Consider the following 122,070-nt stretch of genomic DNA (forward strand, 5'->3'; position numbering starts at 1 on the left):
AGCAGCCAGCCTGCTTGTCCCTCCAGACCTGGGAGAGGACACAGGGGAGGGAGGGCTGCAGCTGGTTTGTCTGGAGAAGGCCACTCCAGTACTGCAGTTTTAAATTTGCCTTTCCTTTAAAAGGAAGTCTAGTTTTTCGTAACCATTTTGGTGCCTCTGCCATAGGCTGAAATTGTTGCCCAGAACTGTTCCCGCTTTTCAGATGATTACCTCCAAGTGGCTCTCAGATTCCAACTGTTAGCCTCATGCATAATGTATTTCGTTTCAAGCCTTTCATCCGTGCATAAGTTTTCCATCTATTTCCATCCTGGTCTCAGACGCTCTTTTACCTGTAAAGCAGGGGATGTTGCTATTTTCCTCACTTCTTTCTGGATTCTCATTTCTCTCAAACATTGCTTACCAGCTCTAGCATTTGTGCCACCAAAACACAGTTTCAGGGGATGAGGTTCATAGCCTCGCCCTTACTGCGGATTTTTGGGGACAACTCCTTTCCAGCAGCATCTACATTGACTGAAAAGTTCACTGCCTGCAGCTACTCTCTGTTCCCTGCTGCTGGTGATGGATCAGCCAGCTGTGTTCCTGTGGTCGCTCCCTAACCCACCTCACCCACAGGGAGCCAGCTTAGCTCACGCTCACCCACTGCTTTTAACCAACCTGACTTCAGGGGTTCTCACAACAAGGAGAATCCGGTTACAAGGAGCAGCAAAGCAGCCACCAAAAGAGGACACCAGAAGGCCTGCCATGTGCCTCTTCAGTTGGGCCAGCAAAACAGCAGCACACTGCGACATCCCGGTATTACCATGCTGCCTCAAAATCTCTGATGGAAACTGCAGGACAGCTGAACTTCTCCAGGAGTTGTGCTGGGCGTGTGTTAAATGTCCATAACTCTCCGTGCTCTCTTCATAATCCCCTGATGGCCAGGGACAAGACATTTAGATGATTTGGAATAGCAATGAGAGCAGATTTAGAGGAACAAGCCTTCAAAGCAGGAATGCAGAGCTCAGCAGTCAAACATCCAACAGTATCTGGATGCCACTTCTTTTCCAAATCTTTTCAGATGCAGCCTAAGGGGTTAGTATTGACTTTAAAAGCCAGGGGCCCTGATTCAACAAAAACAGCTAAGCACTTAATAACATTAAGCACATGCTCAAGTCTCTTCCTATTCAACAAAGCACTTAAGCACATACTTCACCCCTCTTAGATGGCCCAAAACCAAAACACTGAGTTCTCAGAATTTCTTCATTCTTTATTTAATTTTGGAGGAGGGACAGGAATTTGAACCTTGATCCATGTTTTGCAAAGGGTCCCTATTTGCAAGTGAGTCAGACTCCAGCTCCAGACCTACACACCCAAATGCTGGTACATCGTGGTTTGGATTGGGATCTGAATTTTTCAGCTTGCACCTCACTCTGATCTATGCTTATGTTCATTAAAGAGATTGAACTGCAGGCAGGGAGCTGTTAAACCATGTTTCTGTGCAAAGTTTAAATTGATACTTTCCCCAGCTCCACCTGAGATGCAAAACTGAGGTGCTACCTCAGCGTATGTCATGCAGATGCTCAGCCTAGAAGTGGGCAGGATTTGCAGAGCTCATCCCATGTGGCTGCTCTTCCAAAAATTTAAACCTGCCCAGCTCTGTAGCCCAGCTCCCAGAGTCATGGGAAGTCCTCAGCCTTTGGTTATTACTAAAACGCCAGATAGCATTCACTTAGCAGTTGCAGAGGGAAAGTGCAAAGGGAGCGAGCCCGGCGTGCTGTGAGCCCGCTGGGGGATGCAGCTGAGGAATGGGACTGACAGCCAAGAGGGAGAGCCTCGATCTGCCTCCGAGCTGTTGTTTCAAGCTTTCGGCAGACTGAGGCAAACATCACCACATTGCTTTGCACGCATTTCCAAATGTCACTGCTTCCTCCAACACCTTTTTTCCTTTTTTTTTTTTTCAAATTTGATATGTTTATTACAAAAGCTGAGATCCTCCAGAGTGAAGCAGCAGGCATTAGGAAAAGTAGCAAACAAATAAAGAAATCAAAACAAAAACATCTGGGCCACGTGGCCAAATCCGAGCCCGCTTCCCATCTCACACAAGTGCCAGTCACATCTCAGTGTGTGGAGCTCAGCTCTTCTCCTCTCTTGCTTTGGCAAAGGGGCTCCAGGGCTGCTGGCAGGCTGGAATAAAGCTACGAAATAAAAGGCCAGACTCCTTCCAGAGAGACTGAAAACAAATAGTCTGCCAATTGTCTGGGCGAGCAGGGGAAGTGGTACTCAGACATCTAAGGCAGCCAGAGGATATGAGAGTCCTCCCATAGGCATTACCAATTGCCTGGAGGAGGAAGAAAATTAACCTGGTTAAAAAGAAAAGGCAGAATTCAACTAGCCGCATTGTCAGCCTTCGGGGAAGGGCATCACTGGAGGGCTTGTTTATTAAATGGTTGCCAGGAGGACAAGAGGAGGAAGGAGCATCCAGCCAAGGACTATAGAGCCCATAAGGTGGCTGTCACTTTGAGCAACAAAAGGCCCAGGGAACCAGTGGGCCCCTCCTTGCTGGCCACAGCAGTGGGGACACCAGGAAAGTCAGAGCAGCTGGAGGGACCAGTTCACTCAGGCTTCCTTCCACCACTGCTGGGGACCGGTAGACATCCAGACAAACAGCTCTTGTCCTTCCCAGGCAGCTAGACTCAAGGGGAGTCTGACACAAAGACTAAACATGAGGCCAGTAATGAGGAGAGACAGGCATGACAACTGCCTTGTGGGCAATACCTGCCTGAAACCTGCCCGGTTAATTGGCTTTCCACTATACCTGCTCTGAACAAAATCACATGGGCTGAAGACACTGAACATCCTTTATTTGGGTGGCTGATAAAGAGGATGCAGTAAATGCCCTGTGTTACCAAGCTGGAAGCAGAGATGGGGAGACAAGTCACCTGCTCAAGCTAAGACACAGAGATGAGAACAGAGCTGGCACATGCACATGAATTTTACTAATCACCATCTGGCGCTACTGCCCCAAGATCAGGCTCCTTCACACCACTGGATGACACAGTTAAACAAGGATTCTTCAACAGCTCCTTGCAGCCCAGCAGCACTTTGAGAGCCTGTCACGCTTGGCTGGACTCAGCCGTGTCACGGGGAAGAGGTGTTGTAGGCACCTCTCTGCATTTGCGGTCGTGATGCCACGGTACACTGGCTCAGCAGATGATTTCCCAGCCTTTGCAACTGGATGACATCCTGGTGCAACGAGTTTCCCAAATCACACCACTGCATTGCAAGAGACAAACACAGCACCTTGCACCGTTGTGATGAGGCAAGAGCTTTATCTTTCATGGACAGGTATATGAAGGCACTAACCACAGAGTATCTGAGAGGGCCGCAGTGTTGGGAAGGACTGGATGGCAAATGTTGGTACAACAACAAGGGTTTGGCTCCTGGGTGTCACTCATTGCCCTAGAGGCCATTCCCTCTCCTCTCCTGTCATGCTCTGAAGCCAGAGAAAGATAAAATGTGTTGAGAGGATGGACCCAGCCCAAGAACCACATCCGGACTGTAGGGTGCTGGCTGGATTGTGCTGGTCTGCTCAGACCTTCCCCACCACTCCCCAGATCACAGGTCGTTTCCAAGTGGGTGCACCACCCCTAAATGTGGGTGCAACCCCAGGTTTACCACAGGAGGTGTTTTGACAGCACTTCCAGCTTAAGGCACAAAGGGCCATGCAAAGCCCAGATGATCAACACTGGCTTAGCCAAGAAGCAGGGGAAAAGCTCCAAAGGCTCTTACACTCTCTTGTCTTTCCCAACGACTCCCATCAGCTTTTCCAGGGGACTTTTTAACTAAAGTGACCAAAACCCATCTTTTGTTCCTGTCCCTAGTACATAGACTGGCTTATTTTCTATGCTACAACTGCAGAGACCATCTGAAACATGCAGCCCTTGGAAAGCACACGATGGCTGCAGCAGCCACCCTGGGAGATTTATGAGGGCAGCAAGCTCTTGGTTTCCCTGGTCACCCTTGGAGGATTTACAGCCCCATGTATTGAGAATGAACAAAGACCTGCTGTTCCTCATCAGAGACCTTATGATTCTGTCTGTGGGGAGGAGGCTTCAAACGTAGATAACCTTTGCAAGGACAACTAGCCATTCCTGGATGTAATACGAGAGATAGGCAGAAATAAAAGCATCCTCAGTGCTCTGGGAAATCTCAGAAAATGAAGCTGGGAGTTTGCATTATTTGTAAGGGTGGAAAAGAAAGGTTAGCCGTGGGGCAGCAGGAGGAGGAAAGGAGGTTGGTAGCAGAGTTTGTTCATGTAAATTTGGCTTCTGGGCTGATTTTCTCTTGGATGTGATACAATTAAAAGTTGCTTCTGCACAGGACTCAAGTTCCAGCTTCTTCTAGCTACAGAGCACATGGTGCCTTGAGGTCTGCACCAGTAGTCTTGGACTCCCATTTTGAGTGGGCTCTGCTCTTTGACATACAGATACACGGCACCTACAGGCAGTTTTTGGAGTATAAGGGCTGATAAACTTTCAAAGGCTTCCCTGAAGTCTCTGCACTTTGCCCCTCCATCTGTGCTGGGGCTCTGATCTCCCTGTAATCAAGAAGAGCACTACCAGCAATACTTTCTAAAAGACTTTGCTACAGAGCCGTGACCTGTGTGGTTTTCCTCTCAGCTTGTTATCCAGCCTTAAACGACTGGCATGAGACTTGCACTCAGCTGAAATACTTGATTCTGCTAATGGATCTGACCATGAAGCCCACGCGGCTGTTTACTGTACCCTTTGTATTGGAGTCATCAATGAAGGGGGAAGGACGGTAAACAGTAATTACTATGCAGATTTCAAAGAGAAGTGCATCTGTGCCTTTGGTTTCTGCTTTGTTTGTTTGGTGACATCTTCACAGGACAAAGTAGAGGATTTTTCCTTAACCCTTAAATTAGCAGGGGAAGTATGAATTTGTTGTGCTACTCATTGTCACATGCATTAAAAAAAAAACAAAAACAAAAACAAAAAAAACAAAACCATGACAACCCAAACAGTAACACCGTTCCCTGGGACTGAAGATGCTGCATCTCAGTAAGTGGCTTCCTGGAGGAATATATCCAGAAAGGAGCAAATTCCCATTCTAATTAAAAGGAAATCTCTGAGACAAGCTTTTCCATGAAGGAAACAAAAAGGCAGAGCTGACACATCTAATGCATATATTAACACTAAAGACATGGAAATTAATTGGATTTATTACTAGTCACAGCTGCAAAGATGGCTTATTTCTAAGTTTATTTTACAGAAAGTGGCAGGAGGAGTGGGATTTAATAGTCATCTCAGTTAAGCTAATGAGCCAAAACTAATGGTCTCTTCTTGTTTAGAGAGGCCCCAGTTCAGTGGAGCACCTAAGCATGTGCGTGGCTCTCACCGTGGTTTCCAAGGGATGCTTTGTATCTGCTGGAGTGTTTGTTGATGAGTAAGATGCTTACAGATGCTTACGGTCTGGGAGGCAGAGGAAGTATTTTTCTGAATGGCAGTCAAAATCAATGGGATGATCAGTTATGATCATCCCACATTATCATTTCTGTCCAGAAGAGAGGAAATTACTTTCCAGAGGAAAAAAGACAATGAGAAACTCAGTGTCATGAGGACTTCTGTGCTGTCTTGAAGTCCTCAGTGTGAAAACAAAAAAACCTCTCCCTGTGCTTGCAGGTGATGAAGTGCAAGATAGGGACCAGCAGGACTCACACCCTGTGCACAGGGCACAGCTGGGACAGAGGTGACAGCGCAAATACAATGAAATTAATTGCATTTTAATTACAAATTAAAACTAAGTCAATCCAGCCTGCCCACAAAGAGGATTTTTAGTTGTCCCAGAAAGATGGGTGAATCCTGCAAGAAGGCTAGTTACTGGAAGGGCTGGGGCTGGGCTTCCTGTGGTGACCAAGCTGCAGCAAGGAGATCCTTCCTTTTTTTCCTCTCTACTGCTCCTGACTGCAGAGTCTTATCCCCTCCCTAGCCCAGCAGAGCATAATCTTTTTCCCTTTTTTCCCCCAGATTACTTTTCTGCTATTTTAACAATCCAAACCATCTTTCCAAAGGGTCGGCTCCATTCCAAAGGAAAGCCATAGCTACCTTGTGGTGGCTCCAGCAGGTACACCACTGAGAGGGGAAGCCAGGAGCCTAGCCTCAGCTCATAATTGGCACCAATGTCCCTAAAACACAGCCCCTCTCCTGTTTTCTAGGCTTCATCACTTGAAAGGATACTGAAAAGGTGCCCAAAGGAGATTTCAGAAATCCCTCCTCTCCTACAGATCAAGAAAAACAGGTGTTCAATGGGAAAGCTGACCATGGAAGTGGCAAGACGGGTGTCATTTGCAAACCTCTCCACGAGAGGGTTTGGAGGATTTTGGTAGCTTCCTTCCCAAATTGGAAACCAATTTTCTGAGGCAAAGACAGGCTGCCTTAGGCAGGGAGGTGTTAGACTAACAACAAAAGGGAAAGGTGCAAAGAAGGAGCAAATGGAAACTCATTTAGCACATAATGAAGGTGCTGAGAACAAAATTATTCAAAGCACTGAAGGAAGTGGAAAGAAATTCTTTCATCACCTATCCACCAAAGGTAGGTCCTGGCCAATAAACAGGAATCACTGTTGTACAGGCAAAAATTTGGCCTAGCTGGAAAGGTGGAAACCCAGTGAGAAGCTGATTGGAGTGTTAAAATCATGGCTTTTAGGAAGGCTGAAGCAGGTACAAGATGGAGACCTGTTAGAAATAGGATCACGAGCATCCAGGTCATTGGACTCAGGAGTAAATGAATCTGAAAATTGATGGCTCAATCGTCTGAAATAGAAAGCACAAAATAGACCAACCAGTATCTGCAGTGGAGCACAAAATCAAACCTGCAAACCATCTGAACGTCTGCCTGAGCAGCTGCCAAAGGCAAGGAGGGGAAAAGGGCCAGATTGTTATGGGAAAACTTCAAATGGAGCAAATTCTGCAGGAACACTGCCTCCAGCACCGAAACAGCCTCTGTATTTGTAAAGATGATGGTGATTATTTCCTATCTCAAAAGAACTCACACATCCAACAGGGGAGAATTGTATATTCGACCCTTTTTCTTGGCAGATACAGAGAATTTGATCACAGGACTGAAAACGCACAGTAGCTTTGGTAGGAAGTGATTGCCACTTGAAAACATTTGTTATGTGCAGACAGAATAAAATCAAACCCAGTAAGATATTGCCTTGCTGCTCTCTCAGGCTGCTATTACAAACCTGAAAACAGTCATGAGCCAAATCAGTTCAGAGAAGGAATTTAAACAGAAAAAAACCCCCAACAATTATAATTGGGGAATATTGAAGAACATTTCTCTGTACTGACCAAAAGCCATAATCCAATGACCAAGAGACTATTACAGCGGTTAAAACAACAACTCCTTCCTCACCAAGAGAAGAACACAAATAGCCTTTATGAATCAAACGGGGAAAAGGGAAGCTGATGGCAGTGACTACAGATCAGAAGGTAGGATCTATAGATCATCCATATGGGAAACAAAAGAGCACAGGAGACAGGAGAGAGCCAAGAGAATTAGGGCAATCACAGCATACATTTTTTAAGTACAGGGAAGCTTCTTGTTCTCCATGCAGTGGGCATAAGCCTGCAGAAAAGGCAGCAACATAAAAGCAACATTTTTGGTGTATGTCTTTTGAGAACAGCCAGATGGTAAGGTTACATCCTATGGGGCTGATGACATACCTTTCGCTCCAGTGCTAACTAGGGTGATCGTTAGACAGAGGCTAGATACTTTTAAATAAACTGGTGTGTACAGCTTGCAGCCAGGCAGAACTGCCTATGCTGGGCTTTTACCTAGACATTTCCCATTGCTGCTTTGTTGACACAAGCAACACAGGGAGTTTTCATGCAGAGACAGGGCCAAAAGGTTTCTGAGGTAAGAATGGGCAATGTGACATCTAGAACACAGGGAGTAGCCTTACAGTAAAACTCTCCCATATCTCCACAGTAGATAGGAGCCAGTTGTGCCATTGGCAAACAGATCTTGCCTGTCTTCATAAGGAGCAGTGGGGTTTGCCTCTTGGATCCCGGAGATTAAATCTTACGAGGAACCCATGCTGTTGTGTGGGACGCTGCCCTTGTGCAGCGAGAAGGACCAGGGCATTGGGTGGGACAGGATCTTGCTGACACACCCCTACAACTCCCAAGGAGTTGCGGGATCAAGTGTTTGCCTTTCCAGCTGGACACTCCCAAACCCACTTCATCCGGATTTGTTAGCAGAGATTGTGTACTGCGAAGCTGGTTTAGAAACTCCATATAAATAATCCTTAGCCTCTTCCCTGCTATTTAGCAGAGCTGCAGTCCTCCAGGGAGCTCCCAAAACATCCTCAGAGTTGCTGGAAAGGCAGAATTAGTCACTGAAACCTTTTATTGACAGAGACAGATCCAGAGGAAGGATAAGCCCAAGACAGCTTGATGAGCACATGGCCAGGCCTTGCTTCCAGGACAACGCACCACTCTGATCTCCACACTCCGACTGAGCCCATGTTGACCACCTTCCCACTGCAGGTAGCCAGATCCTCCTTTCAAGACGGGGGGACGACGACTGATGCTTCATGGCACTTCTGTGTGATGGTGGCCATCCTGCTATTGACCCACAAAGCTGTCCCCATTTCCACTGCAGCTGCATGGAAATCAGCCTGTGCAAGCATATCCTGTGGGCCACTGTTGGCTCAACAGTCAATAGCTGAGCCACCCCGCTCATGGTACCTGTGCAGAGGCATGTACCAGTCAGTATCTTCAACCTCCAGTGTCTTAAGGAAGAAGAAAATCTACAGAGTGGCACAGATCTGCTGTATTTGTGCAGCTGTAGCGAGGCAAGTGTCTAAACGATGTCCATACACACCCACCTCCACTTTCCCAGAAAACGCCTGTTACACCACTACAGAAAAAAACTGTCAGTTATTAACTATTAATGAAAGCATTCTCCCGAGAGGTGGGAAGGAACAGGAAAGCTGATGAGCCCAACCCAGCTTACCAGAGCCAGAGATGTGGGGCGTGCAGTGCCAAGCAGTGGTTGATGCAACATGAGCAGTCCTGAGCCAGTAAACAGAAGAGACCTGGACTGGTGAAAGAGGAGTCTAAATCCCATGGGTGTACAGCTAGGGCCTGGCCGAAAACTTTAGGACAAAAAGTGAAGAGCAAAGCTACGTACCTTGACTCCACCATGAACCCCACCATGCTCCTGGGTGCTGCTGGCTACAGTATATGAGTTCTTAATACAGACTGTTATTTAGCAAGGGAACAAGTCAATGGAATAATATACTCCAGATTCATTACTGTCAGCTCACTCAGAATTATGTGTATTAATGACCAGATTATATCTGTTTATATAATAAAAATTACCATAGAGTGACTGCAGGCATTGAAACGCTGCTTGTCTGTTTGACATACATAAATAATGGAGGAGCTCACGCTGCATTTGGTACACATGACTAACCTTTTATCCCTGGCACCCTGGTGCAGGCTGGAGAAATGACTCGGGTTTCAAATTCCTCGCTCCAGCTGTCATTAGCCTCGCAAAGCGTTAGCGAATTGGTGGCTAATTGATGTCCTTGTTGGACATTATTTTATTAGTCAGGCCTGGTGAGCATCAAGTGGAATTTTAATGCCCTTCTATCCTTGGGTCCACGTGGCCATAAGTGTTAAGGCTTGTAAATAATTAACTGCACTCTAAGAGTTTTAGGAAGGGGCAAATAAGTTATCCTGTGGGTTTGGGCTGCTCCAGCTGGCCCCGGTGTTGCCACCAACGTAGGCTCCTGGCAGAGATGAGCTGAGCTTTCTGCGGGGTGGAAGGAACAGCCCAAACTTCGGTCCCCCAGCAATGGTGGTTCATAGAGTGGTTTATTCACCAGATCTGGGGTTCACATCATCCTTGAGAGTGGATGGCCCTCAGGGAAGGTGCCATGGGGAAAAGGGAGAAGCAGGAGTTTGCAAATAACACTGAGAAAAGGTTCAAATGAAGGCTCAAGGGATGAAGCTGTGCCACACTGCCTGGTGCTCGTTGCTGCACCAAAAACACATCATTGCATCAAGCTGTCCTCAACACGTGGTGAGGAATAAAGGATTTTCACAACCTGCTGTGAGCTTCTGGCTTCTCTGAAAACCCACGTGCTGGGTCACAGAGAGGTTGGGGCTTAATGGCTGTGTCGCTCATGGGCCGGGGCACCGAGCGGCAACCCCATGCTGGTCCTGAGCACCTTTCGGCAGCAAGACTGCAGCTGGGGGACCCAGGGCGGAATCAAACCCCTCTGTGAGTGAGGGAAGAAGGTTTTGCTTTGACAGTCTGTATGCAGAGCATGTTGCTTGGAAAATACTAGCCTTTTTGCTCTGCTTTTTGTTTAAAACTTGCTAAATAACCTGAAAATGAGCATAGACTTATAAATCAAGGACAAAAAATATCTTTGCTTGAGTTGAAATGAAATTTTAGGAATGTTTTCCTTTTTAAAATGTCATCTTTTTTTTTCTTTTTGTTTTTTTAACAGCACTGGGAAGTCCACCATAAACCCAGCCCTCCTGAGCTCACAGCTGGCAGATGTCCTCGATACCATCCCCTGCTCATCTACTGGGACCTGTCCCCTTCCTTTCCCTCCTCTACCAGTCTCCCTGTAACCCCTCTGGGGCAGGAATCATCTTTTCTTACATGAGTATTCTGCATTTGCTCTCAAACAGATCCTCTGTGGTGACAGCACAATGCAAAAAATAAATAATTTAAAATAAAACCTTCATCAATCTCATGAGATCCTGACTCGAGCCCTGCTTACGTACTACGCAGGCTTTCCAGGAGCTGAGCAAAAATGAACACAGAACTTGGGCACACCAGGCTATTCATACATTAGGCAATAATTATAATGTATATTAACTGCCTGGGTGTTGAAAGAGTCCCAGCATGAGATTGCTTCTCTAATAGGAGACAGAAGTGATAAAAGACAGTAATAGATTGCCTTTCAGATGTGGAATTAAAAGCAGCAACTCATTAGATTATTTTTTTTTCACAGCCTCTAATCGCAAGTAGTTTCTTTTCAAGTCAGATTTCCATTTCCAAGGCTAAGCTCGGCAACACAAACAGAAATTAAAGAGGGGGTCCTATTCTGACCTCTCCGGCATCACAGGAAATGGGGAGTAACTGCGTTCAGCTCAGCGGTGCTGCCCAGCCAGAGCGGGAGCCCAGGAGCCAGCCCACCTAGGCAGCCTTCTGAAGAGACTATCATCAAAAGATCAGGATTTGGCAGCTTTTTTTTTTTTTAAATGCTAGCTGCAGCCACTAGATTTCCTTTTTTTAAAGAGATAGCCTAGAAGATAAAGCTTTTGAATTAGAGCAATCAAACAAAAAAATGAAGTTACTTCAAAGCAGTGGCGGAGATTCTGAAAAACTGACATTTCCACTTACTGATCCAGTTTGTCTCTGGCAAGGAATGCTTTCCAGACAATTTTGGCTGCTGTTTTGAAAAGAAAAGTATAAAAAGCAGGAGAAGAAAAAGCTGGATTTTAGCTGAGCTGGGAAGCACAGTAAATAACATTCATTAGGTTCTCCTGGACAGTTTTAATGACTCAGAGTTTTAAATCATTCATTCAACATCTTTACAGGCCGAAGTATAGTATGGTTTCAAACTCAAATCCTTTGGCAGGAGCTGCATAATCCATAAAACATTTCAAGGGGGGAGTACGGGGGGAGAGGAAAGGAGGTATAAAATCAGGCTGGGAATGGTGTTGCTGGTCAAATTTCATCTAAATCAGCTGCAAAGTCCGGTTTTATCTGTATCGATGGCACCTAAAAATAAAGCAGTCCAGAGCACCTCCGTCTTCCCACCCCCAGAGCCAGGACCAGCACAACCACGTGCACGCTTTGGCTTCCAGTGCTCCCAGAGACCCCAAGCATGGGTTAACCAGGTTTCACCGCCTGCATTTATAGTAGCCGAGCTCTTAAACACAGATGGCGATTTGGATCCGGCAGCACAAAAGCTGCATTTTTTCCCGCTGTGTTGTCCACCTACTCTGGATGGGAAATAAGCTCTTCGGCAGATGAGGGTTTTCACAAGATTCATGCACAAAGACAAGCCTGGGGTTTAGGGCTAGATAAAGTCTCCCAAATCGGCATGGTCCTCGTCCCTTGGGAGCAATCCCGCCGTGTCCTCCCAAGGCGGATGCAAACGCTGCTAGTCCTGGCACCCCAGCGAGAGGGGGGGCTCAGGCAGCTGGGACTTGTCTGTGCCCTGACACTGCTCCTGGGGAGCTGGGGGAGTTGAAGGCAAAGCTCCACAGCTTGGTCACGGCTCTCCTTGAGGAGCGTGGGGATGCAGAGAGTGCCTAGGAGCTTTTCTCAAGGCCAGAGGCTGGTTTTGGGTGCATCCCCTTGGGGTGTAGTCACAGCCATGTTCTGGGGAGTCCATCCCCTTGCCCAGCCCCACTAGGCTGAGGCTGTTTATGGAGGTTTATCCCACCTGTGGCATGCTCTGATGCCAGCTAAAGGGAGTTTTCAGGGTAGTTAAGTGCCTGAACAGGCAGAAAAGCAAAGCCCATACCCACAGGTCAGCAGGGCTGTTGTCACAGGAGCCCATCTGGCTGATGGGAGACACGAGCTCATGAGGCACAGACCTCACGCCAGCAGCAACAGGTGACAGGGACCAAGTGACACTGGCTCTGCCACACGCCAGGGCCCCCCCAGACCGAGCTACAGTGGCATAGCTGTCCCGTGGCAACCCCCAGACCCCAGCTGTGCCGGCGCAGGGAGGAGAAGGGTCTGTGTCCTGGGGAGAGAGACCTGATGCAACTGGGCTGTGCTGTTCCCTGAAAAGGGATTGCTCCCGCAAGCCCCATTGCACCACCTGGCAGGGAGGGAGCGGTGAGAGGGCGGCATCTGGCAGCTGCGAAGGGTGAAGAAACCGTGGCAGAGCAAAGGCAGCGCCCACTGGCCTGGGGGCTGTTTACAGGCATCTCACTGCTGCCCCTGTCCCCAGGGATGCACGCCAGGGCAGGGCTCCTTGGGGAAAACACCCTGTGGAGGAGATTTTAAGGAAAGTCTTCAGCATTCTGGGGACTGGAACCTACCGAGGGTGCTGCAGAGGCACCAGCCCACCCCGGGGTGGGAGCCTGCACCTGAGATGACTTTTGCCATTTTGGTATGAAAGCACTTGGGATAAGTGTGGTCGGGGCCCGGTTCTCACCTCCAGCGGTGCAAATCAGGAGTGCATCCACTGCCATCCACCGGGGCGTGGGAGCAGACCAAGGCCTTGCTGTTTGTCCAGAGGTGATGAGGAGCAGGGAAGACGCTTTTCTGTACATCGGTTTGACAAACATGGTGTTGTGGTTAAGAGATATCTAGGAGAGCCCTGCGAGGGGAAGGAAAAGAACATGCAGGATTTCCCATTTATCAGCTGTAACCACCTCCTCTATCTCTGCTGTCAGACAAGAAAGAGTTTGCAGGAAGGCGCTGTGGTCTGGGCAGGAAAGGGATTTCATCCCTATCACACCACACTGCGGCACATCAGGCCCCACTGATGGTTTGCCCGGATCAGACATGCTTTGCCCGGATCAGGCTTGCAGCCATGTGCATTTAATTGCAGCAGCATCGCAGCCATGCGGATTACCTAACATGCTCACCAGCTGGATATCGAACCTGTAGCCAAAACCAAAAGTCCACAAATACAGAGTCTCTTGCCACACTCCAGCTTGGCTCCACTCCCCAACTCTGTTCATTCCTCCGGAGACAAAAGGCTCAAGCCCTGTGGCCATTTATAGAAATAGCATCAAGAACTAAAGTAGCTATTAACCCCCCACCCCCCACCCCCAAGTCCCCATGGATTAATTTTTGTCGCTAAACACTCCTGCTGCTCCCCCTTCCTCCCAGCATCCTGTTGCATGGAGAACTCTAGCACAAAAAAATGCACAGCTGAAAATGAAGCATCCCCCAGAGAAAACAAGGAAACCAACCCAGTAGTGAGCCCTTCCCTTTACTGCCCCATGTGCTAAATCCATTGGAGATGAGCAGTGCAGACTGAGAAACCCCAGGGCTTCCCACTCTCTTGTTCTTTTATGATTATATGTCCCCGCTACAAGAAGGTAATAAAATCCTGCAGCCACATCAACAAAATTAGATCAATTCCATGGCTACACATCCTCGGTTAAACTTGATTAAATAACTCCTCATCCTAAGGAACCTGGGGAATAGCTCTTTATAGGGAGAGCACGAAAGGAGACAGAATCGAATTAAAGATTAATTCAAATTAAAAGGTTCAGTTTTAAAAGAGGCGGGGCCAAGCGAGAAGGAGCTGGGGAATGTATTTCTTAATGAGCTCAGTGGCAAGAGTATCTTTAATAATAGATCTGATGGGGGAACCATGTAATCCAGCAGTGCACGAGGCATTTTCCTCTGCACTGCAATAAATCGAACGGCATGTGTCCCCCATGCACAGGTGGTTGTTAATGCTCTGTCTGAGCCTGAGATTAAATTTCAGTGACCAGAACAAAAATGTGGCATTGGTGTTATGGACAGGCCTGATGATGTTGAGCCAATAGCACAGGGGAGAAAGAGCTCTAAAAAAAGAGAAGATAATAAATAGTTATGAGAGAAAACGAATAATTCTACAGTAGGATGAGGTCCCAGTAACTTGGCTGTGCCCTTGGCTGGTCCTAGTTTGAAAACAAACTCAGCAGGAGAAATGCTGCCTTCTTCAAAGTACAGATGAGGATTAAAAAAAGGGAAGGTTTTTTCCCAGGTGCTGGCCTGAACTGCTGGGGCAACCTCAAGGCAGCCACTTACGGCACGGGCAGCACTTCTCCTTATAAATAGATCAGGATACATGAAGGTGCTTGTTATGATGAACCCTCAGAGCATTAACAACATGTGTTATCACTTAGACACATCATTTCCCCACAATTTCTTTTTCAAAATGGGATTTCTCTAACTTTCTAGGTGGGGGAACAGAAAATAAAAGGTAGTTTACAGCTATTTTCCTTTTTTAAAAAAAGCAAAAATGCTTGCATTGCAAGGAAAACACAAGTTGTGAATAAAAAATTCAGTATAAGCCCCTGAGCTGACAGCCTGGGCTGGGGAGCGATACTTCTGCCTGCCCTGTTTCAGGAATCAGCAGCCTTGCAACCCCTCTGCCAGCTGTGAGCCCTCACCCTCATCAATGCCCCTCCTGGCGCGGCTGCCGAGAGCAGGCGATGCCGTGTCACACAGCAAGGCAAGGCAGGGAAATAGCCCCTGAGAAAAAAAAATTACCAAACCACTTGTTTCTAACCCATGCAGGAAGCAGGGTCCAGTTTTAAAGAGCTTTGGAGCATTCTTCCGTGGCCCCAAGCCTGCCCAGAGGATGCTCCCCAGCACCCATCATCTCTGCTGGGGCCCTTTGCCAAGGGCAGTCCCTGCTGGGGATGGGGCAGGGGAGTGCAGATGCTCACAGCTTTATTATAGTTTTTACAGGCAACTTCACCTCCACCATTGCAGCTCAGTTCCGCAGCTCTCCAGGCTTTTTTCAATCAACTGCATCAAAACTTACTGTCTGATATCGCATCCTGAAACAGCGAGAGCTGAAGCCCGGCTGATTGCCGTCTCCCTTTCCGGGCCAGCGGGGGAGCATAGGACGGGGCAGCGAGAGGAGACAGGCACTCTCTGTGAGCAGGAGGTGAGATTTATGTGAACAGTTGTGGAAGGGAGGAAAGGGAGGGCTTTGGGGCTCAAGAAAATCTGCAACAGTTTTCTTCCATGGCCGGCTCCCTCACCGGTAGCACTGCTTCATGGGCAGCTGGCTGCCAACAGCACCATCAAACTCATCACTCTCCTGCTGTGGCTGCTCAGAGGCTTTGCAGGAGTTTTCCAGGCACCAGAGAAGTGCAACAGGCTGCAGGAAAGCAAGTTGGCAGCAAGAATGGGCAAGAGCTTGGCCAGGCAGACAGGCAGGTGGGGAATAGGGAGAAAAACAAAGAGAAAACCAATTTGTGCCTCAACATCTCCAGCTGCAGATCAGTCCTTTTTATTTTTCCTTAATTTTCTTAGTTGACTTCAATATCCTTCTCTCTTTTCTCAGCAGAGTATGGCTCATTTTTCCCTCCCAGGGGAAAGATGGACTGCCTATGTCAGCAGCTGCCCGCAGGCAGATTGATTGCAATATATAACACGCACACACATATATATGTATATATGCATTTACATGTATAGCTATATATAGGTGGTGCCCTGAGACTCCCTAAGACGTGGGTATTCAAGTCCCACATCCCCCCCACCTCAAACTTCTCCCTTCCTTGCCCTGAACTGGAAGGCATTTCAAAGTCGGGTTTAAGGACTTAAGTTGCTCCCTGCCTTGGAAGACTCCCTGCTTGCTGGAAGCGGAGTCTCCGCTGCGGCACCACAGCCCTGGCATTTGCAAGCCCAGCTCACCCCAACACAGGATTTTGGTACAAGCATTTTACAGCAAACAATGTGGCAACCCATCTATGAACGGGCAGGGTTTGGGAAGAGGCCTGACATGGAGCACTGGGGTTTTGATGCTACTTTATGAATAGGGGCAAAATTAGAGCCCAGCATTTCTGTCCTTGGAACAGAGTAATTCTGCCATAGATGTGGATGGGTGAATTAAACTAAGAAAAAGCTTAGAGAGACACTGCACCATGCTAAAACCCAGTATTTAAAAATGTTAGAACCTGGGATAGCATTGGAGTAAAGGGCTCAGGACATAGTCACCAAGCCCTCCAAAGCTAAATGGCTTAGGTGCCACCATGCCCTAATGAAGGGCCTCAACGCGGGACTATATTGTCACCGTGTCCCACCAGCCACAAAGAACATCCTGAGTTACTTGGTGCCATCAAAAATGTCACAGTACTTTGTCACTGTATTTAGCACAGCTCCAAAGCATCGACTGCCAGTCGCGGATCATATCACACCAGCTCCTGTTAACAAAACAGAGTAAATCTTTGGCTCTTGTGATTGTGGGGTGAAAACCTCTGGAAGCACATTGGCTCCTAACCTGCAATGCCAGAAACAAATAAGAAGCATGAGCAATCCTGTCCTTACGCAGGGATTTTCTCATCCCGGCCTTCCACATTTTTTCAGTTCTTATTTCTGGGGTGATACCCTATTTCCTGCTCGTATTGTGATATTTGAGACCTGGAAGGTCACCAAGAGGCAAGTGTCATAATGTCTTTAGGATCCACCAGGGTGGGGGCTGAGCACATGGGATGAATCCCACAGGACGGCTGGGTCTCCAAATGCCGACATCCAACTAAAGCATCAAGGAGGAGCTTTCCCCACTGACACTTCACTTCCCCAGCATGACCAGTCACTGAGTCCTTGAGCTAAAGGGGAGTTTTGTACTTGTTTAAGAGTTTTTTTGTCCTCAGCAAAGCACCATTCAGGGATCCCTGGCGGGGAATAACCAATTCCTGTGAGCTGGAATAGCCCATTCCCATGTGCTGAGATTGCTGCACTCTAAACCAAACATTTTTTAAAGTTTTGGCTGCTGTACGGCAAATGCCCTCGATCCCCACTTGGGCTAGGTCCCTTGGAAAGCAATTTCTGATGAGTTTTGTTTTTTAATTAGAATGTGGCTGCATAAAAATTTATAACGAGGCTGCTGTTAAACTATACTTTTTACAGCTGCGCCATGGGGAAAAAGCCCTTGCTTTAAAGCACAGGGAGGAGTCAAGTGGGTAAGAAAGGTGATAGCTTCCCTGGCATGCTCTGATGAACTCAGAGCGCTGAGCCCCAGGGAAATGCCAGAACAGGCAGCTCAGCTCCATCACTCCTGCCTTCACCTGGCCAAAACCACCACCGTGCCCCTGCCATGGCCATGCAGCCCCCACCTTCCATCTTGCAACGGATCTGCTGCACATTGACTTCCACTCCAGGATGGTTTCAAAAGGCTGGATTTAGCAATAGATGCAGGCACACGATCAACTGCGCCGTCACCTCCAGTTGTGCATCCAAAGGTTTCTCTTTCTCTTGCTGTCCCGCGTTTGCCAAGCGCAAATTGAAGAGTTACAAAGAAAAGTAATGGAAATTGTTTGTTCCCATTCTGCAAAGGATCTGAGGGGGTTCAGGGACCTCCGTGCAGGTACAGCTGCACTGCCACTGACACCAGCCTGACTGAAGGTAAGCTTTGCCAGAAGCTAACCGCTGATGAAGGCTTCAGAAGAGCAGCCCAAGCCCATTTTTCCATTGCTGGTCACAGATGCGCCATTGGAGGTTCTGCAAAATTTCTCCCAGCATTTTTCTTTTCTTTTTTTTTTTTTTATAGCCTCATAACCACTTAAAACACTTCTCTTGGAGGAGCAGGGGTCTCTTTCTTTGTTCAGAAGCGAGGAGTGGATTGGCAGAGGACAAGGCGAGGACAACCCCTTTGAAATGACTCCCCATGAACCAAGCAAAGCACCTGGATCTACAGCACGATGGAGGCAGAAGTCTGTCTTTGCTGGCTCTCTTTGGAGAAATAAACAAAATAAATGTGATTTATACAGCAGCTCACATGCTTAACAAAAGGCAGGCAACAGTTGAGCAGTTCCCCTGCTCTGGAAGGTGGGAAATCTGTTTGGTTACACTCACCCCCTTCCCGAGTTGTTGGCGTATCCCAAGGAAAGTGTGATATTTCTGCATTTCATGGGAGCAGCATAGTACGACAGAGAGACCTAGAAAGCAAGGACCAGCACAAAAGCAATAAATACCAACCACAGTGCTGAGCCAATTAGTGAAACAAAAGAAAACCAATTCAGCCTTGGTTTTCACTTAAAGGTAGCAACGCCTCTCCTGCAGCCTGGGAAGTTCACAGGCGTTGGCAGGTCTCTAAATTCACCTCATGTAAACTCAGCAGAAAGATGAAAAATATGTTCCTGCTCCAGGCAAAGCTGCTGAGAAGCTGCAAAGTGGCTGAAAGAGGAGTCTGCAGGTAGATTAATGTGGGGATCGATGAAATAGCCAGAGCAGCCAAATGAACTCAGCTGGACATGTGAGTGGATCGATAGGGATACGTGAGCAGCCTCCAGCCCAGCCAGTTAGCGAGAGCTTTGGGTCAAAAGCAGCACTTAGAAAACAGGGCCAGAAAACAGGGCTGGAATCAAGGATGATCTTTTCTACTCACTGTGTGAGGAGGAACCTGACACAAAAATCAAAGCACCCAAATCACCGTGGTACTTGGAGGACACTTGCATGGCGGAGAGCAGAGAGAGCACCGCAATATCCTACAAAGGATATACACAAAAGTATGAACAGAGGTTTCTGTGCCAGTAGCTCTCACCCCTGGTGGAGGGATGTCTTCCAAATTGGGACTTTAGTTCAGTTCCTGAGCTTCTACACAGGGAATTCAATGTCTGATGCCCCAAGCAGCAGCTCTGTTTTGCCTTTATTAACCCATAACCAAAGAAAAAGTTTTAAATCAACTTTTACACAAAGCTCCTGCATCACTGCTTTTTGGCTGCAGGAGCCATGGCTCTTTTGAAACCCTCTTCACAAAAAGAAGGCACCAGGAACAGGCTCTGCTGCTGCATGAATCTCCCCTACTCCAGAAACTCGTGAGAAAACTCTCCTCTCATTGGGAGTGTCAAGCGCAGCTAGCAAAAAAATAAGTTCTTTTAATTCATATAGACATTTTAGCTTTGCAGCCAGTCTTCATCATTAACAGCAAATGTAATTCTGGTGACTTCCATGCACCCTGCTGAAGAACAGGCCTTGAAACTCCTGATGTTTCTGTCCTTGTGCCCTTTACCCTAAAAAATGAGGATATTTGAGATTTAAAGGAGGCTGTGCAGCACCAGGTAACTGCAGCCCCAGCAGCCTGACCCGACCTGAGGGGCTGCAGGAGCACAAATCCCTGAGCCAGCGTGAAGGAAGGCTCAGGCCAGAGCGTAGAGCGTGCAGCGTTGAGCACCCCAACGCTGGGCAAAGGGCCCAGGGGGCACCAGCACGGGAGGGCAGAGGCGACGGCGAGCGGCAGTAAAACAGGCTGAGCGGGTCACCCAGCCACAGCCTTGCGAGAGCCAGTGTTTATTCTCCACAGGTATCTATGCCAGCAGGTAATGGTAACACAGCGATGGCTTCAGCACTCGATAAAGCACAGTCTGCAGGAGATCCCTAATTCTCTTGCTGGCAGTGGAAGTTTTCACATCTGGGGACCTGCTCTGTTTAAAGCTCTCTTAATGGTCCCCTCTGAGTATTTTCACAGCCAGCTGCCCTTTCATCTGCAGTAGGGAAAGGAGCGGGGCCTCGTGGATGCCTCACCTTTCCCACACTGGCTCTGCCAGGCTGCAAGCACTGGCAGCCGCCTGCCTGTCCTTGGCCTCTCACAGCTGAAATCAACAGCACAGCTTTGCTTTTCTACCCCTTTCTTACTTTGAGAAACTCTGGGCCACACCCCAGCCAAGATCTGGCATCATCCCCAGATAGCCATCAGCTCCCAGAGCCTCAGTACCTCTCGATGGGAAGGGATGCCGGTGGCTCATCCAGGAGCTGTTCTGCCAACCGGATCCATCACGTCTCTGGTATCTTCAATCAGGAGCTCAGAAATTTAAAATACTGTTTTAAAAAGTTGTTTTCAGTTGGAGGAGGATATTCCTGCTGGGGTTCGGAGACAGGCTGGCCACCGTCTCTGCCGTGCAGGGTCATATGTGGTAGCATGGATCCGAGTGGCACTGGTCCAGGGGACAACAGGGGAGCCATGTGTGCATTGGGCAGGAAATGAGATGGTTTGCTCCATCCTCTGACAAGCCACAAACCCAGGGATTTTCAATAATTCCCAGGGATTTTCAGTCATTCCCCATTACCTCTAGTGATGCCTGAAGGATGCAGGGAAGGACCAGACGATGCCAGCAGGGAGATGGGAGCAGGAGGTCCTTTTGCAGCCATTTCTCAGCTTGGCCAGAGCAGACGGTGGTGGTGCTTTGGCACATTCCTCCTCCGGACATCGCCCGTGCGGGATGCGCAGGGAATGGAGCACACCTCCCTCCTCGTCCCCCAGCGCAGAGCGCTCCCACCTGCCGCTGCCATCTGGAGCAAATCCCTCGGCTGGGCCAGCAGCAGAGGACAGGGAGCAGCAGGAGAAATTATTTCATTTCATCTCTGCTGCGATAATCAGGAATCCGTGTGTAAACTGGATTTGCAGCAACAGCACCTCTGAAGATGCGTTTACTGGCTGAGCAAGAAAGTTTTCTGTTGAATAATAGACTTAATGAAAGACAGCTTAAAAACTGGCTATTTCTAACTGAGCAACCAAATTCCTAATTTCTGCATATGCTCCTCGCCCTGAGACACAGCACGTAATACATCTACGCATACCAGCATGCAGTCTGAGAGCTGAAATACTATACCCCTCAGTTTGTCTGAGGGAGGAAGAGTTATCAGATTAAAGATCAGCAAGATTTAAGAACTGGTAAAGGATTTATCACAGTGTTTTTTGCACTCATCTGCTTTATGTACTCAACTGGGATTTACTTGGAGTTGTTACTATGTGGGCCTTGAGGAGGAAGTACGCGGAGTCCTTCTACGCTTCTCATTCAGTGAGACATCTGAGCCTATGCCTAAATTTACCCAAGAGAAGGGTCTCACTGAAGCCTGTACAAGTATTCATACGATTAAATGTAGGCATGTGTTTTAAATATCTTGTGAAACTGAGGCTTGGGTGCAGTAATCCAAAATACTTTCACGTTTCTATGCTCGTCCCTGGCCCTGCTCCTTTCAGAGCTTCTGTCAAGTTGCTCAAAACCTTTGCACATTAATATTTTTCCATTTTGTGTGGATACTGTGTCAGTGTCACTAGTGGCAGCCAGAACAATTAAAATACTCCAAGGGAAAAACTCATGGTAAACCAGCATTCAGTCAGGTACTTGACCTGCATCAGAAACGTATGCATTATCTTTTTTCTTATTTATTCCTTGCTGCAAGAATTCAGCTTTGCACCCCTTAAACTATCCAGTTTCTGGGTACTGTTTTCTTCAGATGTTTCATTTGCCATGCAAAAGTTAAGTATCACAGCTAAAAATTCCCATTACACCAAACACCTTTAAAAAAAAAAAACTAACAAAAAAACCCAACCAAAACAGCCTTTTCCCTAAGAAAGATACCTGGCAAGATACAGAAATAGCTATAAAAATAACACATGAAGCATACTGGCTGCACTGCACCCATCTAATTTCGTGTTGTGCTTCTGGTGGTGGCCACCAGAAGATGCCCACAGTGCAGGAAAAATAAAATCTGTGACAACTGTCTCACATTTGCTGAAAACAATCTGAATTCCAGCTAATTACCTCGTGTCAGAACTGGCCTCCTAAGCCATCTCACAGCCTACAAAATGCTCTTGCAGACAGAAACTGGGAAGGAACATTTTAATGCCAGCAAAGGCCTTGCAAGAGGACCCTGCTTCCCTGCGATGCAGTGCCCTGCCCAGACACCCAGATCCGTTTTTCTCTGCTTCTGTTTAAGAGCAGCGTTCCCAGGCTGCGTTTCCAAGAAGTTTTTGGTTTTACAGCTGTCATGACAGTAATTTTCTCAGCTTTGCAATGTTCCTTCATATCCTGTTCGAACCGGCTTATCTCTGTTTAGAAGGGATGTTCCTACACGGCGTTCTTCAGGAACAGATGTTCCAGCTGATCTCACATCGCAGCGCTCAACGTATTACATAGCCCCATTTTGAAACAATTAGCCTGTCACCGTTGAAAGAAACCTAATGGTTGGCTACTTGTTCACTTTTGAAACAAAAAAAGAAAGAAGTCAGCAGTAACCTATGATTTATACTTTTTCCAAGCATGCTAAGATGCTCTAAATTTACAGTTCATTAACATGGCAGCTTGTCCTGGTTCAGCTTCTGGTCCCAAGATTTGTTATCTGGAGAAACAAATCCCTGGGCAAAGCTGCTGGCAAAGAGCTTCTCCAGCCCAAGCGACAAAAAAAAAAAATCCCCCCAAAACTAATGAGAATCTTTATTTACACAAATGAAAAGCTAATGAATTAGTGAGGAGTGTTTAGAGCGGTGGCATCCGTAGCTTTTGGACCACAGACTGCTGTCAACACATGAAATTTATTGTGGAATACAAGGCAGTCTAATTACTAAGTCTGTAACGGAGGATGCTCTGGAGAAGATTGCAAACACCCAACTGAGGGCCATGTACCCGTGGTTGTGACTCCAGTCGTCTGCAGACAGCAGCTTGGGAACCGTCCGTGCAGGGCGCTAACGCAGACCCAGTAAATCACAAGATGCGGTAAATGGCTGTAGTGCCATAAAAGTCAATGGAGCTACATGCAGATTTATATCAGCTAAGAATTTGATCCCCTACATTAAGCAGCAATATACTCACATAAAAGGAACTTGCAGGCCACTGTAATAAAATTATCTCCCTTTGATCTCATCAAGATTCCTCCAGCCTAGTTCCACTCGGAGAAATTGATCTCATGGTTATACAGATCCAGACCAAAGCGAGTGAGCGCCAGCACAGAGCCCATCCGCTGCCAACACACATCCCCCACTTGTCCGTATCTGCTTTGCACCTTCCTCAGTGTGATTTGTAACCCTGCTTCTTGTTGTCTCCCTTTTCCCCTGTACCTCCCTTTCTCCTGGGGGTGCAGCATACAGCGATGGCGGGGGTTGAGTGAAGCCCGAGCTGGCAGCCCCGTGGCTGACGTTTCCTGGCCAGCACAGGGTGCAGTAACAAGGAAGACAGCAACAACCGAGTTTCCAGCATGGAGCAGCTGCCAGGCCACGTGTCCTTGCTGACACGCTGCCTGGCAAGGACAGGCACAGTCTGCCAGGACCAGGCTGAGCAGGAACGGCATCTCCAGGAGCAGGCTGAGAGCCCAGGCAGGAACAGCATCTCCGGTAACAGCTCAATAGTGGCAGATGGAGATAGGAGATGAGCTGAGGGTCAAGAGAGGGCTTGCAACAACCACAAGCTTCAATTAACTGAAAACAGCAGAGGCTGCCTGAAATAAAGCTCCTTCTCATATCAGCCAACACTCACGGCAACGGCATTTTTGACCATCAAAGCAAAACCAAAAAGCTTTGCTCTCTGCAATTGCTCACAGACCTTAGCTGGGAAGTAATCCTGCCACTCAAAGTTTTCACAAGAGAAATGCTTTCTCAGGCTCCTAGAAAGACCACACAGCACAGATGTGCCAGAGACAATCCCATGTATTATACATGCGTATCAGATGCAAAACTCCTTTCATGAGTACGTGTCGTAAGCAGACAGCCCTTAAAAATAGGAGTAGCTGAACTGAAGGGCAGGAGTGGAGCAGTGAAACGTTTGCAGGGACCCATCCAGGTCACCGCTAACTCCAAATACGCATTTAGCAGCCAACACGCCTCAAAGAAAGGTTTGAAGATGAGGTCTGCTTACTTGGAGGCTCTCAGGCCAACAATGCTATTGGAAAATGAGCCATGGGGTGGGTTCATCTCTACTACCCCCGATCCCTGCCATCTAGGGACGCTGAAGGGAAAGACCCGCCTTACCCCAAAGGAGGTGTCTCCAAGAGCAGAGATGAGTCGCATCCTGTTCCAAAAACCATAAGGAGGTGCAGAGGGCTAGCAGAGATGTGGACATCTTCATTGCCCAGCAAACTGACTCCTAGCCTCAGCAGAGACACAGCAATAGGACCTCTGTATAGGCTTACCTTTTGCATACAGAAAAATAGTTGTTTCATAATGAAAGACAAATCATGGACCCAGCACTTACTGCCCTGGAATATTCCTACAAGGTTCATCACTGATTAAAGCGATTTTGACTCCCCACTACCCTCCCAGACTGGCCTTTCTGCCCCTGGGTTCTTGCACATAGCCAGGAGTGCAGCACGCAGGGACTGAGTTGCCAGGGTTATAATTCTTGGCCGTCTGCTTTTAACTACAGCGAGGCATTGGCACAGCTCAGCACACTAATTCACCTCCATGTAAACATGATTATTTTAAATGAACTCCAGACGAGGTTTAACTGTAAAAACATCTCCAGTTTTTGTAGCGTTTTTAAGTGTTCAGCTCAAAGTTGTTTTCGTTATGGCAAGAACTTACCCTTTCTTCATTTTACAAAGAATATTTTCAGAATTAATGATGTCAAAACAGCCTCGCAACTATAACATGAAGTTTGAACGAAAGTCACAAGTCTGAAAACTAAGCTGCAGCAGGATTTCATGGTCAAGATTTTCCCTTTCTTAGCCAGCCATTCCTTTCCTTACAAGCAGAAATGCTTTCTGGTTTCAAAGCCAAGTTGAAGAAGAGAAGTGAAAACAGTAAGAGGTATTCACTTGGCCACATTTCTTTCAGTGTGTCTGGTGTAGGAGTCCCATTATGGCTTGCAAGAAGAAGTGGCAGAAGAACATTGTGTATACATTGTAATGGTTGTACATTCTCTGAACAGACACGCTTCCAGGAGGCGGCAGATTAAAGAACCGGTGTTACTTCAGACAGAGAAAAATAACATCTTGCCAGTTGTGTTTATTTGTAGGGACCCATGATTTATGCTTTCCCAATTGTAGAGGGGTTGAGAGAAATGGATCACGTGGGCTCTGTTTAGATAATCCCTGAGGAAATTCAGACTACATCAGGTGGGAAGAGATAGGGCTTGTTCTCGTAGATGAGACAGGCTGGGAAATGGTGGGGAGACGTGAGATTTCCTCAAGATCCTGGAAAGAAGTTCAAGGCTCCAATTTTCTGAAAAGATTGAGTGTGGGTTGTGAGAATGAAGCAATTAAGATAACAACAAAAATAGTCCAGGTAGGCAGGGATGAGCAGTTCTTTGCTGTTATTTATTGGCCCAGTGCAGAGAAAAAAATGTTCCTGCCTAAAGGATCTTTACCAGTCAAAGAGTACAAGAAGATGCAAAACTCTTCCTACAAGCACGAAAGAGGGATGTGTCACCCTCCGACCCACTCCTGCCCTTTGTTTTCCATAAGGATGCCTCTTTGTGGTGTGGTCCCCATCTCATCCCTCTGCACCCTCCTAGTTTTACCAGGACTTGCAGAAACCAGCCGCTATTGTCCCCATAGAGGTCTATAAGAACCTAAACAAAACCACTGGGACCCCCTGCCCTGAACAACAAACATCCTTATCGTAATTAGAGGAGGCAAGAGTGCGCCTGCTTTTAAAAAGAAAATACTTATTGCAAAGATGGCTTTAGTTAATTGATCTGGGGAAACAAAACGGAACAAAACAAGATCAGTTGTTCAAAGTCTGGCATCAAAGGAGGCAATGACACAGCAGCCCAAGCACAGACGGGGAAATCCTCCTTACTCTTGAGCTGCAAAGTTTATCAGCCAGAGGAATGCCTTACTCTACAGCACCTGGCACCGTACTGCCTAGAAAGCTGCATTAAACAATCGGCATTAACAGATGTAAGTGCTATTTAAGCAGATGCTGGGTTTCACAGCAAGTACCAGGTTTAATCCGTGGCTTCGTGCCCGCTGCTTTGCCATAGGTGCTGATTAAGGAAACACAGCAGGGAAGGCGCCACGACTCTGCAGCACGGAAGGGAAGATGGTATTTATGTGACAGATGCAGGATGCTGAATGCCCTTCTCCAAGGGCACATCATGCAGGAAGAGCACAATTTCCAAGAGTGTCAGAATAAAAAGAAGGGGGGGAAAAAACGACAGGATGCCACTCACCCAGCAAAATCCCCAGTCACTGCAAGAAGCGTCTCCCAGAACCCATTAAAAATAAGCTCTAAGTCATCATTTCAGTGGCAAGATTTTTACACGGTGATCAAACAGTTGGCTATCCAGGCGATAACAGGCTGCAGGGTAAGTACAACTGTACATATATTAAGGAACAAGCACTAACCAGGGGAGATTTTTCAGCTGACAGTAAGAAATCGGTGTGCTGAGATGGTAGAGCAGGGAACGACCCTACCGATACAACTGCAGCATGTTGTCCCTGCACAGGGGCCTCTGCCTGCAGCCACCTCAAGGCAAAATGAAATGTTAGCAACCCTAATTTGCAGGGCTGGCCACTCCTGTCAGGAAAAGACAGAGCCAAGAGAGAGCCTGAAGAGCCAGAGCTGCTGCCTTGCCTGCCCAGGGCTGGCAGGATGAAGATGGGCACTGCTGGGAGTGCCCTGCCTGCTGCTGGCAGCGGTCACTGCCTGCCTCCCGAACCTCCCTCCCGGTAGCTGCCCGGCCTTCCAGCTCATCGGCAAAGCAGGCAGCGGTAGCAGAATTGCTACTTTCCTGTTGTTTTCAGTTTTCTGAGTTTCAGTAAAGTTCTTTTCTCAGCACCCTGAAGCTCAACTCTTCGGATGACTGATTTTTGCATCTCTCCCTTTCCCAGCTATTATTCTGAGAATAGCCCTAGACCTGCAATGGCAGCTACACAGGCAAGAATCACACTGGCTTTTAGTTCAAGCCATTTCAGGGGCCTCACGTACCCCTCTTCAAGGCACTCAAGAGCTTTAGTGCAGGACCCGCCAGCCTGGAAGACCTATGGGCCTTGGGAGTGAAGTCTGATCAGAACAACGATGCTTCTCTGCCCCCAAGGAAGTTCTACAGAGGGGTGAAAGAGTACTTTTTCCCAAAACAGCCCTTTCATGGACTGGAAATACTGGGGTGCCGCACAGGCTCCTGATTACACTTCTGATTTTACTTTTCTCTTACCTTCTGGTTTCTAACCTAGATATGAAGCAATGTATAAGGAAGAAAAATGATCCCTGAACTTTAATGGTCCACTTTCTCCTCTCAAGGCAGAGAATGACAGCAAAAGGCAAAAGCAGGTTTCACCTTCTACACAAAATATAACAAAAGCTCTAGACGCAGACACAGGTTTGTGGGTTTGTACTATTGCCGTCACAGAAGCAGGGCCCAGGGCGTTATTGTGGCCCCTGCTCAGCTGGCCACATCACCGTCGTGAGATTTTGATGGGGTTTTTCAAGATTTCTGGAAAAAGCTTCTGTTGCAGTCCCCTCACTTGGCTCAAGGATGCCACAACATCAAGATTTGGATCTGCAGGATCAAAGAAGCAAAATCACATCCAAGTCCTGGAAGGTTGGGGGAGATATCAACACATAATCACAATAATGAATATTTTAGAGACAACTTTTAGAGACATGTATCTAAATCAGGAGTGAAGCAGAATAAGGGGAGAAAAAAAAGAGAGCTCCATAGGAACACACCTGCCAACCAGTACAAATATCACAACGCTTATACAATAGCTTTCACTCCCACACACTGTTGGACACCTATGGAAAGGATGAACTTCTCAGGATGTATCAATTCTATAGGTTGCAATCCTCTTGTCTTTCTGTCTTAAAGTCTTTGTTGAGTGTTAACAGAAAGCTGTTAAACAGCTGCAGGGTTCCAGCTCTTAAATGGCCACATTTCAGACTAGGATCCAGCAAATTTTTGCACACGTGTAATTTTAAACATCTGAGTATTCAATTCACAGGGAGGAGGTTGGCACATATATCTTTACCCAGCCAGGATAGACAACATTATCCTGTAGTGATGTGTAAAGCACCTTGGAAGGTTAGCATATGTTTTTAGCAGCTAATTTTGACAAGTTCCATCTCTGAGCTACGAAGGTGAACAGGAATAACCAAAACCTCACTTTATCCAATTTCCCACAATTGTTCAGACGAAACGTGCACATTAAATTTTCTGCTTCCTATACTGAAAACCAAGATAACTCAGCTGAACAGGGGAAGGGCGACACTGGCATCAGACAAATTACCTACCAGCTTATGGCTGGGGTCCTGTCCCAAGAGCCTTTGCTGGCCTGGGAGAGAGGATCCCTGCCCGTGCCAGGAGCAGCATCATGTCTCTGTCGATCCACCCATTCTCTTCATTGCTGCCACCCTCACCATACAGCATCTCTCTTTTTTTTTTTTCACGGAGTGGGAGAAGAGGAAGAAAAAACCCCCTGGATTTTGAGCACCTCACTTCCAAACAGCCGATTTAACTTACCAAAGTCAGAAAAGATGCTCTGCAGATATAACCACTTCTGACATTTCAGTTTTGCACTTTCATATACTGCAAGTCCAATCCATCAACAAATACTCTTGTTCTAGTGCTTTTCTACTGTAAGACAAGAGCAAGCTTCACCAGGAATTCAGTCAAACCAAAAAAATAAAGCCAGGGTTTTGGTTTCCACACGACAATCCTGAAATCCAATAACACCCCTCTCCCCCCCACCTCTCTGCTGCTGAGAATTAACTGAAAAATATAGCTGTACAGAGGTGGGGTTTTAATACTTTTTCTAGATGGAATTCTATTTGATGCTGTTAAGCTTTGATGACATACCCCAATGACTTGCTTGGAAGAAATCCATTTAGCAAGCTTGCAAATCATGCTGTTTCAGTACTGCGAGTGCCCATGAGAGATGTGCATTTTCAATCATAAAAGCTGTAGAAACAAAATGGAACTTGGAGACGCAGACAGACAAATTCCTTATCACGGCTTGGCTGTGTTCACAGAACATGTGCTTACCATTTCAAACCCCGGAAAACTATTTACAGGAATCTGAAATATGAAACTGAATTGAAAAGAAATAGATAAATTTCTAGAAGATACTTTCCCCCCCCCCATTTCAAAGGAAAAATGGAGACTCTGATTAAAACCAAAGCAAAACAACCCACCCGCCCTCAGCCTACAGCTTTTCCTAGGAATATAAATACCTGTAATACGATCTATGCACAGGGTCCCAGATTTACAGATGTCCACTTATGTTTATGTGGCATGATACTTTGTTTTTGGAAAGCTTTGGTGAAGGAAAAGCAAATAGTTTGCACTTTCTTCCTCTCCAAAATTCTCTTTGAATGGGAACAGTGGGGGTTGTAGAGGGGATGAACATTAGCGCATCCCACTGCCAGTGTGATCCCCACCAGCAGCAGACCTTCGAAGCAGTGCCAGCCATCCAGAAGCTTAGGAAAAAAATCAGTCTCGTCAAGTTGGGAGAGAACATAACTCTATGGGGAATTTTCAAAACTGATTGAAAATGGTCTTCGCCAGGCATTTTCTGACATACTTCCCTAAAAACACAGCTCATTCCTACAGGATTCAGTCAGTGACAATGACAACACCTTTGATGTGATGCGCTTCTTCCCAAGAAGAGAAAAATAAGAGAATTAGAGCAAAACACGTGATGCTCAGCACTGCAGACAGTAAAATGTGACACAGTTGTTTTCCTGGTATGATGAGACACTGCCTCTCCCACTGGCCAGGGCTGTCTCATCCTTTCCTGTGCGCTCTCCTTTCCTGTGTATCCATCTGCTGTCTCCCGTCCCATCCTTAGTTTATCAGCTGTCTTCGTGTTCTCAGTGCGATTACCATACTTTGGTTAACAAAGCACAGTCCTGACCCAGGCCTACAGCTCTGGGCGCAAGAAGGGTACAGCTCATTTGCTTTTTACACCACAACAAAAGGGGACCTAAATTATATATTAGGATCCTTAAAAATCTAGCAGTTCGACAGATTACTTGGAACATAGTTTCATGAGGGTTTTCTCTCGCGGGAAACCTGGTTTAAGAAGCTCTTGCCCTCTCCACTGCATTTCATTATCCTGCTGTCAGTTGTTACAGTGCAACCATTCAGAGCCCTGCTGTAGCAACCTGCTGCAGGGTAAAAGAACACCTCCACCTTCCCCAAAAAGGCTGATTGTTTTTTAAAGCACTGCTCGTGTCAATAGTCTGATTTATAGCACAGTTCCTCAGACAGCAGCATCAGCACAAGCTTGAAGATACTCTCCTCTGCTCCTGGTGGTTTTTCATGGCGTAAGAACATCTAGAGGCAGCTTTACCACTGGAGACACTCTCTGTGGGATCATATGCTGAAAACCAGCTCCCAGTCATGCTGTCTCATTTCTACCTTTTCTTTTTTTAAAGTGATGTTGCATTCAGCATGAAGCCTGCCACGCTTTTACCGCTCACCCAAATCTGATGTTCACATGGCTGTCAAGACAGACAAGAAATCAAGTCTGTAACATGCTAAAGAGACTCTCTTTAAAGTTGAATCCTCTGGATATTACCGACCTTGAACGGTTGAACCTCTCTCTTTTTCCATTTACCCTTGCAGATTCTGCAGCAAATGAACAGAACCTCGTGGTCAGTGAGATCAAAATATAGCCAAAAGGAGCTTTTAATGTTTGTCTGATACAGAGAGATGAAATCAGCGCAGGCTCCATAATATAAGAGTAATGGAAACTGTTCACAGTTATGAGTATCTGCAACAACCAAGCACTTCTCGCTAAGTGATGCTGTGAAGCTGTGCAGATGGAGTTACATGCTCCAGTGTCACAACAAGGTACAAGTCAACCCAAAATGAGTATTTTTGTCCTAGCTTTTGAGAGGTGCCTTCATGCCCCATGTCTCAAAGTGCCACAGTATCTCCTCTTTCCCACAGATATCGCATGAAAAGTCCAAACTGGATGAGGAACAGATCAAAAGCTGTGTTTGCCCTGCTTGAGAAGAGCTTCTTTCCTAGTTTTCCTACTGGAACATGTCTGAATTCCTCTTTTTTATTTTGCTTGGAAGCTGCTTGGGGCAGACAATCCTACCTTCCTCCCCAGACACTGCTGGATCAATCACGTTGTCCTCGCTAAGGCAATAAAAAACAGAGCAGTCCCTGCGAGGGTGGCAACATGTTCATGCACTCTTGCTGTTAATCGTTACTATGGTATTTCTGGCGAGAGATTATTGGGCTTCTGAAGGGCTGAGACTGCAGTAACTAGCTCTGTCTCATGAGAAGGAGAAATTTACATTTTAAAATGTAAACAAATAACCTTCTCACACAATCTCTCATTGAGACATGTTTCAAGACGAGGAAAAAGTCTTTAGGGGAAACAAACATCAAAATGCTGAAAAATTTTTGTAACTCTAAAAAAAGAAATTCCTCATAATAACAATACAAACTCTAAGAGTCTCTTTTACATTCGATTTTGAATTACTGCCTTGTGATAGCAGTCTTCTAAGCTCTGACGATACCTAGCAACAGGATTTTCTTGCAAACTTTGGTTTTAAATATGTTTTCCTCTGGCTCCATATTTCGACAGGAGTGACATTATATTGAGACAAGCATTTTTTTCCATCAGCGAGGCAGACTTTTGCCATAGATTTTAATACCAATCACTTCATTGTTCCTCTGTACATACAATAAATAGTTAAATGGCCTTCACCTTCATTGACTTAAACTCACAATGATTCTGAAAGAATCGCATTTTATTTGCTTAAAAATATTTTAAATACTCACAAACAGAATTATTGCCTAAATTTATAATCATAATAAAATTGTAAGAAAACAGTAGAAAATAAGCAGTACTGAAAGACCAGTATTTTGATGAAATGTCCAGACTATCACACTAGGCATCAAATGCACCAATGACAAAATCTTCAGACAGTGACTGCCATAAAAACCCTTGAGCTTTAAAACGTATCTGTCCCTGAAGAATCTGAATCGCCATATGTACTACTCATACTTTGTGTTTGGTGGTCTACGTCCATGGAAGGCAGCCTCACTGACACCTTTGCTGCAGAAACACGTGAATTTAAGTGTGGGGCAGCATCCTCTCCTAGAAAAAAAAAAAGGCAGAACAAAACACATTATTTGTTGCCTGTAACAAACAACTAAACTGTACCAAAGTCATCTCCACATTGCATCACTCCATGGAAATACACAGACATCCTTACTGTGCACAGTGCTGAGGCATTTCAAAGAATGCTGTTTTAGCCATAAGAGTTCCCTTTAGCAGGTAACAAAGGGATGAATTTCTGTGCATATGTAGACTGGGTTGTATTTACAAACAGAAAAGCTATACATACACACACACACACGTACATATATTATCTCCAGTAGGCCCAGAACAATTTCAAATATGTATACTGGTGCTTTCCACAGAAATGAACTGAGATCCACAGACACTAACAATATTCCTAAACTCCATCTATATGTGTAAATTTGTTTGCATCAAACCCTTAGGAAACATTCAGGTTTTTCAATACCCCACATATATATATGTGTGTGTGTGTGTGTGTGTGTGTGTGTGTGTATACACACACACAATCATAAAAAGCAAAGCAATCCAAATTTAAGCCATTGGCTACAGTCCTACAGAGAAAAATACCCTACCAATGTTTCAGCTGCCCAAAACACAAGAGAGAAGTTGCTTTAGCTGCTCCCCATCTCCAGCCCATTTCCCTGACTCATTAAGGGTCCTTCTTGCTACTCCTTTGTGGTTTAGCTCCCTTCTTTCATCCTCCGACAGGCTCCAGAGAAAATGTACACAGCCTCCCCCATGGAGATGTGGCTCGCAGGACTTTACGAGCCACGTTCATCTCCCAGCAAGTCTGAGACGGCCCCTTGCCACATGCGATCTGACCCTGCAAAACGAGGGACGTCCTGGGAGAGGAACAAGGCCCTGCACAGCTGAGCCGCAGCCCCTGCAAGGGAGGGGGACAACGTCCTGCAGGGTTTCCAGCAGCACTGGCTGCTGAGCACCTATGAAAGATCACTGCAGCACTGAAAAGTCCCCCTGTCTGGGAAGTACTGGAGGGGTAGAAAACAACCTGTAGCCAGATCCTGGAGATGGGAAGGGAGAGGGGTCATGGCGAGAGTTACTATATTTAGCCAGAGGAAGGAGACAAGATGAATCAAGTGATGGAGCAGGGGGAGCAAGACAGGAATCAGGCTACAGACACAGAATGAAGGTGGACAGGAGAGATGGCATTGGATGAATGGTACAATGTTCATGAAACTGCAGAAAGAGCATTTTGAGATGTCAGTTGTTCTTGGGACATTTATTTTAAGTGCAGCAGCTACAAGCAAAACAAACATATATGAGTCTGTGTACCACAGCAAAGGCTCTCTTGGAGTTTGTTCTTATTCCAATAAGCTCTAACGCAATATAATTGTCCCTTCCTCTGTGATAGACTAGGTAATTAAAACACTATTCTCCCAAGAAAACCAAGAAGTTAGGCTTGCTTTCACCCCAGTTAATTATCTACTGTGTCACTGTAGTAATAATCTGCTTTCATCTGACTTGTAGCAAAGCACGCTTCAAATGGCTAATTAAAACAACAAAACCCCACTGCTAAAATAAAATTTCATCCGGTGTTCTTCATGCTAGAACAGCAGCCAACAGCCTAGGAAGTCAAACACGAGGGAGGCCAAAGACAGTAAAGCCAGTACATGGAGCGACCTGTGCCAGCCAAGCCTTCTGCCCCTCAGGAAGGCAGGGCTCTGGAGAGGGAGCAAGAGCACAAGAGCATTTTTTGTGTCCCCAGGGAATCAACACGTCACCTGCCCGCCACAGCTGCTTATGCACTTTGCAGGAAGAAGTGCCCACAGTTTCACCAGACTGTCCTCACTAGCTGACAGGCTTCATCACCCCCAGCCCAAATCCCTCTACAAAGCACAGCTGCCAAAGTTTGGGCTGCCATGGGCCTGAGCAAACCTAACACACGAGCAGTAAGAAGACATGAGAAATTCTACATCTTCTGAACATGATTCAAAAGCACATTTATGGTAACACCACAAAGATGTGCAAGCAACATGTGTGTTTTGTTTTTCCACAAGTACTTCCACGAGCTTAGTCTGTAGCCATGTTTGCGTGATAAAAATAGGTTATTCTGAAGGCGAACTGAAGAAAAGCAAAGCGTTTATTTGGTTAGACGTGAAGCTGACACACAGTAAAGACATGAATGCGTAATGCCTGAGGAAACTCTGTAAATCATGCTAGACGCTAAAGCAACTCTCTAGCACTACATGTAGCTTGATGCTTTCAAAGCTTGACTTTGTTAATAATTTCCACAGTCATGTCACATTCCATTATGTCATTGTTTCAACAGCTGTTTTCAGGTTTGTTAAAAAAGAAAAAATGAAGGTGGAAAAAAAAAAAGAATATTGCCTTATCCCAAGGCTCTGTAGTAACTTCCCAAGTATTTGATTCTGGGGTGCTGAAAGAAAGTATCATATTAGTCTACATTCTTCCTAACACAGAGTCTAATATATTTTACAGGCATACTGTACTTTGATTTTATGATAGGTATAAAATGCTAAAAGGACAGAAAAATTAAAATAATAATTCCATCTACTTGCTCAACAGAAAGGTTACCAGTTTCCTGGGTTATCTAAATATCCTTAAAGATAAGCTTAAAAATACCCAAAGTAAACATTTCCCCTTTTTTAAAGACAGAAATCTGAAGTCTTTGTTAGATGCACACAGAAAATACAGAATCTGGATTTTTAGCATTTTAACTGTAAAAAACCCCTATGGATATCCTATTTCAGCTACATGAGAGACTCTGTTCCATGACTGTATCTTCCCAGGACAGAAAGCTGCTCGTCCTGAAAGTCTGCGTTGGCCCAAATGTACAACTACTAAGTTACTCTCACATGTACTTTATCATTATTACCTTTTGCTTAATTGAACCTTGCGCATGCACAGTGCATAAAACACATTCATATATACATATAGGGTTGGGCATATGAATAAATACACAAATACAGCACACATATATGCTATTTACTGATGTCTGTATCTGCCTTTTGCTGTACTCCAGAGATAGTGCTTGTATAGTCCCTGGCCAGCTCCTTAACAATGTGATACTCCCTTTTATTTCTTCCTATTTCCTTTATCTCTTCTTATGAGAACAGCTCATAACCGATACTAAGATTGTTTCCCCTTAAACACTGAGCTCTTCACCACCACAAATATGCAAATTGCAATGATGCTCATCATCTTCTGATATGCGATAAAAATGGAATGGAAAATTCCTCCATTTACAAAGCAGGGCAGGGCAGGAAAGCAGGTAATCTTCACAGCTTTTTTCCCCCTCTTTAGAGGCTCTGGAACTACTCAGTACAATTTTGTAATCATGTACTTAGATGTATTTATAAAAATTTTCCTTGTTAAAATCCAATAAATGGAGCTGTGACCTGAGGTGACCTCCAGTTCTCCAAATTAATTGTCACCGTCTAATAGAACACATTCATATAAACTGTGAAAACTGACACTCTTAATAAGTGTGATAGGGTCCTTCACTGGTAGAAACTCAACAGTGACTGAAAACATCTTGGTGACCCACTGATGGAAAGGTCAGATTTCAGATTAGAGATTTTTCCTGTTCTTGGCAATCTATAACAAATTCATGCACAGTACTGAATTTCCAGATCTTTGTTTAACAGAAACATAAAAATTAATGGTGTGTCAACCATCCGGTGACCTGTGAAGGGAGTTTTTCTCTAAGAGGTACTGTCACACACAGAGTATGCTATATACAAGTGTATCGTGAATGCACGCCAAATGGAAAAGGAATTAAACACACTGAAGGGAGGTTTGGTTACTAATACCATATGGCAACAATAAGAACAAAGAAAAATGTTTAAATCCTTCTTTTTAAATTTTTCTATTTGGCAAAATAAAAAGACTAAACAAGTCTGACTTTCAAGCCAAAGAAAAACCATGTGTTTTAACTCCTTCAAGTCGGTGCCCATACGTTAAATAAAACTTCTATTTTTAACCTATTCAGAGGTAAACCAGACCCCGTTTTCTAAGTGAAAAGAGCTATCTTCAGGACACTAAACACGGAGGGGTTTGAAAGGTCAGGACCCAGGTTATTGTTTCAGTATAAAACCAGAACCATAATTACTGTAATTAACTACACGTTACTTCCTAAAATTTAAAAACAACCATAACGCCCCGCAACCCTCCCTGTACTCTCTAACCTAACAACTGAAGCAGCTAACTTCTAGAGCAAGAATAAACTTCCAAGCATATATAAAAACAGCTCCAGTGCAGTGCTCTCATTCCTTTAATATCACGGGTTGATATGAATGCCTTGTTTCTTCTTCTGCCAGATTCCAGCTGCTTCGCTTTGTTTATTACTGACATCAAAGTTTAAAACACTGTCCTGTCCCAACAAATAACTTCCTCCAGATGGCATTATCTCAAGTGTTCAGAGCACTGCAGACAGCACAGCACCTGCAGATCTGTAATTCAGCATCTTAAAATCTTCAATGAAAGGGCCTTTTTTTTCCCCCCCCGTGTCATTCCCCCATTTTGCTTTTTCCCTACAAAAACAATTTACATCTGGGACATAGTTACAAAGACTGCTAGCAGGGAAACAGAGTTGTCAGAAATTCTTTACAGTAATCACTGTAAAGTAGAAGAATACCTACGAGCCCAAAGGTAACAGAACCACTACCAGTAGAAACTTACTTTACCTGCTCCTCTTACCTGTAAGTAAAGATGTGAGATTGGTGCCCATCTGGGTCCGATCTGTGTCTCTATGGATAGCTGTAAGGTACCAAAGAAAAAATCACCCATTTTCATATGTGGTTCTACAGGCAACTTACCAAGTATAGCAAACCAAGCAGCATTTTCAGCAAAACCAAAATTATTCCAGGCTTGCTGGGCTAACGTATACTGATAAGAAACATCCATGTTTTGATGTAAGCTATTCTGAAGGCTACACTGAAAGGAGAAAATACACTCCAATGTCAGTCACTTTACTAATTATAATTATATACAGTATTTCCAGTTCAGACTCATGTCTAGCTATACCCTGCATATCAGCTACATAATTCAACGCTTCTGGAATTTAATGGCTTATACAGTTGAAAGTAGGTATGGTAAGGAACTAGTCACATGTCCTCGAGATGGTAAAGAATACAACATTCTCAGGAATAAGCCGGACCATCAACAGTTTCTCAAATAAGCCGATTGTTTGGACAAAATTATTCTCCATTCATTAGAAATGATAGCTCCTCTGCTTTTCTAGCCCCGACTACCCTGAATCCATATGCATATTTATGTTATTGTGTAAAAGGTGTCCTTCCTCAGCTCTGCCAGAAATGAAACAAAAATGCTTAAGCACGTATGCTTTTTAGGGCAGGGACTCTCTTCTCATTGTGTAAATGTTTTGCTAAGCATCGGGCTCTGGCTGCAGGTCACACCGCTGCCTTCCACTAGCCTAGAAATACAGAAATCAAGGATAAGATGCTCTGCAAATGCATACAGTTCTGTGTTCGTAACTCAAAAACAGGCTGCCCCTAACTTAGCCGGTTTCATGACAAACAGAAAAGACTCTAGGCAAACTTAGGCAAAATTTCTAAAGCTATGTTACATAAAAAGGATGGATTTACAATTAAAACACTTCAGTTGTTTTACAGAAATGGACTGACGTCTGTAGGACTTGAGCCAAAAATGTCTGGATTTGAAAGCATGAGTCTACTGCTTGAGCTGAAAAAACACAGCTTCATTCTCAAAGGCTTCAGCCAACTCATAAACCTCCATAAGTGGGCCACAGACACCAGTGGAGACAGAAAACTATATAGCATGAGTTCGGTTCAAGTTTTGACCTAAACTTGGCAAATTCCACCTTCGCATGGTGTAATGTACTTACAGAAACTCTGCATACAAGCACACAGAAAATAAACATGCATACACACAGGCGCTTTTCTTTTTTTGTTTGTTTGTTTAAATCCTAATGTATATCCTAGCTATAAATATTTCTGAAAAGAAAATAAATTCAGATCCTGAGTCAGTAAAGGAGGGTGGGACACAGGCTAAGCAGCTAACAAATTTTTCAGAGCAGAATATTTGAAAACAATTTTTCCTTCTCTCAAGTCTGAGTTCAAGGTTCAGTGGTTTTCCAAAACATGCTATATTCCCACCAATAGCAACACTAAACAGAACCAAAACTAGAAATACATAAAATAAACTGGAACCAGATTTTTCAAAATCCTAACAGAGACCAGTAGGGAAGGGCAGACTGAAAGCAGCTCCGAAAACATCTCGGAATGAGACTGCAGAGTTTACTAAATAAATATTTCCTGTTGGTGCCTAAAATCTACCCTGCTCCTTTAGATCTGGCGTATTTTGCTCTGTAGAATATCTCATTGCTTAACAAGTTTGTTTCCCGGCCACAATTCTTGCTGTTGTTTCCCAGCAAATCACTTCCAAAAGTTGTGTAATGATCTTTCCAATTATCAATACTAAGAAGAAATATTCAAGGTCGATTTGATTTTTCCATACAGATGCCCGTGATCTTTGGATGTGCAATTGGCTAGAAACAAATAGTCGTCTTAACTTTTAAGCACTGCTGTTTCTTGACTGCAACCATTTTCCTGAGGAGAACTGAGATGAGAGGTCTGCAGCAAACCTTGAAGCAGCTGCTTTTATTTCAAAGTGAAAAAAGGAGGAGGAGTTGGTTCATTACTGGTCCAGAGTCTCTGAAAAACACTAGGAAAATGTGTATCTTGTGCAAGGGCTGGGGGGGAGGAGTAACCTCTAAATCCAGAAGAGACAACCTAGGTAAACAGCTGGTGGGATCAGGAGAATCTGACAAGTGATAATTAAAAATGTGCATATCTCATTGTATAATTAATATTTTATTTATTCAGTAGAAGTAAATATCACATACATACCAATCTTTTTCTCATTTTTCTGCAAAATCTAACAGGCAAGTGGACAGGAGGGTAACCTTAAAAGCATGCTTGTATAATATATTCAGCTCTGTTATTCACACCTTCATGACTGGGGATCCAAAAGACAGGTTAATGCCAGCATCTGAAGCAAAATAAAGAAGCTCAAAAAGAAAACAGACTCAAATGATCGATAGTGGGAATTAACACTAAATTCTACGATAAAGTTATGCAGACTTCCCTCAGAATGCAGAATCATTCACTGCAATCCTAGCAGTAGGACTGGCTCCACTGAGACCTCGTATCTTAACAATATTAATTGCAGCAATACTGCCTCCAGCTTATCTACATCGTACCACAGTGCTAGACATAATAGCGTTCATAGCCTACATGGGGAGTGGTGAATTAAAGAAAAAAAAAAAAAAAGCATCTTTTTAGTTCTTAAAAGTTACATGGTCTGTTTTTACTTAAAAATAATTAAAAAAGAATTTACACAAGTAATTCAAGTTGAATGAACAAATTCACTGATGTTTCATCATAAATTAGGGTTGCAGTAGGTTTGAATATGAACATAATTTTAAGTGCGAACTGGAAAGAAGATGGGTGTCCCAGTCAGGGGATTGCCTAAGCAAATAATGTTCTTTTGTAAGTTGGCGCAGTGGCCAGGATACGTATTGGGTCACTCTGGAGGCCCTTACTGTCTCACAACTTTAGTCCAGCTCAGTTTGGCCCATGCAGTTAAATTACCAACAATTACTCCAACGAGCTGCTCTTACGCAGTCTTTGATGTGTGGCTGTCCGTGTCACTTGGGATGCACATAATTCGGGGCAAATGACAATCTCTACTTATCAGGCAGGTTCAGTACCTTGCAGGTCAAGACTGAACACGTTATCTGCAGCAAGGCTTGCACTCCATATGCTTACTAAGCACTGCACGCTATCCAGCCCGATTAACTCCTCAGCTACATGACTATTAAAAAAATTGTTTGGAATGTGAGACAACTTTCAGTGAATCAGCATGAGAAGTCACAAGTACTTTCTATTACTTAAAAGTGTGATGGAAGACCTTGATGAGCTCTCCCTCAAAGAGCCAAGAGGATTTCCTGGGCAAGGAGGTTTTATCCCCTCCAGCCATGGCAGCAGTCAGCACCCAGATTTGAATGAAGACTAGGGGATAGGCATCATCAGGAAGAAAACAAACCTTTCTGAAACCACACGGCTCTTCAGGCTGTGCTGCAGGGCAGAATTTTCTCATTGCAAGTCATTCTTCACATATAATGGAGGTACTAATGCATTCTTACAATAAAAATTTATATGAGAGATACTAAAACCAAAAAACTGTTCAAAGAACAAATGTTTTTCTAGATGACCACAAACAAAATAGCTATTATTTCTCTATTCTGAATACATCTAAATTCTAATTATTCACATGACCCTATGCATTTGTTTTGATGATTTTCACTTACAAAGTCATGGGATTCTCCATATGGAAACAGTTTGCCAAGACTCCTATTACTGTACTACCATTACAAAGATCTGGCATATTAAAACACTTATACCTACAGCACAATTACTTAATTTTTTTAATTACAGCTTTTAAAAAGGAGATTGTGAATGTTTTTCCCAGGAACAAAAAAATAAAACAAGACAGAACAAAACCAGCCCTATGCAGTTAACGTTTTCCAGTGTTACGTTTAATAAACACTAGGACATTTCTACGCACATTTCTAGCGCACACACCGACAAATTCGTTAAAAAGACCTCCTTTCAAGCCATTTGTTTAATAGCAGAAGATGGCCATGAAAGGTCTTACATTTGTTTATATGAATTAACTTTGAAAAATGTATTAGGAATAAGCAATTCTAGGAAGCTTAGAGAGGAAGCAACTATTAGCTCAGAGAGAATACTGTTGTCATCTACATAAGTAAGTATAGGTTAAAATAAGGAAAACATTACATGTCTTTACTGGAAGATCTGCTGGAAGACAGCCATTATGTAAGAGTCCTGCCAAAGACCAGCTAAACCTTCTCTTGACACGAGTACCCAGCGTGATGACAAGTAACACTGCCTCTACAGTTTAATGCCTGGGACAAGAGACTTGGAAAGGTCTGAGAGTAAATACACATTTTTATCCTGTGCTATTTTGAAGTTTGTTAAAATCTAAAATGTTTCAACTTTGTGCAATAGAGATAAGCATTCCTCCTTGAAAAAAAAACAACAACAACGAAACAAAACCAAAAATCCAAGAACCTTGGCCTGTTACATGGGAAAGAGTGAAAACAAAACTCCTTTGTAATACCTGGGTGAATCTGAGCTCTAATTCATTAAAATAAATGAACTGCAGAAATGTATTGCTCTACATCTATGCTACATATTCAGCACACTACACCACCTTCTTAACTCTCTCTCATACACATCACTATTGATTTTGATATGACACCCATGTCCAACTCTGCTAATTGCTATAAAAAGCAGGGAAAACACTGCAGACTGCTCCCAGCAACACTGTGCCTCTTGAAGATTTCACTACGGACCAAGGGTTCCCAAGTAGCAACAGTGAAACCAGCAACTGCTGTTAGCAACCCAGGAGCTGCTCTGCCCAAATCTTCAAGCAGCAGTAAAGCAATGCCTTCTGAGACACTGAACATACGCATTTACATTAGGTTCTCGTTTAGGCAGACGTTCTCTACCTCTGAGGCTGCACATACACACGCAAGTTGAAACTCTGAACATGCTGGCTGCATTAACTGATGGTGCCAACCCCTGCTGGTATCTACTGCCAACTTATTTTAGAAAGCATTGCAGCACTTTGACATTCGCTCTTCCCAGTTCAAAGTGCTGGTGCCAAACCTGGTTGCACTCAGTTCATCAATAGCTTTCTTCATTGCTCTGAGCCACAAGCATGATTAATATAGCTTGTAAGCAGCCTGAATGAAATTCATTTATCATTTGTCTAGGTTTAAATATTCCTGGCCACAGTACAGCGAAATCTGCATTGGAAAGGAGCGTGGACGGAAAGCCAGCCGGCATGTGTGGGAGCAGAGGTGTGGGCTACTGTGTGCTGATGGGACGTGACTTGTGCAGGTGAACAGCGCAGAGGCCGCAGTCTGTTCACTGCTGTAGAGCACACGCTGCAACTCCTGAATTTATATAGAGTTTGTAGGTAAAGCAATTACGGAAAGCTCCTTAAGAAAGCAGCTTTTGCAAGCCTGCGATATACCTGACAATGACATAAACCCAGTTAGTTAGCACAATCCTAAACTGCCACAATGACACCCAGTGTGTACCAGTATGAAAAGCACAAAGGCAAAAAAACCCCAACTTATCTCATGCGTCTCATAGAATTTCATGGCTCCCCAGTATTTTACTTGAAGTGAATTCATCCACATTATATACACACACATGCACTCCCGAGTTCAGGAACACTTACTCTGCAAGTATTAGATAAATTAATCTGCTTTCTAGCAGCTTCTTGCACACACTCACAGTAAGACCAGAAATTTTAAATGCATTATTCCTTATTTTCGTTCTCTCCCTCTTTTAAATATCATAAAAGAACTGAGTCTAGAATATACTTAATATTCAATACACATACAAGTTGGGGAATATGTTTCCCCTCATCATTACTCTGTCACTGAGTTACATGGCCACACGGCCTACGCAAGAGCAGAAGAGAACAAATGCTTAAAGATCATATTTCTTTATAAAAGACAACATTTGAATGTCAGTTATTTAATGCATTTTTTTGTTTGTTTTGGTTTTTTTTGGTTTTTTAAATTTTTTTAAGTCTTGGAAGGAGAGAACGCACACGTTGCAAGGTCTCTCGGAACAGGACTGTCTCCTGCCATGTAGGAAGCCTGGCAGAAAGGGGGCTGGATCATGCCTGGGACCTCTCAGTCATTCTTGCAACGCAAACCGTAATATAGTTTTACTGCCTAGGTTGCAGTTATCCAGTCCTTCCCTATTCCTTCAGAGAAGAAATAAACAGGTTAATGCAGACTCATTGTCCATTGCTTTATATTTTTAGATTGCTACTTGAAAAGTGAGTAGCGTAGTAGCCAAGGTGTAGCGTTATTCACACAACCTATGCTCATCACGCACAGAAAGTTTCCTGGAAAAGTATTCTAAATCTGATAAGACAAATCCTCATTAAGACTCATTTGCTTGTTTAATTTTCACTTATTGAGCTTTAATATACCATAAAAGTAAGTAATAACAACAGTGCTTTAAATAAATATTGCTTGTCTTGTACTCATTAATGTTTCAGAAGAACACAGAACTGCCTCTAGATACAGGAAGCTGCTGGAAAATAAAAACTAACCAATCATATAAACTAAAATGAGAGCTTTAAAGAATTTTTTGTTGAACATCGAGTTTAACAAAAATGTATTCTGTTCACTGTACACACGACACCAATGGGAATAAGAGCCAGTTCAAGTTCTAAGTTACCATTACTTGGGTAATAGTTTCAAGCTGCAAGGCACAGCTGTATGGGCCCAGCCAGACAGGCTATCACAGCAATGCTTTGATAGCATGGGGCCCTTAAGTGTCAGGATATAGAAAAGGCAGCAGTTGTTGGCTGTGAAAACAGTCTGATACAAACCAGATGGGGACTTACTTGATGGGCAACACAAAGGAAAACAATTGGCTCATTCAACAAAGTCAGGCCACTGCCCCGGAGAATTAACAGAAGACAATAACAGTCAACCAGAGTTGATGCAAACAAGAAACAGCCATGTGGTTACAGTTTAAGGAATTGTTTCTCCTCAGACTAAACATAAAGTTTTGATTTCTAATTCTTATATTCATTAATTTCAGTCTCGTTTACAAGCCCCCTCTTCCTCCAAAGTCTTCCGCATAATTCATTTATGTAGCACCAGCCTTCACACACCTACTTAAACAAGAAAAAAATTATATGACAAAGGCAGCTATATTAATCTAATGTTTCCTGAAGAATGCCAAGCCACAGACAACTTTCTGAACCCTGTCAGAGATACAGAGCACACAGTGTGTTATTAGACACATTTGCATGCATATGGCAGCATATTTACTGATTCTTTTTGATTTGAAATGCATAAAGCCCAGTAGGTCACACACTGGGTTGCCAGAGTACAGATGTCTTCAAATTTTGTGAAGAGTTCTTCTGGTTTCTTAACTTTTTTTTCAGAAGTAAACTTCAGATTAATTATGTTACCACATAACAGTTTTGTTTGTCAGGTTACAGTTTAAAAATCTATTGAAATAGCCATTACCAAACTTTTTCTGAAGCAATCAAAAAATTAAAACCTGGCTATTTCAGCCATAACTAAAAAAAAAAAAATCTCCAACCCATTCATTTTTAGACGCTCGTAGAAGATTATGGTCCAAAATCTTAATTGCTCTTGCTGTTTTATTACAGGAAATATAAAAGTGACATGTGCAAAGGTATTTTGATTACAAATTACTTACAGAGATTGCACAATAAGTCAGACCTCTAAGGGCCTTCTGCAATTTCACTCTCAGACTAAAAACATCTGAACTTTCTTTTCATATACTTCAAAATATTCCCTCTGGCAGTCTCTGCACTGCAGTGCTCTACACGAGTGTGAATGGTTGGATGGCACATTCTGACAGACGGTCACATAACCAGGACACCCAAGCAAGAGCGTCTACAAAATGCAGTCACACACAGACGTCCTGGATGCCTTATGAAGTCACACCGTCCTGGGACCCATCAGCTTCAGCACACCACCACGCAGCCCCTGAGCTTCACTGCTTCGGGGGATTGCTTGATGGCTAGTTCACAGATTTCTGAGCTAGCGGTGTTGCATGATGTAAACATCTCCTAAACACATCACTCAGATCTACGATGGGTACATCTGAACTCGATTCATCTTTCTAAGAGCTTCACTTTCCATGCAGACTTGCAAAAAGCAGCTGGGTTAAGAACTGAATATGTGGTGCTCATTTAACAGCCCACACTGGACAGACAGAGAAAGGGAGTTTGTCCTTAAAGAAAGAAAAAGACCTACTGAATTAATAAAGTACAGAGTCAGGTCCTAATTACCACCTTAAATGGTCCTAGCTTTTAGCTGTTTGGGTGCTCAAGCCTGTGAGCACGGTTTTACTTAGGGGAAAAAAAAAAAAAGAGAGAGACTAAAACCCAGCCTTGGCCACATTCGAAACAACCACCAAATATCGTAGGTAGAAAAGTAAGGTTTTTACTGCAGTTTCCTCCCATAAGCACAGAGCCAACACTCCAACAAAGCCGTTGTGTGCTGCGCTCTGTCTGAGCTAAAGCATCTCTCCAGCAGAATCATGAGGCTTATTTCCAAAAGCGCAGCCAAATTCTTGAAACCTCCAATGAAGGGGTGGGTTGTCACATCATAGCAGAGAAAATTTTGCCTGCAGTGCTGCTATTATTCATTTTTCACACCATATATATCGAGGCCAGAACACACTTTTTGCATACAGCTGAAATTTTGGGTTGAGTCTCTCCATTAGGCCCTTTCTAGAAGATTACAGATCTTAGGAGGAGAACAGCCTTTATCAAGCCTTAACCTCAGAGATACTGGCTGTTGTAGCCTTGCATTTAAAAGCAGATGAGAGAGGAGCAAAAACCTCTTTAGATCCCAGGTCTGCTTGTACAGGCTGACCCCAATTGCTCTTGTAAAAATGGTTTTGGACATGGTTTGTCAGAGAACGCCTCCACAAAGGACAGCACGTAAAGGCCAGCTGGAGCAGGGGGAGGCACAACAGCCTGGCCTCCGTTAAAATGAGGACTCCAACAGGAAACTGCTCCCTCTCTTTTTTGTTTTTTAATCAGGAAGGACGCTTCATCTTCAGAAATAAGCATTCCCTGTGTAATCTCCCTGCTTGCCTGTCTCTAGAAGCAGGTCCAATTACTGAAATAAGCAACATGCACTTTTAAGAAGTTAATCATGTATTTACACTGTAACTCAAACTAGTAAATATTTCCCATTTAAAATTCTGATGTATGTAACAGGGCACAATGGCAGCTGTTAAGTAAATAAAACAATTTTCTCAAGATCTGTAATTATGGTTTTAGGATTATAAAAACAGACTACAAAAATTAAAAATAAAGCAACTGCCAGCAAATTCCATGCCTTTTACTTCTACTGAAGATACAATGGCCTGACAAGGACAGAAACTGCAGCTGTTATACTGCCTTTAAACAAACATAGCTCTGCCCATGTCTTGCAATACATACGTTGCATAAAACAAGGCCACAATATGCAACCCTGAGATTATTACTTTACTGTAACAACCTGAGTTCGGATGGAGGTCTGCAGGTCAGCTCATATTAAATCTAACCTGCTTTGATTGCATGGTTTTGAGCTAAAACATAAATGTAATTCTACCAGACCCACCAAATGTGAGATACACATTTCCATTGTTTGCATATGGTTGACGATTTATTATTTTATATTAAAACTACATGTCTATCTGACATTAAGAAAGGAAGAGTTAATGAAAGTCAAAGTTGTGCCATACACAAAAAGAAACAGTTACTTCCCCGTGGCCAAAGCATAGGGGAAAAAAAAAAATGCACTTTACAGAACTGTTACATATTTTGTGTCACACTCAACAACTTTCACTCAGGCTGTTTAAAACTGTGCTTAAAAACAGTTCTTCCTTCTTTAAAAGCAAAACATAAGTTTTAGACTAGAGAAGAATGACAAGGCAGATACAAAGATTCTAAATGTAAATTGAGTTTTTCTAGGTGTACCCTTTTTTTTCCTGAATGACCGCATGCATGATAAAAACCAGAACACCGTAGTCCACAGACAAAATTTAACCCATCTCTATCATTTACTCTTGCTTCTTGCAAATGCAGTCACCAAAAACACACTTGTAACTGGTATTTCAGAGATGAGGATTTGTTGTATTTTACTTTCAATATTAGTTTTATGGAAGATGAAAAGTGTTTTAACCAAATTTTGCATTTGCACGTACTATTCAACACTATTACGAAATGCAGCCCCATATGCAACCTCAGCAATGAGTAACAGGTCACACACGACAACTTTAATCTTCACTCACCAGTCCTTATCCTATTTTTAAGAAGAAAGCTACTTTGGCAGACAGCATTTCTCAAAACCAGCATGTTATCAGAGAGTAGCATTACCATTATTTATATAGTATTCTTCATTTGGAAGATGTCCTAGATAACATTTACTTCATGCTGTTGCCTTATTTGAAAATTTCCTGGGCTTCTAGTCATAAGAAATTAATCACATAGGCATGGAAACATATATTTGTATTTAATTATAGGCAGTCTTTGTATCACTGTATTGAGAAGCTGGCTGGAAAAAGCTGGCCTCCCTTCAGCTCATAAAGTAGAAGGTCTGTTTACTCCTAATGTATCTAGGAAAATAAGCAAATAATGTACTTTGGTAACGACACTGTTCAAGAGCATGAGAACTGCCGGTAAGTCAAGCCTTTCATAATATAATAAGAAGTAAAATTTAAAAAGTACCATTACAATTTGACTGTGGACACCAATCATCTAAATATCTGTTTTTATTGCCTAGTTAGGTTCTCTTAATGACTTTACAGCTATGCCTTGCCTCTGCTAGCAGTGCAAAAATTTACAAAGCATTAAAAAAGAAGAAGAAAAAAGTTTAATGGCTGAGAAAGACAGTTTTTGCAAATCCCCCATCTCCTTTATAAAAGAGTTTTGGAGGCAGACAGGCAGAATCTGTAGGTTATTCATCACTCACATTAAGCTACCTCCACTCAGCATATACACTCATGCCCTAGTAATTTTTCTCCTGCCCAGCCACCCCACACACAAACAGCTGTCTTCTTCCAGTTTTTATGTAGTGCTTTAAAAAGCTGAATTAAGAGCTCTTGACAACAGGTAAAGCTGAAGGGTGTCCAGCTGTCTCTGCCCAAGGATCACCAAAACCAACACAGTGGGGAAAGCAGAAGCTGTTCCTTCTGTTGTGTTGCTCTGAGATACACAAACCACTGAATTATAAAGGGCAACATCTGCCTTCCCTGCCAACCAGAAAAATAAAACAAACCCAGCACATACTGAACACAGAAAGCCTACATTTCTCCTATCGCGGTGCTATAAATGTTTCTCGAAGTTGAAATATATGTTTGTAATACACCTTGTCTTCACCTGTCGCCATACAGTATCCATGCAATGTGTTGCCAGCACCCAAAGGCATCAAGACTTCCTGGTCTGATACTGATGCCTTTATTAAAAGAAATGCAACTTTCATACTAAAAAAGAAACGTGAGATGAGAGGTCTACTTAAATGACTGTTAATCCAAGAAAGGATGATCATCCTGAAAGATCCTATAGTGCATCTGCCAACTGAACTACCACAGAGTCGGCAGCAGGTCTACCCGAGACAGCTGGAAAGGTTCCTGACTCCAACTTAGCTGGCATTGACATACAAGGCTGAAAACGATAGGGACTGAGGAGTGGAAATACATCTTATTCAGGAAATTGCCTTTGCAGGCTGTATTCTCTGGCAGAGGCTGTAGCATACTCCTGGAGGTAGTAACTCCAACCAAATGCTTGGCTGAATAAGGAAAAGGCAATGTTATTTCTTACAACACATCTTGTTATAGTCACATACAGAGGCACAGTTTAGAACAACTAGGAATCTCAATTTAAATTCATTTGCCATCACTGCTAACAAATAGGCACATGAATTCAAGTAGTACAAGACCATAGAAATCCAATGCCTCTTCGCAACATTATGACAGAAGAGGATGTGTAAAGGGACTTCAGACTGCATTATACATATATAAGTGAGTAACAGGTTCAGGAGAGACTATTCTGATCATTTTCCATGACCTACCGCAAGACACAGGCCACAGAACAGCTAAGCACACTGACTTTCTAGATGCACATCAGTTCGTTCTTATTAAACCATGGGCTCAGAGTTGTGGAACCACTAATTTGTGAGAAACTTTTCCCTCCAGAGAAGAGCTAACTGGAAACAGCCCTCGGGCTGATGTAAGCATTAAGTACATGGGGAGTCTCTGTCCTTAGGTGGCTTGCCCGAGCCCATTAATTTTTTGTGTGCGTCCCCCATTTATATAAGCAATGTTTGCCTGAAAGGGGAAAGCAGGTCAGCCTAGTCAGCTTGCTACCATCTGCTTTTATTCAGAGTTACTCAAGATCAGTGCCAGTGGGATCAGTGCCCATTAAGGGGGTTTATTGTGTGTGTTTATTTTTTGCTCTTTACAATGAAGGCAACAGCAATTACTGTAAGTTTGTAAAAGTGCATACAAATCATAATACACAATACAAAGCTGCTTCAGTCAGATCCTAGCATGTTTACGAATCCTCCACAGGCTGTGAGAAAGACCGCTTTGGCACAACAAATTGGATAGACCGGTGAGGAGTGTGTTAGTATCCAGGAGATCTGAGACCGTATTTAATACTTGCTGTCAAGACCATACTCTGCTTGCAACACACAGCAAATCCAGCTGATTCACCACCACATGAGAACCTTACACAAAAGAAAAAGCACGACATTCTAGCTTCGACCCCAGATGGGCAGACAATAGGCGGATTTATACAACTGGAAACTAGAACTGGTGAAAGATCAAAGGTAGACTGCTAAAGTGGAAATAGCAATTTAGGGCTCTCAGCTTGTACGTTCCAACTCTTAAGAGTAGATATGCAGCAGCAAGAGGTACTCTCCTCTTAACGAGAATTCTGCTTAGAATATGCCTGGCTATTCGAAGAGACACAAGCTACAGAAAAACACTTGGGCTTGTGTCAGCAATAGTGTGGCCAGCAGGAGCAGGGCAGGGATGGTGCCCCTGTGCTCGGCACTGGTGAGGCTCCACCTAAAGAGTATGTTGAGTTTTGGGCCTCTCACCACAAGAAAGACATTGAGGTGCTGGAGTGTGTCCAAAGAAGAGCATTGAAACTGGTGAAGGGTCTGGAGAACAAGTCTTATGAGAGGCAGATGAGGGAACTGGGGTTGTTTAGCCTGGAGAAAAAGAGGCTGAGGGGAGACCTTATTGCTCTCTACAGCTACCTGAAAGGAGGTTGTAGTGAGGTGGGTGTTGGTCTCTTCTCCCAAGTAACAAGTGATAGGACAAGAGGAAACAGCTTCAAGCTGCGTTAGGTGAGGTTTAGATTGGATATTAGGAAAAATTTCTTCACCGAAAAGGCTGTCAAGCATTGGGACAGGCTGCCCAGGGAAGTGGTCGAGTCACTGTGCCTGGGGGTATTTAAAAGAGGTGTAGATGTGGTTCTTAGGGACATGGTTTAGTGGTGGGCTTGGCAGTGCTGGATTAACGGTTGGACATGATGATCTTAAAGGTCTTTTCCAACCTAAATAATTCTGTGATTCTATGAAATCCGCATTGCAGGGATGAGGCAGTGGTGCCACATGCAGCTTAGCAGAACCGCCTGGCAGTCTGGACTGCTTTGGTTCCAGCAGGTAGTCATAAGTGTTTGAAAAGCAAATACAATTATGAATCGAATTTTTAAAGACATTCCAATAAACTTGGAAGTAAAATACTTTACATTATTAAGATACACTTAAGATCAGAAGATCCTCAGAAGTCTCTGGTGTCTGTGTCATGCGATACAGACAGCTGATGCTCAGCAGGCACCCCATACTGGGTACCACATGATATTTTGAGGCAAAAAGGACATACAAACTCCAGAATGTACATTGGATGCTTTATGCAGCAGTACCACAGGTTTTCAGCTTACCAGTATGAAAAAGGGACTGGTCCCACATTATTTGCACATTACAACCCCTACGTATGAGTGAAATACCAGGCTTAATTTTGTCATTGCCTTGAACTTTAGTTTATGATATATAAATGCACTTTGAGGGATGCCACAGGCCATGGGATCAGATCTCCTGCAATCCTTTAAAATCCAGGCTTGAAGAGAGAATCTGATAAGATTTCTAGATATTTACCTTGAGCCCCAGTAAATCTGGAAAAAGACAAGTAAAAATCCAAGTATTTGACAGTCTCCATAGGAAGTAATCCTTTAAGTAGTGATCATGTCAGTTCGAGTAAGTTTTTCTTTCCCTTTCTGCAGGAAAAAAACCCAGCTGGTGCTGGAATTTTCATGAAAATCCCTGCTGCTGTGTACAGAACAGAGGAGGGACTGGGTACCAGGAATACACCCTGAACCTCTGCAAAATACATGTACTTTAAACGCAAAGATCTGATCAAAAGGGAGAAAGGGGCAACTGTAGCTACTTTCACCTGCTTAAGTAATGGGACTATAGATGCCAGCCTCACCTCCTGAACTTAAAACTTTTGAGCAGGAACTCTCCTTAAGGCCACACTGGAAGGTTTCCTGCTTTATTCTTTTTCACTATATAAAAAGTGCAAAATACCTTCTCTCCAAAGAGTATGCATACTCACATCCAGCATGGAGCAGAAATAGATTCTCATGAGGGCTCTACAAGGGAAACTTAAGATATACAAAGCTGTGCCGATTTCATGATGGGTGTAAAGCATCATCTGTATAGGCACCAAGGGAAGACTAAAAGGGGAATTTTCCTGCCTTTACACATACTTCCCACAGCAAAAGCCTCAGCACAAGGTCAGAGAAATGTCTTGACAATACTGCAGCAGTGAGATAGCACTGTATCCCTCTGTGCCGTTTAAGGAGGCAGGCAGTCTGAGGAGAACTAACTCTCAACCTCTTAGAGGTTGAAGAAAATTGCCAAGTGAACAGAAACCTAATGCTTGTAGATTCATAAGAAAAGCGCCAGGTGACACGTGGTATGGTACTGGACTCCGGAGGAGAATGACTTCTACCCGAGTATGCCAGTCAGTAGGAAACCCTCAGACTGCAAGAAAATGTGCACTGGCTTGGTAGTTTTCTTTAAGTGTAAACTGGGCTGGTTTTTTTTGTTTTCCATTTCTCCATCTGATTACTTGGATTTCAATTAATTTAGATGCCTCAAAAAAATAAAATAACATTCTCGGGGTGTAAAAAACATACCAGGGAGATCCATGCTTCACCTGCTAGAAGTTCCCATTGTTCATGCCTTTTGTACAAATAAGTGATGGGAAGAAGTGACAGGCCTAGGAGGCTGGAGGATCATTTCCCAGAAAGAGATCTTTTGGGAATAGGTGCAAAGATGTGCACAGTCACATGAAACCCACAGCAGTTCCTGGTGTTTGATTTCCCAGGACCCTAACTTGAACCAGCAGAACACATCCGCAGCAGGAGGACATCATTGTCTCAATAACAATTCTACACAAGACTTTGCCATAAGCTACGAAAAACTAAACTTCTGTTTTAACATTATAACTGAAGTAACTCAGTGGGAGAAGAAGCAACCATAGACATAAATGGCACTTAACAGATAAATAATATTTACAAAACCCAAGAAATTCAAAACTCCTGTTCCAAAAGTACTGTAAGACAGCTAAATATTGACTTACAGAAATTCAAACTAAAAACTCTTAAGTGTGGCTACTGAGGCTTTTATGTGGGGATAATATGCAAAATGCATTATTACTCAGACGCATGTTTTCAGTGCAAGGGCTATCACGTAGCTGCTATGGTCACATGTGCAGAAAAAGCAAATGAAAACTCTTTGAGAACTGGTGTTCTAAACCACTTGGAGCACCTAAAAGCTAATGACTACTTATAGAAAAGACACAGTTTCTGTGGGAAACGCAGCTTTGCATTTCCTGACTTGCCCGAATGTAAAATATATTAACTGAATTATGTCAATGAGCCATCTGATAGCATGGGGACGTTACTGTATAGGAAAACCAGAGTCAAAATAGACCAGAAATAAGAGTTCTGAAGAAGCACTGAAAAACATACATAAACCTCTAAGGGGACATTTGCTTGAAAAATGCCATAATTATAGATAATTGATTTCATGACTTCAACTTCCAATATCTTCTCCCAAAAATTAGTCAAATTCAAGGAGCAATGTAGGCTACGCAAACTATTCCTACCTCTTGGGTTGTGGTGGTACTGTCTACAGAGTGAAAGAATAGCTCCGTTTTTTGTCACTAGCTGCTATTTTCAGGGTGGTATGGATGGTCCTTAGCAAAAGCGTTTAGTGAAATTCAGTCCAAAAAAAGAAACAGCAGGATATTAAAGAGAAAGTAAACTTTCAGTAGAATAGTTGTTAAGAGTTTGACCAAAACAGTTCCAGTTCCAAGGAAAAAATAAAGACCTTTAGCCTTATCCTAATCTTCTTCCTTCCTTGAAGCATCTGTTAGAGATTTGCCTCATGCCACAATAGTTTTAAGAAAAAATAACCCAAAATGTAACTCAGAGCAATGTCTGGCTGAAGAAGAGTGGCAAAGTCGTATTTAGTTATATCCATATTTTCAATATTAGTTTTCAATACAGCATAATCTCAATGCTAACACAGAACTAGCCCATTTTCAATACCAAACAGGGACTCTGGAAGCTTTATTTTTTATATACAGATTGTTTTAAGGGCTTCTTGTCCTCTTACTCATTTATTGCACAGATCATCTCCTCCCACAAGCAATTGTGCAATCTCTCTGTGGCAACAAAGCCAATTGCTTAGTGTCCCAATGTTGCTTTCCCATGTACTTAACAGCTGCCTGAATATTATTCACTAGCTGGAGATAAAAAGGAATTACTATCATGAAGTTGTGCTCTCTAGGTCACATTTTGAGAGTCTGTGCTGCAGAAAAATAATTAAGTGAAGATACATCTACTTCTTCGTTCTGAGCTGCTCATATTAAACTTTAAAAATGCTCTGCAGTCAAGCATTGCCACCTGTTCTTACATTTTAATTTAAAAATTCTGAATCATGTTAATGTAAGCCTGAAAATGCTTGTATTCTGGAAATATGGGCATTCACCAACCACAACAATTATTATCATATTAAATTTATGAAGATATATGAAAGAATGGTACAAAGATTAAAGGGTATCATAAAGCCAAAAATATATATGCATGTATATTATGTACTAAAAATGTATGTTTTCAAACCACTGTCTCCACTATGTCTAGAGAAGGCACACATTTCAATTAATAATACATTCAGGCTTGATTTTCAGTTGTAACTTTCAGGAGACATTACCCTTTCAGGCATGATATTGTAACAGTCCTACTGAACTTCAACTTTCATTAGAAGACATCAATCAACTTACTTTCAGTAAAAACACATGTTCACTGTAGACCACAAAAATTTTTTAAACAACAAAAGAAAGCTCTATCGTACGTATATTTATAAGCATAGACAAAAAATTAATCAAATCTTGTCTTGTGTTTATCAATTAAATAAAAAGGCTTTTTTTACACCCAACTCTAAGTCCTTTTCCCTCCAAGAAAAGGGAAAAACAATTTCCCTTTTCTCCCAACATCCTGAATTCACACTTCATTTCAGGGCTCCAGATTTTCTAAGCTCTAATACCAATACAACCACTTACCCTTTAAACTCTGAAAAAATACCTAAATGGCTCTGCCTCAGAAATGCTTCTCCATTTTCAGGCGAGTACTGAGATAGCAAGGGACAGTGAGTAAAAGCCACCGTTTGACATGAAGTTTTTATAAACAGAGTGCTTTGAACTTACAGGAACAGATGTGCTTAATTTTAAAATGTTGTATTTATTTAAATCCATATATACTTATCATGTTGCAAGTTTTCATTTTTCTTTCAAATGATTCTTATTAATTTTTACCCTCAACTTTTTGACTAAGTTGCTGTGGTGAAGCTTATAGAGACAAGACCTTCTGGTTAAAACTGACAGACAGTTGTTTCCATTTGCAAATCCTCTAGATTTTTACGGGCTCATTAAATATGTATACTTTGAGTAAGATTTAAATTATCCTGGTATATAAATAATCTTTTTTTTTGTTCCTCTCAAAGAAAATTGACTACTGCCATCTCGTGGTCAGACATTTTCATCTGACACACAGGCATAGATGGACTGTGCCCAAACCCCTTGTATTACAGTACAGGTTAATTTAGTTTTTCTGAAGATAAATATTCCAGAAAACAAAAGATTTCATAAAAAATATTTTACTCCATTTCCACCCCTCTCTAACACCCTACTCAATAATGCAGGCTGGAAGTGCCATCTTGTTAACACTGTGAGACTAAGTACAGTGTTAGGAGGACTATCTCCCCTTTCCTCCTTCTCTCTGATGCTTAATAGCAAGTGTTGGGAGGAAGAAAAGGAAGATTCCTATAACTGCTGTCAAGGAAGTTCGGAACAGGTTGATCCTGCAAGGCAGACCTGCCACATAATTTCCTTTCTGGCCATTTAAAGGTCATACTCAACTTACTGGAAATTCACTTTCCTTAGGCAATTTGGATTTCCTAAACACCAGAGGAAAAATATGGTTCTTCCTATTAGAAAAAGTCATTGCAATATTTTCCACCAATGCTAAATAAAAGAGTTAACCCCCATTTTTTAGTAAATTCTTTATTTACCCACTTTAAAAGCACGTGTTGATAAATGACCCTACAACAAAACATGTACATGCACTAAAGTGTGCCACTTCAGTTCTGTAAGCTTTTCCACTAATTGTCCATAGAAGCTAAGTTTTACATTATTCATAACTTCCTTCATATGAAAACCATGGTTCTGAAATTAGGTTCCATGTTCCACAACCAATAACTCTGGCCTAGGGCTTTTCTTAGCACTTATATGTATTTGAAGTAAAATAATTCCATCAGAGTTATAATTCGATTAGATGTTTTAAAAAAATTAAATGGAAGAAGTTCAAAGAATTATTTTAAAAAGGGCTTGAAGGAAGAATTTGTCTATACTAGGGTGGAGCAATTGTAATTGCATTTTTGTAGACATGCAGGTTTTTAGATTCCAGTTCTTAGCACGTAAGATTAAAACTGCTACATATCTCACTCTACCACTTCCACAAAATTATCTCCTAAGACAATTAAATATGGCAGCAATATGCACAGTTTATGTTATTCCAATACTGACTTGAACTACAATAAACATGCAATATCCTTAACACTTCTAACAGACACTGTTAAGTTATCTCCCAAAATAGCATGGTTATGCATAGATAATACAGAGTGTCCTTCACAAAAGACAATCACTGCTACACACTAGCTTGAAGTCCATCTCAAACCAGGCCATCTTAACATTGAAATCTCTATTTTTCTTTTCACATTTGCAAGATCTTAACTTTGTATTATCTTTCAGTTCTCCTCTAGTACCCTTGCATTTTCTCATGTGTATGAGCCACTGCCATCTATCACAACATTATGAATATTTTGTTTGCGAATAGCATTCTATAAAGCAATTAAGATTCAGCTGACTACATAATATGCACATTGTCATGCTCTTGGCAAACAAAAATTTAAATAAATACTTAATTGCAAGGATTCTGATGACTTACATACAGATACATTTCCAATCCCTTCAGTGCATCCCAACAATACCATAACTATGTACACAGGTTTATACACACTATATACAAGCGTTTGGAAGTTTGGGGAATTTGGTAGTACTGAAAACCAAACTTTTTAAAAAATCAGTATCTTATTATACATCAGTATTCAACAGCATTTAAAAGCAATGTGCTTAACTGAAAGAACTATGTTTGCTTATTGACATTGATTTACCTTCTTGTTGCACCTCTTCAGACTTCCTTCTCACATGAATAACCAGGGGTCTCACAGTCTCAACTTGTGCAGCTCCTCGGCTTTCCTCCTATATATCATACATTAAAATCATATTACAACCCTGACTTTTGATGTAAAAGCACAGTAAAATTATTTGGAACTTCAAGAAACACCCAAAGATGCTTTTAAAGATTCATTAAAGGACGTGCACTTGTTCTTCCTTCCTTTCGACTTCAAAAGAATTCAGATCTGATTTAGCCTATTGCTGTGCTATTTCCTCCAGACAGACATCCTGGGAGCAGTAGGTATGGCAAAGTGCCATTTAGACCTGAACACACAGGGGACCCTCAATTCCTAATCAAAGCATGTGGCGGAAATAACATAAGATTTCTCTGGCTTTCTTCAATACCCAGGACTTTTCCCTAGGTATTACCCTCCTGAGTAAAAAGAGAAAGTTGAAAGGGAAAAGAAAAATAAAAAGACAGCACACAGGTTAGAAAACCCATCACAAGCATAAATTTTATTTCCTTAACCGTGTTTTTAAAACCATTTTCCACTCTTCCTGAAATGCTCTTCAGGACCTAGGTCTGCAACAAAGCCTATAGGAAAACAGTTTCTTAGAAGCAACAAACACTCTGGAGGTTAAAAAGACAGACATCATATTTGTCAAGTATGCTGGTTATCTTATGTGCTAACTGGAACAGGAATTGTGGCCCAAGGACATTGCACTACACATAGACAGGAAACATGAGAAGTGCAAAACATAGAGTCATAGAGTTCTAGAAGACTGAATCATTCTCTAAGACAGACAATTTTGATTTGCGCAGTTATTCTGTTGATTCCACAGATGAATATAAGTTTTTTAATGAAGATTCTTAAAGAAGGAGGAACACGAGAAAGATCGTAAATGTTTGCATATCACACAGTGTTTGGAGCCTACAGACAGAATTGCTGTATGACTTCTGGGAAAATTATACGTCCTGAGAAGCAACGGCACGGGCACTCTCTTGAAGACCTGATGTCAAAGTACCAGTGGTATTTTGCTCCCCAAAAGCTAAAAAGGAAGAAAAGGAAAGTATGCTTCAGTTCTGTAAGAGAAACCCTCCACTACTGTGGAGGCCACAAGTGAAACACACAGTCAAAAATATAGATCAAAAGAAGAAAATTTTTATGTCTGGCAAACAATAAGCATGGTGCCAACTATGCAATCAGGGCTTCCCACTTCTTTCAGCTAACAGCTGTCCCCTATGATAACAGGAATCTCAACAGTAATGGTATTGCTTCTCATGTACTTAATGATCATTTAAGCCAGCACTGCAAAACATTAGGAACAAAAAAAGGATAAGCCATTCAGTCATTGTCTTTTCCTCAGTGGCTGCATGGACTTGTTTACACTCCCCAGTAAACAAAGCATAGAGCAAACGAGCTACACTAGTAGATAGCATGTCATCTCTAACGAGCACTGACACAACCCCACCAGCACAGTGATGAGCGTAAGCTGGTGGAAGTGAATATACATGCATCTGAGATCAAGCTAGCATCTCCACAAGGCACTGTGAGTATGGATAGACCAGTTAGGATTGGTGCTTACTTGGGCACCTCTACACACCATGATGCCGACCAACTCTGTTCATCCTTTAAAGCTTACAAGATAAGAAAGAGCTGAGATGATTTCCTGAAAGCAGGAAGGCCTCACGGAAATGTGATCGAAGGCCACCAATGTTACGGAACATTAAATGCAAGCAGCATGACAGCATATTCATGAGTCCATTTGAAGTGTTTTTTCTGTTTTGTTTTGTTTTGGATTTTTAGTAAGACAAACCAAAAACCAGTTTAACTGAACTGAGCTGCAACAAGAAGCTGAGAGATAACTCATAGATTCATAACCTACAATTATGCATTCCTGAAGATTAAAAAACCATCTCTTTTGAAATGCTAAAAATGAAAGCTAATGAGAATACCAAAGTGACAATCCCACTTAAAAAATGTTGATTGTATAAAAACATTCATACTTACACAAGAACATGATGAAAATATTTTGCAACTAACTGATTTTCTAAGATTTTAACAATGCATTTGGGACTTCAAATGATTCAGATTTACCATCTTTGAAATGTTTAGCCACACAAATATGACTTCAATGTTCATGTCCCTCCCATGATCAAAATGTTTTATGTAGAATAGGAAAAGCCCAGCTTCCTCCTACTCATTCTGTTGTTTCTTAGAGCTAATAGCACAGGGGCAAAGTGGTCACAAATAACAGTTAATTCCTGTATCATTGCACAAGAATGGAGTGAAGGGGTCAAACCGAAGATGCATTTAGTCTGGCATTCTGTCTAACAGTGGCTAAAAACATATATAAATCTCAAAAAAATCCAACACCAGAAAAGGAGGAGCAGCCAAGGAATCTGGGTAGATAAGAAAATTCCTGTATGACTTCAGCCATTTGTTTTGGAGTGAGTGACCACACAGACTTCACTCTTCGTGACTGAAAGCCATTTGCCTCTGCCCTACATGAAAAGACAATGCTCTTTCTGTTGGTCAAAATCTGATCTACACACCGGTGCCAGGGAGCAAACAAGTGGCACATATGTGGCAGCTCCACATCACTGCCCACAACCTCCCTGAAGTGAGGATCCTGTTCAGACAGATTATGGAAACCATGCAGGCTTTGCAAACCTTTTTACAAACCCTAACATCCAGGAGGATTGTTCCCAGTTATATGAGGACAAAGCTCTACCGAACCCAAGCTCAGCTGGACACCATCTGAAATACAGTGTATTCTCTCAGGTCTCCCAGCAAACACCTAGTTTTGCTCCTAAATAGATTAGTCTTCTTGCTTTGTACGTAGCTGATAGAGTTTAATTTCAATGAAGGCAAACACTGCCTAGAGATGAAAGAGACGTGAAACAACTGACAGTGACTAACCTGGGAGGAAATCTTTGAAGAAGTTTAAAGTGATTATTGCCTTAAACATTACATAGAATGAATCATTCTGAAAGCCTGAGCATCTCTTGCTCTTGCCACAGCTGATATTATGTTACCAGAAAATCTGTTTCCTACAGGCAGACGACAAAGCAGATCCAGCCATAGATCTGAATACAGATGACATCCCTAATTGAAAGTAGGGGAAAGGTTCCTCATTGTTACATGTTAGATGCTGTCAAAGCAAACTTTCAAATCATCTGGTACAGGGATTCTTTTTTTTCAGAGGAGGATGTACAGATCCAGTAGAGGATCTTATGGAACACGGCTTTGCCACAACCAGGACAGACATTTACAGTTGTTATCGCATATAGGTACAGCCACGTCATAGAAAGGCAAAAAATTTAGCCCATGAGAAACAGTGGTTTAGAGCCTTAAGTCAGGAACATCCATGTACAGGAAGAGATCATTTTCTTTGGGTAAAGAAATGAAAACAAACGCAACCACACACACAAAGTTCAGGGGTTTGTTTGTTTCGTTGATTTGGAGGGAGGGTGAGTTTTATATGCCAGCAGGCAAAAAAAGTGACACTACGGGTTCAGACGCAAGAAGAAGTTTCTAAAGATAACATAATATATAATAATCCATGTATTTTCTATGAAAGACACAATGTCAGATCACCTTACATTTCTTGCATAGGTAAGACTATGTACATGGGTAACGCAAACAAAAATCAATCCTAACCCCATCAGTTAATTCTCCAGAGCATGAGACGTAGGTATCACTGGGTTCTTCATCACAGCTAATGGTGCTGAAAGAAGGAAACATGTTTTGCCCTCTCTGTCCCTACTTTTGGCTAGTTGAAACGGTAACAAGGATATGAGCTTCACCCCAACACACACAGCGGTTTAACTTAATCCAGCCTTGCCTGTGAACAACCTTTCCAATAAATAATACATTCCAGTTATCTCAAAGTGAAAGAGGTATAACATTTTAAATCCTCTTTGAAGACGCAACACATTGCTTCAGATGACCAGTTCAAGAACTGCTCAGACACCAGTGGCATAATACATAAAGCTCAAAAACATGAAACCAAAGACAGATCAATGTAAGATAGTTCAGGTTATTTTTAATATAGAACATCAGGGAAGGACAGAATGCATGCAGGAACATAGCAAACATAGTAAGTATATTATTACTTTCAAACACACTGTGAAGCTTAACATATTAAAGAGCAATCTGCCACCTCGTTTTTAGCTTTTGCCACTTGCTCTTTGAATTTATCTTTAGTTAGCTAGTAAACCATCATCTCTAGGAAACAGCACATACTAAAAAAAGTAGCAGTGGATTAACTCTATAGGTTTCAGAGATCAATAGGATCTTCCTCTACCTTCAGGTATTCTGAGGAACATCACCATTACCACCTTTCCAACCCTGCCCCTACAAGGACAGCTAAAGCTCCTGCAATGATGAATCGGTGGGTTACAACTAGTGAGGCCAAACCTCTATTGTCGCTTCCTCTCTCATATATCCATCATGTTATTCTTCTGTATTTGAAGCCCTGTGCCCCTAAAACATTGGAATGCCTCATCTGAACCAAGTACGTATAGTATTAGATCCTGTGAGACCACTGAAGTTGTGAGGAAGTGCAGAAAAGGTAAAAGAGAAGGTCTGAACCTAACAGAAAACATATTGTAAGGATTCCATCACAGTCAACACAAGTATTTTTATTACACGCATGTACTTTTGACTTCAGTTTCTCATCTGAATGTGTCACTTTAATTACACTGGTTCTGTGATGTCAGTCCCCATGGTGAAACAGGAAGATTTATTTGCCAGGGTTTCGGTTTGCACTTTCTGACTAGTCATAGAAAAGATCCTTTGAGTTTACCTGGGACAGATCCTCTGAGAGAGATGTCACTCTGCAGCTTGGTAGGGCTGACTGCAGAACAGGATTTGAAACCAGTTGCGATTCCAGTTCAGCCATAAGCATTGGACCACGACTTGTATCTGCATCTCCAAGAATTTCTGCTGAGAGAGAGAAAAATAAAGAGAAAAAAATTCCTTGATGAGCTGGAGCAATAATCTCCCAGTCAACTCATGTGGCAGGATGTGGAGCCTTTCAAGGTTCAATAATGGGACATGCAACTGTAAAGAGAATGATTTCCTCCTTACGTGGCTCAATGTATATCCCTTAAATTGTTCTTGTGGGAAAAAAGAAATAAGAAATACATGCCTGTGGAAATTGAAAAAAATAAATCAGTTTTATCATCTGTAGATTTCTAACATGGCATTTGTGATAGCTTCAAAGCTGTATAGTTCATCATACCATTATATGCTTAATGAGCTTTATCACACATATTGGAAAGAGATTGGAAAGGCTTCTCCATGAAAATGTTTCATTGTTGTGTGAATGAAAAGAAACCTGTATATAGTCTCTTTTAAAGGGACCATTTGCTATATAATCCAGCATTTATCATGCTTTTGCAGCCTGCAAGTATGTAAAGCATCTTTATGAAAAATGTACTGACAGCTCACAGACTAACTTTAGCCTTCTGCTATCATACAGAGCCAAAGAATGAATTTTAAGCCTAATTAACTATAATCATTGCTTAATTAACTGTAATTATTGTTCACTTTAAGACTACATGTGCCATATTCCATTTGCATGTTGGTTTTTATATCCATGACTTTAAGCACTGAAAAGAAGGATTTATAAATGAAAGACTGATCATCAAGATGCTGTTATATACCTGCATAAGCAACACCTGCTCCATCATACAAATATGTAGGATGTTTCCATAATACACATAAAAACTGGTCGCAAAACTGAAGATACCCATACACACACAATCCCCAGAATTCTTACAGGTATATCTGAGAGTGACTCATTTTGACAGAGAAACTGAGTATCCACTGCCGGGTTATATGTACAGAGATACACACCCTGAAATATATGAACTTTTACCCCCACTGGTGTAACAATTATTTAATTTTAGACCTAAAAATAATTATCAAATAAAATGAAATAAAATGATGGACCTGCATTGTGAATGTTGCGGCTATTGAGAAATATCTCTTAGTCCTGACTCGCAACAGACTGAAGGACATGCAATCTCACATACCAGTGGATGGATATAAAAGATTTGGAAGAAAAGTGGTAACAATCACAGATCATTCCTTCCCCCCTCCATGCCCCCACCACCCAGAACAGGTTGTTTCCTATTCAGTGTTGATTTTGCTATTAAAGGGACTTGGAAACAAGATTTTCTGTTCCTCCCTGATATGAAAACACTCGTCTTGAAAGGATACCCTAGGTCTTATACAAGACTGTTTCCTGAGCAATGTCAATGAATCCTGTGCTGTGTGTTCTGAGGTGTGGAGGGAGGGAAGCTAAATTAAAAATCATTAGGATGCAGCAAAACTCAGTCTGGGATTATTACAGATTATGTAAAAGCACAGGGCATTCCTATACGTTAGTTAGTCCAGAGCACTTGCATCCTCTAAAACAAATACTAAAACAGAAACAATACCTCAAGATTTAGAGAGATGCGCATAAAAAATTACTAGAGAAACACAATGCTTTTAGATTATCATCACATGTAGGAGCTGGTTTTGGATTTACAAGACAGCCAAAGGGCATCCTAAATTAAATGAAATAAATTTAGCAAATATATATAGGGGAGATACAAACATTTTATACCAGATACAGCTAAGGGTAAGAAATATCCCTAGTAGGCAGGTCCTGCCATTAACTTGCATCTTCTAACTTTCTATATGGTCCTGAGCACTATCAGAGACTTAGAGCAGACTGATCTAGATCACTGATTTTTCCCACATCACAGTGTTCTTAATGCTGACTGTACTCTAACAACGGTGTTAAACAAATGACTTGGAGAAAGGGATAGCAGCATTACTTAAGTCCTTTGCCAGGAAGCCTAATGTAACAGATCTCCAAACAACATTCAACAAACTACTTTCAAGTAAAAGTTTGATAATATGTAGTGTATGTCATATATTTATATATAAATATAACATGTAAATACCAGAATGTATTTTCAAGGCTGACAGTGGTGTAGCTGGTCCAAAACATTAGGTAACAGATGCCTTAAAAAGCTTACTCTCTGTATAACCACTTCAAAACTAAACAAATACTCTTATTTCGCTGAGTTAATTTTTGCCACATATTGAACACATTCAATCTCAATCCACTTCCTACTGGTCAAGGGCTGATAACGTGAGATATGCTTCTCTTGTTAAATTCATAAATGTGAAATTTAAAAGGACAGAAAACCAGCTGTGTGATTACTTCAGTTTACACAACTTTTGATGAATCAGTGCAACAACATCTGTGTTGTAACAGCTTGATAATTATTTCAGTTTAATTGAATCACATTTAAAACCACACTCAACAAAACTAAGAGTTTCTATGAGCTTGCAGCAGTTTAATTAAGCAAGTATAGAAGTACATTTTCAGATAACAATAGAGAAACTGGGATAAAAAGATAAGGGAGAGGAAGGATGGGCCAGTGGTTATAGCACTAGTTTCAACTGAAAAGAAATAAATTAATTACCCTGCTTTACCGCAGCAACATATTCCCGCACTACTTTGTACAAGCCATTATATGTGTGCCTCACCTACCCATTTGGGAAAAAAAAATGAACTTCCATATTATTACAGGAATATTTGAAGCAAAAATATATTACCAATTATGAGACACTACAGTATCCCCTTGATGGAGTGATAAAAACAATGAGCAGGTGTGCTGTTTAAGGGGACAGGGAGAAGTAGCTTGAACTGCTGGTGTTAATACCTGTCCTAAGGAAACCGACTTCAAGAACGGTCAAACTAAGTGCTTTTGAGAACTGAATTTGACTTAAAAGACTAAAACACATACTTTACAATCAATTAGTCTATAGGCAAGAGGCACTTGGCACGATTTTTGTTCAAACTGTAGAATATTACAGACAAAGAAGAGTGAAGACACAGCTTGAATTAAATCCAGTTCTCAGAATAGGAATGTTAATCATTTCATTGCAGCAATTACCTGTAAATTTTTAATATGGGATTTTGAGCATACTCTCTGAAATTATTTTAGCTACTGTTATAAAAAAAACTCAGCATCCACATAAATGCCACAGAGAAGAAGTAATAGTCTAGTTGTACCTCCAGTTCGGGCAAGCTGCCCTGGCGATGGAGAATGGAAACCCTGGTGTGGTCTGTTTTCAGAAGCCCGAGCAGTCGGGTGGTCCATATAAACTGAATGTCCCATTAGAATTCTCTCTGCTGCTCTGGTCAGCCTCGGCCTTTGACCTTCACTGAGCTCCCCAACACTAGCATCAGAATCCTACATAGAAGAGCAACATCAGAACAGCAGGTATAAAAACTCCCAATGTTCCAAAGCCAGGCATTGTTATCTCATTGCATTAACCCTTACAGCATACATAAACTTAAGTCTATACTATTAGCGCTGAATAAAGAAAACTGAAAATGAAGTGATATCATCTAATTGGGTTTGAAATCAAGACCTATATTTATTAGTACTGGACAGAAAAGAATCACTTACAGCCAAAGAACATCACTCTAAAGAAGTCATTATCCCGCTCTACTCAGCGCTTGTCAGGCCACACCTGGAGTACTGTGTACAGTTCTGGTCCCCGCTGTACAAAAAGGATGTGGACAGGCTGGAAGGGGTCCAGAGAAGGGTCACTAAGATGATCAGAGGACTGGGAAGCTGCCATACGAGGATAGGCTGGGAGAGCTGGGTTTGTTCAGCCTTGAGAAAAGAAGGCTCAGAGGGGATCTCATCACAATGTAGCAGTACTTAAGGGGTAGCTACAAAGAAGATGGAGACTCCCTTTTTACAAGGAGTTGCATGGAGAGGACAAGGGGGAATGGACACAAGTTGCTCTTGGGGAGATTCCGATTGGACACAAGAGGAGAATTTTTCACACTGAGGACAGTCACCATTGGAATAATCTCCCCAGGGAGGTGGTTGACTTGGCCATGTTGGACACCTTCAAGAGTCGTCTGGACAGGGCACTGGGCCATCTTGTCTAGACTGTGCTCTTCTTAGAAAGGTTGGACTAGGTGGTCCCTGAGGTTCCTTCCAACCTGGGATTCTGTGACTTATTTTGTTTGGTATCCCAATACAATCAGAACCTAAGTTATATTTTTAGCACATGAAGCCTTTAATGTTACACATATGACCATTGTTCACTGCCTGACCTTGTAACATTGGAAGCATCTAAAAGCTACTGACTCTTTGTTGCATAGCAGCTCAGCTAAAAAGTTCAATTTTTAAGTAGGTTTGGATGGCACTTAAGATATGGATGGTTCTCTAGATTCTGTCTTTCAAAGCTGCAGATAAAAACCAGCTTGCTTCTATGCAGGAAAACAGGTTGAATACACATATACACATGCGCACTGTATAATTCCAAGGCATTACTAGTAACATCTAGAAGAACATTCTTTCTCTTACAAATGAGAAGGTATGCCTGCACACACCTTGTCAGAATCTGGGGGGGGCAGTTTATTAGTGTCTTACATGGACAGACCGAGCGGTCTGTGACTATGGGAAAGGGAAAAAGCAAATTAGAGATGCATTTGTAATTGGCAGTGCTGATGAGAAAATGTCACTACAATTACAGGCAGACTCAGAGCTGACACTGTAGAAAGCTTTTCACTCAGTCCATCCACCAGAGCTCATTAAGTAAAATAAAGACAGACGAAGGACCAGTTAAGGAGGTGAGTGAAGTTAGTAATTATTTAGACTAAACTGACCAAGACAGTAGGAAGAAACCGTATATGCATCAACAAAACCACAAAAAGCAAGATCTGCCATAAATAAAGGTGTTTGTGAACCATAATGTAGCATTCACAGTTTACTTCCTTTAAACATTCCTCCAGCTATGTGAGTTAGAATAGACACCCAGTCCAAACTACTATTTTCCACATAGAAAACACTTAGATGTGTGACAAAAAATTACTTTTGTGCCCTTTGTAATGAGATAGTTATATCTCAGTCTGTTTTTTTCTGCCAACTGAATATGAATATTTTGAGATTTTGTTCCAAGATCGGTATCAAAAAGCATGCGCAAAAGTGCATGTAAACATATGCTGAGCTATGCTTCATACCTCCCTAAAACACTCATATGTGCCGTCAACTTGTACTGCTAAACATACCACCCACATTGCTGACGTGACAGAAAACTTCCCTGGTGTTCAAAATGACAGGACAAATCTGGTACACTGGAACAGTCACACACACATCTTGAAAACTAGGTACGTGCGATACTATGCGCAGCTAACTTGTTTATAACAAACACTTAACCTTCAGTATTTTTAAAACGTTTTACACAAGAACCTAGCGAACAGAAGTGGGATCACTTCCAGCAGGGAATGAAGTGTATGACCCTATTCTATAGCCAACAGGAAGGATAAGCTTGAAATATTTTATCTACTTTTGAGTAAGAAACTATCACTTCAGAACTTTTGTACTGGAAGGAAAAGGACCGTAAGTTACCTCCAAATGGTACATTCCTTCTTGTGCAGCAACAGGTGCTTGATTTAATTTGGCTAAAAGAGTCAGGACAGGATCCCTGTGACAGCCCTTATCCAGTTTTCTCACCACTTGCCCTTCACTGGGAGGATCATAATCCTAAAATAAAGAAACAAAATCTACATAATACATGATCCAAAACCTGTTTTTTGTAGGAACTTGGATAATTCTTACTTTAGTTCACGATTAAGCTTTTTTCTTTTATCAAGAAAGTTGTTACAGTTTCCACATCGAGAACGTGTGTCAAAAGTCTAGGCATTTAAAAATAAGCAAACTGATGCACTGTTTTCTCCTTTTACCCACAGACACACACAGTCTTTATTTGATACACCGGACTGCAATACTTAGAGAAGAACAAGGTCCTTTAGGCCTTCAAAGTTCAGGGAAACAGTTACATCCACACATACTGGTTGCTAGCAACGTCTGGCTGCAGAGCTGCTCTCACCAGCATCCTCAGCCAGAGCGCCCAGTTTGAGGATGGAGGACTACTGGAAGGAGTTAAGATCCAGCTGACAAAGAGAGGGAAGAACATCTTTGCAAGCAGGCTTTCTAACCTGATAAAGGGAACTTTGATTTAGGTTCACCTGATGACACAGTTTAAGAGAGGAAGTGCAGCAGACAGAGCAGGTATCCAAAGGGAAGCCCACAAAGGGAATTTCTACAATCTTGATCAAGAGGGAGGGCAATCTCCTCAGGTGCCTTTGCACTCACATGGCAAAGTCTGGACAACAGACAGAAAGATCTGCAAGTTCAGGGCACACAGTCTCACAACTATGACATGAATGAAATCATGAATGGGAATGTATCCACTGGTGAAGTATGGCCATGTATGAGTAGAAATGTTTAGGAAGTATAGGCAGGGAGAAGAAAAGAGGACTCCTACTCTAGGACATTTGAACTTTGCATTATTGAGGTTGGAAGGGACTTCTGAAGATGGTCTAGTCCAGCCCGAATGCACAAGGCAGCACCTCTTCCAGTGTTTGGCCACCCCACAGTAAAAACATTTCTTATGTTTAAACAGAATTTCCTATATTTCAAGCTGTGTCCACTACTTCCTGTCTTTTCAGTGGGCACCACTCAGAAGAGTCTGGCTCTGTCTTCCTTACTCCTTCCCACCAAGTATTTATACACATTGATAAGATCTGCCCCCCCCCGAGACTTCTCCTCTCCAGGCTAAATGATCCATGGTCTTTCAGTCTTTCCTCATATGACAGATGCACCAATCCCTTGATCATTTTTGTAGCCCTTTGCTGGACTCACTCCAGTAAATCCTTATTTTTCTTCTACTGGAGAGCCCATAACTGGACACAATACTCCAAATGCTATCTCACCAGTCCTGATTAAAGGGGAAGAACCGCGCCCCTTGACCTGCTTGCAATGCTTTTCCCAAAGCAGCAAAGGATGACCACCAGAATCCCCAGGTTCATTTCTGCAATGCTGCTTTCCAGCTGGTCAGATCCCAGCATCCACTGGTGCATGGAGTTGCTCCTCCTTAGGTGCAGGACATGCCATTTCCCCTTGTTGAACTTGAGGAGATTCCTATCAGCCCATTTCTCCAGCACAGTGAGGTCCTCTGAATGGTAGCACAACCCTCTGGTGCGTCGACCAGTTTTGCATCATCTGCAAACTTGCTGATGATGCATGCAGTCTGTCCCATAACCTAGGTCATTCCTGAATATGTTAAACATCTCTGGCTCTAGTATCAACACCTGGCATACACCACTAGTGACTGGTCTCCAGAAGAACTTTGTGCCACCGCCCACAACCCTTTCAGTCCAGTAGCTCAGCCAGTTTTCCATCGGAGGTCAAATCATTCCTTGAATTCACTGACTTCCATGTGCCTATGGATGGCCTGAGTCAGGATGAGAGGGGAAAGGAACACCGGGGATGTAGCGGGCAGGGTCTGCTCCAGAGCACCTGACCAACAGAAAGTAGGGGGAGGCTTTCTACAGAACACGAAGAGGGGGCTGATGATTGCAGGTCTTCACCCTCATGGCAGATTTCAACTATGTGGACATCTTCTAGGAGAGCCATACAGCACGGTGGAGGCAGTCCAGGAAGATTTTAGAAATCCCTCTGGAGGTCCCTTCCAACCAATACTATTACAGTTTCACTATCGATTTTTATTCTTTCATAAAGAAAACAGTTTGGTTTAAGCATAGTATGATTCTATGTGAAACTATCATTTATATGACAGCTATGCCCTACCAAGAGGCATTACACAGAATCACAGGGAAAGTCCAGGCATTTGAGGAAAAGTGTTAAAAGAAAAAGGGAATGGAGAATACCTTGAACTTGGGAGGCTTCAGGAACAATGGACTAAAGCAGACATCAGATAAAAAACCATACTGAAGTTTTAAGCAGCTTTAACTAACTCCAGCCTCAGCTAACCTACTTTAATAATTTAAGCACACAAGCAATTAAAAGATGGCTCAAAGCTGAAACAGCTCGGAGCATAACAATGTTCTGGTCTGTTTAAGATGTCTTAAAACTAAAAACAATAGAGAAGAAAATGCGTATTAGGTATCTCTCACCTACAGAAGTATATAAATCATTCAACTTTTTTAAAAATATAAATCAGTTTTTATAACTTTTTTTTAAACTCAAATTCTAATATTCTTTGTAAGTGTACAGTTCAAATGCATAAATTTAAGAAGTTTAGAGTGAACATGCTTAAAGCCCATCCAATTTATCAAGATACACAAGGCAGAATACCACACTAACTCTGTTTCCTTGTGAAAGGTTTCCTTACCATTTCATTGGCATCTCGTAAAGTACTTGTTAAGCTCTCGGTGAGGTTTGGAAGAGACAGTCCTCCTCCGGCTAATGCTGAAAAACATTTAAGTTACAAATACTAAAAAACATGCAAGTTATATGAAAGAAAGCCAAGGCCACATTCTTTAATAATTGCAACACAGCCCTTTAGTAAAGTTGGAAATTCCTGCTACCGGATGTGTATTATAAAGACGTAGTTTCAGCTTCCAAGAAAATCGCTCTTATACTTCGGTTTCAATAAAAACTTAGTACTTTGTACCACGTGGTACTTGTGTAAGACAGTCCCAATGATATTACAACAAAAGAGCAGATTTAATCTTCTTTCATTAGGAAACAGAAGCATTTTGTTCAGAAACAAGGAAAAGAGCAACGAGGTCTCTTAAATCCAAAACCATGAACTGAAAGTTAGAGGCCAGGTTAATGCTTGCAGTTTTACCAGAAAATGTATGAAATGTAACTTCAGTAGACTGGAAGAGAATTTTATAAAGAAAAAAAATTAATCCAAGTTCTCATTTCCATAAATTTGCCTAGTTAGTTACCTCTTGCAGCCAGCATCTGTCCATAGCTGAAGAGTACCTCCCCTTCTGAGATGGGTCTGTCTGCAGTTTCTGTTTCTGTTTCTGTGAGGGTAAGGCTGCTTTCCTGCGTGGACTGCCCAGAACTAACTGTAGGCACAGGGGATGGAGCCTGTGGGTTGCAAGGAAGCAATTCGAAGGGCCTTGCTGACAATTGCTGAGATGGTAAAATCAAGGCCTCTGGTTCCTCATCATTAGCCACTGACATCTCACTAAAATATAAGAATATGCATTGTGAATACAACAAAATGCATTGAAGAATACAGGCAAACGTCTTAAATCAATACCAAAAAGAAATTAATTTGCAAGTGTTTTTTCAAATGAAAGAGCACAGCATTTTACAGAAAAGTCCAAGAATCAACATGGTTAAATAACATTATTAATTAATTTCTGCTTATAACTAATAATTACCACATGTATTCCCACTGAAGTAATAGGAAAAATAAAATCCAAATAATACAATATTTCATTGTCAGTACTTTTATTACTGGTAGGTTTAACATTACCAGTTTACTAAGTCCAATGTTCAACAGGGCAATGAATAAGGACCAGTACATTCTGAGAAAGTCCAAATTTCGCATTTTTCTCCAAAATAGAAGTCAAGCAGTTCCAAAAAAGAATCCTGGCTTATCTCAGTGCCTCGTGATGTACACGTTAATAACTTCTCTACTGATATTTTGAGGATATATGTTGAAATAATATATTAATTTTTTTAAGAAATGAGAAAACCGTGCAGCCTGTTCAACTCACACAGCCTTGGGAAGGACTGATTCTTCAGTTAAAGGACTGGGTTTCTCTTCTTCCAGAGGAAGTTCTGCATCATCCCATGGGTTTGGAGGCTTTGCACTTTCCATTTTTGCAGCTATGGAGACCCGTTCTGAGGCAGGAGGGCTTGGTGTGGTTGTTCTAGGTGGGGTACTGACAGGGGTAACCACAGGTGTGCCAACACGACTAGTGGCAGCTGGAATCTCAACTCCTGCATGTGTGAAGCCAAATTTCAGATCAGAAAGGAAAGCAGGAAGTATATCTCAGACAGAGAATCGGTCAGTTCCGCTAAGCCCTTGTAATGTTTGTGACACCTTTTGATAGCTACTAGACTAGATTAAAACTAGTTTCTTTTAAGTACAGTGTTGGCATCTGAAGGAGCTAGCATAAAACCTCAATTGCTTATTTCCTTTCATAAGGGAGACTGCTCAGCATTTTAAAAACTAAGCTGCTTTACTTGGAAAGTAAAAATTTGGATTAATTAACATTAGAAACACAGGAAGGAGCACAACACAGCTATTTTTCTGATGTGAAAAAACGTGGAGGGGCTGGGAGGGGTAGAAATCACACAGACCATAAAAATGTGCATTAAGTTGGAAAACAGAACTGTTACCAAATAGATGATGTTTGCTTTTCATATGAATGAGCCCATAATTTTTGTACTACATGAGTTCCCACTTGAATTATAGCCTCAAGAATATTTATCCTGAGAAATAAAGTGTCTTTGAAGAAGAAAATTAAAGGCAGGAGATTAAAGCATATTTGCTACTTCTAAACTTCAATTATTATTTTCACTACCTGTTTCTTTAATTTTTTCATGTTCATGAACATCCCCACTCATTTCTGTAAGAGACAGAGGAGACTCTGGAGTTTTGACTGGAGGCAATTCTTTTTCTGAAGGCGGTGTTTGTGGTGGCGTGGCCTGGGGTGTTGGCAATGGAGTAGGCACAAGAGTCTCCTGCAGGAAAAAAAAAAAATCATAACCACAGTTATTATCTCAGTGCAAAATCCCTATCTTCCAAGTATCTCCAGAGTTAGCTGAGGAAGAGAGAGAAAAGCAGGTTATCACAGAACAGGAACAGTTGTTGCTTAGACACATGTTTAATGAACCTTTGTGGTTTAGATGGACCAACTCCTCCATCTAAACATAAAGTTTCACCAGGCTAAATGGTATACCTGAAAAAATCAATTAAAACCCAGTAAATTATGCTTGAGAATGATTACATTTGGAAATCATTATGTATAGAATAGAATAGAACTATTGCAGTTGGAAGGCACCCACAATGATCATCCAGTCCAACTGCCTGACCAGTTCAGGCCTGACCAAAAGTTTAAGCATGTTGTTAAGGGCACTGTGCAAATGGCTCTTAAACACTGACAGGCCTGTTTCAGTGTTTGACAGCCCTCTGGGTAAAGAAATGCTTCCTAATGTCCAGTCAAAATATGAATTATATGATTATACAAATTTTAATAAAGCATTTGATACAATGTTAAGCAAGAAAATATTTTGTGACATGGATAAAATTGAGCCAAATTTTATGCTAAGAGAATCAGGTAAAGAGAAGATTACAAAAAAAAAAATAGCTAAGGCAGTAAAGCACTAAAATAAGCACACAGTTATGATGTTCCTTAAAAAATGACAGTGATGGAGATAAATCTGACAAGCAAGTATGATGGCTGTCATTCAGCCTGCTATGGAAGAATATGATGGACCTTTCCAGGTGTCTTCCAGCCCTGCTCTCTGATGTTTTTTAAGGAAACAAGATAATGGGGCTAAAGGAAGGCTTCCAGACTAGTTTCTGAATAATAAGCCCTCAGTCTGATGATTTTTATTAACAGCTCTTAGGGGAAGTGTGACATGCTAACACATTTGGCTGTTCGCATACAACTGTGTGAACACCAAAGAACTCAGTAACTGGCCAGCTGAAGTTCTAGAGAGGAAACTTCACAGTAAGAAGGGGCAGATCAAGAACTCAAACTATGTATTCAAGAACTTCTGCTATAAGCTAAGAAGACAACAAAGGAGAAGAAAAAAAAACTCATGAATGTGCAAGTTACCCAAAAGATAACTATTAGCCACAAATGTGGAAAAACTTTAAAAAACCCAACTGGCTCCATGAGATTCCAATAGAGGCTGGAGAGTATCACTGCTATAGCACAAAGCACTGAGGAAACCCCATTTACATACCACAGTTTTATTAAAAATGTGTATTACCATATTAGCGTTTGATGTGACCAAGACCAATCTAAATTGGAAAACATAAAAGGGCTGCCCATCAGTAAGAGTTGAAAAATGGTATGTATAGGGATGATTGCTCTACTTAGCGTAATCAAACAAAGGCTGAAGAGGACAAAGCTAATCTCTGTAAGTGCACAAATGAATATATATATAGTAAGGAGAAAACAACCATTTCAGCCTAAGGACGTTTCAGTTTAAGTTGGTACAGAAACAAGAAAGCTTAAGAGGGCCATTAGTAAATGTAGAATGGTTATTAGAAGAGGTTTCTAAGTATCAGAACAAGCTACAAAGAACAGTCCTCTGTAACATCATACCCTCAATCTGTAGTGGAGTGGAGAGCTCTTTAGATGCGGGAGGGCTGTATTTAAGCCTACAGCAGGGAAATGATTACTTTTGGCTACAGGATACTCTGTTGGTCACTTACAGCAGGCACTAGCTGGTATTTCAGTCTATGTGCACCATAGCAAAATAGAATAATTGATCTCCCTTTCAACAAACCTTTGTATAGTTTGATTTCTAAGCACAGCCATTTCCACATTCATCCCAAAGACCTTACACAACACCAGATTGTAGAACAGCCATGTTGTTATCGAAATAAGAGCCAGCTGTCATTTGATAATCACAGGGAACAGAGGAAAATATCCTGTAGTACAGGAAGCTCTACTAATCATTTAAGCATTTACTGAAAACTACTGAACTCCAAACTTAGAAAGAAATAATACTCATTTTTACAGATAGCAAAGAATGGATGCAAGCCCATAAGACCAAAAATATTCTATTTCTTCTTATATGAAGAAATTAGTTTCTTCATCCATTTTTTCCTAAGAAGGTACTATAGCTATTGTTGTTGAAAATAACCCATGCTATCTTTTGACAATATGAAATTAAATACCAAGTTCTTCCCTTAGAAACCAGTTTTGTGCTCAGCCTTAAAGTAAATAAATAAATATAGCATGTTGTATGCAGCACAAAGGAATTAATTATTTTTTTATTATTTTTTTTTTAACAGTGAAACAGATTTTATCGTGTTGCTTGCTGGGGTATAATAAGGAATACTCAAAAATGCAAGTTATGTACATTCAGTTCATCAGTCGTCTTCTGTCATCTTTGTCTTGCAGCAGTTGAACCACCATGCCATGAAGAAATTACCCCTTACAACTTCAGTAGGAAAGCTTAAATAAAACAGCCTCTTACCACCGTAATCTTTGTACTTGGAAGAACGTTTGTAGCAGGAACTGCTTTCTGAGCCTGCCTGTTACCCAGCATGGTTGCAATTGTCTCACTGAGAGCTTCATTTACAAAATGACTTATCATTTCTGAGTCCACAGGCATGCCAGCATTGATAAAGAGTTGAAATCCTCCACCACCTGCAACTTCAACTGAAAATGAAGAAACATAAAGCACATGTCCAGGTCTCACTTCTTAAAATGTATTTACCACACTGCAGCCACTTATTTTATTCTCTCTGAACTTTTAAACATGTCTTTGCAAAAAGTGCGCTTTTTTATTTTAAAGATAAAGGAATAACAGTAGAGAAGCAATTCAGAATCATAAAAGAAGGCAGCAGCAAAGGGCAGTGACATCACAGGAGAAATGCATTTGTCTCCCATTCTCACACATATATAACGGACATAATTTTTGACATAGCTATTAACAGAAGACAAACAAACATTACAGGCTTAGCAAAATGCCAAACCTGATTTAGAGGGCCAATATCAGAAGCTGATTTCTACAGTGCTATGTTTTATGTGTTCTTTGCAGGTTTTTTTAGACAATTTATTTCAATGGCCTCATAATGTTTGCTCTGCCTCAACGTAAATTAAAGCATGCACTTTGGCATTTTATATTTTCACCGGTTCAGCATTAGCCACTATTAGGCTCAGGCAACATGTACCTACACAGCTTGTTAAAATTAGCCGAAAATTGAGATAATCTATCTGCTGAGAACAATAACTCCTACTTACCAATGTCAGAGGTTACAGTCTCACTGTCTTCACTCTCTGAGGAGCTAATGTTGGGCACTGTTTCTTTCTGAACTGGGTGCATCCCACTGATAATTTTTGCCATTATTTCTTGTTCCACCCTAGTAGAATAAAACCTGTTTAACTGTCAGCAAACACCAAGACACCTCAAAGTATACAAAAGAGCATTCTTAACATAAAATGCAAGGCAGATCGAAGGAAAGAGGAGAAGGGAAGGGAGGGGAGGAGAAGAAAGGGAAGGTATTCTTACAGAGTCATCCTTTCTTCCATATATGTTCTCTCGCCACTTTGTTATATTGCAACTCACCAATTTATCAACCTGCTTTCTATACTTTCTCTCTTCTGAATCAGTTCATCCAAAACATCAGAAGACTGCTGAGGAGCAGAAGCCACTGGAGGAAACAAAGGACCATTGTATTTTGGCGAGGCAACTCTAAACTGTCCATTAAGCTCCAGAAGAGGCTCAAAGAATTCTGGAATTTCATCTCTCTCCTCTTCCTGATCCTAATAAATAAGTAGTAAATTAAGTTACGGCGCATTTCTGGAAGGCAATGTCATCGAGGTAACCATCAGATTTTTTCCTTTGAGAAACATTTGTAGATGGGTCACAGCACACAAACCACATTCTCCCTTCTTAGTATGTTGTAGTTAATTGATACAATTCTAAACTTAGCAAATCATAAATCTGTGTAAGTCTATAAGAACTGCTAAGTAAAACACGATTTGGCTCACATTTCCTGCCTGTGCTGCACAGGGAAGGCAGCCAACGGTAATGCTAATCCTTGAGAAATTTACTTGTGACATAAGTCAGTTTAATATATACCACAGAAATGCTCCTCCTTTAAACAAAGAAGTTTAGGAAACTTTCTACAGTCACTTGTTGGGTTAGTTTTTTTGGAGGTTTGGGGGTTTTTATTGTTGTTGGGTTTTTTTTAGAAATTAAACTTTTACTGAAGACTAGACATTAATAGTTTACACACATGTTACATGCATGCTTTCACTTTCACTAACATCAGCTGCTGAAACTTAAAATGTATTTCTGGGTAATCAGTTCACAAGATCCTCACAGACACCTTGAATTTAACCTTAATGTGCTATTTCTAAAAGTTATGAAAGTTACTCAGTGTGCGCTATGTTTGACTGTTTCCAAAGATGCCACCCTCCTTTCCCCCCCCACACATACATAGCATTAAGTCCCCCCAAAACAGTCACCAACCCGTCACATCGTAACGTAGCGTTTTAGAAATGTCTTGTGATGGATGAGAACCTGCATCTTTCACTCATAATATTAAAAACAAATGTCTCTAATAGTAATATGATTCTCTAAGAAGGAAATCTGGCATGCCAGAAAGAGACGAAGAGCTGAGCCCTAAATTACCAGTGAGAAGTGTGTGAAGTTTGCATAAAAGAGCTCACTGTAAATCTACATTTACTAAGATTGATCTCCAACACAGTGAAAGGATAAAAAAGTCTTCTTTTCCCTTACATAAATTAAATCTACTTTTAACCCATAAAATAAAAAGCTATATATTTTCTATGAATAAAAGAATAAATCTCTAAAAATAGAAAGAAGGAAAAAAAACCCAAACGTTTTCCTGTCTCCTTCCCCAACCCAGCATTAATACTTCTCTCCTGCCTTAATATACTTTAAAACTGAAAAGTCAGATAGGTCCCTAATGGGTATTACGACACATAGCTATTGGGGAGTGGGATCTTTCTGGATCTTTAAATAGCAATAATTCTTCAAAAAAAGGCTGTAACTTACAAAGCGGGCAACACAGAACGTGTATTCTCGGGTGACAAGCAAAGATCTCTAAACCATTCTAGGCACAGAAATAATACAGGAAAGTTAAACCCCAAATGCCACTGGATGCCTCGCAAGCTGATAAGCAGTTCATTCTGTTGGGATATATGTATTCATAACCATAATTCATTCTGACAGCAAATGTAAAGACGTCTTTGTCCAGTGTTTCATTACGCATTTTCTTCCGACTGCATTACTCCATAAATTTTCTTTGGTGTTGCCTATTTAATATAATCTTTTCTGAAAGTATGCAAAATACAAACATCTGGATTAAATAAACCAAGTACATACAACAAATCTTACATATATTTAGTAACTTCTGACAAACTTTTACAGTTCTCCTGCATTTCTAAACTATGGGCAAAAATATTTTATATTTAATAGTGCACAAGTCCAAAAGAAAATTATATTCATTTTGGGGTGATATATTACCTCTGATGAAATAAAAAACTAATATAATACGTCAGTATTTAATTACACAGATAGAACTTGCACATATATCACCTTGTAGACCAATCCTGAATAATCTGCACTCAATTCTGCATTTTACCTCCCTGGAGACTGTTGAAAATATCTATCACCACTCCCAATCAAAATACAGCATAAATTAGAAAGTCTTTCAGATATGATTGGAATATTAATCACTGTACTTTATGATAAAGTATCGAGCCGAAACTCTATTTCCCAAATTACGTTCAGATAATTAAAAAATGTTTGAAATGATTAGGTGGTATAGATTAATTTTGTTGCATTACCAAACATGTATATTCATAGTCTTTTATTAAAGCCATCCAAAACTTAGTCATGGATTTCTTCATGACAGATTTCTAAAGCAATTTTCACACTCAAGGTCAGGCTGCATTGCAGGTGCCACCTGTGATCTTTTGTCTGAAGAGTTACACATGTTAAAAAATCAGTGCCCCAAAAAGAGCATCTACGGAAACCAGGGCTGAGGAAAATACATTTACTCTGGTCTCTGCAGGTTATATATTTTGCAGTGGTATTCAAAACGAAAGCAAAAATGCTGAGAAACATGTCCCCACCTTGCCATCAGGGCATGTTCAGAGGGAGCAAAAGTGCCTCTAATCTTAAATCCTAGTAAGTTTGCTAAAGGTACTGCAGGATGTGGCTGTTCATGAGATCTGGAAAGCAGACTCAATAAATCTTGAGAGTCCGTTCTGGGCTCATGTTAGCTGAGCAAGTTTCTCACTCTGGGTCCATGCAAGGGCTGGCCTAATGAAGCCTCTTCTGTGCAGAAAGTCTGAACCTATTTTGTTGCAGGTGCAACCATCAATCAAAAATAAAGAAGTGTGTAAATCAAAACTGTGTGTAAATCAAAGCTTTTTCTTCTTTATTCCACATGTGATTCTTCTTATTGTGAAAAAGAGAACCTAATTTAACTGTTTTGGAGGATAGAGCTCTGGGTCTTTAAATGCTAGAGAGCAAGGTTGCAAAGGGAGAACAAGGCATATCACTTCTTCCCACGGCAGGGTGTGTTTTACAGTTTGGGACACGTTGCATTAGACCTCAAAACTGTTAAATTACTCTTAGGTAATGTGATAAAAGATTTGTCTCCACCCACAGAAAGGAGCACGGAAGAACGACAACAGGTGGGAGAATAACCTAATACAACAACTGAGCACCCCAGCCCTACTCCCAGGGCTATCACAGGAGAGGGCTCAGCCCCAGCATCCAGGAGTCAAACCCAGCAAGACAAGCCCACGGAAAGGCTGTAGCACCTTTCCTGAGATTGGGCTGATGTATTTGGATGAGGTGATGACACGATGACTTACTATGGGAGGCAGGGAAGAGTATTTTGGGATGGTACAACACTTTTTATATGGTGTTTACGGGGAAGAACCAGAGGTGTAGAAAGGGAAAGACCAAGGTGGCTCGGAGAGGTATAGGTGTGGGAAAATAGAGGGATAAGGGGACAAAAGCGGCTGGTCAGCACGCTTGCCTGGCCTCGCCCTATGCCTGAGCAGCGCAGTCTGGCCTGTCTCCTCACTAAATGCCATTTCCAATGATTTTCCTGAGCAAGGGGCTTTCAGGGGATCGCATGTCCAGCTGCCAGAGCTGAGGAAGGCAACGACCCAGGGTCAGCTACTGGGTAGACTGTGTCTAATGCCAGATACTGGAGGGATCCACACTGTGTGTGTGTATAACTACATATATATATGTATACACACGCACACACATATATATATGTACATACACACCAGCACACATATATCCCAGACCTCCACCCTGAACTGCCAGAGAGGGGAACAGGATCAGCACGTTGGTGCTGTTTGACTGCTGATCCGTACACCCGCTTGTGTACATGTATCTGTACGCGTAGTGTGTACGTGTGTTTGCATTTTTGTATTATTGCCTACTGGCAATCCGCCCTCAGCCTCACTTCTGGCTGGACCTAGGAGCAGGCAGCTGCGGCAGCCTTGCCTCTCTTGGGCTACCAACGCTAACAGCTAGCACTGCAACTCTTCAGTATCTCTTAAATAAGTATCTTCTCGTAGAAAAGGTAGAACAAATCCTAGGAAAAGGAAATGCCTGGGCCAGGGTCCTGAAGCCTTTTTGCAATATCCACCAGGGAAGAAAAAACAGAAAAAAAAAGAGGAGGAGGAGGAGGCAAAAAAAAAAAAAAGATATTTCACACAAATACTTATCCTCTTCAGTTCTAATAGAATTAAGTTTTTATAATAAAAAGGGTGTGGGGGGAAGACAATAATAAGCTATTTTTCCTGTAGAGCATTTTATGCACATTTTTTCATGAATCTGAAGCCTCTCTGATAACAGTAACTTTGCTTTCTTTTGATGTCTTAAAAACCCCTGCCACTCCAGAGGTTGATTTTATGCTTCCACACTGTGTTTGCATTGCACATTTTTGAGAACATTGTCTGTGTGGTCACAGGCCAAACATATGTTTCACTTGGAACAGATTTTGGTATTGTGGTTAAAATACATCCATTGCCAAAAATAAAAGATAAAAGCAATCCAGGAGAAAAGTGAAAAAAAGAAAAGATGAATAACTATTATTCACATATAAAAAATTTAACATGGCAGCACTTTTTTTGTTAGTCCATTAACTGATTTCTTAGATAGCTTTCCTATTTATTTTTATAAAATAAAGCTTTTTTTTTTTTACAAACAGAAGAAAGTTGTCCAAATAGATTTAATTCCTCCCCTCCAATAACATAACGTAATTTTGAAACTAAAAATGAATGAAGCATTTCCCCACTTCCAATAGGTAAACCACCCCTTTAGAACTGTTTTGACTAAGATAATGTTAAATGATGAATTAATTTTAAAAATAAATCTACCATACTGACCTGTAGGGTATAGAGTTAATATTTGAAGTCCCCTCTAATCCTGGGGTCAGGAGCACGTGAAACAGGTAAAGAGAATACATGTTTGGGTAGATTTTGATATGCACACAGCAAGTCTAGCTCACTGGAAAGAAGCTTGAGGAAGAAGCACTTCAAGAGAAATACTAGGCAGCAACAACAATTTCAAGCTCCTGGTATTTACTGAGTCCTAAATGCAGCAGGAGGTGGAAGCTTTCATCTTCCACAGAGGCAAGACACTCCACAACAGCTGGGCGGCAGCATCTTGCTGCCTTCAGAGGCAGCCTTTCCCAGATACCATTGCATTTCTGTTTCTGCTCTTACTCTGGAGAAGGGAAATACAGGCTGGTTCACCAACCTTGAGCATTTGTCAGCCCCCACTCTCACTGACAAGAGGTCAGCTAACTAAAAAAAGGACTTGCTACCTAAAAAATTAAACTATAAAAGAGTAACAAGTAAACCCACGTTATCAAAATCCAGAAACAACAATCTTATTAAACATGCACAGACACACTAACAAGGCATCCAGCAAAAGAAAAAATTTGTAAGCTCTTAATGGGACCCATGAGAGGAGCAGTACACGTTGTACGCATATACTCATGTGCACTGCTTGTCTTGGTTTTTTAGTTACGTAATGTTTGACTGAAATATTACACTAAAGCATTTTAAGACCTCAAAAGCATATGCAAATTGTTCTACACTGAAATCTTCTGAAAGGGAACCCACAGAAAATACTTTTGCATTTTAAAATATAGGTCATCTTTCTTAAAATCTGTAAGAGCATCGTATATATGCCTTACATTTAGAGTTTGAAATGGTGAAATCTAAGTGCTATAATCACCGCTGATTTTAGAGGACTACTTTTATTCTAGTGGATTCTAACACATCCAAATAAAGCCTAATTTTATTTTTTTATTGTAATTCTTCATATGTCCTTTACTTACTAACACATAATGATTTCTAATATTGTTTATACCACTGTAAACAGTCCAGTGTTGCTCACAGGGGATAGTTTTTAAGTTGCCAGTAAAGCAAACTGATTTTCTACATTGTGTTTTCAGTTATGACAGAATAATATAAAATAAATACAAAAATGTTTAAAAGCAAAGGACACCTTTGCAATATAATTACCTGCACGACACCAGGAACACCAATGAAATTAGTTCCCGGAAACTTTGTATCTTCCTCCTCACTATGTATATCTTCTGGAGTCTTATAAAGACAGACGGAAATTGTTAAGTATTTCATACTGGGGGGAAAAGAATGCATTAGCAGAAAAACTTCATGACAGAAATGCAATTAAATCACCACTCACAGTCAATAGCCTGAATCCAGAAAAAAATGCTTTACCCACCTTAAAAGTTAGGAAGAATTTCTTTGCATAGCATAAAGAGAGAATATTAGACCTTTTTCTTGTAGGTTTTAGTTGTCAGCATACTGTTACCCAATCTAATGGAATCTCTCAACATCAAAAGTTCTAAGGCAATACCTGTAACTCTTATTAGAAAACCAGTATGACAAAATATTGTAAAACATAGCCCACAAGAGGCTAGGAGTGTCTTAAGCAATTTACTTGTGTGTGATTTCTACAGTGTTATTGAATATAATTTTTAAGTAATAACCACTATTTCAGTCCATGGTCTCTGTCTTAGTGAGTAACTGGACCACAGAGAACTCCAGAGGAGCTAACTCCTTAAGTCAGAATAGCAGCTAACACACAGGGAAAACAGAAGGTACAATAACTACACAAAAATAATCACTGCATCTCCATGCCTTCACACTGTCTGGTCTGTGCAACGCACAAGACAGAAGTCCACTGGAAGAAACAACATGCTGTCCTGTAAACATGTGCCCTAGTTTACAGCCTTATAATTCATCACGTAGCAGTTAACCTTTTTGTTGCACAAAAACCTTCATTGCTGCTTAGATTTGATCAAAAACGCTTCTGAAAAGTTATATGGAAGGAGAATAGAGCAGACTGGCCAGCTCCACACACAACAGGCTACCAGTGAACAGTCTACGCATACATGCCACTAACCACTCAAGTACAGCCAAGCCACAGATGGAGGAATGAAGAACATGCTCAGTCTTGATGCCAGAACACTGAAGCTGGTATGAATAAGACAGACATGGGCCAATAAGGGATTACAACTCTTAACAGAACAGAGAAATGCTGTTTTTCTTAGAATTTTGCTATGGTAATTATTTAATCTTGGAAGAACAGCATATTGCTGCAATTTTTCATTTTCTTTAATAAATACCTCTTCAGAACAATTACTCCACTTTTCCTGGAACTGTCTAATTTCTCTAACTAAAACAAGATAATGAGATAACTTTGTAGTAATTTAACATATTTTCTTTTCAAATAATTTGAATTCACAGATGTTTAGACCAATTAATACCTGTATTACAGCATTGACAGGAGGAAGTGCAGGCTCAGAGCTTGGAAGAACATGGTTTACACTCACACTGTCACTTGAAATACTGTCGATATCTACATTTGGTAACACCTAGAACAGAAAAAAGCACTAATCTGTAAATTTATTATTAGCTCGGCTACTATCGTTGGACTTTTTAGATTCTATCTTCCACTTGCTACTGAGCCACTAAACTTCAGTGACCTTTTTTTTCATACCTGTATCTGATAGTAACTTGGTTCTGAAAAACAAAATACTGTAATGTACGAAAACTAGCCCCAGAAATATTTGCCTCTTTTCATGCAGTACCTCATTTCTCCTGTCCTCTAATTCCCTGATACTTTGCCTTGCATGTGACAAAAGGTGAGTATACCTATAACTATTTACATAGCAGATGTGCATTTGACTTGCAATTCGTTTACACTCTGTTGGCCTACAAGCCCCTGTGTAGGCTGGTGATTGGTTTCACATTGTCATACATCTGGTACGGTAGAATAAAGGGCTAATTGTATTACAATATAGTTCGTAATAAAGGCATGTCCATTACAGCATCAAAACAGTTTTGGTTTTGTTTTGTTGGGTTTTTTTAATAACAAAGACTTAAATGCTTAATTCTTTGGAGAAAAGAAAATAATTTAAAAATCACCTTAAACATTTAAGAACTGGGTGAAATAACATCAAAATGCATGTGGGTGAAAAACAGCGATACAGCAAGGGAACAAGCCACGTCCTCTACCTCTATTTAACTTGGAGTTCCATTAATCATTTGTATCTGAAAGGTGTGTGTAGGAGTGTGTATATTCTCAACAATTTGAATCCAAAATAATGAACAAGTAAGAAACGTTAACTTCTTTAGCAAAAGACAGATGTAAAAAATAAATTAAAAAACCCCAACCCACTAGGAAAGGTCTGCAACGGTTGATTAAACAGAAGTAAAATTCTTGGGTTGACTATCATGATGGAAACAGAAATCTTAAAGGCTAAAGCATTCATCCAAGGAAAGTGACATTTATTTTAATTCAAAGTTTGTTCTGGCTCAAAAATCTCATTTAAGAAGAAAAGGTGACATAGAACTATTTTACAAACACCCTGCATAGGTGAATTATGGAAGAAAGTGTTTTCTATTTTGGTTAAATAATAAGGGTAATTGTTAAGATATGAATAAAAGTATTACTATAGCATGACAACTCTTTGGTCCATCCATTTGGTAAGTTTCTAATGCTTACTGAAAACCATCTGTTGATGTCAAAGTAAGTTACTGATGGATGGGACTGCCTTTAGTTGGCATTTATTAAGATAAACAAACAAACAAACAAAAAATCATCACTCTTGACATGTACCTGCACAGACAATTGAGGTGGATCCTTTCTCTCTGATCTCATCTCTATTACAGCTATGTTTGGTTTTTTTATCTCAACCGGTGGTTTTGGTGGCACTTGAGGAAGAGAGGTTGTAACTGTAACAGGATGCGGTTTACCTATAACTACTCCAGCAGGCTGCAGTGGGATGTCGCTAATTTGGGTTTGACCTAAGGACAGTTGAAAAATAATTAAAGATTTATATAAATCTCTGAAGTCAGTAAATTAATCAGTTAATTAAAATTAAATTCTGTGTGTCTGTTTTATATCAGACTGAGATCTCATGTGCAATTACACACTAATTTAAAAGTCCCCTATTAGCAGAAGCTAGGGTACAGGGCTTCACAAGGTGATTTGAAAGCTTTCCCAGCAGAAGCTATAAAGTCAACACTGCGTTTTTTAAAAATTACTCCCTTTTCTTGACTACAGTGACACCTTCTGCTGAAAAGGAGAACTACGTTGTGTTTGCCATTCAAAAATTACTCACCACGCTTCCCCCCCCACCTCACATTTTCTTTATCATATTGAAAATACTATTACACTTCGGGTGTCTCAAACAAAAAATTGTGGGATGTTATACTTTTCTTAAATAATTATCTTCTTTAAAGGCCAATATAATACTAACCCTTCCCAAAACAAGGCCTATATAAACGTTCTGTTGAAGGTCCAAAAATACAGAAGCCATGACAATGAATTTAAGTGCGTTTGGCACATTTCTACTGAAATTGTTGGGCTGAAGTCGTCATAAATGTTGAACCCAAGGGACAATGATTCAGCTGCCGCTAACATGGATACCAAACTTAAAGCCAGAACAAGAACCCTAGAAATGTAAAGTGTACCAGAGGCGGTATATTCAGCTAAGTAAATAACAGCTCTGTCAGGGTGTCACCAGACATCCAGCAGGAAGAATGAGAACAAGAACATTTTAAACTGTTCCCCCATGTAGATTTCCCCATGAGAAGGGCAGCTGCAAATCTCATGGGCCAGGGCAAATCACTGACTTAAGACGATGTAAGCTGTATTTTAATGAAGTAGAGGTAATTAACCATCACACCTCCCTTCTACAGGTTATTTGCTCCTACCTAGTGGAATAGCCATAGGAATTAAGTGACCTTCAAGTGGACCACAGACTGCAGGTACATCTTGACTTGGACTAAAGAGATACTGATTTTCTTGGCTAAGTGCATACACAGGATGCTGTTTCCTAGGGCTGGTTACTACCTTCTGTGTGCGAGACGTCTGAGTTTTTGCTGACTTTACCTTTGTACCTGAAAGAAGAGCAGATAAACCACACGTCGTCAATGCATGTACAAACAGAATAGTATCATACGCTACTAATTTAAGCCCTTCAAATGAAAGAGTAATATATTTTTGCTGTGGGATGAAGGGAGCAAGGGAGTGAGACAGGAAGGGTACAATCTAGAAGTGCGAAGTTAGATGTCACAGTATTGACAGCAACGATGGAATTAAAATTATAATTTTTGAACATCCAAGTCTAGCAAATAAAGACACAGAAATGTGAAGAGAAGGACACAAGGATTGTAGCAGGTTGGAATGAAATGTGCAGTTTAGCAGGTAAGAAGAAAACCATCATTTAGGTTTGAAATATGGCATTAGAACAGCACACCAGCCTGGCATGAAAAAACAGGATATAGAATATAGCCAAACTGATCTCTCCCTCATCTGATTAACTGCCTCATTTTATAAATGTGCAGTTTGTCTCCAGCCACAATATTGACAATAGTCAAAAAACCAGGTATAATCTACAGATTCCTGGTTTAACAACTCCTTGCTACTAGAAAATAAAGCCATAACTAATACTCAAAAGTCTTGACTTACAACATCGAGGAGCCACCGATTTTTTGGTCCAGTTTTGAAAGTGTATTGTTAAATAGCCAGCCAGAAGTTATGTGTATGTAACAATGCCTAAGCATGTAGCAGAGGAGAATGCTTACTGCGATGTTGCATTTCTCACTATAGAGTCATGCAGGGTCTTAATCAACCTATATTCTTTGCAAACAGTGAATATTATTAGGGAATTTGCTAACTTTAATCTAAATGGATAAAAACTGCCTTAAATATCCCCGAAAAAGCAGTAAACAATCATGAATCAAACAGAAGTGCTGCTACTGCTATTTTGTAGGCATTAGGAAAATGAACCTGGAAAGAATCACATTGGTAACCAACTCCGTATCTTCACTACAGCTGAAAAATGTCATCTTACTCCTCTGTTGTTTCTAATCATCACCCTTCCTGTATTAATGGCCAGTTAACACATGGCAGCAAGCCCTTTTTAGCTCTGTCACATTTAATAGCTTCCTAATTATTTGAAGAATAAAAGTAAATTATTATAAAATTTAGGGATAATAAAGATTGATAATGTGACTTTTAACAAATGCAGACAAGCAAGTAAGGCAATCCACTCAAGAACTGCTTTTTTTTTGTACACATGAACTATGGGTTATAAGCCTAGAAACAAGAATGGCAAGTCATAACTCTTCAATGAGAAAATACAGGTCAGAAAGAAGTATCTTGGAAAACGGCTTTAGGGTCACATTGGATAAGCAACGCAATGAGATCACAGTACAATGCTGTGGTCAAAGGGATACAAGTAATCCTCAGATGTCTCAGCAGGATGTGAGTGAGGTGGATCAGGAGAAGGCTTCCATATATGATAACACGCACTCCATTCTAATTCTGTATCTCCGTAAATATTAAAATAGATCGGATGTTAAAAGGCCTTTTTCATTTTTTTAAGGAAAATCACCTGGAAACTGAAGTAGCTGTAAAATCGAAGCCAAAAACTCACTACAAATCAGATACTAAATTTGAAGCGTCACATTTACTTTTGAGCTATGGGAAGAAGTAATTAAGGGCAGAATTTCTGATGTTTTTAAATGATGAGCACGTGCCTTTCCGCAAAGCATAAGTTAGCCAGAAAAACTGTTCTTTAGTCAAAGACAAATTACTGGACTCAGTAACATAAATAGATACAGTTCAGTGGCTTGTGATTTAGAAGAGGTCACACTACATGATCCAACAGTTCCCCCTGGCCTCGACCTTTTGAGTAAAAGCAGAAATTGGCAACATATCTGTAATACCGCCAACTTGTAAAAACAAGGTTCTCACAGTAAGAATGATTAAGTACTGTATATACACAGCACCTCATTTTAATTGCTTTCAACTTTTCATTTCCCCCTGAAAGGTTTATTTGCACTGAGCAGAAACTAGACATTTAATTAAATTTAGCTTTAAAAACCTAGTGTTTTACATATATTTATCAGTTCAATTTATGCAAGAAAACAACTCCAACTTTTTTTAGAAATGCTCTCTTACTCATAAAAGTGTTGGACTTTTTTCCCAACTTCCCATAAGAGACCAAGCATTAGTCACTACAGTTTATTTGCAAAGAAAATGGTTGAGAGAGTTATAAAATAACTGAAGAGAGACTCTCCAGATGGCCATTTCAGTCTTAAATAAACATCCTTATTCTAACACTAATTTAAAACAAGCTCAGTGAACTGCTCTAACAAAATAGAGTAATTTAATAAGTCTGGATTTTCCAGCCAATCAAACCCAAGGCCAACGACTTCCAATAATTTTTAAGCCTTTATCACCTGGTACATTTAGGTCAGGAAGGGAATCTGGGGGTGCAGATCCATAAGAACTAACCATGCCTCACACCAGCAAGATTTCTTTCTTTTTTTAAGAATCTGGTGCTTTAAAGTGCTCATTGAACTTGGTTTCCTTTTGTTTACACTCCTACTATAGAGGAGTACAGATCTGTTCCTGATTTTATTATTTATACTTTCCTGCCACAGCAGTATCTCTCAGAATAGCAGCCCTCAAAAACGTTTAACTATTTTGTCTTCACGAGACCCAAGTGAAACACAGAAGTGCTACTTTTCCATTATATTGGCAAGATGTAGGAAAGCACAAAAATTAAGCAGCTTGACCAACTGTCTTAGATGAAGAGTCAAAGGCAAGTAATGCCAGTATCAAAGGCTGGCCTCGGTCTAAAGCCATGAGAATCAGAAAACTTGGAAGCAGGACTCATTAATTGGCATGCTATTCTTTTAAGTGACATGCAAAAAATTCTGTATTCTTCCTTTCTTGCCTTAGGTAAGAATACAAGGGGGTGTCTCTGTCTTGACAGTAAATAGAGACAAAAAACCATAACTCTCTAACTGCGGTCTGATGTGAAATAGAGAAAGGAATTTTATGGAGGCTTTATTACCGCAAACACACATGTTGCTGCACGGCTGTAGTATGACTTGGAAGAGAATCACTTTGGGTAAAGGCTATCCAGAGTTCATTGTGTTTTCATGCAAATAGCTTTTAAACTGTACTTGTCACATGCAGGAGTTCTAGAAGATTGAATGCAGCATGGATCCAGTACGCAGTTTTCTCTTTTATTTTGATTCTCCGCCAGCAGAGAACAAGCTAAAGCACATGAGCAGCTTCTTACAACTGCATGCAACCTGTAGCTTTACATTTCTCTTACCCTACTGAGTGAAACATGTTACCAGTAGAAAACTGGTAGTATCAAATGATCGAATGACCCACTTATTAAAATTAGGTTGGGGCAGGGGGCACTTTTTCTGCCTCTTTACAAGGTATTGTTTCTGGAATGATGAAATTGGCCTCCCTGGAAAGGTTGTGACCTTCTATAAAGGACAAAAGCCCAATAAATATAGAAGAGAAATGTCATTTAGGACTCAGCAAAAGCAGAACTGCCGATTAATTATTTTTAAAGTGTCTGTTATCAATCCAAAACTTAAAGGCCACTGTATCGTGTTATTGCTACACTAAGTGCTTACTAGCACACAATTTATTAAAAAAACATCTGTACAGAATAAACTAAATTACAGGTGTGCAGCATTGCCAGTAGTCAAAAAGAGTGATAGATCATGCTGGTCCTTCAAATGAGTATACTGGCATTTTTCACAAAAAAAAAAAACCACAAAAACAAGAAGCGTTTCGAGAGAGGTCAAATAAATTTATATAAGCAGTAAGTCAAGTAGTTTTCATATACCAAGTTATCACCTTTTAAAAAATTAAGTAAGTTTTGAAAAGTCTTCTAGATTTTTGCCAGGACTATAATGCCCATCTTCCAGAGGGTTATGAGAATCGCAAATACTTTCTACCAATAACACTTTTTCTTCATGGATCACAACTGGGCTCCAGAGTGCAGCTAAAAAAAGTTCCAGGAAATGGCATCAAGACTACACTAAGCTTAACAATAGATTCTTGTACTATTTTGAGGATTTGCCACTGTGGATGTACATAATGTAAAAAAAAAACCAACCTCCAAAAACCAAGCAGTGCTTGTCAAAGACATATATATGTTTTATACCATACATTTTAATGGCCTAAAAACATGGTCTCATCAAGTCACCGCCTTCTCATGCTAATCTCTTATATTTCATACAGAATATAAAATTTTGACAGGTATAATAAAAACTTGGACATTATTTTTTAAACAGGACAGTTCAGATTGCATCAAGTGTATTTTCCCTGCATGGGTAACAGAAGCACGAGTGCAGGAAGCATGGAGGGAAGCCAACTAATAGTTTTCCATTGATGGTCATCCTATTAACTCGATTGTGCCCACTATCACTTGAACTGTCTCTTACACTTAACACACTCTTTCTCTCCATCATTACCTTTTATCATGTAATTTGCTCACTCTCTCCCACAGTGAGAAGAAAAATAAGCCCTTGTGGTTTTTTTTTTTGGTTGGTTGGTTGGTTTTATTGTTGTTTTGTTGGGTTTTTTTTTATTATTTGGTTTTTTTTTTTCTTTTTTGTCTGCACTCCACTGCAGCTTTCTCCTCTTGGTCTGGAAAATCCTCGTGATCCTTTGTGGGTTTCTTGCAATGGTCTTTACTTCCTCACAACGTATAAAACGACTTCTAATTAAAGCAACTGGTATCTTGACTAGACTCTTTGCTGCACAAATACAGGGAAGGATGAGCTGTTCCCCCATAGCTTCAATCATAATGAAAACAGCAAAGTGCAATCACTTTGGAAATTTCTTTAACCATCCTGCATGACAAGCATTTCTAGTTCTTAACAGTAACAGTAGCAATAACATCTACATCTCCTTGTAGTCCTACACATTAGTTCATTAGTTTTTCTGACGTACCAGTTAAGGATTCACCTTAGTTTCTGTATTAAGAATCAGTTAAGTTTTGAAAAGATAACTAGGAAATTAAACACACAGAATTAAAACAGACAAATCTAAAATACACTATTTCAAACTGTTAATTATTTGTAAAGACAAAAAAAAGTACCAAGAAAATTCCATGAACGTAACAACTGTAAGAAAATTTAGAGCAAAAGGCCACCAAAATAGAGAAAAATAGGAACTTATGTTCCTCTGCAAACCCACTTCAAACACAATCCTACACTTTCCATACCTTCAGCATAAAAACACCTGGGCAAACACTGAACAGGTCTATCCTTAAAAACATTGATTTTTTAAAACAGATATTAAAGGCTGTGCCTTTGAATAGCACTTGTTTTCCCATACAAGTTCCACAAAGATGGATATCAGTGCATGTTTTAATCCTGGCTGAAGATGACTTTCCACAGCTTTCATAAACATCGTAGCAGTGCCACAGACACACACACAGACACACACACACACTCTGCTTACTTCACATAAATATGCTAGTTGGTACTTTTCTTTATTCTTCCTTTTTCTTTACTCCTCTTTGAGACAGTACTTTGAAAGAATTACCACTACTGACAGGGTGGACTAATTTAAAACTAGAGTGTGTATTGAATTTAATTTACTCCAGATCCACTTTGATCAAGATTTGTCTTTATACCTTATAATTGTTTCCTTAAAGAAAGTCATATTCATTAATGTGATTTTCAATGAACAGATGAATTTCTCTAGAGCAAACATTACTTTCTATTAACTCAAGATAAAGTTTCTCTACACTTATCTATGTTGGATATCATATAGTTTCACTTTATTATTTTTACACATTTTGAATAGATTTGAAAATCAGAATCTTCTGATCCTAACACTGCCTTACCAAACTAATGAATGGCATTCAACATTAATCAACTAATAACCTTTTATCGATCATTTAAATAACCTTAACAAGCTAGTACAGAGAGTTTACTCCATTTCCAACCCTGATTTGACTAAAAAAATGAAGTTACCTGCATTTACTGAACTTAAGCAATGCTTCCGATTAACACGTCTTTCAACATTTTCAAGTTAATAGATGTCACACTCATAAATTTAAATTTTCAAGTATCAATCCCTGTATTAGAAGTGGGAAATGAAATATCAGGCTTCCTTAATCTTTCAAATCTCAGTAGATTTCTTATCTCTGAATGAATCAATCGTTTAAATGACATGACTGGATAAACCTGACATAAAGAATACATCTCTTGGTAACCCTTATCAAAAGCTGAGTCAGTTTTTCAACACACTCAGCTTTTGGGTGCTTATGTCATTACTTCTGGCAATTCAGCTGTTTAAGACTTGGGCAACAATAAATGTATATTAATATATTTATTAAATTTAGAAGTATTAATTTATCAAGCTAAAGTAAGTGAGATACACACAAAAGATCTGCAAACCTACTGGTATTTTTTAGTTTTGAAAAGAGCACCTTTTAGAACAGAAGTTCGGTTGGAAGAGGCCTACAATGATCATCTAAGTCCAACTGCTTGACCACTTCAGGGCTGACCAAAAATTAAAGCATGTTAAGGGCATTGTCCAAATGCCTCTTAAACACTGGCAAGCACGGGGCATCGACCACCTCCCTGCGAAGCCTACTGCAGTTGCTTAAGCTTTAAAATGAAGAGCAGGTGCACTGTGATTAAAGTGTTTCATTTATACAAGGAATTCCTAATAGAGAAACTGGGAAAGAACACCTTGTTCACATCAAAGAGTTACTTACCTCTAACACACTCTGTCACCTTGGGTCTTTGGAGCTTAGATTTGGGAGAGGGAGAGTTGAATCTCAGATATGGTGCTTTTTTGAGTGTGCTACGACGGCCCTGGTAAATTGGTTTCCCATAAATGTGACACAGATAGTCTTCGTTTTGTACCATGGCACTTCCATCCACAGGTCCCTGACACACACCAAAAAAAAAAATTTACAGTTGTTCATGTATGAAAACCTGAACACATCAGTAGAGTTGCAAAGGTCTAGAGGAAAAAAGTAAGAAGTTCTGCAACAAACAGTATAAACTGCGAGCACACATGAAAACTTATGCATATAGAATACATACAAGAGGCTTACTAACAGCTGAATAAAATAGCAGGTGCTGGGTAAGGCAAATTATAACACGACAATGAATTCTATGTTGTTACACACACTCAGCTTAGACTTCTACAGCACATGAAAACAAGGAGACTTCTGACAGAAATCCACAGGACAGGGCTACCACTGTCATTTAAAATTATTAGTTACACATACAACATTTCACATGAATGCTGCAATCTACAGCACAGCAGTCATTACCAAAAAAGAAACCAACTACTTGGGAACTCACAGCTGCCCTTTTTTCTTTCCTCTGCAAATTTTCAGAAGAAAAGTATGTTCTAAACCTCTGTTTGCTTGTGTCGTCATCTGCTTGCTTCTGTAATGGCTTAGCTGCCGATAAAGGCTTCTTTGTCGAGCATCCTTGAATTTTTTGAGCTTTCCCTTTAACTTCTTTATCAGTCTTCATAGCCTTGATGTTTTGGGCTCTCTTGATCCATGGGACCTTTTGATCATATTTCACTTGTTCTGAATCATTTCTTGCCATTTCAGCCTAAAGATAAATTATAAATGTAATAAAAGGAGATTTTATCTTCAAGGCTGTCAGAGTCATCTGTGGATAACTTTGAACTTCTGAGGCATGGCCTGTTTTTCATGTTAGCCAGCAACTATGACCAGTTATTTTCATTAAGCAACGGAAGTTTAAAACTAGAGGTAAATATTTCATTATAGCGTAATACGTGCTAGTAGTAATAAGCAGTTTTCTAATGTTTTCAAGTTGTGAATCAATCATGTTTAACTATTGACGTGACAAACTACGTAAGGCAGAAAAATATAATGCAAAAACCTGAGCTCGTTTTTTCCAGCCATACCTGGATTTCTACGCTGATTGCCTTAATCCACTCGTCCACAGTCTTTTTGATACGAATCTCTTCCAGTACATCTCTGAAACAGAAGAACAAACTATTTTAGGTCATTGCTTCTTAAATTGCACAGGTTTTCCTGGGAAAGTAGTGACCTACAAACACTATGAAAAGAGAAACCCAGAACACAGAGACAGTAAGATTATGTACCCCTACAGTCTCCAAAAGGCACTAAGCAACCCTATCTGAGTTTCCCAAACCTAAATCTGTTCCTATACAACGTACCTGCAAACCCTGTCCCCACCACCGTATATACTGTCATTACTACAAACTTCTACAACTAAGTGGCAGCCATGGGTCAGTTCCTGTTTTCATCAAGGCAACAAAAACATTCCAACTCAAAAGACAAAAAGCAGACGACAAAAATTACTACTTATTCTAAAAGCTAATGATAGCAGATGATATGCCTGAAAAAATCTTGACATTAAGAGAATAGTTACCTTCCTCAGGAAAACACAAGATTAAAGAGCATTTCAATAAGAGAACTTTCATTATGATTCAAGCAGGAGTATTTAACACAACTAATTAAGCAGAAGTTCAAAAGCCAAAGATCTACTGTAGGATGACTAATTCTGTAACACAGGTTAATGAAGCCTTTTCTGTCTAGAATTATTAAATTTTCCTATTAATGCAAGTTTTTCTATAAAAAGCTGTGTCCCCTTGTCATGACAGCAGAGCAGTTTGTCCAGGTGATAGAGTCTCAGAATTCAGATTTAAGTTCTGGAGCACAGATCACACCATGAAGTAACAAAATTCAGTTCACGTCAGGAGGGTTAAAAAACATCTGACGTTCAAGAGAATCATCTCATGGTTGCAAAGAAGAATGAAGAAATACTTTTTTTAGGGAACTGCACTATTTCTTCAATGCATGGAGTTAAAAAACTTGAAGGAGAGTTGATAAAAGGTGAGCACATACCACAAGCAGTCACACAAAGCACTGAGTAATAGGGTCTAACCTGTTCGTTGTCAAGGCGTTAATAAAAGCGTACATGGTGTCCCCATCTTTTGCGCGAATAACAGCTTCCAAATTTTCTTCAAGAACCTTTTTATTGTTTTGAACTCCTCTCAAAATCCTTTCAGCATCTCTTAGTATAGATTTCGGCACTTTAACATTTTGAAGGATGGATGGTTTATTGAGCTGATGAAGTTCAGGAAAATCAGACACAACAGCAGGCTTTTTTGACTAAAAGTGAAACAGAAGTGCTAGCTTTTAATCAGAGATTGTAATTTCAATTTTCTGCACACTGATCAGAATTCCTATTCATCTATTATCAAATCAATGGCCATCATATGAAATACCATCTACAGGTACTATTATCAACTTCAATTACACAAGAACATTCAGTATGTTGCAAATGTATTTAAAGGTTAAGCAAATGGAAACACATCCAAAAGCTCTCAAATGTGAAATGATGTAATATATAAGAAGCAATGCTAATTGAAGCAAATAAACATGTGAAAAGATGGCAATTAGATACATGAAGTATTACATGCAAACCCCTTCATGTAACAGTACTTAAGTATAATTAAAAGCATAATAAAAACCAAAATCCTCTAAATATATGCACTCATTTGGCATCAATCTATCCCAAGAAACACCAGGCAATGCACGTACATTTTTACCACAACAAAATAAACCCCCCAAACAGCACCATGACCCTCTCCCCCTTTTGCAACTATTAGCCTTTTACTTTGCAGAACCCTTTTACAGAGATAAAAATTGAGCATTTATTAGCTGCTAAATACAAAGGAAGGGACACAAGTACAGGGAAACACAGAGGCAAACAGCTACAGTTCTCACATCCATTTTCATACTCCTGATGAAACCCAGAGGGCCCCGAATAGAGTGCTTCATTTTCCAGAACCAAAAAAAAAAATTAAAAAGTGAAAAATGTACTTAAAGAAAAAGAAACCGCAAAACAAAATACCCAAACTTGAGTAGGCTCTGAAAGCATTAACTGAATTAATTCAAAAAAATCTCACAGATTGAAAATCAGCTTTGGCTTTAAGGCTACTCTTTTATTAAATCAGATTTAAACAAAAGTTTATGTTCTAACAGGTGTACTGCCAAAGACCAGTGGACATAACAAAATAGAAATCAACATACTGATCCCATGATTTTGTTTTTGCCTGGTGAGAAAAGGATAAAATACCAAATTATTTACCCATTTTATATAGGCTTTCATTTCAAAATGAAATTTTTTGACAAATGCTAGCTCAATAAGACAGGTGAAATTTGTGAGAAAATGTAAGAAATACAGAAACATGTTCAATCGTAAAATGATGTAGACCTGCCAATTAGACTCAGATCATGAAATGGTAATTGCATTAGCAGCCCACATGATGCCCGTTTGGAGGCGGCAGCTCTCTGCCAGACACTTGTATAAAACCCTCAAAGATAGCTCACTGAGACTGAATAAGACAAGTCAAAGAACAAGTTAAATCTGACTTTGAGTAATGCAATCTGTACATAACAGCAGCCTTTTCAAAAAAATACAGGGATGAAATAGTTACTGTGGTGTTATCTCATTGCCAGCATATGCAAAACTGTTTCATTATTACAGTATTAAAAAAACCCCAAACCATAAAAATTCAAGGTATACCTTAATAAGATCATTCATGTCTGACTTCCATGAATTTGCTTCCTAAAAAGACAGAAGAAGAGCTGTTGAAACTTACCTAAACACAGATCTGTCAGGTAAAATCTAGAGCACAATGAATTCCCTGTGAACTACTAAATCTCACTGCGCACTTCTTTTGGATTAGAGCACCACCTTCTGTTCCATCTCAGCCTGTCTTGGTTAATTCAGGCCTTTCGTTTGTATAACAAAGCTAGTGGTCATTTACCCCAAGCATTTATCTTCTCACTCTACATCTCTCAATGATGAGAAGTCAATAGCTAAGTATCTAATTGACTCAACTTCACATTTGCTGAACTCATCATCTTTGTCTTCCTATTGACCTTTTTCATAAGAAGACATTTGAATCCATTTATGACAACTGCATCTTTCTCACCTGCCATTCCTTCTCCCATCCTGTCCTGTGCTGCCTATACTAACGAATATTATTCAATGTCAGTTTTTAGCAATATTGGTAAGCAAATATTTGCAATGTAAATGGGGCACGTGGCATTGGTTCTCTTACTAATAAGAAAAGTTAAACGTGCAACCCACTAGTATCTTACAAAATCTATGAAACAATGCATCAGCCATACTGTAAGATATGACAGATGAAGCTGTTTTCTAAAGGTACAGTAACAAATAACTGGCATATAATACACAGTAGTTTTAGGAAAATACACAAGCCAAAACCTTCAACCACAGAAGCAAACCAACAGAATCAAATCTATTATGCTCCAAGCCAATTCACAAAGCTGTGCATATTCAAGTCTTTCTCCTTTCCCACCGCTTACGTTTAACAAGACCAGAGGACCACAGCAGACAGGCTAAATGATCAGCTATACCTTCCTTCCAGGTGGAACCAGTTTAACAAACAGATAAAAGCCTCGATTTTCAAAAGCCAGGCACAAGTCACATATTGCCAGCACAGAACCATTATAGCACCGAAGGTACAAACCCATTAGCATGAGAAACGACCCAATGATGCATGCCAGGCAATTCTTTGGAAACAGCACTTTTTACAAAAAGAAATGGCAAAACGAGAAAGCAAGTAGCTTAAGTCATTCCTAAAGTTGACTGCAGATAAACAGAACATTGTTCTTTCCCAAATGGGAATGTTAAATCATCTCTGTAGTGCTAGTATCACAGCAAGAAAGCAAGCAGAAACCAGGCACTGAAAACATCTGAAACCTTACAACAACAAATAAATAAAACTTTTTTTTTTTAACCTGTTTTATGTTTTGTAAAACAGCAGAAAGAGCCCCTACAGTCTAGTCCACTGTGTACTCACCGAGACATTACTCGGGCTCAAAGCCCTTCCACATATGAAGACTAGAGTATTTCAAGAAATTGTAAACAAATGTCAGTCTTTTTATGGAGGCAGAAGCAAGGGCAACTCTTTCACAGATATCAGGCCTCTCAGTTTTTCTCTACATTTTTTATTCCCCTTATTCAAACTCTTGGTCATTCCAGTAACATGGACTTTACCTGTAGCATGTCACGCATTTCTCGTCTCAACTGGCCCAGATCTTGAAGTAAATCATCTGCTTTTTTCACTGTTTTCTCAATTGAATTGTAATTTTGGAAGGAGCTTTCGAAAGCGGCGAATGAGTCTGTATGCAAGGCAGTATGCCTGATGGGAGAAACACCAAGTAACTTTCGCAGTTCCTTGTATCGCCCAAGAAAGTAGCCAAATTTGAAACTGAGCATGATTTCAATGTGCAAGAATACCAAACCTTCATGTAAAACGGAATTTGCTTTTTCACTTGAGGTTAAGGACAGGTTATTGGGTTTTCTCTTTTTACCACTTAACACCTTGAGCTGTATCCTGGTATTTTGAACAGTGAAACTACATCTAAAATTCAGATCTAATAGAGCAACATTTAAACTTTGGATGCCTTCCCATTTGAAGCAATTAATATTTTTGTCTATACTATCATAAATAAGACAGTATTTACGTAGCTGTTTCTTATTATATTAGTTAAATTATGACATCGAACTCTTGCCTGGAGAAAATATGTTTCAGACTGGATGGCTAAAAACATTTCCTAACTCACTCTTAAAGCACAGAAACTGGTATGCTGCTGATGCTGCTCCTTCCCAACAAAGCGTTCTCCTACAGCTCCCACAAGCAGGCACCTTGGAGCCTCACTGACATAGGCAGTTCCACTTGAACACAATGCCTGCATAGCTGGCTTCCTGACACTACTCCACAAGCTGCTGCAATAGAAGAAATATACTCAGAAGACAGAAAAGCACTCCAAGTGACACCTGCTGACCTCTGAGAAAGGTGTTACAAACTATCCTTAGCAAGGAGCTTTCATCTACCTTCAGGACAACAGATGCAAAAGCAGCATAGAAATACCACTGCTCCAGTGTTTCACTTCAAGCAGAGCTTTGTCAGACTCAAGGACCACGCCACTGACTCAATGACACCATCAATATCTAATACACCTTTCTCAATTTCATGAAAACAAGCCAAAAATCTTACTCAGTTTTGGACCGTTACGTTTATTTACCTGTCTCTGTCAGAATGCCAGCTCATTTTATTACTGTTTAATGTTGCCTTCTCGGAAAACTCAGTTTGCTTCAGTGGCAGCTCTTGAGAATTCACAACATGCTCAAGAAGTCTTCCTCCAGCTAAGGCAGAAAAAAAAAAGTTACATTTACTGTTAAGTTTGTTCAATATATTTAATACTTACTTTCCCTTTCCAGATATTTCACCATTACATAATAATCACTAAGGATAAAAAATCATTTTTACTAAATTTTAAAATACAGATTTGCTTCAGATAAGTCACATAAAACCACTCACACTAATCTACCTTGCTAAGGTAAAGCAGGCATAGTAAAGTTAGAAAACAGATGAATGAAACTGACAGTAATTAACTGAGTCACAGAGAAACATTCTCTCCATAATGTCACAGATTTGTTCTCCTTCCACTGTCTCTTTTTATCTATTCCTGGACCCATGGAACAACAGGAACATGTGACAGCTTTGTGAAAGAGAGCTAGAAGCAGCAGTTTGAGAAGGATCTGATGAAGACACAAACAGGTACTTTGTCCATGACAGAGTACAATGGCTGCATCTTATCTTAGATCCTCAAGCAATTCTAAACACAACCAGCTAAAAAAGATGCTTTATTTTTTATGAAATCTTCAAAACTCAGTTTCATGCTGCTAAACTGATCAAAAGTAGTGAAAGAAAGTTACTTCTTTTGCTTTACAGATGCTATTTTCATTATGATGGCCTGGAGACCCTATGAATGCATGTTTTTATAAAAAAAATAATCAGTTCAACCAATGATAATGAAGAAGTTATTGAGTAGATCCCAAGTTTTTCATTATTCTATATAATGATCCTTGAACCTCACAGTGAACAGTCATTCAATTTTTCATCTGAGAAAACATTTCAGTGAGCAGTCATGTCGAGACGCCAGAGGTTACACCACTTCTGTCATTAAACCTTTAGTTAGTTGAGTCAGTGACTAATCTACATAATGAACCTTTCTCAAACGTACTTTCAAATATTCTGAATATACGTATTTCAGTGCCAGCAACCCAACAGCTCAGATTAGGTGAGGACCACACAAAGTAACCCTCAGGCCATACTGTTCATGCCAGTGGAGGACAGGAGTGTCTTACCCACATACCTTCATGGGTGGATTTGGGAATATTTTCCTTTTCTGTTACAGGGTTTTCTCTCTTTGAGATTTTCACATTTTTTGATACAGGTTCAGGAGCATATCTCCGAGGAACTGGTGTCTTTAGAGGAGACTTTTGTGTATGTATGGCATGACTTTGAAATGGGCTTGAATATGCTTTGGGGGGGAAAAAAGGTAACGTTATTTAAATGTTAACAATTTTCTTCATAGGAAAACAAATCTAGAAAAAAAAAAACAAGCCAACATTACGAATTTTTCACAAAAATGCAAAATGTTACAGAACTAGTTAAAAAGTAAACAGGAAGAAAGTTTCATTCTTACAAGTGCTATTATAAAGGGATCAAAAAAACCCCAAATCCAAACATAGTATGAGCTAGTTCATTGCAAGCTTCCACATAGAGTATTTCTCAGTTAAATTATTTTAGGTTAAGCGTAGGCCTCCCTTGGTGCAGACTAAGCACTCAGTAAGTACTAAATTCTCACTTTAATTTAAACTGGAACATTTTCAGAATAAATGGAAAATATTATATAGTACATTAGGCAATAAAATCAATTACACAGAGGAACTGTTTACTACTTGTTACTGATGTGATATACAATCCAGTATTAATGGAAACAAAATTAATGCAAAACTAACACTGGAAGTAAGATATTAAGGATTTGTTTTCACCTGGGGTGGGTGAACCACTCGTGGGAAAGAAACCCCTCTGACATGAAGACGCTCCGTTAGTAAGCAGTCGCTGTTCCGGCTTCTCAGATTGTTTTGTCATGAGACTGGAGGAAGGTACATGAATTTTCTGTAAGCCACCCGTGTTGACTGCAGAGCTGATAAGATGAGACTGAGAGACAAAATTACAAAGTATTTCTGATATATCCATCAGTTTCCGCAAGTAAAACTCTAAGCATGAATACTTGCCATGTAATCATATTAACCAGACTTTGACATGCTATTTGAGAGGAGAGTCATTTACAACAACCTTGGAACACAGACTTTATTCTGCCTTTCAAAAACCACTCTCCGAAGGACTCTCCGAATAAAAAAATTTAAAACTGTTCATAGATTTTTAATCTGACTAGCTGCTTATTAAATGAAAGCTTCTTCAATCAACAAAGGTCTAAACAATTTCTTAGTGGGAAGGAGAACATTCCACAATTTTTGCATTTACTTTCCACAGACAGAGAAACTATGGGGGGGGAGCAGAGCAGATACCTGGGACAGAACCAGGAAAAAAAATTTTCCCCAACAGCTCTGAGCTCATGTGCTGGCCACTGGATCTTTTCTTTCTAATACTAAGGTATAATCCAAATTATTATAACACTGAGACACAGAAAAAATTACTAAGCTAAGGCTTCTGCATTCTTACTTAGATACCTGAATATCCATTTGTTGCTCTTGTAACTTTTCCAAACGCTGAATCCGTTGCACCATGAAAGCATTCATTTGTTTTTCAAGCTCACCAACTCTTTCATGACAGCGGGGCTTCTCATGTTGAGACATTGTGTTTGTTTGCTGTTCAGCAACACGCTGCAGTTGTCTGTCTGTCTCCTGCAGTTTATGAAGTAACGCTGAAACTGAGTTAACTTTTGCTTCCAATTCATTTTGAACCTGGGAGAAAAAAATAAAAGTGGGGAAAAAAAAAAAACCAACCAACCAACCAACCCTTACTGCAAAAGAGGTGTAGGCATGAAGGGAAACATCCTTCCCATCACCATGGAACACATGGAAACAAACAAATAAAATCCTAGTTAGACCTAACTTTTGGTGGTTTAGTGAACCTATGAAATTCTTCTAAAAGATAAATCAATTGTGTCTGTCTGTTTGCCCATTTAGCCAAATCCAAATTAGTTCTCTCTGGTATATTGGTCAGTAAGTCTGAGATTACTAACACATAGGAAAAAGCAGACACATTCAGTCTCTCTGGCTCTACTACCAGCAATTTCAACACCTACTACTTCACGTGGACAAAGAACTAATGCTACCCACAAACTACTTACTTTAAGAAGTGGAGCTGCAGCAGCAATGGCAGCAGCAGTTGCTGCTGCGACAGTTGTTGCAGAATCAACTTCCCTGTGCGTTGACCTGGTGTCTTGGCCAATACTTTGTTTTTTTTCTGTGGAGGCATTTCCTAAGAGCTGTACCTTCACCTCCTTAGGTACAGGAGCACTTTGAGTTCTATAAAAATAAACAAGTGCCTGTAAATAGCATTGTTGCCTCCATATCCCCTCCAAGCAAATTATTTCCCGCGTGTAGCACTGGTATCACTACTTATATAGGCATTTCTCTTTGAAGCTCCTGAAGCCCAAGAAGTACTTTTATTCTCATTTTTAGCATGACACAGGAAATTTCTCAGGATTATGTTACAGATTCTATTATAAAAGGCACTTCCCCGTGATGACTGCGACCAAAACAAGGAATATGTTTACAGGTTGTATTTTGCAAAGTTCAACGTACTAGAACAAAGTCCAACTAAATTTCTGATCTTCAAGACTTCCAGTCTATGGACAAACAGGACGTGTCCTTATCTGTCTTTAAAAATATTATATGGTTCTGGCACAAAATGAATTACCTGTCAGAGCAGATCTTGCCTTACTCTCGTATCATGAGATAATTAATTCAAACAGCCTAAAGGCATTACCAAAAAATATGTAAAATCAACAAGATACTCCAGTGAGCTCTGAATGCTAAAATAAACTGAGGACACCTTCATAGACAGAAGAAGAATACTAACAGAGAACAATAAAGAATACTTTTTCCATACCAGCTATACATTTTGGCAGAAGCTGAAGAAGTAGTACAGTAGTACACCTGTACAGACATAGAACAGCTGAGACACTAAGAACAACATACACTTACTTTTGCTTTAGCACCGCTCTCAAAGCCTCTTTCTGGCCAGTAGCATATTGAGAAATAAAAACATCATCTGTGGGGAAGGACATAAAATATACTTTGTCAGGTTAACTGACACAAAAGGCCTATTTTAGAGGTAGACACAAAGCATTATTTTAACAGCAAGTACAATTTTGCTGCAAAGAATCTGTGGCCTGCACAAACCACATTATCTATTGCAACAACAAACTCGTTCTCTTCACTAAGTAGCAGGCTTGAATCATGATGAGAGTAAGGGTAGGCTTCATTTAATGAAATGTTATTTAGTATTGAATGTTGGTATCAATAAAATCTATTTCAGTATGCTGTGCAAATGACAACACTTTCATAAAATTTGGGGAAAAATGACATATAAATGGTAACTTGAGCTCAGACAACCTGTTCAATAAAACCCTGCAAATTCTAACTTGAAAAAAAAATGTAATTAAAAAAAATCGTCGTCATAAATGACACCAAATTTTCTTAATAGCTTTAAGTTATGCTAAAAGGATTGCAGGTTTTCCTTCATCCACTGTTTGCAGAGCAGAGGTAACAACCCAAGATGTGGCAGTTTCAGTGTTTCTCTGCTGTCAACTACGAACAGCTGGTACACACATGCTGATAAGCCAGCTAGCTGCTGCCCCTGTGCGCGTAAAAGAGGAAGCAAAAGTATTGCTTTTTGGCCTTAAATGGGGGTATTGATTTGTGTTTCTTTCCTCTACACAGCACATATCCAAGAGTGGATTGCCTTTGAAAAGTCTTTGCTTCCCCAAATCTTATCCAAACTGACTGGCAGGTTCAGAAGTTAAAGAAAAGACATCGACAATGTGATTTCTTAGATTCTTAAGGATTAAAAATATACTTTCCATGGTGTAGGTTGCTTGCAGAAAAACATGCGTTTGTAGTACAATTACTCACAACAGGAAAATGCATCCAAAAAAGGTCCCCCCCGCAAATTCTCTATTCAGAGATATGAGTGATTCGATTACCAAAAGGAACTCAACATGCTTGTGTGCTGGTAGAAGTCCCTCTCAGTTAATCACAAGAGCTACATGATCTAGTGTAATACCAGCAAGACTGAAGTAAAATTTGCACAATATAAGAATGTAAATTACAATTATCGTCTTTTTATCAAAGAAACCTTTGAATATTTTAACTCAAAAGTTTCTACAATGAAGAAAACTACCGAAGATAAAATGAAAGCACCCTTTTTCTCTAATTAATCAGTTTTCTTACAAAAAAGGGGCTGTAGCAGTCCATCAATGTTTCTTACCTTTAGGTCTTCTGCTATCTTCCCATAGCAGTGAAGGATCATCTTGTACTGCAGCTTCTATAGGATACTCCTTCAGAACAAGAAGAGCAGAAAAGCATAAATCAAAGCCTCTGGTATCAGTGGGCAAAATTTTAGAAGCAGATAGAATTACTTAATACACAAATATAAGCATCTCCACACACTAACACAAGGTCTTGGAAGAAAATATGTTAAGATCTCTCCTGCAGAATCATCTGGACTTCGAAGTCAAGAGCTCACATGACATTTTAGGGACAAAACCCCCAGAAACACAACTCAAACTTAAAGTATATATTCTAAGTGCTGATTAAGTTTATTCTCATTTATGGCCAAAGAAGTCGTGGGGAAACAACATGTATTTAAGTTTATACAAGTTGCTGATCTCAGACAATTCAGGATTGCCCATGCACACAGAATTAAGCACTCGTAACACTGACTGTAGTACTGAAAGGACAGAGCTGAATTTTCTTGAAGTGGAATCCATGAATAATCAAAAGTCTATGAGAAGTCCTAAAGGCAAGTTAGGAAGGTAGAAGTATCTTTCTTAACCTTATTTGATGATGGAGTACTCCACCATACTTTTGAGACACTTGTTCTGCTCACTAGGTCTACTTCGAGTCATGCAGAGACATTGCTGCAATCCTTTCACAGCACAGGTTAATTTTATCCTCACGCATGCTCATCACTATATGGAACCCCTAGGGACAAGTTTCCACTCTATGTAAGGCACGACAAACAAATCAAAAGGAAACAAGCCTTATAATTCTAAGTATTGAAGAGTTCCATACAAATTAATGTCCATTTCATTATGATATGAAAACAAAAATCTACAAAAAGTTTTAGGGTTTTAACAAATATTGTTCCACGTCTTTTCAAAGGAAAAATTAGACTAAAATTTAAAAATAAGCTTTAGTATTAATTATGCAACAGGAGGCAGAACAGTAAACAAGCCCCCCCCAAACACTTCACCGTTAATATCACCGTAGCAGCAACTCGAAGAGGAAAGCAGCTGCACAGTTACTGTGCAGAAGCTGAGCCACAGATTTGCCATGCTTTTACAGAAGCTACAACTTTTTGGAAAAAAAAAAAAGCCATTCTCTAAGTTCGGGATTCCCGGAAGCAACAGTAACTTTTCTTACCATTTGTGATACAAATATGGGCTCAGTAGAATTTTCTACTGAAAGCAGATGTTCCGGGCGTCCTTTAGTACTCAGGACTCCTAAAATAAGAGCAGTTTTACTGTGGTCATAATGATTTGTTACCCATATTCAGTATACCTTGACTAATCCAAATCTCAACATTTCCTCTGCCTGTATCTTTGGATATCTAAACATAATGAATTTCATAACACAAACGACTACAGCCATCAAGCTGAAGCTTACAAACATTAATGAATTCTGTGAGCCTGCATTACAGACTTGTTTTACAATATATGAAAAAGTCTCTGAAAAACAAGAGCATTAAAAGAATTGACAATGTCTAGCTCAAATTCAAGTCTAATGATCATAGGAGCATAGAGGGTTACTTGTCTAGAGAGATAATTATATGGTAACATCTCTTACAGAAGAAGGACATGGAGGACAGTACACATTTTAGATATGTCAGAGACAAATATGTCTTCCTAACACTATAAAAATAACATCTTTTGAAGCTGTTTGAACCTTGACCCCCAAAAGACTAAAATCCTTTCCCCAAAGACTGTAATGGGTATGTATTTTAAGGAAATAAAATGGAAGTTCTGACTGACTACCTACATAGCACAGATTGTGTCACTTTTGAACTTGAAGAGAACACGGTACATCTCTGCTGACTCATTCCATTTAAAAAAGACTTAAAATTATTTAGTTAATACTACTACAAATATTTTTTTAAAAAAGTTACAGAAAAGGATGATATTTAGGTTTTTCATTTCTTTTACTCATCTGTGTGAGCTTCATTGGTACAGGCAGTTGACCAGTACGTGTTGTTTGTGTCAAGCAGGTGGGGTTTAGGAGGGGTAGGGTTTGTTTGTTTGTTTGTTTTCCAAGACTACATGAGAAGAAAAATAATTTTAACAGGTAAAATGTAAAGTTACAGTAGATAGCAGGGAAACTTGTTTTTTCCCTAAGAGTTTTTTGAATAGCTGTTTTAACTGACCAGCTCTGAAACTCATGTTGTTCCATAAAACCTGAAAAAATTGCAAATTAAAAAAGACCACAGCTGAATGACTTTCTCAGAATGCCTACTTCCAACATTTAACATATATCACCTTTCAAGTGTCCAATAAACACTTATTTTAAAAGGCAAGTTTGTACAGCTACAGCTTGAACATCTACTGGCTCAAGCTCTCCAAACAAAATCATCTTTAAAGAAGCAGAGAAAGAGAAGCATTTAAAAGACTTTTGATATCTCTTCTAGTATAAAACCACAAAATAATTCACAAAATTCCATGAGAACACAAAGAAGGCCCAAATATTGGGACTACCTGAAGCTGTCTGTCAGCAAGAGCAATATTTTGTTAGGCACAGATTAGCCTGCTGACTGTACTTTGGGCATAAAATTGAAGAGATATATAAGGGGTCTAAAAAGGTGAGCTACAAACTGCATTAAAAACGGTGACAGGCTGGAAAGTCACCAAGCTTCTTAACTTTCTTCTTTAGGTCCCTGCCCACGTACGCTGTTTCATCGTCTGATGCTGCCTAAAACCTTCCTGCCTAATATATTTGTGAAATGTCACAATGACAGCCATTTTTTAAAAATAAAGATTATAATTGCCTAACTTAATTGGGCTAGGAACCTGGAGTCAAGACCGGAGCTCTGACTGACCACCCCACCCTGCACAAGTCGCTTTTCACATGCGAGACAAAGTCTGGTAAAACAAAGAGGCCAGCACAACTTTTGAAAGAGCGCTGATATTTGCAGTACCAGAATACAAAAATTTCCTTAACTATAAAACTAGCACAGGTCTGAACACACCACGCAGCGATTTTACCTCCAACCTAAGCTGAACACCCACGGTAAATCACGCACCCGATGCCGCGCTGCGGGGCGGTCCGTGGGTTGCTGCCCCGCGGGGAGCCCTGCTCGCCAGCACGGCTGGAGAAGCGCAGGGTGTTCTGCCTTCAGCCTCAGCCGCCTGGCAGGGGGAAACCGCTTCCTGCAGCTTCTTGACAGCGACCGTCACTTTTTTCATACGGCCACCGGCGACAGCCTCAGTGGGCCTCTCCCTGCGGACACCCGTGGAGTGGATGAGGACGTCGCCCGCTGTGAGACTCGCCAGGGAGTCCGGGCTGAGGCTGGAGCTGCTTTCTGCTTCCATGAGGAGGGTCCCCTCGCGCAGCTCCGCAAGGGAGGCCGAAGGCAGCGCTCTGTCAAAAGACCGTCCCTGAGGGCTGGGCGCTACGGCGGGAACGGCCCCGCCGCCGGCCCCCGCGCACGGGGAGCAGCCTGAGGGCTGTGGGGGTGGGTTTCCCGCCCGCCCCGGGTACCCCTGTCCGTCCCGGGGCCCCCCTTGCCCGCCCCGGACACCCCCGCCCACCACCGGGGCCCTGAGGCGCAGAGAGAGACCGATCCCGCCGGGGCCGCACCGGAAGTACCCGCTGCCACGGTAACGCCACCCACCTACACCTCCCTCACGCCTGCGCGCGGTCCTCTGCTTAATAGCGTCCGGAAGGAAACCTCCACCAGAGCCCCGCCCGCTTCCGGTAGAGCAACGAGGGGGGCAGGTAAGAGCGTTGCGCTTGGGGGAAGGAGGGTAGAGTTGTTGGTAAGTCCGTCCTGGCTGATTCCCCGGGGACCGGCAGCCCCGGGCGGCACGGCCGGGCCCTGCGGCGCTGGGGAGAGCGCGGCACCGCGCCTGAGGGGCCGGAGCGGGGGCTGCGGGGTCTTCTGTCAGCTGTGAGGGCGGCGGGCCGGGGACAGCCGTTGCCGGGAGAGGGGCTGGGCCATGAGGCGAGGCAGGGCGGGAGGGACGGCAAACACCTCATGGGTGAGGAAGCGCCGTCCCTGGGCGGTCCTTTCCGCGGCTCGGGAGGAGGCGGTGTGCCCGCGGCGGCCGGGGCCGGGGCTGCGCCGAGCGAGGATCCCCCCGGGTGGAGAACCTCAAGGTGCCCTTTGAGGCAAGAACGGGAGAGGGTAGTAAAAAAAGAAACCAAAGCCAAGGTGAAATTGCATTATCTCTAGCTTAGGTTTTGACCTTTTGGGTCACGAGTATCAGTCAGGCCTAATCTAACTTAAATAGGAGACAGCTTATGGAAATATATGGGCTTTTTTTTTCCCTCCGGGCAGAACTCCTCACCTGTGTTCAGCTTGTTCAAAAAGGCTCTCGGGATGTCTGATTTCAGACTTACTATGTTAACAGGCATTAGGAGACTTTCTCTACCATCAACCTTTCTTCCTTCAGAGCATGGTCTGGCCCGTGGCCACGAGATCATAAGAGTCACAGAATCATTAAGGTTGTAAAATGCCTCTGAGACCATTAAGTCCAACCATCAACCCAACACCCCCATACCTCCTAAACCATGTCCCCAAAATGCATTACAATAACCTGTGCACCAGGTATATCTTATTTTCCAGCCACCTTCTGACCAGTCCCTTTCTCATCTCACCCTTTCCATCGGAAGGCTGACCATAGTGTGCAGAGTGATAAGAAAACCTTTGTGCAGCCTTGCTGCAAGCACCAACGTGAAGGAGAGCGGCTGGACCCATGCTGGGCACAGGGAGAGCCGGGCACTGCCCCTTTCTGGCAGGGCTGTGCTGCGGGGCTGGTGCAGGGCGGAGGGCTGGTTTCCCAGGCAGGCAGCACCACGAGTTTGGTGTTAAATTGCCTATTACCCTGAATTTGATGTGATTAGTTTAGCAGCCTGCTGGTTTCGTAGGTATTTGTAGTTTGATTAGATTCAGTAAAAGAGCTCTTTAAATCAATGAGGTTTTTTTTTAATCTGATGTCAGTTAAGTTCTAGCCTGGTAATTCGCAGCTATAAAAACAACCCCAACTTTCTCTACAGGCTGTGGGTGCTGGGAATTCTTGACAGATTCCTTTGACTTGATATTTTTATTCTTCTTTGCCCTTTTTATGCACATGCAGAAACACTTGCATGGCGTTCTGTGGGTACAATTAGAAGTGAAGGTTTAAAAAAAAAAAGTTACAGCCTTGTGTGTCTATAGTAGGCTGTACTTACACCTAATGCTGACTGTTAATTGGGTTAACAAGTGTGATGGATTTATGATGTGTCTCTGCAGACCAATAAAATGTAGCTCCTTGCAAAAAGATTGGAAAAAAAGCCCCAGAACACAGGGCTTGTTTTGTTTCTATGGGAAAGGATACTGTTGACTCAAGATTAGATAGTAGACACAAATGTTGATTACATCAGTGGAGAGAAAGAATATCCTCACCGCAGTTTAGAGTGCATGTTTTACCTGTAAGAACTCCGGGCTGTTAAATGAAGGCAGGCTGTTTGGCCACCCAGCAGCAGAGTAATAATAATCAAAGCTCTGTTCCAGTTATTAGTGCTTAGGAGCTATGTTCATGAGCCCTCAGCTTCCGAAGGTCTGGAGGTACAGATGGGGAAGCTGTATGCGCACAGATAAGAAGTTTTAGAAGAGTTCTGGCTTCTGTTCCTTCTGCCATGGAAACAGATAGATGGGTGACCTAGGTTAGTTAGGAATCTTTAACATAATCACTGTTTTTATTTCATATACAAGCGTTAGGTTTTTAAAAGAAGCCGTCACTCTGTATGATTCCGTGTCACCATGGCAATGGGAGTGGCAGCTGCAGCAGAAGGAATATTAGAAGCATTTTCCAGATTCTAAAACAGGGCTGGGAGCTGGGAAGGGTGTTGCATAGAGAATAGGTTTGAATAGGCTAAAGCCTTTATTATCTTCAGAAAGAGGATGGAAATCCCATTTTGTCTACGTATGAAAAATCAAAACCTCAAGTTATCCTTAACTGCTAATTTTGCTCAGAGAGGCTTATCTTAAATGAATGTCTCTTCAGAACACCAAAACAGATTTGGAAGAGCTCCAGGGCCCTTCAGGAAGGGAGAGTTCCCAGCTGTTGCTGCTTTCCTGGTGAACCAGCCCATCCAGACCGTGTGGCCCTTGCTGCAGAGGTTTATTCAGAGATAATCTTCTTCCTTCAGTGTGACATGTTTAAAAGTGCAGTGCCCAATTTCCAAATCACATTTAGCCCAGGGGAAAGTAATCCAGGCTGTGTAGGCTTAAACCCGAAGCACGCTGGAGTTGTTTGAGCAGCTGTGTAAGAAGCTGTGTGGTGTGTTAGCTGAGGTGCCGAGCCCCATAATGGGCTCTTCCATCACTTTGTTTTGGGCTTGTTTTGCAGGCTGGAGGGAAAGGGGACAAACAACAAGACAACTTGAAATGATACACGTAACATACTTTAAGAATAAACCAGATACGCACATTTCTGGGAATGTTCAGGTAGCCTGTTTTTAGATGGCAACGCAACTGCCTGCCGTTTATGGCTACTGAAGGGGTGTGGTAGAGCCCTGTAATTTCACTGCCCACTGCATCCAAAGTGTAAAATACCTGTCGAGGGACAAGTGCTTCAGACACTTAAAATCAGGTAGTGCCACTGTGCTGATTTAAATCCGAGCTATTTCTCAAGCATAAAAGCATTGTGGAACTGCAGTTCAGTAAAACTATAATTTTAACCTTGCCAATCTGGTCACAGAGAACAAAAGATCATGTTAGTTATAAACAAGCATAATGAAGCAATACTGAGTGTGAGGAAAGGGTGCTGACTGTTGAAGCTTTTAGCTTTCTCTGCTTGGGAGAGGGCAAAAGTCTTTCCTGTTCCCTGTGGGTTTTAACACTCTGTTTAAAAATCTACTTAAACTGACTTTATAGAATTGTCACTGACTTTTCTTCTAACGGGCTGAGAAATGAGAGAGTGGAGCTGCTGTCTGTTCTCAGGAGTTGTTCTCCCAGATGATAGTCATGTCCACCTCTCCTAAAACAAGTTAGAAGTTTGTATTAGCCTGAGTAATGTCTTGTTTCTGCTGAGCAATCATATCCCATAGGCTCTCCGTAAGTGTAACCTGTGTGACCTATCTACCCACGAGGAATTCTTTGTCATGGGGGTATGCACGTTAAATCCAAGAATCCCATGTGCTCTTTACCTCCAGCCCCACTACCTTTGCTGTGTAGTGATGAAGTGTAAAGTTAAGAGGCAGATGTTACAATTACTCTGCTGCTGGGTGTGGTGAAGGGGGAGTGCATGCTTGTGGGAGTTCCATAGTGCGATTTTTAGTTGCTTAGTTTTATTTCTGTTGTAGAAATAACTATTAATGTCTTTTTGTCCTTGTTCAGAAGGCTTGCTTACCCTCTCCCTTCCCCCTGCCGAGAGATGGAAATAGTTTGAAGGTTTCTAAAACGTGTCTTGCTCAAAACCTGGCAAAGCATAATATGAGATTTTGTTTTAGGTAGCCCTTGCTAAAGGGCTAAATGAACTTTTCTCACAAACTAATTACACTTTAGTGCTAATTTTTCTTCCACAAGTTGATGTGAATTAAACTGAAGGATCTTGTTCTTGTCAATGTGTAACATTAGCTTGCATTATCATCTGTGACAGGTCTTAGAAAGTATGTAAATTAAGTGAAAAGGAAGACTAGCTTTCAGTATTCTTTGAGGAAACCTGCAGGGATGCTTTCAAGCCCTAACTTGTTTACTGTGTTGGATTAGGAATGTGAATCTTCCTTGAGGATGCTTGCTTGACTTCTCAGATCCATGACTGTTCACTCTTCCCTTTTTCTTTGTCTGTTTCACTCTCTTTAAGGCCATTCTCATTATTCTATGTTTTCTTGCATTTAATTCACTATATTCAGTGACCAGAACATTTGCTCTAGTTCAAATGTTTGGCGAGAATGCAGCTACATAGAAACCAGGCGTCGCTTCTCTGATGCAATCTGCCTTATGCTGCGCCTGTTCAGAGCGGCCACTGTTTCATGCTTGCTTTTTTCCTTACTGTTTTTACAGGTGACATCTGAAGTCATTGAAACTCTAGGGCTAGAAAATGTTATTGCTTGCTTCTCCCCCGACTCCTGCCCTAGCTTTACTTTGTGTGTTTGAAAGAATTATAAAATACCTTTTTTTTTAATACAGCATTTCAACTGTTTGAAATGCTTAAGAAGCATTTAAAGGGCAGCAGTTAACAGGCAGATCTGGGAAGGTTTCATACCTGGAATTATCTTGCATGTTCTTTTAACTGAATACATTTCAAATAGAAAACTTTCCTTCAAGTGGATGGCGTGAAAGTTCACTAGCAAAGTTGCATTTAAACACACTTCAAGGACATGTAGAATTCCATTCTGTTGTAAAATGTTGCAGTTCATATATATGCTTTTTGTCTGAAATGTGACTTTTATCTTCCGAATAGGTGAGTGAATCACAGGCGGTAGAATATGGCCGGACAAATATCGGAATCTGATCAGATCAAGCAGGTAAGACGCTGTAGTAATGAGTGGTGGCTTTGAAGATCTTATAGTTCTTTGTCACGTAGAGTAAAAGGTGGAGGGCATGGAGAAGGACAAAAAGTTAAGTTATCGTCTGAGTTAAGACTAGTTCTGTAGCAACCAAAATTTAATGGACAGACGCAGTATAGTATCTGGTTTGATACTAGCAGCATTTGGTGCTGAAGTCTTCTGACTGATAGTGAATTTTTCTAGTGACTTGTCCACTAAATGTTAGTGCCACCAGGTGGCCCGTGCAGCTGTGGGTAAGAAATTAATGTAGAATTTTTCTTAAAACTCATTGTTCAATTTTTATTTATAGTTCAAGGAGTTTCTTGGAACATACAATAAACTTACAGAAAACTGCTTCCTGGATTGCATAAAGGATTTCACTAGCAGAGAGGTTAGACCAGAAGAGGTGGGTAAATGTTTCCTATGCTTTTAATGACCCTTTGGTAGAATTGCTGCGCAGCATTCAAATTTCAGAAGCAACTTAAAGTTTTGATCTTTCAACTGGCTAAAATGCTGGTTAGCAGTCTTTAGTGGGGTATTGGTGTCTGGCATGTAGCTTCCAAGTGAGAAAAGAAGCAAGTTAGTGGAAGGAAGGGAAATAGCTTGTCTGTAGTTTTGCTTCCCCAAGAATGTCCAAAGGTGATGACAAATACATCTTTGCACCCTAACAGCCTGTTTACAAAAAGAAACCAACCAACCAAAGCCAAGTGCTTTTGATGTGTTAGATCAGTGGCTACAGACAAACTATGGGCCGGGACCACTGGAGGGTTTGTTGTTGTATGCACACACAGAGGGAACCGTCCCGATCTCGCTCTAAGTATTGGCTGCTTATTGCAATTCTGTGTATTTTGTTCTGAGCTATCAGCGGAGGTTCGTTGCCTCAACTCATGATGGGTGGTATCTTTATGGACATGGAAGTTGCCCACCTACAATCTGCATCTCGTTCCTTGAAGGTAGAATCCTACTGAAATACTTGTTTACCTACCCATGTGCCCTGCATTGTAGTGAGTCATAGAGACGCAGGCCTCCAGAGCTCTGGCTGTTAAATCCACTTCTCTGCATTGCAGGGAGCTCCACCACATAGTCACCTGCAAAAAAGATTAAGCTCTCGATAAGATTAGTTGCATGATTTTTGCCTATCCTCTCCTGTTTCAGGATCTCATTATTTTGTTGGTTAAAAGTCTAATAACCTTTGCTTGGCACTGCTGGCAGGGGAATAAAAACCTGAAGTTTTAAACTAACCGTTTTTTTTGAGCATTTTCTGCCTCCTTGGAGTTTAACTCCTCAGCACAGGCAAAAATCATGTCTCCTTTCAGTTCTTGTTTTGCTGCACTAAACAAAGCTCGCTTGGCTTCCCAAGGCAGATTCCTTGTTTCCCTGATCTTCTCTGCATTTGCTTTAGTGGAATTTGTATTGACAACAGGAGGTCAGAGTTATTCTGGATAAGGTCTTGTTACTGTCTTTTACCAACTCATTTTGAATTGCTTGAACAATACAAGGAGTGCCAGGTAACAGAACTGACAGAAGTGTTAGCGGCACAACCTCGTTACCCTTCTGGGATGGTATTTGATTTCCAGTAGAGGATTATCTTCCTCCTTCTGCTACCCAAAGTGCTACTAAAATTTCTTTAAAAATAACAGTTCCTGTAGTCTTTCATTAAAGTCCTGGGATCCAAAACCAAAGAGTGGTCATTGGAGGGGACTTTAGTTTAAGATTATTTAGATGCAAAAAATATTCTTAGATGCTGATTTGCCTTTTTTTTCTTGCTTCTGTGAGCTGCAGAGGGGCCATGTCCGGCAGTTCAGGAGCCATTTGTTAATGATGGAGGCTAGGAAGAAACTTTCTTATGGGAAGTTTTGTCCGTAATTATCCATTACGGGGTTTCTTGCAGATCATCTGGCTCTTGCCCTTACTGGAAACAGGGCACTGGTCTGATCTGGTATGGAAATTCCTCTGTTCCTACGGAAAGTTGTAGTTTCTCATTAAATAATTAAGACGAGTACCTCCGTGAATCTCCTTTGAGATTCTACTTTTGAAAAAAACAGCTTCTGACCTCTTTCCCTACAGCAAGTCTGCGCTGCAAGTCTAGACTTCCCCCGGGCACCATATCACAGATACCACACCCTCTGGGAGAAGTGGCTTGGGGTAGTTCCAGAATTTGTTTCCTAGTCAGACTTAACTCCTGCTTAACAGGTTTTTCCATAGCTGATGCCAGGTCAAGGAGAGGAGGGCAGGTGGTGGGTGGTGTGCAAAGCTGCATGGGCTTTTCTTTTCACATCCCTTTATACTGAACAGAATCAAAGCGATGTCTGGTTTTCTAGTAATCATGCAAAGTGGTTGTCTTTCCTTTCTATCTAAATGTGTTAACTTTTACAGTGATAGCAAGGTTTAGAACCATGATACGGAATATCCAGTTGGTAGAACTGTTGCTCAGAAATAATCTCATAACTCTTTCTCTGTACTTAAAGAAAGAAAAAATCCCCCTCTGAATTTAAAAAGTAATACCATGGGTGGAATAGGCCCCGGTATTTACTTCTCTGTCCAGCTGGTTGATATAACTTCCGAGGGTACTCTGGTGGCTTATATGAAGGCTAACCAAGCAAGTACAAGAAGACTAACGGAGCTGATAGGAACAAGGTCAAAGAAAGGGTAAACTAAGCTAGCACACACTAAACTATATTTGGCTGTCAAAAATAGTATGTGTTTGTAAACAGAATTTTAAAAGATAATCATTTAATAGATGTAGTATTTATTGCAAAACAAAATGCTTTATATACTTCAGTTTCACAAGAGGAGCCCAGGGATGAGATGGTAATACCTCCTAGATCTGAGATGTTTTCCGTGAGGACTTTCATATGAGAATGAATATTAAAAGATGTTTCAGACATCCCTCAGAACCTAAACTTCATATTTTCCACTGCACAAAGAGGCTGTGCACACTTAGGCCCTCATGTTGAGGCTTAACGCAGAATAGGAGTTGTAGTCACCTAATCATTTATCCCTGGATACAATTATATCTTGGGTCATGTTTAGGGAAATGTTTTAATTACTGTTTGAAACCTTCTGTTTCCCTCTTCCTCCAGATGACTTGCTCAGACCACTGCCTACAGAAGTATTTAAAAATGACACAAAGGATCTCCATGAGGTTTCAGGAGTACCATATTCAGCAGAACGAAGCTCTGGCAGCTAAAGCAGGACTGCTTGGCCAACCTCGTTAGGCAAGACCACTTTGTTCAGACTTTACAAGCAGTGCCAGTGTTCACTGGGCAAAAACACATTTTGGATTTTCTACTGTCGGGGTGTACGTCCAGCAACCCAGAGGAGAGTTGTAGATGCTCTTCAGATAGTGGAAACCGTGAAGGGTTAAACAAGGAGTTAGTCATGCTGGATTGGCCACAGAGTCTGTTTCTGAGGCCCTTTTTAGTCTACAACGGAGTAATATTGATACAAACTTTTCCAGGGCCTGCAGATGGGTACGTTTAAATTTCAAGGGGGGTGGGAGGGTTATACTTCCTTTCTGCTAGGACTGGTTCAGATGGAAAGAGTGTACTATGGGAAATGCAGGTTTTTTTAATTCAAGTAAAAATAAATGGGAACTATACATCTGTATGTATGTCCTTTCAAAAGATACATTTTTAGGATGCAGCTTGAAAGCTGTGTTTTGTTTGCTGTGGTCTCGTTCCTCCTCAACTAGTACAAGGTTCTGTTTGTTCATTGCTGCTGTAAGTTGCTGATAGAGAACAGAATTAGTGACTTTGTTTCAGCAGCTGGGGATTTGTGAATGTGTTATTTCTGTGATTTCAGGAAGAACTTTTGTTGAGCTGCCCTCACGGAGCCTCGTGATCATTCTGACTCTCCTGGAGTGCTGGAGGGTGGTGATGAGAGCGTTGAGCCAAGGGTGGTTATAAATGGCAGAGAACGGCTGTAACTAGTGGGCCGCGGTAGGCGGGGATACTCTGCCAGCGTACCCCTAGGTTATGTTCACCTCATGCTTCACCAGGTTGTTTACAAGGGACAGGAGTGTGTCATTAGCAGCACTGGTGCCCAAGGCAACTTCTTTGCACTCCTCGTTTCCTTCGGGGAACCCCAGGAGCCCTCCAAACCCAGCTTCCTTGCCTGATGCAAACATGATGCGCTCCAAGCATTGGCCTTGCTGGCAGTTCTCTCCTTTAATTCTGTGAATGCCAACAGAAGGCACGGGGTATGCACAAAACGATGCCTTTTTTGCTGCTGGATGAGTACAAAGAGAAATTTGTGGAAGGTAGCTGCTCTGAGGTGGTGGATTTGGTTTAGAAGAAAACACCAGTCCTTTGAAGGGGTCTTGATAGCTGAAATCCGGCAGCCAGGTTGTCAGTGCAGTAGAATGATAGCTAACGGGCACATTTTACCTTAGCTCTAACTAATAAAATACAGTAACAAAAGGAACTGAACATCAGGATTACCATATCGATTTTGTGATTTCAAGCAATGAAGACTGAAGCAAAGCAATTTCATGTCAGCTGCTGGGTAGAAAGGCAACAGTAAGGAACAGAAGTGGCAGGAAGTCTGCCCACATGCTTTTTTGTTGTTACCTTCTCTCTTGCTTTTTATTTCCAGCGGCAGTTTGAAAGAGTTATTTCCTGCTTGTCTGTCTCTCTTTACTACTCAACTCTCAGCTGTCCAGGCTGTAGATTATTACTAGCCCTGACTGCAGCACAGCACACCTGCTGCTTGCACTGGGCACTGCTCTGCTTGCTGCTGTTCAATGGCTGCCCCAGCTCTCCACAGAAATCTGTTCACGTGCCTTTCAAAGGTAGAAGAAACAAGTATGTTCCTACAGTCTCATTTACATGTGTTCTGTACTAGACCTGTCACAGCTCTTTCGTATTTAGCCCATGCCTTGTTACCTTGGAGATGGCCAAGAGCTAAGTCTAAAATAGCAAAGGCTAAAAAAGAACCCAAATAAGGCAGTGAGTCTCCAATGTCCTATTTTTTTTTACAGGAATAACCAGCTAATAATAATGTCTAGATTGTTTGCCACAATTAGGCCACAAATGTTATGGCCAATTAGAAATAGTATAGCCATAGGAAAGATTTAAGGCTTTCTTTAAATCAGTCTTTTTGTTAAACGTTCGAAAGTAACTCGTGATTGAAATCATCCCGTTTTCCATTGTATCTTAGTGTGCAAAGAGGACAGTTGCTCAGAAAAGCGACTGAAGAGTGTAAGTGATGGGATTGGAGGATGTTCATGTGCTTGGGGCAGAACAGAGGGGGGTAAAAAATAAAACATTACGATTTTCCCTCATGTTTCAGTGTTTGGGGATTTGGTGGTAGGAAGATGTTTAAATATTTGTTAAGACAGATTTACTGTACAAAAGGTTAAGCAAGTATTAGAGGGACTTAGTTAATCTATTACTCACTTTCTGGTTCCCCCGTTTCCTTTTACTCCAGTTGTAAAGCTGCCTTAACCCTGTGTTATCCCACGAAAACATGTACTCTTAAAATCTAATTAGATATCACATCCCCCGCCTCTCCCCATGCTCCCTGAACAAGTAGGCGGGCTGAAAAGTATGACTGGAAGTATGAGCATTGGGTTGGTAGCTGCTGCCCTGAAATGAAGCTGGACAGACAAACACTCTTGCCTTCCACAGGAGCAATGTGCTTATAGCAACTGTAGTTTGTTTACGGATGTGCCTATCAATTAGGACTATTTCAAAGCTCATCTAGATATAAGGCATATTAGGTTAGGTGCAGGAATGGAACTGGTTCTGATGGGAGGAGCGAAGGGTGAAAAATGGAGGGCTGCTGAGGAAGGAATACTGAGAAAGCTGTGAAAAGAGTGAGCCAGAGTGGAGGCAGGAGGGAAGAGGAGGCAACAGCAGCGCAACCTGCCAAAAATGGCTTGCTGAGATGGGGCTAGTGTACAGATGTTCATTTGGAGGTGACATTCATTGCAGCAGGGATGGGAACAGAGATTGTTCCTGCTGAAATGAGCCTCTGAACCAAAAGGCTATAAAAGCATGCAATTACTAGTCAGCCCACAGAAAACAGAAGGGTCAAAGGAGAGCCTTGCTCCAGACTGCCCAGTGTATCAGTGGTAGCCACAGAGCGATCAGATCAATCATCTGGAAGATTATTATAGAGGTCCCTTGAACACTCTCAAGGATAGGAGCAAAGTCCTAATTTCTGTGACCCCTCGTAAGAGCTTCAACTTCTGAGCTCTCATCGGGAAGGCAAGGAAAGATGTGACTGCAATGTTCTGTAAGGGAAGCGTGGCTTAAATACCTAATGCCCAGAGATAAGGCATGTGTCTTCAGTGCAAGGAGGCATTTTTGTGTGCTCTTAAGTTTCAAGAACACAGCATTAAAAGAACTCTAAATAAAGTTACAATTCTGTTAAATATTAGAATGTTTTAAAATTACATTTTACTTCAGCTTCGCCCTCCTTAGCATTTTGGTGTTAGGTTCTTTCTGTAAACACAACAGCGAGCATTCAACATGCTAGCTTCAGTAGTTCAGGACTGTCAGACCACCAAATGATGGTTGAGTCTCTTTTCCTATGATTTTTCACACACAGAAACAGACGCAACTGAGACACATGAAAGACCCTAAATCATTCTTGCGGGGGGGGGACACGTCTACATTTATACAATGCTTGAACAGACCATGGCCAACATTTTTTATTCTGTAACTCACTTTAATGTGAGGGAAAGTAAGAGGACTGCTGAGGGAGCTGGGATGCCTGTGTAAATATTTAAGGTAGTGTACTTGACATGTCACCATTAGTTTATGTAACACAAAGGGGAGCTTATCTAAATTTCAAAGTCAAAGCAGAAATGCAGTTGGCAGCTATTTCTGTATTTCACAGATCCGCCCTTACTAGGATATGGAATTAGGGACCCTTTTCCTGTCTTTCTGTGCATGCTGCTGCCCCAGGGACCTGCTGGGACCTCTGCTCTGAGTCACGGCTGAAGGAAGAGGGTTTCAGAGCTTCCTTTGCAGCAGGGCACGCTTTAACCACCTTATTGGTAGGAAATGGGGGTTGGCTGCCTCTCCTGCTGTGTTTTTGCTGTGGGGCTTGCTTACGTCTCTGGAAGAAAATGTCTCTGCCTGATGGAGGACACGGGTCCCCTGGGGACAGCGGTGGGGCCTGAGGAGAAGAGCTGCGGCACGTCAGTCCTGCCACCTTCTCCCCCGGGGCCTTTGTGGGGATCCCATCCATCAGCTGCCCCACAGAGTCCCCTCAGCGGGGAGTGGGGTGGCCTGGTCTGGGGCAGCTACTGAGGCGGGAGGTCACAGCCTGTGGCTATGGGAGGGCCCAGCATGATGGCTGTGTGTGCAGGGGAAAAAAAACATGTAAGAAACCTGTGGGGTTTTATCTGTTGCCCTCAGGACACGTAGGGAAGTGCTGCGGCTGGTGACAAAGGTGACAGGGTGCGGCTGTGGCGGGAGAGGCACTGTTTGGCTGTGGGGAGCCACCGCCGCAACAGGGCTATAAACTGAAACAAAAGAGAATGAATAGTACAGAAAACAGTTGTAAGAGACCCGATGTAACGGGGACTTGATATATAAAGCAGTACTCCGTGGAGAAGCTGCTGGGACGGCACACAGTGGTCACTTGGAGGGTGGGAGGCAAAATGTAAGCAGCATCGAGGGTTTGGGTTTTTTCTTTTCTACTCTTTTTAAATAGCTTTAAACCTTACCCATTCCTGAGGGAAGTAATTTGTAGGAAATGAATGAGCACCAGGAGATACGGTTTAAGCTGTACATTCACATAAACAAGTGGCTTGTTAAAAAGAAAAAAAATCCACCCTTCTGCAATGTACAAAGTATTTCATACAAATTCCACATCTTAACCCTCCTTATGTAACTGGCAGAGCCGGCAGGATCATGGCAAATTAGGTCAAGCTGTACCCAGATGAGGGATTAGACAAGGAGTAGTTGAGAAATAGCTGAAGACAGGGACAGGGCTGGAATGGAAACGTTGGGCTGCTCTGAAGAGCAGGGAAAGAGAGACATCGCCGGTAACGCTTAACTGTGTCCCTCACCAACACGGCTCCGAGGGGGAGTGAAGCAAATGCGCTGCTGATGGACAACCTGCAGGTTTTCACAGCTGTGAGGGAGCTCTAGTGCTGATTTTCTTTGCTGGCAAGGAATGGAACAGATAAACTAAGTGGCACGAGGCTTCCGTGTGTTTTTTTTTTTATGAGTGAGTGAGCTGTACGGGTGAATTAAAGCCAAGTGTCATAAAACAAAGACAGACACCTTTTTACCTTTGAAAACTATTGGTATAGGATATGCAACAGCGTAACGGTACTCACTAACGTAAACAGCTGGTAGTTGCAGACCTGAAGCAGAACCAACCAGCCCAGCCCTGCTCTGACACTGAAAGCAGGACTGATTTCTCTGAAAATGGGAAGAAGCAGGAATAGCAACATAAATAGGGCTGAGATAATTCAAAACAAAGAGGAAGCCAGGAAAGTCCTATCCTTAGAACGGGTGAGAAATGGTCTGCTTTCACAATTAAGATTGCCTTTTTCTTTTCAGTTTTCTTTAAATGATAACGCAGTATTTGGCATCAGGCTCTAACTAATCACAAAATCCACCACTCAACAGCATTAAAACAAGCACGTATTCAGACCAATAACACTGTTAACACAAAAAACTGAATTTACATATTCCTCCAAAGCAATGGATGGGACTAATGAATGCTTGCGGAACTTGGGGAACTCAGATTTCCAAAACAAACAAAAAAAACCCCAATAAATACCAGCTACTTAATGGTGACTAAGTAGCTCTCTCCCAGCGATGTCTTAAAAAATCATCCTATTTGGTGGAAGATAATAAGGTGGAACGACAGATTTTTCTCAAAATTTGAGGGCAATAGCTTGATAAATAGTGTGAGCTAATTATAAAATGTCTTTTTCCTAAGCCCTGGAACTACAGTGAGTCAGTCCCTGGCACCATCCCCACTGGTTCCAGTGCTTTATTACATTCCTTTCATCTCCAGAGGTAGTCTTTATCCTGCACATCGTAGCGAATAATAAAATCCCAAGCAGAGAGGTAAAAATAACAAATATTTTACTGCGTAATATCTGCAAAATGGAAGGGGAGAGTGAAGTAAACAGCTCAACATACTTTTGTTAGCGCACTCATCTTCTGTTTCAGCTTGTGAATCTCTTCCGGCTCATCTGTCAGATTTGTTTCAAGCGATCAAACCAAACGTGCTCTTTTTCTTAAAAAGAGAACAGCAGCATTTCTTAAACTTACTGCTGTAAAAGAATTCCAGTAAATGCTGCCCAGAAAACCCATTTGGCTGCCTCAGCTATCCAAGAATGTTTTTAACGGGGAAAAGAAGAACATTTTATAAGAATATTCATT

The 122,070-nt window shown here is 41.3% G+C and overlaps 2 protein-coding genes and 1 long non-coding RNA gene across 12 annotated transcripts; 1 reads left to right on the top strand and 2 right to left on the bottom strand.

Moving 5' to 3' along the window:
- Positions 1-18,272: 18,272 nt before the first annotated feature.
- Positions 18,273-23,315, bottom strand: LOC142062159 (uncharacterized). Its single transcript, XR_012662388.1, has 4 exons — positions 20,440-23,315; positions 19,114-19,213; positions 18,582-18,664; positions 18,273-18,458 (listed from the first exon to the last, which is right to left on the bottom strand). It is a non-coding gene; the product is annotated as an uncharacterized LOC142062159 (long non-coding RNA).
- An 8,815-nt stretch (positions 23,316-32,130) lies between these two features.
- On the bottom strand, positions 32,131-107,755 carry KIAA0586 (KIAA0586 ortholog). Of its 8 annotated transcripts, none has more exons than XM_075104231.1 (32): positions 107,262-107,755; positions 105,392-105,471; positions 104,235-104,304; positions 102,950-103,016; positions 102,091-102,268; positions 101,468-101,701; positions 100,766-100,934; positions 100,084-100,251; positions 98,950-99,070; positions 97,919-98,063; positions 96,416-96,457; positions 94,769-94,995; positions 93,762-93,834; positions 93,182-93,442; positions 92,584-92,758; positions 85,739-85,924; positions 84,639-84,826; positions 83,284-83,391; positions 82,013-82,093; positions 76,041-76,237; positions 75,716-75,834; positions 74,946-75,130; positions 72,311-72,470; positions 71,498-71,723; positions 70,712-70,959; positions 70,150-70,226; positions 67,362-67,496; positions 65,003-65,183; positions 61,727-61,866; positions 56,911-56,998; positions 37,164-37,223; positions 32,131-32,498 (listed from the first exon to the last, which is right to left on the bottom strand). In XM_075104231.1, exons 1-32 carry the CDS (start codon positions 107,548-107,550, stop codon positions 32,353-32,355), a joined length of 4,824 nt encoding a protein of 1,607 aa, XP_074960332.1. In that variant the 5' UTR covers positions 107,551-107,755; the 3' UTR covers positions 32,131-32,352. The 8 variants fall into 8 exon arrangements, with proteins under 8 accessions (XP_074960332.1, XP_074960324.1, XP_074960331.1 ...); XM_075104223.1 differs by having other exon boundaries at positions 61,727-61,863; positions 107,262-107,685; XM_075104230.1 differs by having other exon boundaries at positions 107,224-107,348.
- TIMM9 (translocase of inner mitochondrial membrane 9) lies at positions 107,385-116,320 on the top strand. Of its 3 annotated transcripts, none has more exons than XM_075104237.1 (4): positions 107,385-107,956; positions 112,627-112,690; positions 113,022-113,117; positions 115,795-116,320. In XM_075104237.1, the coding sequence occupies exons 2-4, from the start codon at positions 112,652-112,654 to the stop codon at positions 115,927-115,929; spliced, it is 270 nt and encodes an 89-aa protein (XP_074960338.1). In that variant the 5' UTR covers positions 107,385-107,956; positions 112,627-112,651; the 3' UTR covers positions 115,930-116,320. The 3 variants fall into 3 exon arrangements, with proteins under 3 accessions (XP_074960338.1, XP_074960336.1, XP_074960339.1); XM_075104235.1 differs by having other exon boundaries at positions 107,951-107,997; XM_075104238.1 differs by lacking the exon at positions 107,385-107,956 and adding an exon at positions 108,238-108,392.
- Positions 116,321-122,070: the final 5,750 nt, after the last annotated feature.

The sequence above is a fragment of the Phalacrocorax aristotelis genome, chromosome 9 (assembly GCF_949628215.1).
Source record: "Phalacrocorax aristotelis chromosome 9, bGulAri2.1, whole genome shotgun sequence".
NCBI lineage: Eukaryota > Metazoa > Chordata > Aves > Suliformes > Phalacrocoracidae > Phalacrocorax > Phalacrocorax aristotelis.

Coding starts and splice junctions, on each gene's coding strand:
- KIAA0586 (XM_075104231.1), bottom strand. CDS start 107,550: ATGGAAGCAGAAAGCAGCTCCAGCCTCAGCCCGGACTCCCTGGCGAGT. Junction 82,094..83,283: donor CTGTCAATGCTGTAATACAG/GTATTAATTGGT, acceptor TGTCTTTATAAG/ACTCCAGAAGATATACATAG. Junction 76,238..82,012: donor GTGTTCCTGGTGTCGTGCAG/GTAATTATATTG, acceptor CTTATTTATTAG/GATCAGGAAGAGGAGAGAGA.
- TIMM9 (XM_075104237.1), top strand. CDS start 112,652: ATGGCCGGACAAATATCGGAATCTGATCAGATCAAGCAG. Junction 112,691..113,021: donor AATCTGATCAGATCAAGCAG/GTAAGACGCTGT, acceptor TTTTATTTATAG/TTCAAGGAGTTTCTTGGAAC. Junction 113,118..115,794: donor GAGAGGTTAGACCAGAAGAG/GTGGGTAAATGT, acceptor CTCTTCCTCCAG/ATGACTTGCTCAGACCACTG.